General features: G+C 45.8%; 1 long non-coding RNA gene across 1 annotated transcript; it reads right to left on the bottom strand.

Annotated features, from left to right (window-relative positions):
• Positions 1-56,209: 56,209 nt before the first annotated feature.
• Positions 56,210-128,312, bottom strand: LOC147698558 (uncharacterized). Its single transcript, XR_015299211.1, has 4 exons — positions 128,222-128,312; positions 107,824-107,877; positions 81,657-81,710; positions 56,210-56,457 (listed from the first exon to the last, which is right to left on the bottom strand). It is a non-coding gene; the product is annotated as an uncharacterized LOC147698558 (long non-coding RNA).
• Between the last annotated feature and the right edge of the window lie 15,867 nt (positions 128,313-144,179).

Here is a 144,179-nt window from a genome sequence, read left to right as displayed (position 1 = left end):
ATAAGGATGATTTTTGTTAATGTTTGGGCTTATTGATCACTGATCTCCTTGCTCTCTTGATACAGAAGTTGGGCAGTATTGAAGAAAGACTAATTTCACTTGAAAAGTTAGCAGCTTCTCCCCAATTAACTAGCTCTGTTGTCGGTGATAATAATGGCCAAGGTGCTAGGCCTATGCTCCTCAGGCAGAATGGTGCTATGGACAAGGGTATAGCCACTACAACTTATTGCCCAAATCTTAAATGTAATCAGTTTTGTAGCCATGCCCCGCCGACTCAATTGGCTTCTAACCCATGCACTGATCCCCTGACAAGTGCACATTCTCAGCCTACTCATATTGAGCGGGATCATAACTTCTCAGCGAGTCAGTCAGTAACATCAAAAAATCCTGTCCTGCCCAAGATGGGGGGGGGGGAGCTCAGGGGAACATGAAAGCAGATTTAGGTTCCTTTGCACACAAGCAGGGTAGGGCTTATGATTCCTCGCCCAATGTGGTCCTAAACCTCCCCCTGAAGCGACCCCATATACAGTGGTCTTAGCAAATGTCCCGCCAGTGCTTGGTAATGATTTTAAACACTGGTCAACTCTACGCAATAAAGCTTGTCACTTTCTCAGTACTAGAACAGGGCTAAATAATGCTCTCTTTAGTGAATTCAAAATGGCCCAGAGTGTTTCATGGATTGGTAAGACAAACAAACGATTGCAAGGAGATTGTATCGTTTTATCATTTAGATCTCCAAACCTAGTGCGGCATATTTTTGATAGAGCAGGATCTGGGGAGACCAATGTAAATGGTATTAATATCCTCCCTCTGGGGTTTTTCTACAACCCCATGACTGATGAACCGTACTATGGCAAGCAGCATTTATTTTTCAATAGCAGCACTTCTCATTATACTGTGCCAACCAGCAATCACTTTGAAGCATTTGAGTCCTTAGATGCAATTGATTGACTTACTAATCAAGAATTCAGTGCATCGTATAGAGAGTATTTGCCCAGCTTAGCCCTAGGGCAGTGGTTCCTAAACTTTTGACTCCAGAGGACCCCCATTGAGTCACCACTGGAATCCGGGGACCCCCAAGCAATTTGTAAGATTTAAATTTCAAATATTAAAACAGTAATTTGAAGAAAAAAAATAACACGTGTGCACACAAAACAAATACTCTAATTACTAATGATTTTAGGGGCATATTTACAAGCCTCTATCGCCATGAGAGCATCACTTTTTCCCGTGGTGATAGGGACCATGCCTTATTTACAAAGTAGCGTTAAGCCACTTAACATGGCTTAACGGTGCGTTATAAACAAGACCCCCTTTCACCCAATGCTTAGCGTGAAAGGGGTGGGCAGTGGGTGTTGCGTGGGCGTTTCCCCTGCAACAACCATCGATTTTGACGATGCCCCCTATTTATAAGGGCAGCGTAAATGGGAGACAGCGCCAAAATTAAGACCAGGGAAAACCTGGCGAAATGCTTTATTTCTCCTTTTTTGCAAAACACCTTAGTTTGTTTATGTTCAGATCAACAATCTTTAAAAAAGAATGGCATTTTGTAACTTCCATGTGTCGTGCATTAAGCAGCACACATAGAAGTGACAAAATTACATTTCAAGATTGTTTATGTGCAGGAAGGGGGACCTTCCTGTACATAAACAATCTTCCCCTGTTAAGTGAAGCACCAGCGCAGGGGAAACGCAGGGTTGCACCATATTCTTGTAAATATGGTGCAGCCCTGCGTTTATGAAGTGGCGAAGTGTTTTGTGAAGCCAAGGAGGCAGACAACACTCTCCGCCACTTCTGTTGTATTTTATATTGAAAGAATTTGCAAGAAAATGAAAAAAGTTAATGGGAAGGTTGGTGCTGCATCTCCGTGACTAACTTTTCAATGGTTGGTTTTATTTTGCAGTACGAGGCTCCTGCTCCTGCCAGGGCCAGACTGGAAATCCAAAGCAGCCCTGGAAAATCATTTCAGACCAGTCCCCATACGGTGCACACAAATTGCAGGGAGTGAGCATGACCACTACAAAGAAGGCTTTGGGAGGCTCTCCCCCAAAACATTTAGGAAACAATGGTGCAGTCTACAACACATTTATCATTATCAATCAATAATCCTTTATTCCGTATTTAAAAAACACCATAAAAGTTCATATTTACATGATTAAAAAGGCACCATACCAAATACAATTCATAAACATCACATGCCCACTGCAGAATAAAATAAGAAAACACGAAATTCAGTAAGCACAACCCTCTTGTGTTCCTCAGCCTTAAAGCAACCTTGATAAAATTCATAACACAAATCAGCGAGAGGGGGTCATTAGCCCTTTGCAAGACTAGTAGGGCAACCTCAGCTTGTCGAAACTTGGCCTGTTTTAAAATACCTACTAAAAATCTACGCCTAGGAAATACATAAAATGGACATACTAATACAAAATGAAGGGTGTCCTGCGGAGACCGATTGTCGCAGCCGCAGGCACCCTTCTGCTCAACAGTTAGAGTAAAACCTGGCGGGTCAGCCAGTAGGTGGTGTAAAAGGTTGAGCCTAAAATGGGTGATTAAAAATCTAACCTGTGCATTAGGCATAAGAGCGAGATAAGGTTCCATGCACTTCCCTGTTTGGACCAGGCTATGCGCGGAGACTGTGGGGTTGCCTCCTTCCAGTGCTTCCCTACGTGAGGCTACCTCCTCCAGGAATATTCATTTAACTCGGGATTTGTCTTGGGGGACGATTTACAGTGGATTTGTCAAGAGATCCTCACAGCCAATTCTTTCAAAGGATTTATTTACGTACATTAGCCATGGGATTCTCATTCCTTTGTCCCTACCCAGACAGTCTCTAATAATTTGCCTACTCAGGTCAGCCTCAACATTTGTCCAGATCTTTAGCCAGGGCATTAGGGGTCTAACCTTAACCAGGTCCTCAATATAGGGCCTGCCCAGTTCCTCAAGGACGATCAGGGCCGAGGTACTTTCTGGGGTTTGGAGTACCTTCCTCAAATATTTGTTCTCCTCCACCTGTAGTTGCTGTGTGTTAACAAAACTCCAAACTTCAGACCCATAAGTCGCTTTAGAACAACATACTGAGCTATACAAATTCATAATTTGCTCTGGTGACCACCTCCCCAGCCTCCGCCCATAGTTCATTATGGCCCCAGTCGAGGCCACTAATGTGGAACATCGCTCCACAATTAATGTTTTAAAATTTAAAAATTCATCAAAAAACAGGCCAAGATAAGTAAAGGTTTGTACCTGTCCTTTTTTGTGTGCACCTATCTTATAGGAGAACTTCTTACATGGTTTAGTTCCAGCCAACATAACAAAGGACTTATAAAGATAGGCTGATAAATCTAGGGTGTCCATAAACCTAACAAACCCGTCTATCAGATACTGAAGTCCCTTGGGGGTGCGGGCTAGCAGTACCGCATCATCCGCGTACAACAGCACCGGAACGGGTCGAGTACCTACTCTTGGGGAATCCACCTTTAGTTTGCTTAATGCCTGGTCTAAGTTATTTATATATAGCGAGAACAAAAATGGGGCCAGGATGCATCCCTGTCTAACCCCACTATTGCAGGGAAAAGATAATGTAGTGACCCCTTCCAGATTAAACCGCACATTGGCAGAAGTATTCTAGTGAAATGCTCTCAAGATGTTTACCATACCCTGATCTACTCCTAGCCTAATCATCAGGGTCCATAACTTTTCTCTGTTTACGTGGTCAAAAGCTGCGGTAAGGTCCATGAACCCTAGATATACCGCTTCGTTGCTGGCTATAGTGTACTTGGCCACCAACAGATAGAGGTTCAAACACTGGTCCATAGTTGATCTCCCTGATGTAAATCCATACTGGACGTCAGTAATAATTCGATTATCTTCTGACCAGTCTGTAAGGCACATTAGGATCACTCTGCCCAGAATTTTGGCCCTCACATCTATCAATGAGATAGGTCGGTAGCACTGGGGGTTGTCCCTGTTCCCCTTCTTGAAAATTGGGACTATTGTAGCAGACGACCATGAACGCGGTAGGCCAGTTGCGACAGCCGCGTTTATCACCCTTGTAAGAATAGGAGCCCATAACTCCACATGTATCATTATATATTGAATTGTATTAGCTTTTTAGCCGCTTCCGCGCTACCGCGTTTTCCCGCTGTGCGCTGGAATTTGAAAAATGCACTGTTTATGACAAAGCCAGCTCGTCATCCGCGTAGCGCAGGTAACGCCCATGACGAGCTGGCTTTGTCATTAGCGTGGAAGGGGTTAAAGAATAGTAAGACCTGACTATGCACCAGAATACGACAATCTTTCTGGGGGTTCTTCAATGATTTCCTCACTATCACCCTCCAACAGTGCCTCTCATCTCTACATAGCCCCTCTGTCACATGTATTTCATTTGTCCGTTAGCATATCTCATACCATTGTAGGATGTCAGAGCACTTACATCAAACACATATAGAGACAGTGAATCATACATGTAAATCAGTGTATAGAAAATGTTACATAAGGCAAAGGGGACTACAAGGTGTAGGGTTCACAGGCCATCCATTCTGGTAGGCATTTTTAAAGAGTGCTTGGTCTGGAGAAGCACAAACTCAGGATTCAGAACATAACACAGTGGTTAGCATTGACTTTAACAATAACAATGTATTTCCACCCAAATAAGCCTTTTTAGCAGCATCAGGATAATGAATGAGTGGGCAAAAACATAAGTCACTAACTTGTACCTTGTAGTTTGCAAGCAGCTGTTTGATGAAAGTTAGATGAACAAAAGAATCTCTCTGACAAAAGCAGTAACACACTGACCTATGCATAAAAAATACTGTTTTTTAAAATGCATGGTACACGTTTTTTGCAGTAGGCATATTAACCCTCTGTGCCAGGGTCGTTTCTAGGTCTTTTACTGCCCTAGGCGAGAATTGAAAAATGCCACCCCCTCCCGTGTCCAGGTTTTTTTGCTTTTAAAGTTATAGCAAAAGCACAGTATTGCGACAAGTCTGGGAAAATTCACAGGATTTGTCTCGCTGGGCACATCTTGTTCTTGCGCTCTGCTGGGGTCAGGGATTCGTGTACAAAACAGCTGCAATTTGAACCCAAGACACGTGTTTACCAAGTGGAGCCCCAGGGCTAAGAAACACTACGTGGCTTGGAGGGGGCAGTGAGAGGAGGGGGTGAAGTTGACCTAAATATGCACCAAATGCTCAGAAACACGTGTTAAACACAAATGAAGGACCATCAAATAAAAACTTTATGTAACTGACATTAACTCCAAATTGTTTCACACAGAAGTCGTAGCTGGGTAGCGCCATCAGATTAGGCATGTCTGTTTCCTCCGGATCGGGCAGGTGCATTTTGTAGGTCTGTCCACTTCAGCTGGCCCCCACTCCAAAAAAGTGCCCGTGAGGATTACAGCTTTGAGCTGACTGTGCCAGGGTGGGAGTGAGCCCTACTGTAATTGTTTGAGCACCTTCGGAGTCACATGGAAGGGCCTAAAGCGAGACCGGATTTGTACACAATGCACGTTTCATTTTTGCAGTTTTTTAAAGGCAACATCGACCCAAAAGTATTGGAGCACTTTACATGAGCGCCACTTATGTTACACAATGACACATTCATTTTTGGTAGGCACTGGGAGGTTAAGTGATTTGCCCAGAATCACAGGATGTTCAGTCGACGCAGAGGCTCAAACCTTTTACCCAGCTCCTTATTTGGCATCTCTGGCCCTTACCCCACATCCTCTCCCCTTGGCACCAGGAGCAGGGCTAAAAAGGGGGAGACGTTGATCTAAAAATTAAACAACTGATCAGAAGCACATTTTCAAGACAACCCCATTAAAAATAACGTTTTTGGTTGTAATGAACTTCATATTGTTTACCACAGAAGCCCTAGGCGGCGCTAAGAAATGAAGCCTGTCTCTAGTGCTTTCTCAGGACCGGGCACACCCGTCTTCTGCAGCGTTGCACGTGCTACATTAGATAAGTCAAAGCTGCCACTGGACAAAACTCTCATCTCTCTCCAGCAGGGACATTAATCACTGACGTTATCTTTTTGACACTTTTATTGTTCTTTGAAAACTGCTAATTAAACATTAGACTTTGCAGTACTTTTAACTGCTGCCTGCGGACCCCCTGGGAATGTGTCAGGGATCTCTGGGGGTCCGCAGACCACAGTTTGGGAAACACTGCCCTAGGGTATATATGCAGTATGTTTGAACCATCTATTTCAGACGATACTCTCAATCCCACTATTGCAAAGAGCTGGCCTAACAGTGACACCACATCCAGTCTTAGAGATCTTTGGCAAGGGCCGTTAGACAATGACCACAATAAATTATCACTGCCCTGTGCCTCCCAGTTAACTTTAACAGAAGGAGTCACAAGCGTAAAAGTTATGCAGTCTGTAATGCATCCTGATACCAATATTGCTTCGCCTAAATTACCAATGTATATCCAGGATAACCTAGGAGAGGAAGCCCTTTCTAAACACGTCTCCTGGAATGTAGCAGGACTACTCCAAAAATGGACAAATCCAATTTGGTGTGATTTTATTCAAAGTCAGGATATTCTCTGCCTCCACGAGACATTGGCCAGAGTCCCGCTACATATTAACGGAGGTAGAACCTTACACACCGAAGCAAGAGAAAGTAAAGGTGGTAGATTAAAGGGAGGTCTCTGTACATATATTGCAAACACTCGGAATTTTAGTAAAATAGAACCTAGGCTACATAATGCTTTCTTTCAAATTATTAATATGAAGATCGACAGCAAGCAAGCGATAATTCTGATGAATCTGTACAATAACATTGCCACGCTTGAAGTAGAAGCTATTTTTAATAAGTTAATAATTGAAGTTCAATCTCTATGGCGTAAAAGTGTCTCTGATACTAGGATCCTTTTTGGAGGAGATTTTAACTGTGGTTTATGTCCTACTGATGATTCAAATGTGTGTGGATTCGATGTGGAGGAAGAGCCCTGTTGCACGCATTTTACTCACTCAAAAGTTGGGGAGCGGTTAAACGAACTGCTATGCACTCTGGACCTAGGATTTGTTGAAATGTGCTTGGAACCAGTATCTATGGGTTATACTTTTAGTGGGCGGGGTATATACTCCACAATTGACTTTTTATTGCTTTCAAACCGCAACGGTTAGCTCATTTCACATCAGAGATATATCTCTGAGTGACCATTTCCACTATGTGTAACACTTAAAGGTTGTTCAAAAAGTACAAAAAGGGTTAATACTGCTCCACCGCCTCTGGAGTCTTTGTACTGGATAGAACGAATGGTTATGCATTGAAATGGGCTATGGTTGTCCCTGATAGTGTTTTAAAAACTGTGGTGACTAAGTGCAAAGATGAATTTGATATTTGAACTAGCGATCTAGCTTGCCAAAGTAGCATATTAGAGGCTTTTGAGTCAATATCTAGCACTGTGAGGGAGACCCTTTTTGTTCATAAGTCCAGGAAAGCAAAACAAGTGGGCTGGTTTGACTCACAATGCACGAAAGCACACACAAATTTAAAAAAGATTCTTCACAGTATCCCGAGAGATCAGGAGGCCATTTGGGTGGCAAGGAGAATGTACAAGCTAGCAATTAAGGAGAGAAGAGATAGCCTGAAAAGGGAAGCCTGGGAGTCCCTCCATTCGGCTGCGCTAAGTAAGGATAGCAGTACTTTCTGGAAGGCGGTAAAAGAACCTTTTTTAAAACCAGACGGGGGCCCTTCCATTGAGAATGCCATTTCAGCGGAACAGTGGGTTGAGCACTTCACAGAGGGATTTAGGGGGATAGATTGGTTTGAAAACAAAACCTTATTAATTAATTAATCACTTAATACTGATATTAAATTTACCCTAGATGAGGTGGTCATGGGAATCCCCAACACCTGTGGAGGAAAGACGCCCAGACCAGATGGTGTCCCCAGTGATCTCTTTAAATCCAACGTATCTATTTGGGGCCCAATCGTTACGCAAGTAGAGAATGCTAGTTGCTACGTTCCATTTCCTGCAACCTGGACAGAGTCAATTATAGTCCCCATTTTCAAAAAAGAAAACCGCCAAGACCCTATATGTTACAGGCCCATCTCATTACTCGACTCAATGACAAAATTCCTAGGTCGTATAATTTTAGTAAGACCATAAAAGCCTGGGCATCTGATAATAGTATTCTTTCTGATTTGCAGTATGGCTTTCGCGAAGGAGTGGGCACCATTGAGCAGTCTCTTAACCTTGCCTTATTGGTGGGAAAATATGTCTGTGTGAAAAATGGGAACTTGTTTTTAGCTTTTGTAGATTTGACAGTCGTTTTTGATTCGATACGACATATCAAACTGTGGGAGATTTTAAAACAGATAAGCATGGACCATCAAATTATCCACTTTTTAAGGCGGTTTTATTTTAAAGCTCAAACCAGAGTCCGCTTTGATGTTAAGGGTTGAACCACAACTCCAATCCCAATTCATGGGGGAGTCTGTCAAGGATGTGTCCTCGCACCATTCCTTTTTAACTTGTACATAAATGATCTGGAGGGCGCTTTACTTGAACAAAAAGTTGACTTCCCTAAGATTAACGGTCATCCAATTCCTGCCGTTTTACACGCAGCCGATGCGGTTTTAAAGTCCAGAACCCAAGTCGGTTTACAGAGAGTTTTGAAAATTTTTAACAATTTTATGCGGGACTTAGGACTAACAGTGAACTCGTCCAAGACTTATGTTATGAGATGTGGTGTGGGGAGGAAAAAAATTAGTGAAATGTTTATTGCGGATCAAAAGCTTGAAAGAACAAAATCCTTCCCATATTTGGGTGTCTTGTTCCACCAAGAAGACATGTGGGCACAGGCAATAAGATCTAAAACATGTAGTTTTATCAACACCATATCCGCACTCACCCAGTTTTCGAAAAGATTAGGAAAACGACTTCCATTTCTAACTTTTACAAATTCATCAGGCAAAATGTACTTCTACTGCAACCTATGGGTCCGGGGTCTGGGGTATTGCAAATATCAACTCTTTGCAAGTAGTGGAAAATACATTTTTAAGATATTTATTGTCTGTACCCAGAAAAACACCTGCCTACATTTGTCACGCCGAATTGCGATTAACGTATCTGACTGACATCATTAAACTTGAGCCAGTCTTACTGTGGCATCGTGTATGCAGTAAAGAAGAACCCACATTAAATAGTGATATATTAAAGGACATTTTAAAATTGGAAAAAAGTTTTAAAGATTCCCTGGCTTTATTATGTTTTTAATTTTATGCAGAATTTGGGTCATCCTGAGAATTTTACCGACCCTGAATACCTGCAATCAGTAAGCAGGAAGGATTTAAAAAAAGAAGGTATTGCGATGCTAGAAATTACAAGGCTGACGACCGAAATATTTAAGCCCTCGGTATTGGAGATTATTAAATAGAACAACGGTCCTTAGGATTAAGAACATGGACAATTCAATGAAATATAGATTACAATCAGTGCTATATCAGAAAGTTTTCAGTACCCAGCCGGGCCTGAATCTTTTTAATCAAAACAATAAGCATAGATAAGAAAGACCACCAAAATGGTCTGATTCATTAACTGATAGGGTACAAGCCTGTACCTATCCAGAGCACACTCGAACAAGGTTCGGGGGTGAGAAGGTAGGAAAGGAAGAAGAGGTTAAAGAATATCAGGCAAAGAGGACGTGGGAGCCAACTGTCCCTTGCATCATTAACACAATTTTAAAGCAAGTTCAGACAGACAATTACTGTAACAACATTAACACAATAGAAAAATTACAGAATTGTTAAATGTGTCGACGACGTTTCGATCCCTGGCTCCTAGTGAACTGGGATCATCATCAGGACTTTGTAATAGTTTGCCTGTTTGTACTTTTTAAAGCGCCTGTCAGAGCTGTGCTGCTCCAGTAGGTCGAGATAGGGGTGGATTGAGGTCGGTAGCTTAAGGATTGGTTCCTCGAAATCCTAATGGATGGAGGGCTGATTATTGTCAATCGATTATGATAAATCTTTTCAGGAGGAGGTGTGCACTAGAATCATTCCACACGCTGGTGTGCACTCGAATTAATCCACGCGATTTGATTGTTAGTCGCTGCTGCCTTGCTCGCAATTCGAGCAGAGATCGTTCGGCGTGCTCAATGGCACTGTTCCGACTAGGCGAGAATCCGAGACGTTTTTTCAGTCCTACTAATATATGCTATGGATTCCTACATTTCCTGTGAGCATACTGAGCCTTTTTTAACTTAGTAGTCCAGCGAAACCAATAAAGAGTATCCTATTCGTCTGGAAACTATTTTATCCATATTGTGCACTTTCAGTGGGGTGACTCAGAATTCTCTGGAGACTGCCACGAAAAAACCAGAGATCGCCTCGGGTGAGGCCGGCAAGATACAAATTGTCAAACCCAATGATTGTTGCCATAACGTCTGTGTGGGGCAGAGAATAAGATATACCGCTTCTCGTTATACACAACGTTTATGAGGGTTTTTCAATACTTCTCTTGGTATAAGTGGTTACAAGTGTCCTATCCACTTCTGATGACATCACAACCAGGAAGTTGGAGTGATTGCCTGCACCTGCTTGCCTGAGCCACACCCAGTGGCAGTTGGAACACTGTTGGGAGGCAGAGCAGACCTGTTTGGAGTGCAATGGAGTCACAGAACCCACAGGAGGAAATTTCTGGAGACAAGAGGAATAGAAGCAAAAATTTACAGAAAAGGAACAAGAAATCCTCATAGAAGAAATGGTGTGTAGCCATGAGTTACTTTTTGGAAAGAAATCCTTAGAAGTTCCTGAAGCAAGGAAGAGAAAAATTTGGTTGGAGATCCAGGAAAAAGTAAATTCAGTAGGAGTTACCAATCGAACCGTTGATGAAATAAACAAAAGATGGCATGACATGCGTCAAAGATCCAAAGAGAGGGTTGCAGAAAGGATCAAAGAGGCAAATAAAACTGGTGGTGGTACGTCAACATCAGACCAACCAACACTCCATGAGGAACTAATTGAAACAACCCTGCTTCCAGAGAGTGTGAGTGGAGTGGCTAACATTGATAGCTCTGACCCTACACCAACAGCAGAAGATAAGATACATGCAAAGAAGTGTATTACTTGTTTGAAATGCTTGTGTGTGTGTGTCCTCTGCAAGTTGTAAGTGTGAGGAATGTGGTAGTCCAGTGAGACTGTGGAACATGTAGGACACAATGCATAATGCAATATGTAGTGCAATCATAATTATGTAGACATGTACATCATAGGAACACAGTAAATAATTGAGAAGCAATTATAATGGTAGAAATGTAGTATAGTGAATTCATCACATTTTATTTGTCTGAACATGCACATACAAAAACATACTCATATGTCTCACTCTACATCCACAGAACAATCAAGGGAATCCAGGGAGCTGGATACTGAAGGAGGAGGCACTGTGCCACTGCCCTTACTGAAATTGTGCACAGAAAGCGCAGGCATGTAGCTCCTTTGCCACCATTGGAAGAGGATGATATTATAGATGGAGGTACAGTACACAGTGAGCCTGACCCAGTGTGCCCTCGTGATTCACAAGACCAACCCCAAAGTCACAGGAGTACACGGTCAAACAGGTTGCAGACAAGTAGGAGCAGCAGTGGACGAATGGAAGCAGGCACAGTTTTTGCTGGTCTTGAGCAGGATATGCTTCACGTGCAGCGCCTGCAACATAAGGCCCTCAGATCAATCAACAGTCAGCTTCTAAGATTGAACAGAAATCACGAAGGCATGGCTGCATCAATTGATAAACTGTGTCTGACCCTGGAACGTACAGAGAATGCAGGCAACAAGGCTGCCAAGCATGCACATATCAGGATGCAAAGCTATACAAAAGCAATCAACCGCTATGTACTGTCACAAGCAACTTCACCAGGCGCAGCATTAACATGCAGCCTGAAATTAGCCAATGCACCCAGACAATGGCAAACAGCTTGGACAGAGTGACCTCTGCTGTAGAAATTTTGCAAACCTTAAACTCAGGCACAAGCGCTCTCAATGCCTTAGCTGAAAGTGAGGACACCTCCAGCAGGAGCAGTAGGAACCCCACACCAACTATTCACTTGACCCAGCGCAGAAGTGGAAGGCGTGCTGGCACAGCACATGATGAAGAAATCATACAACCACAGGAACATCCTGCTCAGGCCGCCAGCGCAAGAAGTGACACTTTAAAGACCATGGGCCCGATTCACAGAATGAACTTAAGACTCAATCCTAAACTTACTACTATTTTGGTATTCACAGAATGCACTTACTACTTTTGGCATTCACAGAATGCACTTACTACTTTTGGTATTCACAGAAGTTAGGATTTTGTCTTAAGTTTGTCTTAAGACAGACTTAAGACAAACTTAAGACAGACTTAAGACAGACTTAAGACAAAATCCTAACTTCTGTGAATACCAAAAGTAGTAAGTTCATTCTGTGAATGCCAAAAGTAGTAAGTGCATTCTGTGAATACCAAAATAGTAGTAAGTTTAGGATTGAGTCTTAAGTTCATTCTGTGAATCGGGCCCCATTTCATTTAGCATGTCTGTATTGTGGAACATGGCTACATGTTACATTTGTGTTTCTTTTCATGTACTTTCTTTTAAAATAAACATTATGCAAAATGCAGTTTATTGTGGGTGTTGTGAATTAAAACAACACTTGCAAAAAAATTAAATATGTAGTATTGCTTGTCTTACCTAAAAGTAATTCTGTGTAATCTCAGACCACAGCTCCTACTCCTGCAGCAGCCCTTCTAGGTGGAGGAATGTCATCATCATCAGATGTGTCAGACTCACTCACTTCAATGGCTGTGCCTTTGCGCATGGCCATGTTATGCAGCATCGCACAGCTAGTTACAATTTTACAACAGGTTTCAGGACTGTACTGCAATGCGCCTCCACTTTTGTGTATGCATCTGAAACGGCTTTTCAAGATGCCAAATGTGCGTTCAATGACCCCACGTGTTGAACTGTGTGCCCTGTTGTACCGTCTTTCTCTTGCAGTTGTAGGGTTCAAGTATGGCGTTAGGATGAAGTCACAAACTGAAAAGGCACTATCACCTGCATGGATGGAAAAAAAACAATTGCACTGTATGTTCCATTTACAAATAATGTATGGATGGATGCATGGATGTTTGCATGAGTGTGATTTACCTAGCAGGTATCCCTCTCCAAACTGTCCAGCACTCAGGCGTCTATGAATTCCGCTGTGTCTGAAGATAAAGGAATCATGTGTGCTGCCTGGGTACCTTGACACTACGTCATTGATGATATATTTAGCATTGCACACAATCTGTATGTTGAGAGAGTGGTAGCTTTTCCTATTACGAAATACATATTCTGTTGCTGCTGGTGGAGTGATGGCAATATGCATCCAATCACATGGGGGAAGCGTGCAATTTGATAGAATTCCAACTTGGTTTCCTGGACGGCTTGTTGGGTGTTTGAGAAGTAGATGTGATGTTGAAGCCTGTTCAGCATTGCATCCAGGAACACATGAAAAAAGCGTGATAGGGCACTTTGTGACACACCACCAACCTCTGCAATTACGCTTTGAAAAGACCCTGAAGCCAAAAGGTGCAGTGAGTACAATACCTGCACATGAGTTGGAATTGATTGAGTTCTGCGTGTTGGATGCTCCAAAAATGGTTTCAATTCATTAATGAGGTCCAAGATGGTGTGTGGATGAAGTCTGTATTTGTCATAAATGTCCTCTTGAGTCTGCTGGAACAGCGTTATGCTCAATCTGAAGATTCTCTCCTGTCTCTGTGCCCTCTGTGCAAGAGCTTGTATGCGCAGCCTCCTGGCTATCAGGTATAGTCCTGCCATTTTGGAAACCAATTCTGTACATTCTGGGTGACTTTTTAAATTTTTTTCAGGTTACCACCTGATTGTACTTGGTGTTAAATGAGATTTCTTAAATTGCGATTTTCAGGAATTCGCTAATTGCGATTTTTTCTTACATACACTTGCGATTTCTTAACTTGCGATTTCTTGTTTGCGATTTTCGCAAAACTGAAACATGCTAAGGATTCGCAGATTAATTCTCAGAAACCATTTATCGCAAAATAAGAAATCGCAATATTTGCGATTTCTTATTTAGCGATGCGATTTTTTTCATACATTCCATTTCCCGTTTCATTTGTCGCAAACGCTGCTATTTTGCGATTCGCTGCATTTGCGACAAATAAAAAGCTTGATACATCTGCCCCCATCTCACTGATTTGCAAAAGGAGTGAAAATGAGTGAGGCGGAAGTTAAGTGTAGTGGTGCTGACTGCTCGCTGGTGAGTGTGCGCTTGCATTTTTAACCCCTTCGCTGCGGCGGCTATTCCGCCGCAGCGCTAAAGGGGCGGGGCGGCCGCGCGGCGGCCGCATGCTGGTGACAGAACCGCTCCATCACCAGCCGCGGTTGAGCTATGCTGGTGAGGGAGCGGTTCCGTCATGACCCGCCCCGCTCTTTAGAACGCCCGCGCAGGCGCGAAATCAGCGCCGCGCAGGCGCGGCGGCTGGGCCATGACGGAACCGCTCCGTCATCAGCACAGCGCACCCGCAGCTGATGACGGAGCGGTTCCGTCATCAGCATGCAAAGGGTTAAGGATAGGCATAAATGCTTCAGTAGAACAAAATATTGATATTGTGATACAGGAAAATAAGATCACATTGATATCTGTGTTTCAAAAATAGAAATGCCATGGCTGTGAAATTATGTGGCCTTATCCGTAACCAAATAATCAACCAGGAGTGGACATGAGCGTCTTCATCCCACTCTCCCCTGTGGTAGTATGATGTGCATTCCATCCATTTTTCTCATTAGCTGTCCACTCATATGCTTGATTTACAGAAGGGAATGGTGGTTAATCTGTTATCATTGACTAAAATATAAACCCTCTATTTAGTTGAGAAGCATTTTGACGATAATTTCTGCCTCAATCCTCTCTTCCTCCATTCCTCTAAGTGGAATGGAGAAGTTTTCTCTGCTGCTGATGTAAAGTGGTTTGCATTGTGAAATAAGCGCCACATACTGTGTCACAATCTTGCCTTACATTGTTGATCATGGAGAGTAATTTTATTTTCAGAAAGATCATGCCCATATTTGAGGAAAGGCTTACATTGGCTCCTCTTTCAGGATGGGCATCTTCCTTCCACATGGAAGGGCAGAAGGTCTGTTAAAAGATAGAAAATGAACAAACACTACTGTATCATGTATTTAGATTTTCCAGTCAACGTATATAAACAGGTTCCTTCTCATCCACTTCTGTTCCCTGACATGGGAAAATTATACAATGTTGTACTCGTACATTTCATTCCATTGTTATCTGTTATGTTAAGTAATGTTAAATTAATTTATATAGTGCACGTACACCCAACGGTTTCATGACGCTGAAGAGCAAGAGAGGAGCTGCGACAGTGATGCATTTGACTTACAGATATGCCTGAGTGAACAGAAAGGTTTTAAGTAGTTTCCGGAACTGTGAATAACAGGCAGTGAGCCTAATGTCCACGGGAAGCAAATTCCAGAGCTGTGGAGCCAGCACAGTGAATCCAAGCCCACTGTGTTTCTTACGTTTAAATGCGGGGGTGGTCAGCAAATTCAGATTCAAGGAGCGCAGTTCTCCGGAAGGGATATAGCGCTGAATCCTGGAGGAGAGGAAGGCAGGGCCATTCCCCATTAAGGCTTTGAATGTGGTACATCCCAATTTGAAGGCAAAACGTTTAGCCACCGGGAGCCAGGGAAGGTTCTTCAATAGGGGTTTAATGTGATGTCATGGAGGCTGGTGAGTGATGAGTCTGGCTGCGTGATTTTGCACCAGTTGCAAACGTTGTAGTTGATATGAGGGGATACTAATGTAAAGGGAGTTGGCATAATCAATACGCGACATTACCAAGGCAAGGACAGTCAAGGTTAGGGCCTTAATGGTTAAGAATCTACTGATATTCCTGATTCTGCCGAGATGGAAGAAGCATGCTGAAACCACTGCGCTTATCTGAGCCTTCATGGAATGATTGTTGCTAATTATGATCCCTAAACTCTTAACGGACGTTGCAGGGAGTGGGGGACTTCCTAGAGTAGGGGGCCAAAAATTGGCGTTCCAAGGATTAGCTGATCCCCCTGTGAGGATAAGTTCAGTTTTGCCAGGGTTTAATTTCAGTTGGTTGTCGTTCATCCAGGCGCTGATAAAACTTAATGTGGATTAGAAGTAGAGCACTGAGGAGATAGTAGGACTGATATCAAATACCAACTGAAGGTCGTCGGCGTAGGTGAAAGTGACAACCCTTCTCTCGCACAGAGACCAGATCAGGGGGAATACGTATAGATTGAACAGCAAGGGCGAGAGGGAGGACCCCTCAGGGATCCCACATGTCAATTTCATTTTCTAAGATGAAAAATTCCCCATCGAACCACCTGGAACCGATTTGTGAGGAAGGAAGTAATCCATCTCAAAGTCATGCCCTGGACTCCGGCATTACTGACACGGTCGATCAGAATATCGTGGCCGAACATGTCAAAAGCAGCTGACAGATCAAGGAGTACTGGGGCCTGGCAGCGACGTAACTGGGGGGGTGGGGGATAGGCGGTTCGCCCCAGGCGGCACCATTTTGGGGGCGGCGGCCGCACGGCAATAGTGGCACGTTGCGGCGGCCTTTATAATTTATTTGGGGATACTCACTGACTGACACGACTGTCAGTCATTACAGTAGTGTCCCCAAATAAATTATAAAGGCCGCCGCAATGGGCCACAAGTGCTGCGCACGCGGCCCTGTTTAAAGTGCAGCTGCAAGCGCACCGCCACCTGCTCCTTGCAACTGCTGCCTGCAGCATGCAGCGCACGCACACACACACGCCACGCCACCACCACCTAGAATAGGCCAGTCGCACGCAGAATGAACTTCTGCAAGGTTGACTGCGTTGGGCGGAGGCGTCCGGGTTCTTTGTGCTCGCCAGCTGGAGTCGGGACACAACATAGTGCTTGCGCTTCTAGTGGATGGCGCTGTGCAGCGTAGCTTGGGTGGGGTGCCTTGGTTTGGGGTATCCTGGTGCTTGCGAGCCGAGGACGGGACATTTAAACCCTGCAGAAAGCTTCCTCTACCGCAAGAGCACTGTTTGTGGAATGTGAGGGGAGCTTCATATGCAAGAAATCGAAAGGTGAGCAGTTTACCTTGCAAATGAGCGATGGTATTAGCAGGCATAAAATGTATAAGTGCAATAAAACCCACTTTCTTTCCATATCTTGCAAGACTGGGTTAATCTTAAACTTCAGTATTATCAGGTTCGGGGAGGGGTGAGGTAACTGTTTGATGGTGTGCTTAGAAGCAAGTCGACTATTTGTCGGGAGATATTTACACGTGGTCAAGATTTTGTCAGTCTTCATTTCTGAGCCTATAATTTTGCAGTCAATGTGCTTAGGTCTGGCCTAGAGACGCCTCATGTTATACCAAACGTAATGAAAAAATAAATACAGTGCTTTTGGTTCCCCCATTTCATCCATTGGTCTGTTCATACTGTCAGTCAGGTTTACTTCCGCCCACCATGGTATGGGCTCAATGCGTCAGTCAACTTCACCCATTTGCTGATGTGCACTGTGAGTGACAGCACTTTACCAGCTTGTATGTGGTTAGCCGCCAGAAAAGGATGGCACTTCAGTATCAGGGGCGGTATGTCAAGGATGCTGAGACACTGCTTCAGTTTCACTTTTTTATACATTTGGCAATTTATTTTTGGATATTGCAAATGTTTATAAAAAAAGACATTAAAAAATGTTTTCACGCTTTTCAAGGCCAGGTCTATTTTCTTTGCCAATCCTGGTTTCATCAGGTTCTCAGAAGCTACTCTGGGCCGTTAAAGGACCTGTGGAGACTTATTGATCTGTTTCCCCATGTTTTGATGGTTTTAAGCTTTGCTTATGCTATGTATCTGCACTTTTTTGTTGGTTATTCTGCAATGGAAATAGAGTGTGACAGAATGACAAATGATGGGGTGCATTTGAATACTGAGATCAGAGCCGTCCTGCAATTCATTGCAGTGGGACGTGTGTGACACTCAAGGAGAGTTTGGTTGTGATCTGGCCCGATGTTACCCCTGCACACAAGGGTTGCTTTGGTTTAGCAACTGGTGATGTGCGCAGGTTAGTGAAAAAGCTAAAAACGCATTCCTCTGGCACTTGGATGGTTAGCAAAGCAGTCCGTGTCCTGTCATTTGTACGTCCCAACATACCTTTCAACAAGGAGGTGGCCTCATGTCCTGACCGCAGAGCTGATGACGCACCACACAAAGTCTTCCTGCACAGGCACAGACTGAGCTGCTCAGGGCCAGCTTTAGCGCTGGTGGCATCCGGTCAATTAAATGATCTTCTACAGCTGGAAACTGTATGGCACCAACTTATGATGCATCTCAGCTAGAAATGTTTTATGTAGAGATCTGCAATTTATATAGCAGATGGGGGATTATGTGGAAAGTGCAGCAAATCCATATTTTTGTGGAATAATTCTAGGACTCAGAGTGTAATAATTCCAGTGGCACCTCTGGCATAAGGTTTCTCCTCTCTGTCATAGTGAGACATCACATTTCATCACAGTCCCAAAATACTAATTGAAGGGGGGTTCTATTAAGGTCTTCCTTTTCAATGGCGAATGGGGCACTATTAAGTTAAAACTCCTTTGGACAGGGAGTGTACCGAAAACAAAAATCACCTCCCCTTGCCTCTTGTTGGTCAGCAGCTCAGTTCAGCTGAGCGTCTTAATTTGCCATCAGAAAAGAATGCTGTAAACTCATCCTAAGAGGGCATGTGAGGCATCCACAGGGGACACTACCACCGGAACCTATAAAGCAGGATGCTCTGAAATAACCGCTGTTTAAAATATTGAAATTTAACGAAATAAAGTTGGTCAAAGGAATATTGCTAGGGCGATGAAGACGTGACAACAGTCTCCAACCACTGTCTTCATTACAGTGACTGCATGATACCATGAAAAATCGGACATCAACATGAACCCTAAGGACACTAGTGGCGTAACACAAAATGATGGGGTACGCCTACAGATTGTGATAAGGGGCCCCAAGTCCCCAATATCTCATAATTATTCATAGGCTTTGGGCTGAATGGGGGCCCCCTAAAAGGTTTGGGGCCACCCTGCGCCACAGAGGATTGTGTTTTGCCCCTAAAGGAGACATCTGATTTGCAGAGATGTGCAGCTTCTGAACTAAAGCTTAGAGCAGGTGCGGCCAATGCAGCTCCAGATTCCTGTCATATTTTCAAAGTAACTGATATGTAAATGAGTCCTATTTAGATTTGCGGCATGTAATTGTATACTATGCACATATTCTGAAACTGTATCATGCATCAAGCCATGCTGGCCCAGCTGCCTATTGATGGCCACCACTGACTTAGATCACCTTGCAATAAACATTTAGGGCATTCAAACATTTGAATGACCTGAAAACATCCTGCAGCACCCCATTGTTTCCACTCTACATTAGTATAACCCTGGTGTCAATCAAATTTAGTAGAGGACATTTTTTTTTGTAAACATCACACTACTACACTGGAAGCTAATTCATACTGTAGCCCTTATATAGTGTATCCAACTGTGTAGCCTTGGACCGTGTCATGTATGTACATGTAACTTGCATGATAGAGTAACAATAAGCTGCGATACTACCTGTCTCTCGGACCTCTTTCAAGTGCTTGTCATCCTTTTTCCCCAGCACCCCCCTTCCCCCTCCAGGGGCGGCAAACTCAGGGATAGCCCTGGGCGCCACAAGCTCTAGCTACGCCTCTGGGGCCTGGATAAGCCCTCTGTCCATCCCTCCTCTGAGTTCATCCATGACTGCGAGGATGACAGACTCTGTTGAGTGTTCCGGCCTAAATCCAGCCTGATCAGGATCCAAGAAGTAAGATTGTTCAATGAAGGAGCTCAGGCAGTTTACCACATGAGCTTCTAGGATTTTCCCGAGATAGGGCAGAAAGGAGATGGGCCGGTAGTTACTGAGCACCAATGGATATGAATGAGTTTTTTTCAGAATTGGGATAATCGCAGCACTTTTGAAAGTGTTGGGGACAATACCAGATTTTAGCGAGTTGCTGAGTAGTGATAAGGGGAGGTCGGGCAAGTAGAGAAAGCCTCGCAAAGGAAATGTGGTGAGCAGCAATCAGTGGGAGAGCCAGAGCTGACTTTTTTTAAAAAAGACTAAAGAAGATTTACTTTGAAATAGGGGGATTTGGTTAAATACAGGTGTATTTTTACAGGGAGGTAGAGGGGCTATAACAGAGGAAGCTGTCGGAATGCTAGTTTTAATCAGACTAATTTTGTCAATGAAATAGGAATTGAGCGAGTCACATAGAGATTGTGTGGGGGCAGGTTTAGCTATAACCCTGTCTGGATTGGTAAATTCATTAACTATGGAAAATATTTCTTTAGACTTATTTGCTGAGTTAACGATCTTCGCAGAAAAGTAATCCACTTTAGTCTGGAGAATTGTATTTTTATAATCTTTGAGCGAGGTGACGTAAAAGGCTCTTTTATCCAAGGAGTAATCATGTCTCCATCAACGTTCGGCTTGCCGTAATGCAAGTTTTTTTAATTTTAGCTAGTTAGAGAACCGACGTTGGGCATCATGGGGTTACATAGTCTTTATTTTCTTGAATGGGGCAATATCATTGCTAGCAGATTCAGGCCAGATTGTAATGTCTGGTGCCTGGGTATGCAGGGAATCTTCCAGGGTAGGGGCTGTGGCTGTGAGTATGGAGCAAAATTCACCCATATTAGCGTGATTCCAATTTCTCGCCAGAATATTTTTTATCTGAGCATTTTTCCTAGGTGGAGTAATAGATATAACAAAGGTAATAAGATGCTGATCTGACCAAGTGTAAGGTAAGATAGTAAATTTAGATAGATCCAAGTTGGAAGTCCATATAAATAGAAAAAGTTTGTTCTGCACCCTTCCCTCTTGTCATTCTTCTGAACTCCCAGAACAAGAGGGGGAATAATACAACTCATGTTACATTTGTTTTCTTAACTTCAATTTATGATCCAATACTAAGAAAATGCTCATAAAGCAATCATCTTCAAACTCTTTAATGCTATATCCCATCGAGTAAAATAATTAATTGCCCCATGTGATGAAATTTGTTTCATAATAAATAGTCAATAATATTTTTAGAACATTTTACAAATACAGAATAACAGATATGCAGCATTCCTTTTAAATTTCTAACACTAAGCTAAAACAGTTCAATTAAGGTCACAGTGTACAGGGGAATAATAAAAGAATTTATGAAAATCAACGTTCCATCTTTATTTTCCTTTCTATAAATATGATATGGGTATTGACAAAATATTAGAAGCATCGCATCCAAAATGTGGAAGGGACTTTAGAGAGAGTAAAAAAATTTAAACAACATTATTTATATGAGTTATTGCCGAAATGTCATCAGCACAGCCTTTATAAGGTGGGGAGATGAAAAACCCCAAATGCGAGGATGCATCTGCATTTCTGATCAGTCTCCTCAATCTCTCCCCCAGGCCTAATTGAAGCAGTGTTAATGTGAAGAGGCATTTATTTGCTCATCCATACATGAACTGATCACCCACTTTCCTTACAAAATTCTGCACTGGGACAGGGAAAAATTACACTTCACTTCTATATTCTAGCCCGAGTCCTATATCACTGGTTTCTAAAACCAACAACAATTTTGTGTCCATCATGCAATGTATGTATAAGATACATATATCACAAAAAAGTGTAACTTTGACCAGCAGTCACAATGATTATCATTTTGAGCTATGAAACCCTATCCACTAACTAGAGGTTAAAGATAAAATTGAAAGTGCTCTCAAGCCTGTGGGCAGTTGTTTTCTTCCATAATATCAGGGTTGAGAAGTAGTTGCAGTCATATTCCACCCATTCAATGGAATAGCTGATCCCAGTCTTTGTGAAATAATGCTGGAAGAGTGCATTGTGCAGGATGAAAAAAAAGGTTTTGAAGGGCTGTTATCAGTGATTGTACACAGTTTCTCATGTATTACCAAGTCAGTGCACGGAGATAGGTCAAAGGCTAAACACACTAGATCTTCTGCGAAGGGATCGGCTGAAGTGACTGGATGGGATAATATTTGATTGTTGTTACATCAGAATAAGACAGTTTAGACATTTGAGCTGAAAAAGAGAAATACATCCCCTGTCATCCACCATCGCCAACCCCTTTGTCAGGTAAAAATGTCTTTAAAGTAACTCATTATTAAGGTTGGTATGAAAGTTTTTTTCAGGTTGATTTTGAACACTAAATAGTATCTTAAGGAACTTGCAGGGTCTTCTCACTTGCCCGGATCAGACTATGTGACAGGCACAGAACCTCTAGCTCAAATCAGTGAATTGTGGCACTTGAGGAACCCTTCCAAAACCACAGATGACATAGTCACCTGTTGTAAGGATCTAAGAACAATGTATTTGGACTTTATGACAATTTTAGATCAAAATATTTATTTCTAGCTGCTACAGAGCTGACGGGATATGAGCACCCTGACTCAATGAAAAACAAGATGTTACAATTGTGAGTCTGGTCACAGTGGCACTAGTACAGAAGGTAGTGTCTCTCATCATCCCCAACAGATCACAGTACAATAAAATGGGGGACTGAAGGAGAAATGCAATCATAAAGATAAACAAGAACAAGAGTAACCATGGACAACTTCACTCATTTGCAAAAGTACGGAAAACAGGTGAGGCTGAGGTAAGGTGTGGTTGTGGTGACTGCTCAATGAGGACACTGCACGTGCACTTCATTGTATTTTTAAGGATAGTCATACATGTTCTTGTAGAATGAAAAATTTGATATAACAATATAGTAAAATAGGATTACACTGGCATTTGTGTTTAAAAAGCAGACACTTAGTCCAATATTTAATCATTGTTAATACATATCTGTATTCCAATCCAATTGCAGTGATTTGCATTCCAAAATTCACTTTACCAATAGAGACAGCTTACACTCTAAGCTAGTGTAAATGTGCATTGTTATTATAATTTTCTTTCCAGTGTGCACTGTTTTAAAACATTTCGATGGTGTCCAACACATTTCTTTCAATTCAGTTAAATGGACCTGCAAAACAGAACCTGTACCAGAGATAAAGGTTGAATTTCTTTGAATTTTATTGAAGTATTGCGGTAATCCCTGTGAATCATCTTGTAATGTCTATTATAGTGATTATGCTCCGCTAGCAAGTTCCTAGGACTGTTAAGTGTAAGTTTGTTTTACAAGTAACAGCATGTTGATTCTTCATTACACAAAAAGGGACAGTTCATACTTATACTCATGGCAGCAGTTGGACATTATTTTATTTTTATGTTTATTTGTGTTTATAGAATCCTCACATTCACTTGCATCCACCAGATATTTTTTCGGTACAGTTCGGGAGTGTTTCTTCAACTTTATCATACATGACACAGTCACGATAATTACTCACACCGAGAAGTGCAGCATGACAAGCATCACACCAGTGTCACTTATTAGACGTAGAGGACTGGAGGATCAGTTTTTGTATATTTCTGTTTTTTTAATCTTGGTTGTATATCAGCTTAACAATATATTTTCTAAAGTTAAACACAAATGAATGGACGTATTTCAGATCTTTCCAACAGTCTTATTGCATTTCTCAGTAATAGATTCATCCAGCATCGATTCTGCTCATGTTTATCTGCAAGCATCAAAGTAAAGGTGACCACACGAGTACGTCGCCGTAACATTGTTTCTGGGTTTTTAAACACGTTGAGCCATGGAACTGTTTTTAGACGCCAACACTGCATTTGCTGGTGCACGCAGAGTTGAGAAACTATTGAATCCATGCTGAAGTAAGTGATATTGGGGACCTCATTGTGCCATTTTTCGACCACAATTATCACAACGGCCCCGTAACTTTTCTGAGGGAACACTACGACTCAAGTTATATTAGCTTTCATAAGCTTTAATTTACAAGCCTAATACAAAGACAAAGCTCATATCTTCAAATTCTTTCATGTTATAATATATTGAGTAAAATAATTAATTGCCTCCAAATGATGAGGTTTTTTTCCTCATAGATTTTCAATAATATTTTAAGAACATCAGACAAATACAGACAGACAGTATTGCTTTTAAATGTCTAACACTAAATTTGCAACGAGTGAAAAATCGGAAGGTACCAAAGCATTTAAACTAAGATCACATTGTACAGAGGCATAATAAACAGATTTATGAAAATCAATGTTCCATATTTTTTGTTCCTTTCAATAAATCCCATATGGGAATTGATAACATATTGTAAGCATCGCAGCCAAAATGTGCAATGTTCATTAGAGGGAGTAACAAAATGGTAACAAAATGATTGATACTCATTATTGCCAAAATGTCTTCAGTACTGCTTTTATAAGATGGGGAGCTGAAACACCCCAAGTGCAAGGGTGAAACTGCATTTCTGATTGCTCTCCAACATCTCCCCCAAGGCCTAATTGAAGCAGTGTTAATGGGAAGACACATTTGTTACTCATCTATACATGTACTGATCAAAAACATTCGTTAACCTGAGGCCTCTCCACTAGAGGATAGGCTATTAACAGAATATATGGACAAAAAGGCTATTTCCCACACATATCGTAAAATAATAAAGAATCAACCGGATCCTACACAATCATTACGGGAGAAATGGCAGACTGATGTAGGGGACCTGGATGATGCTGACTGGCAAGAAGCGCTCACCTCACAACGCAAGTGGCGATATCCTCAAAATTACGATTAATACAATTAAATATACTGAAAGACATCTATTACACGAGAGTAACCTTGTATAAGATAGGGAGGGCTGAGACATTGTGAGCAATTGGTACCTTCTATCATACCATATGGGAATGCCCAAAGATAGTGACCTACTGGGAAACCCTTATGCGATTTATCACCCAAGTTACTGGAGTGACCATTCATCCAGAACCCAAGAGATGCCTTTTAGGTCTGTGGAAGCCAACCGATCTCAGCCACGTAGCATAGGATTGTGTAACGCTGGGCGTGATATTTGCAAAACCGAACATAGCCAAACACTGTGGATCGAGAATGGTGTGAAGATATGGATGAGGCTATAGTAGCGGAAAGGGCGGTGTATATACATCGAGGTTGCCCCAAAAAATAGGAACGGGTGTGGCGTCAGTGGAATGCTAACAGAAGGAACATTTTTGCTCCACCCATCAATGAGTCAGAAACAGACTCAAGTTAATTTAAATGGGGGTGGTACCATGTCAAATGTTGTCTCATAAGGTCAATGTAGTCGCTGAGCAGTTTTAATGGAAAATCAATGTAATGTGAAATATGCTTAAAAATCAGGACTTTGGGGGGTGTGGCCGGGCAAGCTGGCCGATCGGACTTAATCTGTCTCGGCTCCCAGCCCACGCTCGCTTAATGTGCAGAGAAGTGCGCCCACAGGCACCTAGAAGCGCTGCAACCGGAGCTCGCAGCGTGGGAAGGTGTGAGGCACCCACAAGGAATTTTTTATGTCTAGATCGCTGCGGGAAATAACTTGTTTTGCTATCGGTGCCGCGGAGAGAGAGAGAGCGCCATCTGCGATAACAGAAACCTTGCCAGATTGCTCTGAGAAGTATTGGAAAGGATGCCCTTATGAGGACCGCCTCATCGATCAAGGTAAAGCCCAGACATGGGTCACTAGCGGCAACAAAAGCTCCTCTCTGACAGCAACCGTGCGCTGCAATCTTCACTCCTGCCTGACCCTAAGATGGCAAAAAACACAGTTGATGGACAGAATGCTGAACAATGTCTTACATTCACCCCAGTACAAAGATCTGGGCCTAAATACATCGTTTTTTTGCACTCCACACCACCCAAGGTCAGACACTGGCTATATTCAAATCAGCCTTGACCCTGTGCCTCATGGGAACAGTCCTGCCCGAACTACCAAGCCATGTCTTTCCTAGACCGGAATCAAGCATCCAAGGACCGGTTTCTGGCTATCAGCCTTCTTCAGCCTGGATAGCTTGACTCCAGTGATGTGGAGAGCCTGGGACTCACGTCTGAGCATACCCAGCCCACTCGGGGTGAAAATTGCAAAAAACACAGTTGATGGACAGAATGCAGAACAATGTCTTACATTCACCCCAGTACAAAGATCTGGGCCTAAATCCATCGTTTTTTTGCACTCCACACCACCCTAGGTCAGACACTGGCTATATGCAAATCAGCCTTGACCCTGTGCCTCATGGGAACAGTCCAGCCCGAACTACCAAGCCATGTCTTTCCTAGACCGGAATCAAGCATCCAAGGACCGGTTTCTGGCTATCAGCCTTCTTCAGCCTGGATAGCTTGACTCCAGTGATGTGGAGAGCCTGGGACTCACGTCTGAGCATACCCAGCCCACTCGGGGTGAAAATTGCAAAAAACACAGTTGATGGACAGAATGCAGAACAATGTCTTACATTCACCCCAGTACAAACATCTGGGCCTAAATCCATCGTTTTTTTGCACTCCACACCACTCTAGGTCAGACACTGGCTATATGCAAATTAGCCTTGACCCTGTGCCTCATGGGAACAGTCCAGCCCGAACTACCAAGCCATGTCTTTCCTAGACCGGAATCAAGCATCCAAGGACCGGTTTCTGGCTATCAGCCTTCTTCAGCCTGAATAGCTTGACTCCAGTGATGTGGAGAGCATGGGACTCACGTCTGAGCATACCCAGCCCACTCGGGGTGAAAATTGCAAAAAACACAGTTGATGGATCTGGGCCTCCTTTCAGAAGAGTACACTCCTTACACGGTAAAAATGGAGAAACTTCCCGAGGTTCTACATAGGCTTCAAAATGGATTGCTTGATCGCTCAGGGGACGCCGATAATTACCAATATTCCGCATTATGGATTGCGCTTTTATAAATCTCTCTGAACCAACCGAGCCTCGGGACGTCTCTGGTAGCAACTGGAAACACACACCAGAGGCTGGCTCTGTTTTGGAATACTACTGCATCTGTACGCACAGACCCACTGAGGTTCCGTGACAATTGTAAGTGGTGTTTTCGACTCGCCCGAATATGGTCGAGTCTGGTATCTATGAACCGCAAATGACGTGTTTAGTGGGTGTACGCGTTTTCGCTACGCTGACCTGAACCGATCGTCTTATTCGTGGGTTTCTTCATCTGAGCCCACGGGTTCCATTTTAGATATGGCATCCATTTTGTCTCTTGCCCTCAAGTAGCCAGCGAACGGACGCTGTCCGCTTCGTGACCCTGGGAATCCCAAGCTCTAGCGGAAGACGTGTTTCCTTTGAGGGTGTCTTTATGACGAGGGGGATGACACTGCAAAGGCAGATGGCTTCGCTCGAGGCTCATCTTGCTGTGGCGGTCTATTGTTTCAGCTGTGCATGCATAAGGCATGGCTCCTTTGATCCTGCAATCACGCTTCCGATATTTCCCCCACACTCTCTCCTAATCTATTGTCTGTCTTTCCTTGCACCTGTCTCTGCTCCTTCACTTAATTCGTTTACGACTAGAGTGGAATGTACTTAATGATGAGAAACGTACTTTTACAGCTGGGAACCGGTGATGTTACTGTACTTATCTTCCGGGACTCTGAATACATGAAAGCGACCCTTTTGAAGTATACTGTGGGAACTGAGCTGTAATCTTTTTCCTATATGTTATCCTATGACAGAAATGTGTATAAAAGGAGCGACCCACTTGTTACAAACGGAAGCAGTCTCCGTGAACTTACAGCCTATGTACTTCTCGTGACTTCTGTGTTCCCTGCAGTAATAAACCTCGAATCTTTGACGCCGAAGGAAGTGTCCCGTGTCTCTGTCATTTGTACGCCGGAACAGGTTACCCACGAAGGTTTTAGGTGTTATCCCTGGCACCGCTGGGTCTTAGAAAAACCCAGTCCTTCAGTTGGCGCCCAACGTGGGGCGGCATCAGCGGTACCGGTCCAAGCCCGACGATCGTGAGGAACTTCGTGTGAAATCTCCGAGGGAAGGTGCACCCCGCTTCATCGATCCTGTTGTCGAAACAAGTGGCCCGAAGACTTTCCCCGCGAAGATCCCCGCCTCCTGACGGCTGCGACGGACTGATGCCCTGACTGTCGACCTGTTTTGGCGCCCGGCGTAGACCTTGGTACAGCGAGACGATTGACGGGCCTTCCTGGTGACGCCATTGATCTTTGAGTTAAGTATTTGTGGGTCGCTCCCAGAGTCCTTAGTTGTTGTTGGCGCTTGGTTGTTTGCATGGTTCCATTGCATTAGTGGTCCTTGGTATTTTGTTCTCGGTTAGTGTGCACGATGCCTGGCCGTAGTACTTTGTTCAGTTGCTTTAGAGGTTGTGGTACGGATTCCCGGCTGGAGGACTCGTGTCCGATACCTCCGGTTGGAACTCCAACTTACGAATTATATAGTCGACATGGTTTGGGTCTGATCACATTCAATGAGTGTTGGGTTCGCTACACCAAAAAAGATGGTGTCCTTAGTTGGCCACCTCATGGTAGTTTTGAGGCTCCGATTTTAGATAATCCTGAAGCTAAATTGTTCCAAAGAAAAGCAAGGCCGGCCATGTTTGATTCCTTTCGGTTGTGGCGTAAAGAAGCCAATCAGAAAGAAATCAAGCAGCTTAAACGTACTAAGAAAGAAGGTATTGTTACAACGATGAGGAATGCAGAGCAATTTCAGCGAGATAAGGAGGAGAAGGAAAAGGAAGTTTTCGATAGATTGCAGCGTATGACAGTGGATAAATGTTATCCTGCCTTACCGACGGGTACGGATAAGAAGGGAGAGGAAGCAGTAGAGGATCCTTTGTTGTCCTATCTACTGAAGTCGCCACCTCCGTATGCACAGGATACCACAGTTCCCGTGGTCCCTCCTGTTCCTCTACCTGCTCCTGTTCCTCAACCTGCTCCTGTTCCTCAGCCTGCTCCTGTTCCTACTGCTCCTCCGTCTATACCTTCTCATACTTCTACTTCTACTCTTGTGGTTACTCCTGCTGTTTCTTCCGTTTCTGACACTTCTCTTGTTACCCCTTTGTTTTACTCTTCTACCCCGTCTGCTGGACGTCGTGTCCCTTCTGTTGCTGCTAACTTTTTCACTTCTCTTGGACCGATTCTTGGGTCCGCTGGTTCTGATGCTCCCCAAAGACGAAGTCAGCTTCCTGGTGGTAGGGAGCGTGATACGCTATATAACATGGCGACAAATTGGATTAGATATCCCCTTAGGAATCCCCCACGTGTGGTGGTCGATACGTTTTCTCAATTCAATGAGCCGACACAAAGATTCGTGTTTGAAGAAATGTGTAAGCTTTTACGTGAGCAGATATCAGTTGATGCGGCTGATGATGTATTGGCTGCTCTAACTGACCTTCAGCTTCAGTTTGCGAGCGGAATATTGGTGGGTAGCAATGTTCGATGTGCTGTCGAGCAGTTGCTATCTTTTCGTCCTACTATACTGCCTCGGGCATTGTTTTTAGAAGACATTGAGGAACCACCTGCAGCGCCTGGTCAGTATCCCATGAGAGAAGTTCCCCCAGTGTATATGCCAGGTAACCCTGCTGCTGCCCCTCCGGTCCTGCCACATTTCCAGAGAGTGTGGATACATCTTCCGTGGAAACGATCGGAAGTTTTACAGGTGAAGCAATCTTTGCCTGACCCTCGCAAAAATCCTGCAGGATACTATAAGGAATTGTCACAGCTAGTGGATGCTACGATAATGAATCTTGCCGACATTGATATGCTGTTCGGCAATGTCGTACCGCAACCGGTATGGGCAAAGATTCGTCAGCAAGATCACGCAGCAGAATTAGGTGGTGACTGGGCTGCACTTAGTGGTGCGAATGCCTTGCAAGTTGGTGGGGCTAAACCTGAACAACTCATTGCCAATCTTCCTCAGAGAATAATCACTCTTATGAAAAGGCTTATGCCAGCTATGAAAGTTAACTGGGACAAATTATCTGCTTGCAAACAGAAGAAGGATGAGAGTGTCTCTGATTTCTTTACGAGGTTTGAGGAGGCATTTATTGACCACAGTGGTCAAGATATGGGCACTGAGGGAGGTCAGAGGTTATTTGTGGACAAATTTGTGTCGAATTTGTTGCCAGAACTAAGCAACAAATTGAAGAATTCAGAGAGTGCGTGGGCTGTTTCTACCTCTGCTCAGATATTGGCTACGGCCCAATATTATGAGAATAGAGAGAAAGAAGAAAATGATTGTGCGGACAAAAAGACGAAAGAGCTCAAAACGAAAGTATTGTTGCAACAGGCGTATCCCCCGCGCTCGAATCAGAATGATTCACAGCAGCGGAATCGATCGCAGTCACAGTCAAATAGGTCACAATCGCGGAATGACTCCTCTTCACAGAGATCTATGCTTGGGTACAATCAGTGTGCCTATTGTAGGGGTGAGGGTCATTTAAAATTTGATTGTCCAGTTTTGCGTGATCGAAATAGTGGTAACTCATCTAGAGGAGGTCGTAGTGGTCCTCAACAGGCTTCACGAGGTAGAGGTCGTGGTGTCACACAAAATCAAAATGATCGTTCTAATAATTCTTCTGATTCTAATAATTGTTTCGATCAGCGTGGATCGTCATCAGGCAGATCCGCACAGTACAATGTGGGCGATTATTACGTCGATCAGGGTACTGACGACGGTAATTACTAGGACAGCCATAGACAAGGAGAGGGAGTAGTATCAGTTCCGGTTGATCAGAGAGGGCCTTACGTCGCAGTTGCCACATCGGGCGTAGTTGAGCCTTTTCTGTTGGACACTGGTGCAGCGAAAAGTTCCATCATGCATTCGAAGCTCCCTGGCGCACCTTTGTCTGGCTTACCAAATGTTTCCGTTGGATTCTCCGGCGCCCCTGTTAGCAATCCAGTTTCACGCCCTTCGCCCCTTTCAATTGGGCCTCGTGAGCTGCGAGCTCCTTTGATTTTGACTACTGGTTGTGGTGAAAATCTTTTGGGTTTGGATTTGCTGAAACGCCTGTATGCGACTTTGTATTGTTCTCCTGCGGGGGTAAAGCTTACATTAGGTGAGAGGGTTATCTCTCCTATGTACTTGTCCATCGATAAGCTTCCACCGGAATTGAGTTCTCTTCCCGCATCTTTGTGGGCGACAGGCCCTAATGACGTGGGCCTGCTCGACATCTCCCCTTATGTTGTACACTTGAAATCTAATGTGCGTTTACCACGTATTCCCCAGTATCGTATCTCCCTTGATGGTGAGCGAGCGTTGTTAGCGATCATCTACGATCTGATCGAAAAAGATCTTATTGAGGAAACTCGGGGAAACGTGTGTAATAGCCCTGTGCTGCCCATTTTAAAACGCACTGATCCATCTAAGCCTCCTGTTTATCGTTTTGTCATCGATTTACGGGAGGTGAATAAAATTGTGATTCCTCAGTTCCCTGTGGTGCCCGACATTACGGCTTTACTGACTCTGATTCCAGCATCTGCATCCTGGTTCTCGGTGATCGATCTGAAGAATGCTTTCTTTAGCATTCCGATTGCTGAGGAGAGTAGGGACCTTTTCGGCTTCTCTCTAGGTGGCCGCAGTTTTAGGTTTAAACGCGCTCCTCAGGGATACTGTGAGAGCCCATCGATATACAGCCAAGCCTTGAAGAGCCAACTTGACGCGTTTGTGTTGCCGGCCGGTGCGGCCTTGATCCAATATGTCGATGACTTATTGGTGGCTGCGGACACTCAGGACATTTGCAAAATTGCTACGGTGTCGTTGTTGCAGCATCTCTGTGACTTACATCACAAGGTGTCACCTTCTAAACTGCAATATTGTTGCCAAGAAGTAACCTATCTAGGTCACTTATTGTCAAAGGAGGAAAGAAGGTTGACCCCAGAGAGAATTGCAGCGATTGCTCGAATGACTGTGCCAACAACTCAGAGAGATGTGCGTGCCTTTTTAGGTATCACGTCATACTGCAGGCAATGGATCCCGAATTTTTCATTGCTAGCGAAACCATTGGTAGCCCTCACGTGTAAGGATGTTCCGACTCCTTTGCCATGGACGGAAGAATGTCAGAAAAGTTTTTCTGAACTGCGTGATGCGTTGTGTTCGGCTCTTGTGTTAGGTACTCCTGACTACAGTAAGCCGTTTACACTATACGTTCACGAGAGGGAAGGTTGTGCGTTGAGTGTTTTGAAGCAACAATTTGGCGGTAAACAGCGCCCATGTGTATATTTTTCCTCAACCTTGGACCCAGTAGCTAGAGCATTGCCGAGTTGTTTGAGAGCAACAGCGGCGGCTGCGGTGTCCATCCGACAATCTGCAGGATTGGTCATGGATAATATGCTTACGGTGATGGTTCCGCAAGCAGTTGACACTCTTTTGAATCGTACGAAAACTCAACATCTGACGAGTGCCTGGGTATAACAAGGTTGTCTGGTTATGAGTTGACGCTCACAGTTTCGGACGTTTGTGGAGAGAGAGAGGTTTTATGACATCGCATGGTACGAAGATCCAGCATGGACAGCTTGTGAATGATCTTTTAGATGCACTTACATTGCCCAAGCAGGTGGCGATTATTAAGTGTAGTGCGCACCGTAAGGTGACGGATGATGTTGGTCGTGGCAATGCGTTTGCGGATGAGATTGCTAAGGAGACTGCAAGGAACCTTACAACTAGAATGTATGTGACGAGTTCGGTAAGATGGCCTGTAGAAACTGGGATGTGCGAAGACACTAATGAGAGTGTGAAAGCGATTCAGAATGAGGCCACTGACACTGAAAAGACTAAGTGGAAAGAGAGTACGGGAAAGCTGGATGCGAATGGCTGTTGGGTTGATTTGTCCGAGAATAAGAGGTGGATGTTGCCGGATGCATATGTGCTAGCTGTTGTGACGATGGCACACGGCTTGTCGCATATTAGTGCGAAAGGTATTTGTAAATTGCTGTCCCCTGTATGGAAGAATGATGGTATTACTAAGTGTGCTGAGAGATTGGTCAAGAATTGCATGATATGCATGATGTACAATCCTGGTAAAGGAACTCCTACACCCCATGGCCATTTTGCCCCTCCTTCATGTCCCTTTGAGGTGATCCAGTTAGACTTCATCCATATGGAGCGATGCAATAACCTAAAATATGTTTTAGTTGTGGTTTGCGCATTCTCCCGATGGATTGAAGCCTACCCTCTTAAAGATAATACTGCCCTGTTGTAGGAAGGTGGATATCTGACTATGGTTACCCCCAAACTTTTTGCCTGGTGTTTAGCTGGTTTTTGACTTAGTTGGCCTGGGATCCTGCTATTCAGGGCCCCAGGCTGATTGCTCTCTCCTTAAAATGGACTCCATGTACCTTAGGTGCATAACACAATTGGAATTGGTTCACCTTATAGGCCCCTGTAACAGTGTACCATAGGTACCCAGGGCATAGGTGTAGCCAAGGCCTGCCAGGGGCTGCAGCATGTATTGTGCCACCCCTGGCCTGGCCTCCATATTTGACACAACTGGCTGATCACTCAGCTGGGGTAAGTTGGTGTAATCACCTCTTACTTAGGTACAGTATGTCTGTGCCTAACCCTAAACTGGACACATATGTTCCTATCAGCCACTCCTATGGAAGGCCTCATCAATCCTGGAGGCAGAGTGCTTGGAAATATGTGAGATGGTGCTCTAGCATGAGCTGAGCCTGTCTGCAGCTGTCGGGAACCACTCCCTAAGCTGTTCCGGGATATTGCCATACCATATACTCTTAAGTGCATTATAATCCTCGCGGTTAAATGCTATCTTTGGTTTGGCTTTATCAAAACATGTCGAGTAAGGTGTCATACGAATTGGAATACTATCCCCTCACCAGTTCTGGCGACGGGGATAGCATTCCACCCTTCTAGAGGGACACGACATGTGTGTAGCCTTAACCCTGGTTAAAGTTAAACAGAGCCTCAGCATCACAAAATGGATGCTGCCACCACAGACACATGTCTGACCTCCTGCTGCTGGGAGTCCTTCCAGCGAGGAGGGCCTGGACAAAGGGTTTCCTGCCTGGGGAGGTGCGAGCACCACCCCAGACAGGGTTTTGTGTATTGGGTAGGACAGGGCTGAATAGATTGAGACATGCCTGGGGCACACAAGGTGTCCCTGTGCATAAGCCAGCCCAAACCGGTTCTGGGGCTTTCCAGCCCCAGTCCTGGTGAGGAGCTGGACAAAGGAGAGGGGGTGTAACCACCCCCCTTCCTGGTCCCACCCATAGGGGAGGGACCTAGCAGGAGATCCACCCCTCAGATGGGAATAAGAGGGGGAGCAGTGCCATTGCACGGCAGATCATCCTGAAATCAACTTAAAACTAAGAAGAAGACTGGACTTCGACATTCTGCTGCACAGAAGACTGAAGAAGAATCTCCCTTGTGGCCAAGGAGTGACCACCCTGTGAACACAGGTACCAACCAGCAACTCGACATCTGCTTTGCCGCCGCCTCCCGCCGGAGACCGAGCCCAGAGCCCGACAAGAACCAGACTCCCAGACCTCTCAGAGCCCGATCCACAGTCCCTGCAAAGAAGGGACCCGTGGAGGCACCGAGTGACGTGGGACCGGACCTCTTGGAAGACACTCGTAAAGCTGACTGCGCAGCTTCTGAGGCATCCTCGACGTTGTGCTTTGGGGATTGAGAACCCCCACCACCGAGCAGCCCTTGCACCGAAGATCAGCCCCCCAGCATCTCCACGATCTGCGTGGGGCCCTTTTGCACTGTGCCACTCGACGCGCCATCCCGGCCACTAGCCACGTGGTCAGCGGCCATCTTGGCGACGAACCCGAAGATTTACACAGCAGGTCTGGTTGCTCCAGACCTACCCAAGCTCCTGTGAAAAGGAGCACCCGCTCTGACATTGCTGGTCCGAGTGAACAGCATCTTTCAACTTCTGCGTGGCTTGCATTTGCCAAGGCCTGTTTGCTCCGATCAGGTCGCCGACACCGCCAACAGCGAGAAGCCTACGTGGGACAGCTCGTGACCGACTCCTGGACGTCCTCGACCCCGGGTATCCACGTGGCTGCAGAAAGAAGCTACCCGACAACGCCTGTTTGCACCCGACATCGCCTGGTTCCAATCTGGTTCCACGGTAGTCACTGGCTAGTGACTTTGAACATTGTCCCCTCTGCTTTCAGGTCTTCACATCTACAGATCCACCCTTGGATCCACCGGAACTCTTCTCATCGAGCCGCCTGCAGCATCTTCAGCTCCAAGCACCATCGACCAGCGTGACGTAACCCGACACAACTTCGACCCTGTGCACCCGCTTCCTGTGGGTGAGGTAACTCAGCTCCGCCGGTGCTCCTGCACTGGTACACATCCCAAGGGCCTGTGTTTTAAGTTTCAGCTCCGTAGGTCACTCGGAAGGTTCCTAACTTTCTAACTTTGTGCTTTTTACGCACCATAGACTTTGTATTGAGAAGTGCGTGCACTTTGAACACTGCACCCGAGTCCCGTGGGCCTTTCCCGACTTAGTTAACTCCAGTCTCGAATAGCTCCAGCGATTCCCAAGGCCCTAGGCCTCTTCACTTTCCTCCTGGTATCTCTTATACCACTTTCTTAGTATATGGTTTAGGTGGCCCCTAGGGCTCATCCATATTGTGCAACTTTTGTGTATTTTAAACTGTCTTGTGATTTAACGCTTGTGCTTCTGTGCTCATAAAGAGTCCAGGGGATTTTATAGTTAATAAATCAATATATATTTTCAATATATATCTGTGTGGTGTCCCTTTCATTTGGTATTCAAGGGGGTTGTGTATGGTATAACAGCTGGCTTCACATGCCTTTCAGAGTTTAGCCTAAGACTGCTTTGTCCACGTTACCACTAGGATAACTGGTCTACAAGGTTGAATTACAACCATCATCATAAGGGTTGCTTGGCATGGTACAAAGTGATCACTAAGAATTAGTGAGCATTATATACCAGGCCAACTTCTCACATTGGTGAGCAGCGGATTGGGATCTGAGCTTGCTGTTGTTTTACCATTACAATCTTTGAGATTATCATTTGAAAGATCATACAGGTACCTGCTAGGTACATATAAAACAAGACTAGTATACATAAGTTCTACTGAACTTAGTTGTTGTAGAGCAAAGGGAGTAGCACACCCTAGCTACAACTACTAGATAGGTTTAGTAGGTAAACACCAGTGTAGGTAGATTGCAACACATCCACCCACACTAGAGCAATGTCTGGAACAGAGGGGTCCAGTGGACTTACTCCTGTTGAGAGTGACCCTCCAAGGGCACCATCCCAGTTTGCTATTTTTCCCTTTAAGGAATTAAGACAGCTTTGTGTCTTAAGGGGTCTGAAGACAGGGCCTTCCCCTACTGCAGACCACCTAAGAGAGCTCTTGGATCAGTCTGAAGCTCTAAAGACCTCTAAAGCAAACCCCACAGGGAATGCTGAAGGAGGCCATCCTTCAGAGGATGACACTGTAGACCCCCCTGCCCCTATCATCCTAGTAGATGAGGAAGCCTCCACCACTGGAGCTCCTCAGGTAGATGAAGAGGAAGAGGAAGAAGAGGAGGAGGAGGTGGAAAGCAGTGAGTCAGATGATGACAGAGATAGTCAGGTGCTGGTCAGTAGACTGAACCAGGCTAACTTAAGTCAACTTGGGAATGAATCAGGTAACAACCCATTCAGGCCCCCAGGTGGACTTAACCAGGAGCCTAGGAGGAGAAGGATTCACTCAGGTGACTCTGACAACTCCTATGCTTCTAGAGGTTCTCATGGTCACTCCAGAAGGAGGATGACTAGCCCTCAGAGAAGGGAACATGAGACCAAATTGAGAGAATCTCAAATTAGAGAGGCTGAATTGAGAGTCCAGAGACAAGAGTTAGAGATTGCCCTGGCCCAAGAGAAACTTGCTAGAGCAAGACAGCCTAGAGAGAGTGGATTAGGATCCACTGGTGGCAGCAATATCCAGAAGGATAAAGACAGGTCCTTTGATACAAGAAACCTGAGTAAGATTGTGCCCCCCTACAAAGCTGGGGATGATATCCACAAATGGATGACTGCACTTGAGAGAGCCTGCATGGTACAGCAGATCCCTCAGGAGCAGTGGGCAGCAATCTTGTGGCTCTCCTTTGAAGGTAGAGGCAGAGACAGACTCCTCACAGTTAGTGATGAGGATTCTAGAAACTACATGGTCCTGAAGAGTGCTCTGATTGATGGGTTAGGCTTAACCACTGAACAGTACAGGTTAATGTTCAGAGATACCCAGAAGACACAGACTCAGGACTGGTCTGAATTTGTTGAATGTGCCACTAAGGCTCTGGAGGGCTGGTTGCTGGGAAGTAAGGTTACTGACTATACAGGATTGTATAATTTAATTATGAGAGAGCAAATCTTAAGTAATTGTCAAAATCAGCTTCTACATCAGCACCTGGTTGACTCTGATCTGACCTCCCAACAAGAATTGGGTAGGAGGGCAGACAAATGGGTCAGAACCAGGATCAGGCCTAAGAACCAGGGTGGTGACCAAAAGAAAGAGACTACCAAGGCTCAAGAGAAGGGTGGGGATAAAAGTAAGGAAAAGACTTTCCCAGGGCCCCAAAACTCCAAGAATGGGGGTGGGTCCCAAGACACTTCTACAACCCAGAAAAAGCCTTATTGTCATACCTGTAAACAGGTGGGGCATTACAAAACAGATAGCTGTTGTCCTAAGAATGGCAATAAGGAGAATATACCTCCAGGTAAGGCTCCAACACCTCCTGTCACTGTTAGCAGTGGTCCCCCAGGTGGTGGGAGCACCCCCAAGAATTTGGGTGGGTTTACTTTTGGAGGACAGGTGGACTCTGGCCTATCCAGGTCCCCTAACTCAGATACTCTTGTCTATGAGACTGGCATGGGGTTTGCCAATTTCACTGCTTGCCCAAACACTTTGAGCAAGTATAGACAGGAGCCCCTCATCAATGGCTTGAAAGTTGAGGCCTTCAGAGACACAGGGGCTAGCATTACCATGGTGGCTGAATGTCTAGTCCCCTCAAGGCAACTTTTACCTGATGCCAGATATCAGGTGACAAACATTGATGGCATAGAAACCAATCATCCCATGGCAGTAGTCAATCTTAGCTGGGGAGGTGTCACTGGCCCAAAGAGAGTGGCAGTGTCAGCAAACTTGCCTGTAGATTGCCTACTGGGTAATGATTTGGAAATCTCAGCCTGGGCTGAGGTTGAACAGCAAACCCATTCTAGAATGGTAAATCTCCATGGAAAGGTTAGTGGGGCTGTAATGGCTACAGCCCCAATTCAAGATGTCCTTCCTGAAAAGGTTGGGAGGGCTGAGCAAACCTCAGCCCCATCTTTAGAGAACCTCCCTCCTGAAAAGAGTAGCAGGGCTGTACTAGTAACAGCCCATACCCAAACTGAGTCTCCTCCTGAAAAGGTTGGTGGGGCTGTGATGGCCACAGCCCAAACTCAAACTGATACATGGGTAGTGAAGCCTGAAATGATGGATCACTCCACCCAAACAGAGAGCATTGAGGAGGAAGAGAAATCTCCCTCCCACCAGACTTTAGGAAAGGATCAGCCTCCTCAGGGAACTGATCTTACCCCTGATGAAGGAACTGTCCCAGAGGTTGTTAGGCCTGGCCTGACAGAGCCTCTGATGGCAGTGGACCCTTCTCAGGAGGGACCCAGTCTGGAGCAGGTAACCTGCCCCTCTCTACCTTGCCTTACTCAGCCCAGGGCTGCAGAGGACAAGAAGGACAGTGAGACCCAAAGGGCCCCCTGTCAAATAAAGCACCCCCATCAGCAGATTAGGGGCACCGAAACTAGTAGCCCTAGTGAGGTGCAAGCTTTAAAAACTCCTGAGGGATCCCCCTTAAAAGTAGTTAGGGACCTCCCCCAGATGGATATTGTTGGGCACAGTCAAACATGGGACCCTAAGGGCCCAAACCTGACCTGTCCCTCCAGTAAGCCAAACAGAGGGACCCAGCCTCCAGCTTTAGGTAGCCAGAGGTTGACCCTGAGAGCACAGTGCAACTCAGTCAGAGAAAGAAAGGCACACATGGTGGAGAGTGATTGGAGGAAGCTGAGAACTACAGAGGAAACTCACTTCAGTACTCCATCTCAACACCAGCCTTTGACTTTGCAAAGACACACCACAGGTAGAGATTCCCTATGGTGGAGACCCTCCGATACCCTTAGGGTGAGGGATTGCTTAGTGGACCATGAGACAGGGGGTTACCAAGCCAGAGCTGGTACTTCCTTATATGGCCACTTAGGCAATATAGGCTTACCTGGTCAAGGATAGCCTTATCTCCTTTCGTTTGGGGGGGGGGTTATGTAGGAAGGTGGATATCTGACTATGGTTACCCCCAAACTTTTTGCCTGGTGTTTAGCTGGTTTTTGACTTAGTTGGCCTGGGATCCTGCTATTCAGGGCCCCAGGCTGATTGCTCTCTCCTTAAAATGGACTCCATGTACCTTAGGTGCATAACACAATTGGAATTGGTTCACCTTATAGGCCCCTGTAACAGTGTACCATAGGTACCCAGGGCATAGGTGTAGCCAAGGCCTGCCAGGGGCTGCAGCATGTATTGTGCCACCCCTGGCCTGGCCTCCATATTTGACACAACTGGCTGATCACTCAGCTGGGGTAAGTTGGTGTAATCACCTCTTACTTAGGTACAGTATGTCTGTGCCTAACCCTAAACTGGACACATATGTTCCTATCAGCCACTCCTATGGAAGGCCTCATCAATCCTGGAGGCAGAGTGCTTGGAAATATGTGAGATGGTGCTCTAGCATGAGCTGAGCCTGTCTGCAGCTGTCGGGAACCACTCCCTAAGCTGTTCCGGGATATTGCCATACCATATACTCTTAAGTGCATTATAATCCTCGCGGTTAAATGCTATCTTTGGTTTGGCTTTATCAAAACATGTCGAGTAAGGTGTCATACGAATTGGAATACTATCCCCTCGCCAGTTCTGGCGACGGGGATAGCATTCCACCCTTCTAGAGGGACACGACATGTGTGTAGCCTTAACCCTGGTTAAAGTTAAACAGAGCCTCAGCATCACAAAATGGATGCTGCCACCACATACACATGTCTGACCTCCTGCTGCTGGGAGTCCTTCCAGCGAGGAGGGCCTGGACAAAGGGTTTCCTGCCTGGGGAGGTGCGAGCACCACCCCAGACAGGGTTTTGTGTATTGGGTAGGACAGGGCTGAATAGATTGAGACATGCCTGGGGCACACAAGGTGTCCCTGTGCATAAGCCAGCCCAAACCGGTTCTGGGGCTTTCCAGCCCCAGTCCTGGTGAGGAGCTGGACAAAGGAGAGGGGGTGTAACCACCCCCCTTCCTGGTCCCACCCATAGGGGAGGGACCTAGCAGGAGATCCACCCCTCAGATGGGAATAAGAGGGGGAGCAGTGCCATTGCACGGCAGATCATCCCGAAATCAACTTAAAACTAAGAAGAAGACTGGACTTCGACATTCTGCTGCACAGAAGACTGAAGAAGAATCTCCCTTGTGGCCAAGGAGTGACCACCCTGTGAACACAGGTACCAACCAGCAACTCGACGTCTGCTTTGCCGCCGCCTCCCGCCGGAGACCGAGCCCAGAGCCCGACAAGAACCAGACTCCCAGACCTCTCAGAGCCCGATCCACAGTCCCTGCAAAGAAGGGACCCGTGGAGGCACCGAGTGACGTGGGACCGGACCTCTTGGAAGACACTCGTAAAGCTGACTGCGCAGCTTCTGAGGCAAGCTGACGTTGTGCTTTTGGGATTGAGAACCCCCACCACCGAGCAGCCCTTGCACCGAAGATCAGCCCCCCAGCATCTCCATGATCTGCGTGGGGCCCTTTTGCACTGTGCCACTCGACGCGCCATCCCGGCCACCAGCCACGTGGTCAGCGGCCATCTTGGCGACGAACCCGAAGATTTACACAGCAGGTCTGGTTGCTCCAGACCTACCCAAGCTCCTGTGAAAAGGAGCACCCGCTCTGACCTTGCTGGTCCGAGTGAACAGCATCTTTCAACTTCTGCGTGGCTTGCATTTGCCAAGGCCTGTTTGCTTCGATCAGGTCGCCGACAACGCCAACAGCGAGAAGCCTACGTGGGACAGCTCGTGACCGACTCCTGGACGTCCTCGACCCCGGGTATCCACGTGGCTGCAGAAAGAAGCTACCCGACAACGCCTGTTTGCACCTGACATCGCCTGGTTCCAATCTGGTTCCACGGTAGTCACTGGCTAGTGACTTTGAACATTGTCCCCTCTGCTTTCAGGTCTTCACATCTACAGATCCACCCTTGGATCCACCGGAACTCTTCTCATCGAGCCGCCTGCAGCATCTTCAGCTCCAAGCACCATCGACCAGCGTGACGAAACCCGACACAACTTCGACCCTGTGCACCCGCTTCCTGTGGGTGAGGTAACTCAGCTCCGCCGGTGCTCCTGCACTGGTACACATCCCAAGGGCCTGTGTTTTAAGTTTCAGCTCCGTAGGTCACTCGGAAGGTTACTAACTTTCTAACTTTGTGCTTTTTACGCACCATAGACTTTGTATTGAGAAGTGCGTGCACTTTGAACACTGCACCCGAGTCCCGTGGGCCTTTCCCGACTTAGTTAACTCCAGTCTCGAATAGCTCCAGCGATTCCCAAGGCCCTAGGCCTCTTCACTTTCCTCCTGGTATCTCTTATACCACTTTCTTAGTATATGGTTTAGGTGGCCCCTAGGGCTCATCCATATTGTGCAACTTTTGTGTATTTTAAACTGTCTTGTGATTTAACGCTTGTGCTTCTGTGCTCATAAAGAGTCCAGGGGATTTTATAGTTAATAAATCAATATATATTTTCAATATATATCTGTGTGGTGTCCCTTTCATTTGGTATTCAAGGGGGTTGTGTATGGTATAACAGCTGGCTTCACATGCCTTTCAGAGTTTAGCCTAAGACTGCTTTGTCCACGTTACCACTAGGATAACTGGTCTACAAGGTTGAATTACAACCATCATCATAAGGGTTGCTTGGCATGGTACAAAGTGATCACTAAGAATTAGTGAGCATTATATACCAGGCCAACTTCTCACACCTGTCCACTGCGAAAGTCCTGCTGAAGGAATACTTTCCTCGGTATGGAATGCCACGGATTGTACGGTCTGATAACGGAAGTGAGTTTGTGGGGAGTGTGATGAAGAGTGTGTGTAAGGGCCTTGGAATTACACAAAAATTCCACAGCGCCAGCCATCCCCAGTCAGCAGGTTTGGTTGAGGGATATAATGGAACTCTCAAATTAAAACTCGCGAAGATTCAGGCTACGACTGGTCTCTCGTGGCCTGACGCTTTGCCTTTAGCTCTTCTGTCAACTAGGGCGACTGTACACTCTCGAGCAGGGCTTAGTCCATATGAGATTGTGTTCGGTCGTCCTGCTAAGGTTTGGGGGGGTCCCTAGACCCAGTGTGTTTTCTGATCTCGAGTACCCAATGTTGATCGATTATCTTCATGATCTGACTGCTAAACTGAGATTAATTCACCAACAGGTCTTTGAAGCACTACCGACGCAGACGGAGGGTCCAGGCCACCAGCTTCAGCCCGGAGACTGGGTGGTCACAAGGAATTTTGGCCGGAAACGGAATCTTGAACCAAGGTTCATTGGACCCTATCAGGTGCTCCTTGCCACGAGGACTGCTGTTCGTCTGGAAGGGCGCAAACACTGGGTGCACGCCACCCACACCAAGAAGGTACCTTTACCCTTGCCAGCGGACTCGTGGGTGAGGAAAGGCATCGCTTCATCTGAAACTGAGGTTGTACCGAACTTTGTTCCATTCAGCGACGCTCAGCCTGTCGGAGATACCTCAGTGCAGCCGGACGATATTGTTGAACATTTGTCATCGGAGGGCTCGAGATCTGAACAATTGTCTGATCGACAGGATTTTGCTTCATTATCTGACCACCTGTTTGAAGATCAGACTCGTCCTGGGAAAAACAGATATTTCCTCCGTTCCAACATCAGAGACAAATAAAAATATTTTTGCTTTTCCCCTGACGTTCACGTTACCACATTACCCCTTTTTGAACATTTTTGAATCATTGTTATTTTTGTAAATTCTGAGTCTTTTTGCATATGTGTATTTGTTTCCACAGCTAGGAGTTTTTGTATATATTGTTTAAATTAAGATACCTTACATCCGGGTAGACCGTAGGGCCGTGCGGGTACTTCCTTCTGGTTAGTAGGTCTTGACACTAGGTTGGAGACCGTCGATTCCAAGGAACTCCTGGGGATTGACTATTGCTACACAGAACGAAGTGTGTCAAAAACGTTGCGGACGGTTTTAGAGGATGGCTTTCTCGAAGCTGTCGGAATTGGAAAAGGCTCAAGCTCAGAGATTCGAACTGCATAGAATTGCACGTACTAAATGCTTCATGTTTCAGGTGTTCCTTCTATTCCTAACTGTTTCTTCGTTATTGGTGGGTGGGGTGTATTACATGATACAGTCATTGTTGCCTTCTGCCTCACCTACCCCTTCTTCTGAACCTAAACCTACCTCCACTGTTTCTCCTCATTCTTTCCACATCCTACCCCAACACGAACAGGTTAGACGTGCGGAATTCATGAACAATTCCTTCGTTCAGCTCCTTCATCAGCATCAGTTGGTGATGAACACTACCAATTGTTGGGTGTGTGGGTTAATGCCACATACCACCGATAAGGGGATTCCGTACTTAGTCCTTCCTTACAGTTCCCAGGGTTCAGCTCGAGCATTTCAAGCAATGTTTCGAAGTGCACTAGATTCCTACCCCAATCGAGAGCCACGTTCTCCACACTTTGGTCCCGGCCTGTACCATAAATCTTTGGCAATAGCGATTGCTGATTTAGATAGGGATATCTATGATTCATCGCTTATCCCACAGGAAGAGGTGCGAGCCTATAGGGATCTGAGTGAGGCTGAGTATAGTGTGCTAGTGGGTGATAGACAGCTCAGAAGTTCATCTCCAATATGGATCGTACCCCACCTTGGTAATTTCTGTTTGAAAGGTCGTGGCCGTAGCCCGAGAGCTCACCTTGGGGAGAGTGCTTGCACTGAAACGTATGTTTTACCAATGCTCTCTTCCCCTGTTCTTCTGACTGCTAAGGGTACGTATTTTGTCTGTTACGACCGTGCATATACATGGATGCCCCTTGACTTCTCTGGCACCTGTTATATTGCAAATTTGTTGCCACTAACTTTTACGGTTGCCTCAGATTATCACAAAACCAGAGTTGTGAGAGGCGTGATTAGTAAAGAGGACACTGCCGGTCAAGAAGCAGGAGATTTCTTCAAGGGTTTCCTGCCGTTTTGGGGACCTATGGTCAATAGTAGGAACCTGAGACAGTTGACTCGAGTGGTGGAATCGACCGCTAATATCACTGCAAGTGCCCTTGGCAACATCACAGCAGAGCTTCAGGCTGACAGGCTTATGACGTTACAAAATCGTATGGTTTTAGACGTCGTTTTAGCAGATAGAGGTGGAGTATGTAAGGTGATCCATTTGAGCTGTTGTATTTTCATTCCTGACAACGCTCCGACTGTCTATCAAGCCATCTCGAAGTTGCATAAGATCTCCGAGTCCATACACGTGGACGTAGGGGATTGGACGCTACTAGGATGGTTTTGGGGCCTGATGTCGACTTGGGGTTGGAAAATTCTGATGATCATTGGGGTTGTTGTAGCATTTCTGTTCACGTGTTGTCTTTGTGTACAGTGTGGTCCTGCCTTATGTGGCCTCTGTGCCACGACGTGTATAAGACGGCCACCTGTTACCAAGGAAGCATTGTTGGATCGAATAATGTTGCAGCAGCATCTAACTGGTCTGATGAATATCGAGATCGATTCTGATTTCGACTAGTGCTTGCCTACATGAGGGCAAAAGGAGCGTCTGAGGTTCCGTGACAATTGTAAGTGGTGTTTTCGACTCGCCCGAATATGGTCGAGTCTGGTATCTATGAACCGCAAATGACAAGTTTAGTGGGTGTACGCGTTTTCACTACGCTGACCTGAACCGATCGTCTTATTCATGGGTTTCTTCATCTGAGCCCACGGGTTCCATTTTAGATATGGCATCCATTTTGTCTCTTGCCCTCAAGTAGCCAGGGAACGGACGCTGTCCGCTTCGTGACCCTGGGAATCCCAAGCTCTAGCGGAAGACGTGTTTCCTTTGAGGGTGTCTTTATGACGAGGGGGATGACACTGCAAAGGCAGATGGCTTCGCTCGAGGCTCATCTTGCAGTGGCGGTCTATTGTTTCAGCCGTGCATGCATAAGGCATGGCTCCTTTGATCCTGCAATCACGCTTCCGATATTTCCCCCACACTCTCTCCTAATCTGTTGTCTGTCTTTCCTTGCACCTGTCTCTGCTCCTTCACTTAATTCGTTTACGACTAGAGTGGAATGTACTTAATGATGAGAAACGTACTTTTACAGCTGGGAACCGGTGATGTTACTGTACTTATCTTCCGGGACTCTGAATACATGAAAGCGACCCTTTTGAAGTATACTGTGGGAACTGAGCTGTAATCTTTTTCCTATATGTTATCCTATGACAGAAATGTGTATAAAAGGAGCGACCCACTTGTTACAAACTGAAGCAGTCTCCGTGAACTTACAGCCTATGTACTTCTCGTGACTTCTGTGTTCCCTGCAGTAATAAACCTCGAATCTTTGACACCGAAGGAAGTGTCCCGTGTCTCTGTCATTTGTACGCCGGAACAGGTTACCCACGAAGGTTTTAGGTGTTATCCCTGGCACCGCTGGGTCTTAGAAAAACCCAGTCCTTCACCACATGCAGTTTCTGCTACTCCGGCAACAGCCACACACCCACGTCGGAGGAGACCATGGGCCTTGAGATCTTTATGCGTACGACCAATGTTGCTTCCTTTTTTCTACCACTTCGTGTTCACTAACAAGAGATATTAGCACTGATTGAAGGTACGCTAAGGGACTCAAATGTTAATTCCTATATTTTTCATACTTGCCCAGACGATACTGCTGCGCTTATCTGGGCATAGACTTATACCTGAGGTAGCCTTTCGGGGCTTTCCAGCTAGCCGCATGAATATGCTTTCGATATAGCTTTGCACTGGGGCGGGCGTGGATGGGGTCCTCGGACCTGCTGTTCCCCCTGGTTCCTACTGGATCTTTCCAGTCCCGCGGAGGGACTACTATTATTGTTTGTACTGTTTACTCAGTTATACTGGTTCTTTTTTGTTTACGGGTTGAGGGGTGGGTAAGGGAGGGTTGTGGTGGCTGCTTTTTAACAAATGTGTTCGGGAAGATGTATGACTGCTGGAACAACGCAACTAGTGGGAGCAGATATTACACGCCTCCGGAGGGAGGGCTTAGAGGGGAGGTTCTTAAGGGGAGGGTGAATTTATGGGCGCAATGTAGTGCTTTTTTTATGCCATAATGCCGATTGTAATTGGAACCTGGAATGGTAATGAGCTAAACTCCCCCCAAAAGCGCCATAAAGTGTGGAAATATATTGTTGATCACCATCTTGATGTAGTGGCATTACAAGAGACACATTTAGCCAGAGCCGAGGACACACGCCTTAAACAGTTTCCGCTTATATATTGGTTCTCAGCACACACGAAAAATAGAGTGGTGGCTATCAGGTTTCGCTCTTCCATTCAACTTCAACCACTGGGGGTCCAAAGTGATAAGGAAGGTCGTTGGATGATGGTCAAAGGGCGTCTGAGAGGGAAAACCTGCACCTTTGCAGTAGTCTACGCCCCCAATACTGGACTGACGACTTTTTTACATTCATTTCCGGGGAAACTGACAGACTTTGTAGTAGGTCCTTATGAGAGATTTCAATTTAATTTTGCAGAAAGATTTGGACACTCACACACACAACGCTCGGATATGGTCTCTTTTTCGGGGGACACACAACAACGCATACACGACTTAGGACTTTTGGACGCCTGGCGCACTCTGTTTCTGAAGACGCGAGATTACACCTTCTATTCACATGTCCATCATACCTACTCATGCCTTGATTATATCTTTCTCAGTCAATCCCTACAGGGTACTTTACAAGATGCCAAAATGTTCCCCCTCGCAGTGTCCAATTATAGTCTGTTGTCTATTAGCCTTAATTGGTATGGACACGCCCAACTCCCCCCAGGTGGTACTTTCCCCCGTCGCTTCTTTGAGATAGGGACTCCTGTACTAAACTACGAGAAGCTATTACTACTTTCTTTGAAACTAACAGTCCATAGGACACTTTGGAGCTGAACACCTGGGACGCCTTTAAAGCTGTTATTAGGGGGGGAATGTATTGCACTCAACGCGGCATTGAACAGACAGAGGGCTACTGAAAGAGAACAACTGGAAAGGGAGTTGGGTAATATTGAATGCTCTCATAAACTCAACCCCACAAGGCAAACTTTGCGCAGCCTCACAGCGCTCCGAGGTCAACACAGGGCTATATATAATAATAGGGCGGAATTTACACTTCTCAAGTTACGACACCTCTCATACACCCAGGGCAATAAAATTGGCCAACATTTTGCCAGGCAATTGAGAGACAAATGGGAGAGAGAATATATAGGTGGTATTACTGGACCAAAGGGGGAAGTTACACATAAAATGGAGAAAAAGCTACTCTCTTTGGTTCTTTCTGTAACAACCTTTACACTGGGGACACCTAGATTCAGATGCCCAATGGGACTACCTTCATACATTACCCCTTACACAGGTGTCAGACAAATGGAATGCACTACTCACAGCACCTATCACAGAAGATGACTAAGCGTGAGCACAAAATCCGTTCCGCTCGTGGATTTCACGGATTTTCGGTAAATCCGCAATCCGCGAACTCCTGCAAATTTACTGAAAATCCGCGAGCGGTAGATCCGGGGGGCAAAAGTTCAAGCCTTCAAGCTTGAAGTTGTAATTATTTTAGGATGGCGCCGGCAAGCTGCCAGCGCCATCCTAAAATAGTTACTAAGTTAGCTTCAGTTAGCTTCAACAGGAAGCACTAATAGATAAAATAAAGCAGGTGCTCGAGCACCTGCTTTTTTTTATCTATTAGTGCTTCCTGATGAAGCTAATTTAGTAACTATTTTAGGATGGCGCTGGCAGCTTGCCGGCGCCATCCTAAAATAGTTACAGGATGATGGATGGACAGCTCACTCAAGGGACCCTTGCGCACATCGGTGCGATTGCATAGTAACACACACATGGCCGCTGGAACTAGTTGAAGCTCAAATTCAGTGACTCATTCATCAGCCCAAAAACAATCGTGAGCGTCGTCGAGGCTGGGCAGGTGTGCCTTCTTCCCAAATCTCCCGTCGAAAATCAGCTGTGATGCTGGATAGAAGCCTTTGTATCCTTGACTTTCACGAGCACAATCCTCGTGCTGTTCCTGTGACCAGGAGCTTCTTTCTCTTCATCTGCTGCTCTGATCGGTCTCTGACCATTTCTACACACAAGAGGCACTTGAAAATGCACAGAAGACCCCCCCATTTAAAAAAAATCCACAAAATCCGCGAATCGGCAAATTTGCGGATTTTGCGGATCTGCGAATATGCAAATCCGCAAATTCGCGGATCGTGAATCCGCGAAATCCGCTCATGCTTAAAGACGACGTACTTACAGCCATTAAAGCCCTGAAGACCCACGAGGCTCCCGGGCCGGATAGTTACACTGCACTCTTTTATAAAACATTTGCCCCGGATATTAGCTCCCACCTTGCTTGTCTTTTTAACACCATGGCAGAGGAAGGCACAATCTCTAGCACCATGGCAGAGGCCGTGATCTCGGTCATATACCCAAACCGGGGAAGAACCCCCACCGATTGCCCTATTAAATCTAGACGCAAAACATTATTCTTCGATTTTAGCCAAACGCCTGAATGACCTTATGCCCATTCTCATACATCCAGACCAGTCGGGCTTTATCAAAGGGCGTCGAACACACGATAACACCTGTCAAATTATACATCTGATAGAAAAGGCCAATAGACGTCAAATACCTGCAGTTCTAGATAGGCCTAAAAACACATATATTAGCACTCTAACACGCACCACCCTCAAAGTCTGGGACTCTGTCTCAAGTGACGATAAGTGGACTTCGTTTCCCTCCCCCTTCACGCCGATTCACTTCAACCCGGCATTTCCCCCGGCCCTATGTGAGGGTCCCTTGGATGCCTGGAGGGAGGGAAGTTGCCTGGCACTGATACATCTCTTCCACAACTTCAACCCTCGGACTTTTGATGATTGTCAGCGAGATTATGTAATAGGACACACAGAAAGATACCATTACACCCAATTGATGCACTGGGCCCTTACTCCTCACGTACGAGATGCTGCCACCCGGCCCCTCACATAGTTTGAAGCCTTCCTCACCAAGACCAACTCTAGGAACTGGGTAATATCCTTTATATATAGCTTCCTACTTAAAACTGCTCTGATCCCGCATCCACGATACATGTCCATGTGGGAAGATATGAGACACCGTCCTATCTCTGATGAGGAATGGACACACTTATGGTCTGATATTAAAAGTTTTAATCACTCCACAGAGCTTAGGGAAGCACACTTGAAGACCATGATGGATTGGTACCTGCACCCTGCCAAGTTACGATGAATCTTTCCTGCCACCTCTGATAGGTGTTGGATGGGTTGCGGGCTACTAGGAGACTTTCAACACATATGGTGGGATTGCCCGACCATCCACCCCTTTTGGGAGGAGCTTTTGACACACATAAAGGAGATTCTGGGATATCCCATCCCCACTACCATGACAGGCGTCCTCGTGGGGCTTTGCGACCTCTCCCTAGAACACCAGACCCAAGCCGATAAAACAACTATGTGGCTCTGTATAGGAGCAACCAAAATTACTTTGGAGGCCGCCTGGAAGAGATATGAGGCTCCGGCTATTTCCCTATGGCACTCTTGTCTATGGAGATTGCTCAGCTTAGAGCGTATGCCTGAAATCTTTAGAGACACCTACAAAAACTTTGAGTTTAAATGAGGTCCCCCGGTCATATTCCTTTCACGGGACCTGCCATCCGCTGTATGTCCTGCTTCCATAGGAGCTCTTCACCTCTTTCAATTTTAATTAGAATTCTAGTGTCATGTGACTTCCTCACTGTATGTTTGTCGCCGCCACCACAGGGAGGGTGGGGGGTGGGTTTCAGGGGTCGGTTCCTGTTTCTTGCCTTTGTTTCCTTTTCAACCAATTGTTTACATCTGGAACACATTGTTATATGTTTAAGGCTTATTTCGTGACATGTATGTCATGTTTAAGCTAGGAAGAGACTGTTGTCATGGAGAATAGCTAACATCTGGTGAAAATGCATGCTCTCTTCTTGAATCTGAAAGGACTGAGTTCAAGCTCCATAATGTTTAGAAACTGTATCCTCTACTCGGCCCACTCTATGAGGGTGGGGCTTGATCTATACTGGGCATTGCACCACTTTTGGCCTTTATGCTAATGTTACTCTACTTTGCTCCCCTGCGTGGGAGGCTCCACTGGTGTTCTCTCAGATGTATATTACACATTTTTTATAAAAATAACTTTGACAAAAAAAATCAGGACTTTATTTGTTTAACCGTATTACTATAAATGTAATCTATGTTTAATAAAAAGAATTACAAAAACATTCCTTAAAAATGGCTGCACTGTGACATGGGAAAGTTAAAATTTACTTCTATATTGTTGCCTGAGTTCCATATCACGGGTTTCTGAGACCAACTAAAATAGTGTCTCAATTATGCAATGGATTTATAAGATGCATATATCAGGAAATAGGGTAACTATGACCAGCAGTTGCAATGATTATCCTTTTAAGCTATGAAACCCAATCCACTAACTAGATGTCAAAGATAAAACAGAAAAGGTCTGTTCTCTAGCCTGTGGGCAGTTGGTTTCACCAGTAATACATGGTTTGAGAGGTAGTCATAAATATATTCCCCACATTCAAAGAAATGGCTGATACCTGTCTTTGTGAAATAATACTGGAATAGTGCACTGGACGAAACAAAAACATATTGAAAGGCTGTTTTTTTAAAATTTATATATCTTTATTGGCATTTATAATAAACATTACAAACAGCATATATTCATTAATCACATATTGTAAAACAATAGCGCAACACGTACAGTAGTCCGTAGTCTATGTACCGTATAGCTGTAATCAGTTACATCCATTATCTCCAAGTCTTTTCTTGCATGCATGTGCCTCTTTCTTATTAATTGCACGTACATCTACTGTGGTCCCTGTCCCCGAGTTTATGAACTACCTTTATTTGCCCACCCCCCTACCACCCTCCTACCCTTCCCCAACTAAACTCCCCCCACACCCCAACATATCTTGGGGATGGTTCCAGGTTATACGCCTCTGTCAATAAACCTCCTATCCCTAATATAATCACTGCCGGCCGGCCGCCGCTACACCCTCCCGTCCACCTCCTGATCACCCTCCAGCCCATCACCAGATATTACACCTTCCTCGACCTCCTCTCGATCTTCACAGGTCGTCTTTGCAACTGTCAGCTCTATCACCATTGCCCTCCAGGCCAGCATGTCCTCTTCTAACTTTTCGTCCTGTCTAGTCTGCTGCATTCGAATCACTTCAGCAGTCACCCATTCTTGAATGTCCCGCACCCATTGCGCTACTTTGGGTGGTTTGCAGCCCAACCATAAAATGGCAATACGTCTTTTAGGAAGTACCAGTACCAGAAGGACAAATTTCCTGCTAAGATTCTTAGTCTTAGGTTGGGGCAGTAAACCCAGCAACACCACCCGGATCTCCCTTACTATCTCCCATCCTGTTGCTCCATGCAATGCGGTCAGCACCCCCGTCCAATATTCCTGTAGTTCAGGACAAGCCCAGACCATGTGGATAAATGCATCCTCCATCTCACCACATTAAGGACACTGCCCCGAACGCTCCAGGTAAATCTTATGTAGCATCTTGGGAGTCAGATTGATGTATATAGTTACATTGGATTAATTTGAACCTTGTATTTGCAATCACTTGTTTAACCCCCTCATGAATTTTGATCCATTCCCTTTCTGTAATCTGGTCCCCTGTCAGCACTTCCCATTTCGTTTGGATTGGTAGCGCCCCAACCACCTTATCATCCCGTATCGCCCGGAAGAGATGAGAAATCACTCTGCTGCCTTTGCCCATTTCTATCAAGAGTCTGCAGCACTTTAAAGACCGGAGGTTGATCCGGGAACATAGACCATGGTTCCCCTGTCACCTGTGCTATCTTTTCATATTGCAAAAACTATCCCGGACCCAGCTCAAAGGTCTCCGTTGCCTGCTCACGTGTGATGTATCGTGCGTTGTTGTAGAGATCACCCATTTTCAAACACCCACCCTCCTGCCACCTCCTCACCGACATGGATGCAGAAATCTGTTGAAAAGGTCGGAAGACCCATAAGAGCATGTACGGTGCATATGGGGCTCTTTTCAGTACTCTGAAAACCACCAGTTCCCACATTTCTTCCACAAGACAAACAATATATCGGCAAGATGTGAGTACCCTTGTTCCCATCATAAGCAACTCTTATTTATTTATTTAATGGATTTATAGAGCGCCTGAATCACCCCCTGAGGGGGTATCTCTATGCGTAGGACAGGGCTAACTGGCAGGCTGAAAAAGAAGTTAAAACAAAGTGGACTTAAGAAGTTTTCTAAAGCGAAGGTAATCGGGACAGAGCCTCAGATGAATGGGCAGCTGGTTCCGGTAGAGGGGGGCAAGGTATGAAAAGGATTTTCCACCTGATCTTGCTTTCCTAATTCTGGGGATTTGTAGAAGCGATTTGCTTCCTAACCTAAGGGTTCTTGAGGGGGTGTATGGCTTAATCTTCCTAGAAATATGGGAAGCGCTCTTGTTATGTAAGACTCTGTAGACTGTGCAGCAAACCTTAAACTTAATGTGCTTGAGAATTGGAAGCCAATGAAGTCTCTGTAGTAGGGGGAGGGATGGTGTTTTAAATGGAGAGTTCGTAATGAGTTGCGCAGCAGTATTCTGAGCCACCTGTCACCTGCTGAGGGATGACTCATTGGCAGAGACCGGGGGAGCATTGCAATAATCGAGACGGCTCATGACCAGATGACCAGTGTCTGGATGAAGGTTTATCTCGTGTAGTCTGGCAGAAGAGGAAAAACTTGGCGTAACAAACCCAACACATAAAAGCAAGTGCTAGCAGTGTGAGTGACATGCTCTTTTAATGTGAATGCACGATCAGGGCGAATGCCCAGGTTTTTGACTATTGATTTAGGATTAGGGCACGAGCCGAGCGCCGCCGGCCACCAATTCGTGGACCATAGAAGAGAGGCGTCTCCGTGATCAATAAAAAATAAAAAAAATAAAAAAAAAACATAAATATAAACACTTATTTCACTAGTTTTTGCTGAATATGAAAACATATAATGAATAACATATTAGCACATTATTAAAGAAAAAGGAAGAGGAGAAGAAAAGAAGAAAAAAGAAGTAACTAGATTATTAGCTCGATAAATTATATAAGTTGAGTATATTTATTTTCTATTTCCATACCCATTCGTCCATTCGTTAGCATGTTTATTAAATCATGTTATTTTCACATGATTTATAAGTTACTTGCTGCCTATCATTATTCGTTATTCGTTATTTTGCAGCCAATTAGTTAGGGGGCCCCAAATCTCGAGACCCCTTTTTTTCCTTTGTAGCCCCTTCCTCCTGTATATAGCTATTTCTAGGCTATAGCTAGCTAAGAGTCTTGATCGCCACTGTTGAAATAACGGAGGCGTGGGATCAAGCCATCCAGTTGCCAGACAGATCCTAAAGATGGCCATAGATATGGATATCAAGCCCTGTGTTTCTCTGGATCTTAAACCTTGTTCTAATCCCAACATTATTTCTGTTGTCGTGATAAAGATTGGACTTTGAAAGATTTCAGAAAGAAATTTAGAGATTTCTGATCTGATAGTAGTTAGTGAATGGCATGTGGCAAATATGTGTACTATATCGGCAGCATGTGTAGCACATTTTGGACAATTCGTACCTTTCCCTATACTCCATTTAGCAATCTGAGACGGTGTATAATATAGTTGAAAGAAAGTCTTATAATATTGAGCCTGTAATTTTGTGGATATTAGTGATGTTTGAGAGAATTGAAATGCTGATTGTACGTCGTCTATAGTGACGTTTAGTTTATTTTGCCATTTGAGACTATGTCTATCCAGATCATCTGGTAGCAGTGAGATTAATGTTTTATAAATATCTCCTATTTTAATAGTGGTCTTGCCTATAATTTCCTCTATTATTGAGACTTTATGAAACTGATCATAAAGGAAGGGAAAGGAAAGGAGGGAAAAAAAATGTATAAGCTGGCTGGGCATGGGTGGGGAGGGACTAAAGCTGGGAAGGGACTAATGTAAAAATGTACTGAATAAAGAACTGTTAAAAAAAAAAAAAAAAAAGAAGAGAGGCGTCTCCAAAGAGCATTATCTCTGTTTTTCCTGCATTAAGCTGTAAAAAATTACTTTTCATCCATTCTGCAATAGCAGCCATTCCTTCGAAAAAGGTGGACACAGCCAGGGAAGAAGAGTTCTCAAAGAAGAAGAGAAGCTGAGTGTCGTCAATATAAGAAATGGGCAGAAAACCATGGGACCTAAGAATGTTGGCCAAGGGGGCAATATAAATATTAAACAATGTAGGGCTCAAACAAGAGTGCTGGGGGACACCCTTGGTCAATTCCATTGTCTTTGACCGGAAAGGACCCATATTGACGGTCTGAGTACGATCGGACAGGAAGCTAGTCATCCACTGCAAGGCCAAGTTCCACTAAGTCCAATCTCCTTCAGTCTCCTCAGCAGAATGGGATGCGACACCATGTCGAATGCTGCAGAGAGGTCTAACAGCCCAAGAATGGTGTAGTGGCCACTTTTGGTCATTCTGATGTTATCCGTGACCTCAAGTAGGACCAACTCTGTGCTGTAATTGGGCCTAAAACCAGATTGGGAGAGGTCCAAACAGCTAATATTTTCGACATGGGCAGATAGATGTTGGTTAATATATTTTTCCAAGATTTTGCTGAGATGAGGTAATAGGCAGATGGGGCGGACATTGGATAGTTCTTCCATGAAAGCCTTGGTGTTTTTTTCGAATGGGGATGACCTAAGCCGCCTTCCAGGCCCGTGAAAGATGTCCTTCTTCCATGGAAAGGTTTAGTATGGTGCCTAATGGTGTGGATAGTTTATTGTAAAGGGAGGAGGCAACTTTTGCTGGGATGATATCTATGGGTAGAGCCAGATTTGCCCGCGCGAAGTAAGGCAGCTGCCACCTCATTTGACATAGGAGGAAAACTGTTGAGCAGTTGTGGAGTGGTCAAATCAATAGAAGTAGGAGAAGATGTAATCAGTTGTTGACTCCCCGAGGGGGCGGTCTTATCATAGATAAGATCTAATTTTTTTTTAAAATACTGAGCGATGTCATCACAAAGGGCTTGAGACACAGTCTCAGGATTTTCGCAGGCCTTAAGACAAATAAAGGATTTCAGTATCTGAAATAGTGTTTTCGGTGTGCTCTCTGCTTTAGTTAACTGATGGGTAATAAACATTTTTCATGCTACTTTTATATTTTTATGATAGCAGGAGAATGCATTCTTGAATATATCTTTGTCCCTCAGTGCATGGGACCTACGCCAATGTCTCTTCAAGTTTTTACTCTTTTGTTTTTCAGCGCGCAGCTCCGGCGAGAACCATGCTGATTGAGGGCGACTGGGTATGTTAGAGAATGATTTGAGTGGCGCCAGTAAATCGATGGTCCTGGTGATCTGCGAGTTAAGCCTGGCTAGCCCCTCCTCAACATGGGTGGGTTTGGCTTCGGTTTCCCAAGTTGGCAAGAAAGCTGCCTGGAAGCTATCAGGTGAGATCGTATGCCATTGACGGTGGGTGCTGGGGGCATTAGCAATAGAGGTGGTAGTCATGCTATGACCTTGAATAGTGAATTCAATGGATGAGTGATCTGACCACATCAAAAGTTGAGGGGGTTCACACTGGATGCAGGAGGCGTTAGAAAAGATGATGTCCACTGTGTGCCCCGCGGAATAAGTTGGGCCAACATAGAGCTTTGTGAGGCCAAGGAGAGCTGGGTCTGCCAGGAGCAACGATGTGTCAGAGAAGGCTTCACATTCACTATGCACATTGAAGTCACCCAACAGCAAGAATTTGTTAGTCGAAATTGCAATTCTCCTATTACCATGACTAAAGAATCTGGATTTCATAAAAGACTCAGAGGCTAAGATTATGCATATCACTTTTAATGCAGCTGCATACATCATAAAGCAAAGGTTCCACAATAGAACATTAGCAAACATATAAAAGGCATAAGCACATAACAACCAGCCTCTTTTAAATGTGGTGAATAGAAGGGAAATTCCCATAAACTTTAAGAAGAGTCAGTACAATTCCATAAGCCACCACAAGAGAAGTAAAGATGAAGGTTGAATGAACTGCTCCGAAGATCAAAATCATGACGTTATGAGAGGTTATCTGAAAAAAAGGAGAACAGATATGAATAGTCCAAGAAGGATAAAAGTAAAAGAGAAGATAAATACTGTGATGAAGCACATTTAAGAGAAAAAAGCAAGCATTTATGATAAACATACAATAATAAGCAAGACATAAATATATATAAAAAGATACATAATGAATTGAAAAAATAAAATGTATACTGTATGTATAAACAACCACCCAAGGGAAAGGTTGGGAGGGATAATGTTAGCCTCCGAGTCTTTAATGAAATCCAGATTTTCCAGTCGTGGTAATAGGAGAATCACAATTTCATTACAAGACCGGCGGCTACCATTATGCATATTGGTAGCCTTGTAAGACAACATCAGACATATGAGGGATTGGTTTGCAATAGTGTTGAGCAAAAGTTCTAGAATTAGATCAATCAGCTCCTTTAAGAATATCATCCAACTTACCACCGGAACAGATGGACTTACTGGCCATTGCACCTCTGATAGAATGTGGTTTGAAAATATTCAGATCGATACCTGCAAGGTTCATAACAATTTTAACCCATCTAGCAATAGAGGCTGAGGTAATACCTTTGTGAGGCTTAACGAAGGAGATAAGTAACTGATTTACACCGGAGGGGTGAAGAGCATTCATTCTGAAGTCAAATTCTTTCATACAGTCTACAACACAAAGTTCTTTACATATATCGAAACGTGGGTAGAAAATAGAGTCACACATGGTCTTGGTTCTTCTATACAGTTCAAATTTGACTCCAAACACGTTATAGGATCTATAAGAAATATCAAGAGCTTTAACATCAGAGACCCTAAGGCAAGATATTAAGCAAAGAAGTGTAGCCAGTTTGATGGAAAGGTTCTTTCTGTTCAAAAGGGTATTATCAGGCCAACTAGATAAAAGATCAAGAACTAACTTGACATCCCACAGAGATTGATATCTCGGTTTTGGAGGTCTCCTTAGTCTGATACTCTTAAGGATTCTACAAATAATGGCATTATTACCTACCGTTTTACCGTTGACCAGAGCATGACCTGCAGAAATAGCTGATCTATAACAGTTGATAGATCTATAACTAAAACCCCTTTTGAATTGTTCCACAAGGAAATTAACTATGTCAATGATAGGTGCTTCCACGGAATCCAGGTTCCTTTCCAAGCACCAACGCAACCAAACTTTCCAAATGTTGTTATACCCGTAGTGTGTCCCAGGGGCCCAAGATTCTCCGAGGAGAGTTGAAGCTATCGACGAAAGTCCTGCAAGATCATTGGATCTCCTGACACTCTCCAGGCAAGAACTTTCAAATTCCCTGTTTGAACAAGAGGGTGAATTTGACCGTCTGTAAGAAGGTCTGGGAGGGAAAGAAGGGGAGGTCGTAAGCAAGGTCCAGATTAGTGGGGAACCAGGCCTGGGAGGGCAAAAGGGAGTAACTAGGACAATTGAAAAGTGTTGATGTCTCATTTTCTGAAGGACTCTCTGGATCATGGCAAAGGGGGGAAAAGCATAAGCGTCAGAGAAGGCTTCACATTCACTATGCACATTGAAGTCACCCAACAGCAAGAATTTGTTAGTTGAAATTATGTAGGGAGCGATCATTTCTGCAAGCTGGATAGAAAAGTCTGCCAGCAGACCGGGGGGCCGATATACTAAGGCCCCTTGCCAGCTAAGCTGGGGGTGTAAGTCAATGCGGAAGACCATGATTTCTATATTGATGTTGCTGCATTGCTCAAGTAATGAGACTGCAATGCCTTCTTTGTGGATTAAAGCAATGCCACCACCCACTTTTGATGGTCTGTCCACCCTAATTAGCCTGTAACTAGGAGGGAGTGCTAGAGTGATAGCAGGATTGGAATGTGGTTTGAGCCAAGTCTCAGTCAAAAATCCTAAATCTGGATTTGCTGAGCTGAGTAAATCCCATATTTCTATAGAATGTTTAGGGAGGGATCTCACATTACATAAAACTCTCTTCCATCCTTTGATGGATTTCTTAGGCTCTTTCCCAGGTTTTGGTGGGCGGGGGGAGACTGCTTTGGGGACATGGATAGGTGGGGACGAGCTACCTGTTGAGGCTGTCGTACTACTAGGGGAGCTGCATTTGAATTGGCAATGGATACAAGAAAAAGGGCCTTCAGGTGTTAACCAAGGCTGTGGATGTATCTTAGCGGGATCCCCGCTGAGGTTTGAGAGTTCAAGCCTTACATTTTGCAATGCCTTTAAGGAGTATGAGATTCTATACATTATTACCAAAATATGTGAGGAACCGGTAGGGTTCCTGGCTCCTGGTGGCGTCCTGGCACGGATGGGCGCAGACGGGCTTGCCCGCTGCACATGCCCGCTGCGCATTGAGCAGGGTATCCGGTTTTGTAGAGGGGGAGCGCGACCACTAGAGCGCTAACCACCCTCAAACCGGAACTCACCTAATCCTCCCTTCACTCAAGCCGGACGAAACCCGTGTGTAGGAAGGTACATCCTGACTATGGTTGCCCCCAACTTTTTGCCCTGTGTTTTAGCTGGTTTTGGACATAGTCGACCTGGGACCCTGCCAATCAGGACCCCAGGCCTACTGCTCTCTCTTTAAAATGGATTCCATGTACCCTAGGTACATTTCCAATTGGTACTGGGCCACCTTATCAGACCCTGTAACTCAGGGCATAGGTGTACCCAGGGCCGTCAGGGGCTGCAGCATGGATTATGCCACCCCTGGCTGGCCTCCTAAATTTGACACAACTGGCTGCACGACAGCTGGGGCGAAGACGTGTAACCACCCTTCGCTTTAGGTATAGTAGCTCTATATCTAACCATACAATGGACACCCGAGTTCCTATCAGTCACTCCTATGGCAGGCCTTAACGATCCTGAAGGCAGAGTGCGTGGGCTCGTGTGAGCTAGGTTCAGGCCCGAGCCGAGCCCGGTTGCAGCTTGCGGAATCAAGACCCAATAGCTGTTCCATGATAACGCGTACCATATCGGTAACTCCGGTGTCGCGTTATCAAGGCATGTCGAGTAAGGTGTCATACGAATCGGGGTGCTGCCCTCTCACCAATTCTGGCGATGAGGTTAGCATCCCACCCTTCTAGAGGGACACGACATGTACGTAACTGTGAACCCCGGTTAAAGTTAACTGAAGCCTCAGCTCCACAAAATGGATGCTGCCACCACAGACACGAGTCTGACCTCCTGCTGCTGGGAGTCCTTCCAGCGAGGAGCACTTGGACAAAGGGTTTCCTGTCGAGGGCGGTGTTCGCACCGTCCCAGACAGGGTTTGTGTATTCTGGGTAGGTAGGGCTTTGGCGAGAAGGTGACTGCGGAGTGGCACCCCGGCGCTCACTACGCATCTGCCGGTTAGAACCAGTTCCAGGGGCGACAGCCCTGGCCTGGGGAAAGTCCGGCAGGGGAGAGGGGTGTAACTACCCCCCTTCCTGGTCCCACCCTTAGGGCAGGACCTAGTCATGTACCCACCCCTTTCTTTAGAATAAAGACCGGAGCGGGGACCCTTCCAAATTAGATCATCTTTGAATCAAGAATACTTTCTACGAAAGGACTTCAAGACTCTTCTCAAGATTTCTCCCTTGTGGCTAAGGAGTAGTCACCCTGCATCAGCGGGCACCATCTAAGAACTCTGCGGTTTGCTGTAAGTCCTTCCTCAAGGAATCCGACGGCCCAGCTCGACGAGAACCGGCTTCCCTGGCACCTCTGACCTCTACCCACGTCATCAGCTCAGCTGTGACCTGTGGGTGCGACGAGACCTCGAGGGACCGGCCATCATCAGAACCTGCACGCTCTTAAAACCAGCACGACCATCGAGGTAACTCTCTGGTGAGTGCTCTGGGGTCCGAGAAGCCCCGACCCTGAGCCGCTCCAGCACCGAAGTGCAGTCTCCCAGCATCTCCACGATCTGCGTGGGGCCCTTCTGCTCGCTGCTCAGCACGTTGTCTGGTCACTAGCCGCTGGCTTGTGCCCTTCTGTGACGACATCCGAGAATCATCACCGCCGGTCTGGTTGCTCCAGACTGGCCCTTGCTTCCATCTTTTCGAGAAGCACCCCGGACCCTCCTGGTCCACTCAAGACGCCATCTTAGGCCCACCACGTGGCCCTGAGATTTGCCGAGGCTTGTTGCCCCATCCTGGGCCCAGCGACGCCGACAGCATCATCCTTCGTGGGACAGCTCGCACCTCCACCGTGGTCGCCGACAACGCCTCCTGGTCCGTGAGACTGCAGAGCCTAGCGTCGCCCACTCACCTGGTCGAGGTGACGGCCAACCGGTGCCTTCCTGGTACCCTCTGACTACTGGCTAGTAGTACGAACTTGGTCCCCTCTGCTTTCAGGTTTCTTCTATCTCCGATCCAGGCTTGGATCTCTACGAACTATTCAGCACTGGTCGCCGGCCAGCAACTCCTTTTCTTCCGGCTCCTGGCTCGTCAGCGAAGACCCCGACGCCTGTAAGACTTGTGCAGCCGCAGCCCTCGTGGCTAGGTAACTCGGCATTTCGGTGCCTGCATAGCCTCCTTACTCTAGGGTCCCGAGTCCCTCGCTTCCGACTTGCCTTAACCTTTCCGTGTCCTCGGACACTTGTTTAAACGTGCACTTGAAGTATTTGCTAAAGAGATTTGGTTGTGCTTAGTACCCTGTCCTCATAAAGAGTACAGGGCTGTTGTGATTCTTAATAAATATACTGTTTATTTTCATAACACTTGTGTGGTGTCCTTTCACTGGGTGTTCAAGGGGTACATGTGTGGTAAACAGCTGGCTTAACGCGCCCTCTCGAGTCTTTAGCCTTAGACTGCTCGTATCCACGCTACTAGGATAGCTGGTCTATAGGTTGACTTACAACCACACACCATAAGGGTCGTTGGAACGATACATAGCGGAAGCTAGAATAGCGAACGTTGCATATCGGGCCAACTTCTCACATTGGTGAGCAGCGGTTGGGATTTGAGCTTGCTGTTGTTTTACCACACGTATCCTAAGAATATCTTGTTGAAAGATCGCACAAGTACTGTTAGTACATATAACTAAAAGCTTAGAATACTCTGAGTTCTACTGAACCAGCTGTTGTAGCTCCTCAAGGCTTAGCACACCTTGGCTACAACTCTTAGCAAGGGAACAGTAGGAAAACACATAGTGTAGGTAGGTGCATCACTTACACCACACTAGAAACAGTATGTCGGGCCAAGGAGGAAACTCTGAGTCTCCCCTTGTGTCAGTTGACCCTCCACAGGTCATCCCTTCAGGATATACTGTGCTGAGCTTCAAGGAGTTAAGACGACTGTGTCACTCCAGGAAGATTCAGCAGGGGTCTAACCCCACAACGTCCTTTCTGATTGGTCTCTTGGAGACTTATGATGCCAGAAGAGCTGAGAAACTTCGTAGCTCTTCTAATCCAGAAGGAGACATGCCTCCCCTCGAGGGAACCCGAGGCGATCCTGACCTCATCCACCTCGCAACTGAGAACGAAGATGTGGAGGAGGATGAGGATGAGGACCTCTCTGGGGATGAGGCAGATAAGGGACAGGTAGAAGTCGTCAGACTAAGCAGGTCCAACTTAAGCAAACATGATAGCGGTACTGAGGGACCCCTGGGGCCACTATCAGGTCAGCTTAACATTGGGAATGGACGAGCCCGATCTCTGTCAAGAGACTCTGGCAGATCCCTTCAAACCAATGGCTCTCACAACTCTTCTCAGAGAGGGATGACGTCCCCTCAGAGGAGAGTGTACGAAGCTAAGGAAAGGGCAGCCAATCTAAGGATTGAAAGGGAAGAACTTGCCCTGGCCAAAGAAAGGCTTGCCTTTGCTAGAGAGCAACAGTTAAGTGGGGCAGTCCCCACTGGTGGCAGCAATGTACCTAGTAATAGGGAAAAGAGTTTCGATACGAAACACCTTGGTAAGATAGTGCCCCCCTTTAAAAAAGGGGACGACATCCACAAATGGATTACTGCTTTGGAGAGGGCCTGCACTGTGCAGGGTGTTCCCCAGAGTCAGTGGGCAGCTATCTTGTGGCTCTCCTTTGAAGGAAAAGGAAGAGACAAGCTCCTCACCACAAGGGTGGAGGATGCTAACGATTACCAAGTCTTGAAAAATACACTCGTTGAAGGGTTCGGCCTAACCACTGAGCAGTACAGGGTGCTGTTCAGGGATACCCAGAAAACGCAGTCTCAAGATTGGGCTGACTTTGTCGATTGTGCCACTAAGGCTTTTGAAGGCTGGCTACTGGGTAGTAAGGTTACTGATTTTAAAGGATTGTATAATCTAATTATAAGGGAGCAACTCTTAAATAATTGTCAGAACCAGTTATTACACCAGCACCTGGTAGACTCTGATCTGACCTCTCCACAGGAATTGGGTAAGAGGGCAGACAAATGGGTCAGAACCAGGGTTAGGCCTAAAAAAATGGGTGGTGACCAGAAAAAGGAATCAACCAAGCCTCAAGAGAAGGGTGGGGATAAATCCACAGAGAAGACTTCCCAAGGGCCCCAAAACTCCAACAAGGGTGGTGGGTCCCAGAACACTCCTTCAGAACAGAAGAAACCTTATTGCCATACCTGTAAACAGGTGGGCCATTACAAAAGTGATGCCAAGTGCCCTAAAAATAGCAATAAGGAAAACATACCCCCAAGTAACACTCCCAGACCTCCTGTTACCACTAGTGGTAATCCCCCAGGTGGTGGGAGTGCCCCCAAGAATGTGGTGGGCATTACCTTGGGTAATCAGGAGGACTATGGCTTAGCCAGGTTCCCTGACCACACTCTTGTCTGTGAGACTGGCATGGGGTTTGCCAACTTCACTACTGGACCCCACATTTTGGGAAAGTATAGACAAGAAGTCTTATTGAATGGTCAGAAAGTTGAGGCATTCAGAGACACAGGGGCCAGCCTCACCATGGTGAGTGACCATCTGGTCCCCTCTGCTCAACTGACCCCTGGTTTTACTTATCAGGTGACGGACATTCATGGAATGAAGAGAAGGCATCCCATGGCAGTGGTCAAGCTCAGCTGGGGTAATGTCACAGGGCCCATGAGAGTGGCAGTGACAGATAACCTACCTGTAGATTGCTTACTGGGGAATGACCTGGAACTCTCAGCATGGGCTGAGGTGGAGCAAGAAACTCATTCCAGAATGATAGGCCTATCCAGACAGGTTAGTGGGGCAGTAATAGCTACAGCCCCAGTCCAAGCACCATTCCTCCCTGAAAAGGTTGGAAGGGCAGTGGTAGCCACTGCCCAGGCTCAGACAGACTTTCCAGAGCAGGATAGGAGAGCTGTGACAGTCACAGCCCAAACACAGACTGAGTGCCCTCCTGAAAAGGTTGGCAAGGTTGAAATGGTCTCAGCCTCTACTCAGACAGATAGTGAGGTTGTGAAGCCTGAAACGATGGATCACTCCACTCAAACAGAGAGCATTGAGGAGGAAGAAGAGTCTTCCCCCTCCCAGACACTAGGTGAGAGCCAGCCTCCTCAGGGAACTGACTCTACCCCTGTTGAAGGAACTGCCCCAGAGGTAGTCAGGCCTAGCCTGGCAGAGCCCCTGATGGCAGTGGACCCTTCCCAGGTGGGACCCAGTCTGGAGCAGGTAACCTGCACCTCTCTACCCTGTCTCAGTCAGCCCAGGGCTGAAGAGATTAGGGAGGCCAGTGGTGGACCCCAAGGGGCCCCCTGTCCAAAAGAACCCCTTAATCAGCAGATTAGGATCACTGAAGCTGGTAAACCTAGCCAAGTGAAAATAGAACAGACTCCTGAGGGATCCCCCTTAAAAGTAGTTAGGGAACTCCTACAGCTGGACACTGTTGGGCACAGCCAAACATGGGGCCTAAAAACCCCAGACCTGACCTGTCCCTCCAGTAAGCCAAACAGAGGGACTCAGCCTCCAGCTTTAGGTAGCCAGAGGCTGACCCTGAGAGCTCAGTGCATCTCAGCTAAAGAAAGGAAGGCACACATGATGAATGGTGATTGGAGGAAGTTGAGCCCAAAGGTAGAGGAGCCTCACTTCAGTACTCCATCCCAGCATCAGCCTTCTTCTTTCCCAAGACACACCAACGGCAGAGATTCCCTATGGGGGAGACCCTCAGATACCCTTAGGGTGAGGGGTTGCCTAGTGGACCATGACACAGGGGGAAACCAAGCCAGAGCTGGTCCTTCCTTATATGGCCACTTAGGTAATAGAGGCTTACCTGGACAAGGATAGCCTTATCTCCTTTCGTTTGGGGGGGGGGGGTTGTGTAGGAAGGTACATCCTGACTATGGTTGCCCCCAACTTTTTGCCCTGTGTTTTAGCTGGTTTTGGACATAGTCGACCGGGGACCATGCCAATCAGGACCCCAGGCCTACTGCTCTCTCTTTAAAATGGATTCCATGTACCCTAGGTACATTTCCAATTGGTACTGGGCCACCTTATCAGACCCTGTAACTCAGGGCATAGGTGTACCCAGGGCCGTCAGGGGCTGCAGCATGGATTATGCCACCCCTGGCTGGCCTCCTAAATTTGACACAACTGGCTGCACGACAGCTGGGGCGAAGACGTGTAACCACCCTTCGCTTTAGGTATAGTAGCTCTATATCTAACCATACAATGGACACCCGAGTTCCTATCAGTCACTCCTATGGCAGGCCTTAACGATCCTGAAGGCAGAGTGCGTGGGCTCGTGTGAGCTAGGTTCAGGCCCGAGCCGAGCCCGGTTGCAGCTTGCGGAATCAAGACCCAATAGCTGTTCCATGATAACGCGTACCATATCGGTAACTCCGGTGTCGCATTATCAAGGCATGTCGAGTAAGGTGTCATACGAATCGGGGTGCTGCCCTCTCACCAATTCTGGCGATGAGGTTAGCATCCCATCCTTCTAGAGGGACACGACATGTACGTAACTGTGAACCCCGGTTAAAGTTAACTGAAGCCTCAGCTCCACAAAATGGATGCTGCCACCACAGACACGAGTCTGACCTCCTGCTGCTGGGAGTCCTTCCAGCGAGGAGCACTTGGACAAAGGGTTTCCTGTCGAGGGCGGTGTTCGCACCGTCCCAGACAGGGTTTGTGTATTCTGGGTAGGTAGGGCTTTGGCGAGAAGGTGACTGCGGAGTGGCACCCCGGCGCTCACTACGCATCTGCCGGTTAGAACCAGTTCCAGGGGCGACAGCCCTGGCCTGGGGAAAGTCCGGCAGGGGAGAGGGGTGTAACTACCCCCCTTCCTGGTCCCACCCTTAGGGCAGGACCTAGTCATGTACCCACCCCTTTCTTTAGAATAAAGACCGGAGCGGGGACCCTTCCAAATTAGATCATCTTTGAATCAAGAATACTTTCTACGAAAGGACTTCAAGACTCTTCTCAAGATTTCTCCCTTGTGGCTAAGGAGTAGTCACCCTGCATCAGCGGGCACCATCTAAGAACTCTGCGGTTTGCTGTAAGTCCTTCCTCAAGGAATCCGACGGCCCAGCTCGACGAGAACCGGCTTCCCTGGCACCTCTGACCTCTACCCACGTCATCAGCTCAGCTGTGACCTGTGGGTGCGACGAGACCTCGAGGGACCGGCCATCATCAGAACCTGCACGCTCTTAAAACCAGCACGACCATCGAGGTAACTCTCTGGTGAGTGCTCTGGGGTCCGAGAAGCCCCGACCCTGAGCCGCTCCAGCACCGAAGTGCAGTCTCCCAGCATCTCCACGATCTGCGTGGGGCCCTTCTGCTCGCTGCTCAGCACGTTGTCTGGTCACTAGCCGCTGGCTTGTGCCCTTCTGTGACGACATCCGAGAATCATCACCGCCGGTCTGGTTGCTCCAGACTGGCCCTTGCTTCCATCTTTTCGAGAAGCACCCCGGACCCTCCTGGTCCACTCAAGACGCCATCTTAGGCCCACCACGTGGCCCTGAGATTTGCCGAGGCTTGTTGCCCCATCCTGGGCCCAGCGACGCCGACAGCATCATCCTTCGTGGGACAGCTCGCACCTCCACCGTGGTCGCCGACAACGCCTCCTGGTCCGTGAGACTGCAGAGCCTAGCGTCGCCCACTCACCTGGTCGAGGTGACGGCCAACCGGTGCCTTCCTGGTACCCTCTGACTACTGGCTAGTAGTACGAACTTGGTCCCCTCTGCTTTCAGGTTTCTTCTATCTCCGATCCAGGCTTGGATCTCTACGAACTATTCAGCACTGGTCGCCGGCCAGCAACTCCTTTTCTTCCGGCTCCTGGCTCGTCAGCGAAGACCCCGACGCCTGTAAGACTTGTGCAGCCGCAGCCCTCGTGGCTAGGTAACTCGGCATTTCGGTGCCTGCATAGCCTCCTTACTCTAGGGTCCCGAGTCCCTCGCTTCCGACTTGCCTTAACCTTTCCGTGTCCTCGGACACTTGTTTAAACGTGCACTTGAAGTATTTGCTAAAGAGATTTGGTTGTGCTTAGTACCCTGTCCTCATAAAGAGTACAGGGCTGTTGTGATTCTTAATAAATATACTGTTTATTTTCATAACACTTGTGTGGTGTCCTTTCACTGGGTGTTCAAGGGGTACATGTGTGGTAAACAGCTGGCTTAACGCGCCCTCTTGAGTCTTTAGCCTTAGACTGCTCGTATCCACGCTACTAGGATAGCTGGTCTATAGGTTGACTTACAACCACACACCATAAGGGTCGTTGGAACGATACATAGCGGTCGCTAGAATAGCGAACGTTGCATATCGGGCCAACTTCTCACACCGTGGAGGACCGGGAAGGGGCGACCAAATCAGGGACAGCAAAGAAGGAGTTTGTGACATGTAAAAACACTCAGTGCGGGTACAATTGTGCAAATATTGCAATATAAATAAAAAATGTAGCAGCGTTAAAACATACAGTTCCTGATAGTGCAAAAGTAGAGAAAAGCGAGCTAAAGCCTTGCCAGCGCGCGTCCGCTTCACGTTGAGCAGGGCATTCGGTTTTGTAGCTTACTTTCTCTCTCCAAAGGTCCCCGCAAGCAGGGCCTTATCCCAATTGTCATCCCCATCCAGCCAGTGTATTGCATGTTGTAATTTCGAGGCTGCGTAGTAATATTCCAAACATGGAACCTCTAACCCTCCATTTCCCACCATTCTCTGTAAAGTGGCCACACTGACCGCTTGCGTTTGGGTCCCCACAATAAGTCTGTTAGTAGCTTATCCAGGTCATTACAAAGTGTTGGGGGATTCTAGAGAAAGAGTGTTGCATTACATACAGGCATCTAGGCAGGTCCACCATTTTTATCAGAGCTAAACTCCCCATAAGTGACATAAGCAGCTCCCGCCAAAATTGCACCAAGCCTCTCAGACCCTACAACACTACAGATGTTAAGCGCCAGATATTGGTTGTCTGCTTCCGCTAATCTAACTCCCTGGTATCGGGTAGCCGTCCTCACCCATGGGAGCCCTACCTCTGTGTGGGGAACGGGGACGGGAGAATGAGAATCGTTACGAGATGGAGCAGGTCTGTAACTATTTTTATTCGGTTTAACAACACCGAGATAAGTTCAAGGTTTTAAAGTATAGTCTCCTGGGAAACAAACAATACACGAGGGTCCTCTCCTTTGGGGACGGGTCCGGGTCTTCGGTTCCAGTCTTGAGGAAGCGGGAGCTGACCACAGGGCTGGAGATCACTCGGAGAAAAGGAAAGAAAAACAGCCACGTTAGGGGCTGGGCTCGACATATACAAATGTGGGAGGAGGGTAGGGTAGGTAGGGTTCACCAGGGTACTATCACCAAACCTATCAGTCAGGGAGTGTAGGCGGCCGGCAAGATACGACAGTAGTGACCACCCTCAGACTACCCCGTCCCACCCCGTGATTTGAACAACCCTTGGAAACGACCCCGTACCTTGTGGAGCCACACTTCTCCCCTGGAAGTGTGGCGGGGCGGCTCGTGGTATCGTTGGCCTCCTGGCTTGTCGTCATTCAGCTTCAGGGGTCCTAGCAGCGGTTCCACGACAGCGGCTCCGTCTTCCTCCGTGGCGTCCTCCTCGTGTTCCAACTGGCGTTCCGAAGGTTTCGCGCCGGCAATCCAGAACGGAGCTTCCTTAAACGCCCCCGCCTCCTCCGGTTGGTCAGTCTCGAGTGACGTCGTTTGACCTGATTGGGCGAGTGTAGTTGGACATGCCTCTAGCGTCACAGGGTCAGGATACAGAGGTACACGTCCCTGAGGCAGAGCCGGGGAGATCCAGGAAACGTCCAAAGGATCCTGCGGACGGGGTGGAAAGGAAGAAGCATTAGCAAGGACACCCCGTCCGTCCGAGTCAGGGAGTTCATCTAAGTCAGGAAGCTCCGCTTCGTGACACATCCCACCCCCAGGATTGACCCGATCGGGGGAAATCGGATAGCGGGACAGAAAGTCAACATTCCCCTGCAATGTACCCTTTCGATGACGGACCTCGATCTGGAAGGGCTGCAGGGCCAAGAACCAACGCAAAATGCGATCATTGTTCCCCCTATTACGCTGAAGCCAGGTCAAAGGAGCATGGTCCGTGTACAACACAAATGGCCTCCCCTCAAGATAGTATCTCAGTTTCTCAACACCCCAACGGACAGCCAAACACTCCTTTTCAATCGTCGAATAGGCCTGTTCTCTCGGAAACAGCTTGCGGCTGATAAAGAGCACGGGCCGTTCAGCCCCAGTCTCATCCTCCTGAGAAAGGACCGCACCAATGCCAACCCCCGAAGCGTCAGTCTGGAGGACGAAGGGTTTAAGGAAGTCAGGGGAAATGAGAACAGACGAGGAAGTCAAAGCGTCCTTCAAGGCTTGGAAAGCCGAAGACTGCGCTAGAGAGGGAGCAGGAAGTGCAGCAGATTTGGTATTCTTCCCAAGGAGGTCGGTGAGAGGAGCGGCCATGCTAGCAAACTGAGCAATGAACCGGCGGTAATAACCCACCAGTCCCAAGAAGGCCCTGAGTTCTTTCTTTGAAGTCGGGTAAGGCAGAGCTTTAATTGCTTCCAATTTCTCCATCTGGGGCTTAATTTGTCCATCGCCCAACAGATACCCGAGGTATTTTACCTGCTGGAAAGCAAACCGGGACTTCTTCGCATTGATGTGGAGACTGGCCTCCCCAAGACTGGACAGTATTTTTTTAAGGTGAGACAAATGGTCCTCCCAGGTTTTACTAAACACCACAATATCGTCCAGGTAAGCAGACGCATATTGTAGGTGAGGTGCCAGCAGCGTGTCCATAACTCTTTGAAATGTAGCTGGCGCCCCATGTAAACCAAAGGGGAGTACCGTAAAGTGGTAATGACCAGATGGTGTTGAAAATGCTGTTTTTTCCATGTCTTTGGGAGCAAGGGGAATCTGCCAGTATCCCTTAGTGAGATCTATGGTGGTGATGTACCGAGCCTCCCCAAGGCGTTCCAATAACTCATCGACTCTGGGTAGAGGGTACGCATCCTGTTTGGATACCCGGTTAACGGCCCTAAAGTCGATGCAAAAACGGATGCTACCGTCAGGTTTCGGTACTAACACCACCGGCGAGCACCAGTTGCTATGGGAAGGAACTATGATCCCAGCCTTCAGCATGTTGTCTACTTCGGCTTGGAAAGCCGAGCGTCTGGCCTCAGGAATACGATAGGGCTTCTTTTTCACCACTGTATTTGGGAGAGTAGGTATGCTGTGTTCCGCTAAGTGAGTACGGCCCGGTTGATCAGAAAAAACAGCTGAATGTGACAAAAGTAGTTTTCTGACTTCTTCCTGTTGGGTCGACGATAAGTCAGGATTCACAGGGGCAGCATCAACAGTATGCTCAGTATGAAGTACAGGGGAGACCACATTGACTGACTGTGGGGGTGGACCTAACCATTTCTTTAGAATGTTAATATGATACATTTGGGTTTTGCCTCTTCCTAACTGTACCAGATACGTGGTACGTCCTATTTTCTTCAGGACTTTATAAGGCCCCTGCCACTCCTTCCTCATTTTGTGCGTAGAAGAGGGTAACAGAATCAGAACCCAATCGTCTACATCCAACACTCTCCACTTCGTACCACGGTCATACAAGGTTTTCTGTTTAGTCTGTGCTACCGCTAAGTGTTCGTGAGCTAGGGTTCTGAGTTTATGTAGCCTACTCTGAAGTTGTCTAGTATAATCCAACAGAGCTTCAGCTTCTTGTGCTCCTTCTGTTTCCCAGCTATCCTTTGTGATCTCGAGGAGCGTTCTAGGTGGTCTCCCAAACAACAACTCGAATGGGGACGTCCCTAAGCTGGATTGTTTCTGGCTACGTAGTACAAAGAGGGCCAAGGGAAGTAACTGATCCCAGTTCTTTCCATCACCCGACAACAGTTTCTTTAGTGTCAACTTAAGGGAGCCGTTGTAACGCTCAACCAAACCATCTGTTTGGGGGTGATATACAGAGGTTTTGATGTGTTTGATATTGAGCTGTTTGCACACTTGCTGCATCAAACGGGACACAAAAGGGGTACCCTGATCTGTAACAATTTCTTTTGGGAAGCCCATGCGTGAGAAGACTTCAACAAGCCTCTGGGCTATTGCAACTGACGTGGCTGACTTGAGAGGAAAGGCCTCGGGATACCGCGTAGCATAATCAACCAAAACCAAGGCATACTGATGGCCGCGGGATGATTTGGGCAAAGGCCCAATGAGGTCCATTCCGATACGGTCAAACGGAACCCCTATGATAGGCATGGGTACCAATGGGGCCGGAGGTGGAGTGTATGGATTCCGTTTCTGACATATTCTACACTCCTGACAGTATTTCTGAACCTGGGCATAAATACCAGGCCAAAAAAAATGTCGCAGTATAGACTGGCTCGTTTTTTCCACCCCGGAATGGCCAGCTAGCAGATGAGCATGACCAAAGAACAGTATCTGCTCTCGAAAGTCAATTGGGACCAGCAACTGGGGTTCAGCGTCAGCCTTGGCAAGCCTATACAATAAACCATTTTTTTCTAAAAACGTGGGATAAGTCCTAGTGGTTGGATCCTGCCCACTTCGTGCCACCTGCCATGCGTTGGCGAGACTTGCGTCATTCAATTGGGCAGTCCTGAAGTGAGTATCCCGGGCCCAAGGTTCTGCGGCCAACAAGGTATCATGGGGCAGGGATAGATGTTGTAGGGTTTCCAACAGCAAAGCACTAAAGGAAGGATTATCAGTCCCTATGATTATGGCCTCAGGTAAACCCGCCATAACTCCCACTACGACTTCCATATTCTTTCCTGAAGGAGTATGAAGGGTGATTTTAGCTACGGGATATTCCTTGACGTCCCCATGGACACAACGGATACTAACCCGTTTCCCTGGAATGTGAGAGTGGTGGTCTACTAACTCTTCCCTTACTACTGAATGTTTGCACCCGGAATCTAGCAAGGCTCGTATACTAGTACCGTTTAATATGACACGTACATAGAAGGTGGTTCCGGTTTCTTGTGCATACAGGATAGACCTGGGAGCATAGCTCACATCCATAGGTTCGTCTTCTCTGTCTTTTTTCTTTCGACAAAATCGAGCAATATGTCCCCATTCTCCACAGTCGTAACATTGAGGCCCTGAATTGGGAAGTTCAGGTCGTTGGAACCGGACTTTCGGGGGTTCAGGAGTGGGTTTTTGAAACCGTTTCTCAGTTTTGACAGGTAAAATGATTTTAGTATTTCTTTCGGGCTCTTTCATGTACGGCTTACCCTGAGCCCGGGCATAACAGGTAGCCATTTCGATAGCATGCTCCAAGGTTAACCCCGCATGTTGTTTGAGCCACCTTTGGGTGCTATAGGGAAGGGACTCGATAAACTGTTCGAGATATATTTTATTCATAATGGCGTCGAGGTTCCCTTCGTTTGGCTTTAACCACAAGTCGGCAGACTCCTTTAGTTTAAAGAACAGAGTTTTGGGCAGATCCCCTGGTGACCCCTTCTCTTGCCGGAACCTTAATCGATGGGTTTCTTCGTCTACCCCCAACCTATCGAGGATGTATTGTTTCACAACCGCATATGCAGTTGTTCCATCCCGGTTTACTGTCTGATATGCTGCCTGGGCCTCACCAGTCAGCAACGGTGCCAAATAGAAGGGCCACCTATCACCTGGCCAGGAACTAGCTCTCGCCGCTCTTTCAAAGTTCAAAAAGAAAGCAAGGGGGTCTTCACCTGTGCTAAATTTCTGTAATGGAATGACAGTACCTGGAGGTGGGGCTGTAGCCCTTCCCTGTCCTATGACATTCATCAACTGTGTTTGTCCTTCCGCCAGTTTTAGGATATTATCGGACTGAGTTTGAATGGCTTGGGAAAACGCAGTCCGGTCTGCTTCCATTTGGGACAAGAGATTCTCCATCTTGTATCGGATGGCGTGGTTCACTGGATGATCCGAGTCACGGCTCCACTTGTGGGGAACGGGGACGGGAGAATGAGAATCGTTACGAGATGGAGCAGGTCTGTAACTATTTTTATTCGGTTTAACAACACCGAGATAAGTTCAAGGTTTTAAAGTATAGTCTCCTGGGAAACAAACAATACACGAGGGTCCTCTCCTTTGGGGACGGGTCCGGGTCTTCGGTTCCAGTCTTGAGGAAGCGGGAGCTGACCACAGGGCTGGAGATCACTCGGAGAAAAGGAAAGAAAAACAGCCACGTTAGGGGCTGGGCTCGACATATACAAATGTGGGAGGAGGGTAGGGTAGTGAGGGTTCACCAGGGTACTATCACCAAACCTATCAGTCAGGGAGTGTAGGCGGCCGGCAAGATACGACAGTAGTGACCACCCTCAGACTACCCCGTCCCACCCCGTGATTTGAACAACCCTTGGAAACGACCCCGTACCTTGTGGAGCCACACTTCTCCCCTGGAAGTGTGGCGGGGCGGCTCGTGGTATCGTTGGCCTCCTGGCTTGTCGTCATTCAGCTTCAGGGGTCCTAGCAGCGGTTCCACGACAGCGGCTCCGTCTTCCTCCGTGGCGTCCTTCTCGTGTTCCAACTGGCGTTCCGAAGGTTTCGCGCCGGCAATCCAGAACGGAGCTTCCTTAAACGCCCCCGCCTCCTCCGGTTGGTCAGTCTCGAGTGACGTCGTTTGACCTGATTGGGCGAGTGTAGTTGGACATGCCTCTAGCGTCACAGGGTCAGGATACAGAGGTACACGTCCCTGAGGCAGAGCCGGGGAGATCCAGGAAACGTCCAAAGGATCCTGCGGACGGGGTGGAAAGGAAGAAGCATTAGCAAGGACACCCCGTCCGTCCGAGTCAGGGAGTTCATCTAAGTCAGGAAGCTCCGCTTCGTGACACTCTGGTAATCCTTCACCAGGACGTTTCCCAAGCGGGACCAGCTTGGATTTTCCAGGGTTAATCCACAGGCCTGACACATGGCCAAACCCCTCCAGGATGCAGGGTCGGAACTACAACTAACGGATCCCAGACATACACTAAGGTGTTGTCCAAATACATGGACACCACATAATTAGTCTCCCCCCACTTGATCCCAAATGCTTCCACCCCCATTTGCAAGTTCGCCGCCAGGGGCTCCATTGCCACGGTAAAAAATAATGGTTTTAAGGGACTTCCCTGTTTGGTGCCCCGTTGTAGGCGAAAGGCCCATGAAACCAGTCCTCCCACTCTGATCCTGTCACAAGGTTCTGAGTATAAAAGCTGCACCCATTTCGAACATTGAGCCCCGACCCTTATGGCCTGCAAGACTTCCCAAAGATACACCCACCCTTCTGAGTTGAATGCTTGCTCAATATCTAAGAGTACCAGGGCGCACTCCTCCTGGTGAAACACAGTTAAATGCCAAATGTGGGACAATCGTCGTAAGTTAAGGGTCGTACTACGATTAGGGATAAAGCCCACCTGATCAGAATGAACTATACGCTGCATGTACGGTGGCAATTGTGCTGCCATGATCCCGCTAAGTACCTTCATGTCAATATTCAGTAGGGATATGGGTCTGTATGACCCTGTATAATGTGCATCTCTATCTGCCTTGGATAGCATAACTACCAATGCTTCTTTCATTGGGCAGAAGGGTCCGACGCTGAAAGGCCTCATTGTACACCTCCAAAAGGCGGTTTTCCAAAATGTGCGCATATTTCTTATAAAATGCGGCCAGAAGGCCATCATTTCCCGGGCTCTTTGCCAATTTTAAAGATTTGATACCCATTTTGAAAGGCTTTTATCAGTGACTGTACACAGCTTCACCAGCATAACAAGCCAGGGCACGGAGATAGGTCAATACTAGTCACACTAGATCTTCCTCAAAGGGATCTGCTGAATAAGGGCTACAGTGATTGGGTTGGCTCACATTTGATAGTTATTACATCAGAGTAAAATACTTGGTCATTTGACTTGAACAAGGGAAATCCTTCTCTTGCCATCCACCATAGCCAAATCCTTTACCCATGTGAACATTTCTGTAAAGTGACTTATCACTAAGGTTGGTGAGAAAGCTTTTTAGGTTGATGCTGAACGCTAAATAGCATTGCGTGGAACTTGCAGGATCTACTCAAAGGTCAGGGTCAGAATATGTGACGCAATCAGATCCTACGTCTCAAACTACCACGCTATGGCGCTTGAGGAACTCTTCCACTAAAACAGACTAAATGTTCACCTGTTGTTCTAAAGAACAAGTTACTTACCTTCGGTAACGATATATCTGTAAGAAACATTAGTTAGTGTTAGATTCCTTACCTTAGAATATCCCCAGGCGTCAGTCTGGATCCGGAAACTTTTGCGTAGCAGTACCCCTGCGCGTCGGTAGGCGTCGTCTGCAGGCGTCCCCTGCGGCTCCGCGTCCGTCGTCGGCGTCGTGCGCCGTGATGACGTCGCTGGAGTACATAGACGCCGCCTCCGCGCCCTGACGTCAGTTCTTTGCACACAGCATTTCCGCGCCAGGAGACGCAGAGCCATGAGAGAACCAACACTGGTGCCATGTAAAAACTAGGGCCCTGAAAGGGATGACCTTAACCCTAGGTATCAGTTCGCAGAACGGGGAGGATGGGTGGGTTCGGTAAGGAATCTAACACTAACTAATGTTTCTTACAGATATATCATTACCGAATGTAAGTAACTTGTTCATCTGAAAGAAACACGTTAGTGTTAGATTCCTTACCTTAGAATACATACCCCAGCAATACCAACCCCGGTGGTGGGTCTGCGAACCAATACAAAACTACACCAGAAAGTCCTGGAGGACAGAACGGCCAAAGAAGCCATCCCTCCGGACTTGACTGTCCAGGCAGTAGTGCCTCGCAAAGGTGTGCAGCGAGGCCCACGTAGCCGCTTGGCAAATGTCCTGCAAGGGGACTCCCCGGCCCAGGGCAGTGGTAGCCGCCGTGGCCCGAGTGGAATGGGCCCTCAGCCCAACAGGAGGCTCCTTCCGAGCCAAAGAGTAGCACGCTTTGATGCAGAGGACGACCCATCGAGAGATGGTTCGTTTACAGACCGCCCGTCCCTTCTTCGCACCCACGTAGCCAACAAACAGTTGGTCATCCACCCGGAACTGGCGTGTGCGATCCATGTAAAATGAAAGCGCACGTTTTGGGTCCAGACGATGGAGCCGCTCTTCATCCTTTGAAGGATGCGGAGGCGGGAAGAAGGAAGGGAGGGTGATGGACTGCCCGATGTGAAAGGCCGAAACAACCTTGGGCAGGAAAGAAGGTCTAGTCCTCAGAACCACCTTGTCAGGATGAATGGACAGGAAAGGAGGTTGGACAGAAAGAGCCTGGAGCTCACTCACCCTCCTGGCAGAGGTGATGGCAACCAGGAAAGCCGTCTTTAAAGTCAGGAGACGGAGAGGACAAGAATGAAGGGGCTCAAAGGGAGCACACATCAGGAAAGTCAGAACCAGGTTCAAATCCCACTGAGGCATCACAAACGGAACAGGTGGAAACATGTGAGTGATGCCTTTCAAGAATCGAGTTACAATCGGGGATTTGAACAAAGAAGGCTGATTAGGAAGCCTCAAGAAGGCTGAAAGGGCAGAAAGGTAGCCCTTGATAGTGCCCAGAGCAGAGCCCTGCTGGGCAAGAGAAAGAAGAAACAGAAGAACCTCCGAAAGAGGGGCAGAAAGAGGATCCACAGCCTTTGCTGTGCACCATGCCACAAATCTGTTCCACCGACAGGCGTATACCGACTTAGTGGAGGGACGCCTGGCTGCCAGAATAACATCACAGACTTCAGGAGGCAAGTCAAATGGCCTCAACTGCCGCCGCTCAATCTCCAAGCATGGAGGTGGAGACTGGACAGGTTCGGGTGGAGGACCGTCCCCTGCTGCTGCGACAGAAGGTCCTCCTGAAGGGGCAGGCGGATCGGGGGACCGACTGACATGCTGAGTAGCTCGGGATACCAGTACCTTCGAGCCCAGTCCGGAGCCACAAGGATAACTTGGGCCCGGTCGCGCCTGATCTTCTTCAGCACTCTGGGCAGAAGTGGTATAGGCGGAAAGGCGTATAACAGACCGCAACTCCACTCGCGCCGAAAGGCGTCGCCGTGCGAGTGCCGTCTTGGAAACTCCAACGCGCAGAACTGATGACATTGCGCGTTCTCTTCTGTGGCGAATAGATCTAACCAAGGCTCTCCCCATTGCAGAAAGATGCCTCGCGCCACGTCCGAGTTCAGACGCCATTCGTGATCCATCGAGCACCGACGGCTGAGTTCGTCCGCCCTGGCGTTCAGAGAACCTGCCAGGTGTTGAACCGTCAGAGTCACGCCCTGACGTTCCAGCCATTGCCAGAGGCGCAGAGCCTCCAGGCAAAGGGTCCACGACCCCACTCCGCCCTGTTTGTTGCAGTACCACATGGCGGTGGTGTTGTCGGTGAACACCTGCACTACACTCCCGTTGACAAAGGGGAGGAATGCCTTCAGTGCCAGACGAATCGCCCGCAGCTCCAACAGATTGATATGGAGCCGGGACTCCGCCGGAGACCAGATGCCTCTGATCTCTGCCTCTCCCAAGTGGCCACCCCAGCCCTGGAGGGACGCGTCCGTCACGACAACGTGCTCCGGTTGGGGAAGGGAGAGGGACTTGCCCCTGACCCAATCGCGGTCCGTAAGCCACCACTGCAGTTGTCTCGCAGTGCCCTCCGAGATCAAGACGTGGTCGGACAAGTTGCCCTGATGCTGGGCCCACTGAAACTTCAGGTCCCACTGCAGAGCCCGCATCCGCCACCTGGCGTGATGCACCAGAAGGATGCAGGAAGCCATCAGTCCCAGCAGCTGCAGCGTCAACCTGACCGAGACTCGGGATAGCGGCTGAAAGATGGGAATCAAAGCCTGAATATCCCGAACCCGCCGTTCCGGAGGATAAACCCGAAACTGCGCCGAGTCCAGAACCGCTCCGATGAAAAGGAGCTTTTGAGAGGGACACAGGTGTGATTTCGGCACATTGATGGAGAACCCCAGGTCGTGCAAGAGGTCTGCCGTCATCTGAAGGTGGTGGACGACTGTTTGGGGCGAGCCCGCCTTCAACAACCAATCGTCTAGGTAGGGGAAGACTGAAACCCCCAACCTGCGCAGATGGGCTGCGACCACCGCCATCACCTTTGTGAACACCCGTGGGGCGCTGGTAAGGCCGAAGGGGAGCACGATAAACTGAAAGTGCTCCAGGCCTACCGTGAACCGCAGGTAACGCCGGTGGGCCGGCAGGACGGGGATGTGAAAATAGGCGTCCTGCAAGTCCAACGCTACCATCCAGTCTTGTGGGTCTAGAGCAGCCAAGACCTGAGCTAACGTCAACATCTTGAACTTCTCCTTCCGGAGGAAGCCGTTGACGTTCCTTAGATCCAAGATAGGACGTAGGCCCCCCTTGTCCTTCTTGGGCACCAGAAAGTAGTGGGAATAGCAACCACGCCCTACTTCTGGCCCAGGAACGCGCTCGATGGCCCCCTTGGCCAAGAGGGCCGTAACTTCCTCCTGCAGAAGTGTCAAGTGGTCCCCCGACACACGGTGGTTCTGCGGTGGCATGGCTGGAGGAGAGGTCTCGAAGGGGAGGGAGTAGCCCCTTCGGACGATTTGCAGCACCCACCTGTCCGAAGTGATCGTGCGCCAGTGAGCGTGGTGATGGCGAACCCTGCCACCCACTGGCGTCACATGGGGCCGAAAGCACGGACTAGGAGGATTTTGGGGTAGATGCTGCGGGGGAAGGTGTGGTCTGACCCCGCCGTTGTCCCCGACCGCCACCACGGCTGTTTCCACGGCCGCCACCGCGTTGGAAGGATTGTTGCGGCGCGTGGCTGGCAGCACGTGTGGGGGCGCCCCTTCCTTGGCCACGAAAGGGACGAAACGAACCCGGTTGCTGACGCTGGGTCGAGAGACCCAAGGACTTGGCCGTGACCCTGGAGTCCTTGAAGCGTTCCAGCGCGTGGTCCGCTTTGTCACCGAACAGGTGACAGCCATCAAACGGCATGTCCATCAGGGTATTCTGGACATCAGCCGAAAAATTGGCGGATCTCAGCCAGGCGTGGCGACGAATCGCCACCGTCGTAGACATAGCTCTGCCCAGCGAGTCGGTCGTATCAAGACCACACCGAATTGAATATTTCGCTGCATCTCGGCCCTCAGCCACAGCCTGACCGAGCTTTCCCCGCACCTCCATGGGGCATTCTGGCAGCAGCTCCGCGACCGTATCCCACACAGAGTGGGTGTAGCGGCCCAAGAGGCAGGCGGTGTTGCAAGACCGCAGGCCCAAACTAATGGACGAGAAGACCTTTTTGCCAAACTGGTCATACCTCTTGGATTCCCGGTCGGGCGGGGCCGACGGGAATGCGGACTGGGAGGTCGAGGCCTGGATCACCAGACTCTCAGGAGTGGGGTGGGTAGACAGGTACTTGGGGTCGTCCGGACAAGGACGGTGGCGCCTGGCCACGTTCCGATCAACAGGCGCACCTGAAGCGGGCCTGGACCACGTGCCCAACAGAACGTCAGACAAGGCTTCATTAAACGGCAGCAGTGGCTCCAGTGGGCATGACTGCGGTTTGAAGACCTCGGTGAGGATGTTAGGCCTCACGGCCGCGACGGGGAGCTCAAGGTTTAAGGCCTTGGCAGCCCTCATCAGCACCACAGAATAGGCAGCTCCCTCCACCGATGCCACGGTAGGAGGAGAGATCAAACCAGGGTTAGGAGAGTCGTCCAAACCACTGGCATCCCCCAAGTCACCTGTCCAGTCCGGGTCATACTGGCACTCGCGAGCCAGAGGGTCCTCGGACCCCTCCCAACCTTCACCGTACTCCTCATCCTCTCCGTATTCGGAGTCAATGATGAAGACCGGCTCCTCGGGGTTCATGGGCCCCATCGGCGCCGGGACCGGCGTCGAGCGACGCCCGTCCGGCGCCGCGTCCGGCGTCGGAGAAGGTAAGGGGACGGCGCCGCCCGGAGCCGGCGTCGGAACCCCACCGCCGGCCGGAACCGGCAGCGGAGAACCGGCGCCGCGCGGGGGCGGCGTCGGGGGTAACCCCGATGGCAACGGCGCCGGGGAGGCCGGAAGACCAGCCGGCGCCGATCCCGAAGGCCCCTGCGGCGCCGGGGTCGGAGCCGTCGGCGGCGCCGGGGCCGGAGCACCCGACGGCGCCGAGGCAGGGACACCCGAACCGCCAGGGCCCCCAGACGGTAGCACTGGGCCCGAAGGCGCCGTAGGCCCCGTCGGAGAAGCGAGCGCCCTCATGGCCATGAGGAACGCCTCGATCTCCTCAGGCGTCGCGCCATGCCCAGGGACCGGAGGGTATGAGGCAGGCCGCCCCGGCGACTCTCGCGGAGCCGCGGGGTTGGGGTCACCCGAGCCCCCGGCCGCATCGCGCGAGCGTCGGGGGGAGTCGGGGTACGATGACGACGCCCCGACTTCTTGTGCTTCCTACCTGACGAGCCTGACAAGTGGTGTCGACTTCCGGAGCGCCCGGCGCGGCTCCGCGACCGCTCCCTCGAACGCTCTCTCGACCTCCGGCCGGACCGGGACCGCTCCCGGTCCCGACGTGGGGCCGACACCCGGAGCTCCAGTAGCTTGCGGGACCGCTCCCGCCTAGCCTTGTTGGTAAGGGCCCGGCAGTCGACGCAGGAGTCCACGTCGTGGTCGGGGCCCAGACACCGGAGACAGAGGCGGTGATGGTCTGTGACCGACATCGTGCGCTCACAGTCATCGCAATTCTTAAACCCAGGCATCCTATCAGGCACAATAGAGAAAAAAACAATCGAAAAACTTGGTCAAAGACCGGAGTACTGCTCTTCAGATCTGCGTCCACTGGCGCGGAAAAAAGAAGAACTGACGTCAGCGCGCGGAGGCGGCGTCTATGTACTCCAGCGACGTCATCACGGCGCACGACGCCGACGACGGACGCGGAGCCGCAGGGGACGCCTGCAGACGACGCCTACCGACGCGCAGGGGTACTGCTACGCAAAAGTTTCCGGATCCAGACTGACGCCTGGGGATATTCTAAGGTAAGGAATCTAACACTAACGTGTTTCTTTCAGATAACAATGTTCTGGGCCTTTATGGCTACTTTAGATCAAAATATGTACTTCCAGGTGTTATGGTGCAGACCAGATTCGAGCACCTTGACTAAATGATAAGCAAGAGGTTACAATTGTATGTACGGTGACAGCGACACTAGTACAAAAGGCAGTGTCTGTCAAATTATCCACCCGATCACAGTACAATAAAGTGAAATAGAAATGCCATTTTAAAGAGAAATTAGAACAAAAGTACATAGGACTAATTCACTGATATGCAAAAGCAGTGAACATGAGTGAGGCAGAAGTTAAGTGTAGTGGTTCTGACCCGCAGCGGGTGAGTGTGGGCTTGCACTCCATTGCATTTTTAAGGATAGGCATAAATGCTTCAGTAGAAAAAAATATTGATATTGTAATACAGGCCAATAAGATCACATTGACATCTGTTTTACAAAAGAGTCATGCCATGACTGGGAAATTATGTGCCCTTGTCCATAACCAAATCATCAACCAGGAGTGGACATGAGCGTCTTCATCCCACTTTCCCCTGTGGTAGCATAAAGTGAATTCCATCCATTCTTCTCATTCGCCGTCACACTCACATGCTTGTTTAAAACAGAGGAATGATAGTTAATCTGTTATCACTGAATAAAATACAAACCCTCTATTTTGTTGAGAAGCATTATGTTGATCATTTTTGCCTACATCTTTTCTTCCTCCATTCCTCAAAGTGAAATGGGGAAATGTTCTCTGCTGCTGATGTAAAATAGTTTGCATGGTGAAAGAAGCACCACATACTGTGTCACAATCTTGCCTTCCTTTGTTCATCATGGAGAGTAGATTATCTTCTGGTAGATCATGGCCATATTTGAGAAAAATCTTACCTTGGCTCCTCTTTCAGGATGGGCATCTTCTTTCCACAGGGAAGGGAAGAAGTTCTGTTTAAAGATAGAAAAAGAACAAACACTACTGTATCATGTATTTAGATTTTCCAGTCAACATATATAAACAGGTTCTTGCTCATCCACTGCTGTTCCCTGACACGGGAAAGTTATACTTAACAACAGTGTTGTACTCATACAGTTCATACCCTGTAACCATATAAAATGCGCTCTCCAACAGGAATAGAATTATAGCGTGTAATCATATCATGATGTAACTAAGACCATCACAAATAATATATATATTTTTTCATAACTCTTTTTATTGAGTCAACAGATATAGTAGTTGCAGGCACTAGACAATTGTTATAGCACACAAGTATTCATATATTGATTACTAAGCAGGTGACAATTACATAATTAATGTAAAACAAAAGCTGGAACCATTCGGGCAAGTAAACTGAGCAGGTGACGATTATATAATTAATGTAAAACAAAAGATTGAACCATTCGAGCATGTAAATGACAGCCCTAAACATTTTAAAACTCTGTGTCATATATCGCAAAACAATATCCTGGTCATGCCCCTCAAGCCCATCCACCCGCACCATATCTAGCTGTACATCCTTACTGCCCTGTGCTGCGTCTCTGTACATTTTTGATATCAGCAGGGTGTGACGGAGGTGTTGCCAATAAGAGACCCTATAGTCCGCCCATCGTTTCCATATTTTAAAGTGATTCTGAGGGCATCCACTCGCTTGAAAAATGGGTTGTTCCAGCCCCATACACCAGTCTAGACCCGCACTCCAGGCACTCAATTTGGGTGGAGCCAAATCCTTCCATGCTTTAGCAATATCTCTCTTAGCTAGGGTAAGACCCAAGAACAATAAATGTCTTTTATAGATGTTGCCCCCAATTTCATCCGTAATATGCAGAAGAGCTAGCCTTGGGGAGTGGGGTATAACCCTGCCCAGCACTTCAGATAAACATCCAATAACCCCCTCCAAAACCGACCCAGCTCCAAACACTATGCAGTAGGGTACCCTCCTCACCATCACATCTTAGGCACCTGGAGGTGCCGATCAGTCCCGCCCTCCAGAGCCGGTATTTAGTGAAATAGGTGCGGTGTAAATACCTGAATTGAATAAGCCTAAAACAGGATGCAATTGCTGCGTATCTCGAGGACTCCAGAGCTTCTCTCCAGTCGTCACCGCCCAGGGAGCCCAAGGCAGTCTGCCATTTCTCACTGAGGGGGTCTAATGTTGTGGAGAGGTTTGTCACCAGCGTTTGGTAGATCTTTTCGGTTTTATGATTTCCCAAATCCCCCATAAAAACTTTAGCCTCGATAGGGTTGAATTCGGGAAGGGAGTCTAGGTGAGCAATATATGGAGATAAAGCATGTTTCAGCTGCAGATATTTGTAAAATTGAGCATGTGGCATGTCGTATTCATGTCTGAGGTCTTAAAAAGATTTAATTGTGGTACCATGCATAACGTCGCCCAGGGTAGATATACCTATAGCATCCCATTGTTTAAATCCTACCAGCGCAGTTACCTGTGGCATGAGGCCACTCAGCCAGAGAGGGGTCTCCCCAGTCAATCGCCGCTGCCACCCAACGAAGCAGCAAGTCAGTCCACACACCAAAGTCAACTCGAGTTGCAGGCATCAGCATGCGTTGCTCTCTCAGGGTGTAGAGCAACCAGTGTGGCAACATGTCCCCCATCAACCCTTTCTGTACCCGATATCCCTGATCATTGCTAATTCCATACCACCAGTCGTTTAAGACTAGAAGTTGGGAGGCTGCATGGTATGATTGGATATCGGGGGTCGTGATACCCCTGCGATCGGTTAATTGAAAGCACGTCTTAAGCGACACCGTAGCAGCTTGGCTGTGCCACAAAAAGCGGCTGAGCTGTCGAAACCAGGAGGGCGCTATATGAAAAGGGTGGTTCTGTAGTTGGTAAAGGAGACGAAGAAGGGATACCATTTTAAAATGACTGATCTGCCCAGTATGGATAGGGGCATATGCTGCCACGACTCCATCTCTGCCTGAGTGCGCGTCCAAATGGGGGCAATGTTCTTTTCCCATGACATCGATTGAGTGTCAGAGATGTACCCCAAGGTACTTCAAGCCAGTGGTAGCCAGCCTCCATCATCCAGGCGCCCATATCCAGGCTCCTACGTATCGGCCACAGTATAGATTTCTTAGTATTCATATTCAAGCCAGTATGCTGGCCGAATATCTGCATTATGCGGATCCATAAGAAAAAAAAGGACATCGTTAGCATGGAGGCGATCCGATCCGAGAACCTCCATTCAAAGCCCTTAACCTGGGCATCGATAAGAACCCATGCGGCTAACGGTACTATAGCTAAGGCAAATAACTATGTGGAGAGGGGGCAACCTTGATGGGTACCACGTCCTATAGGGAAAGGAGCAGGTACTCCACTAGCTATTCAGACAGAGGCAGAAAGATCAGTATATAGGAGTTTGATATAAGACAGAAGTCAGGGCCATAGTTTAAGCGTTACAAGAGAGCAAACAGATACGTCTATCCCAGTGAGTCAAATGCTCTGTCGATATCAGCTAAAAGCAGGGCCGTCGGCCCCTCTAGGTATTCAATGGCCCCAATCGCATTATGCACCTGTCGGATATTGTGGCGGGTAGCCCGCTGGGGCAAAAAGCCAGCCTGGTCTGGGTGAACCAGTTCTGGCATATATGGGAGAATACGGTTGGCCAATGCTTTGGCCAACAGTTTTACCTCAATATTTAACAATGAAATAGGGTGATACGAGGAGTATTGGACTTGGGGCCGGCCCGACTTGGGGAAGGCAGCGATTTCAGCATGCCGCCAATCTGGAGGAAGCTTCCCGTCGTCAAGGGCGGCACGTATCTGTTAGGCGGGAAAACCGGCCCAGAGGCAATCTGCACCCAAGCGGCACCAGGCCTATTCTGGCTGCTTCGTGCACAGGTGCCCAGTGCCCCCCTAGCTTGTGTCACCCAGCCGCAGAGTCTTCACGCAATCGCACATGGAGTGCCCGCCAGAGCGTCCTATGGAATATAACACTGGCCCTCTCATATGAGAGTCCCTCGGCAGTGCCACCGGAGACCTTCAGCCCATCAGGTGGACACTCTCATCGGCACTGTCCCGGATCTCCAACAAGGGAAACCCCTTGCTGCACAATGTCAGTGGCCAGCCGGTACCATGAGGGAGGGGGTTGTACAAGACACCAGAAGGTCCAAGGGCAGGTGTTTAAGGGAGAGGAAGGAGCTCCCACCCCTGTTGCTGCTCCAAGAGGGCCCAGCTTCACGCCACTCGTATCTGATATCTCCCGGGAGCCTGGTGCACTCTCCACCTCCTTGTCAGAGGTCTGCACCAACAGGCACCGCTGCCCCCCCGTAGGAGGTCTGTACAGCAACCAGTGTCCCTTGAAACAGCAGTCCGAGCACAAGATCACCTGTACAGAAGGGGGGACCAGTGTTAGTCTCAACTATGTTCCCGTTGTGCAGCTTAACCGCCGTGGGCTGCAGCGTGCTCCCCATGCCTCCAAAATGGCCACCAGGCTGAAGGGTCGTGAAAGGCCCGAACCTGACGCCGCGGGATCTCCCGATAGTGGGACACCACCAGTGGCAATCCAGTCAACCAACGCAGTGGAGACACTCCTATGGGGCTCCTGGGGTGACAGGGATCACCATGCCACTCACCGTGATCTTCAGAAGCGGTGGGCGGGTCCCAGCGCAAGCGAGCCCCGGAGCCGCAGCAACCCAGCAGCAGGAGATGCAAGGATTCTGATCCCCGGGTTTCTGGTAGCGATCGTCGCGGCACAGACCTCCTGATGCACCTCGGTGCATCAGGTACGTAGTGGGAGGTCTGGAGATGGCACAACGACGAGCGGATGACCAGGATTAATGGAGGATAATGTACGAGCCCACGTAGCTCGTCTAAAAAGTGTCTGCCACGCCCCATCACAAATAATTTGGTTTTTTTCAAACTTTTTGAATTAATTGTGTTATTGTACCATAAGATAAACAAGTAAGTAGGAATGAAGTTAATTTGAAGTGCTTTCAAACTCCCACTGACTTTATACAGTATCACTATCAAAAAGTCTATGCACCACCGAAACCACTTCCTCCACCTGCAGCAAAATGTTGCAACATATGGATAACCTGTTCCCTTAGGCAAAGTATAAATAGAAAAAGTTTGTTGTGCACCCTTCCCTCTTCTCATTCTTCTGCACTCCCAGAACAAGAGTGGGAATAATACTACTGATGTTACATTTGTTTTCTTAAGTTTCAATGTATGATCCGATACAAAGACAATGCTCATAAAGCAATCATCTTCAAACTCTTTAATTCTATTTCCCATTGAGTAAAATAATTAATTGCCCAATGTGAAAAAATGTGTTTCATAATAAATATTTAATAATACTTTTAGAACATTTCAAGTAAAGTCAAGGGATACTTTATTTCGGCCTCACAAGACCTTAAAAGCATAGATAAAACATTTAAAATTCAGTACAATTGATCATTATAAAAAGTTGGAGTGGGTAGTTTAGACTTAGGCTTTCTTTAGAACAAACAGCAAGCACACCACATTGAAAACAGGTTACGAGAAACTGAGTAAACAATTGGCATCCAGTGTCATATTTGAAGATCCTATAAGCCTGTAGGTAGTGAGGGATTCCAAGATTCCTACAAAGCTGTCGTAGCCAACAAGCTCTTATTGCCTTGTAGGTGAGGCAGAAAAATAGCACATGCAAATCAGTCTCTCTACAGTTTTTACACGACGGGCAGTCTTTCGTCGAACTCCCTCCCCATATATAGGTAACAGCACATAAAGGAAGTACACCATACCTGAACTGCATATAGAGTTTCTTAGCAAGGGAAGGCTGTATATCATCAATGCTAGATTCTAAGGTGTATTGCAGTTTGATTTCTAAGAAGGATGATGTGAGTGTGCCTGTCCTGGGGCCCCTCAACAATAAATTGAGCTGATGGTCTTTAAAGATTTTTATTAAGACTTTTCTAGGTGTGGCCAAGGAGCTCTCTTCCGGGCTAACCCATAGATCAACCTTTCCAATAGATAAAAAATAATTCTTAATAAAGGTGAGCAAAGGTATTTTTCTAGCTCCCCTGAGGTTTACCACCTCCCTTAATTCTTCCCTGTACAAGGATAATTCTGGGGTTCTCCCTAAGCGACGCCAATCGAGAAGAGGTCTAAGCGCGACCTCCAAGGACATTGGGCTAACACCCAAATCCATTAGGAGCGGGGTTAGGTACTCCTGGGACGTCCCATCAACTGTCTAAGAAAATCATTTTCAATCCTAGCAAGTTGTGTGGATAACCTGTGGCCAAATAACTCTGCACCATACAAGGTCGCTCCTCTCGCGTGCGCCTTGTATATTTCCAACACTGGCCCCAGCTTCTTGTGTACACACTTACTCTGCTGTTTAAAAAGGCCCCCAGATGTTTGGGTCAGCTTAAGAGAGGCCTTCTTAATTGGTCACTCCATTCCATTTTCTCAATAAGTGATAATCCCAAATATTCACATCGTGGGACTCTCTCTAAAAATTCCCCTGCTAATTGTGGGTTAGGTCGCTTGGAATGCCCTGCATTAAACACCATATATTTTGTTTTCTGGGTGTTAATTTCCAGGCCCCTATTCTTGCAAAATAGATGGAAGATATCCAAGACCCTTTGAATACCCATTGGTGATTTTGACAGCAGGAGAGTGTTGTCTGCGAACATCAAGGCAGATACCTTGTGGCCCGCTAATTTAGGAGCGTCTAGATCCCCTCCCGCTGCCAAAGCTCCTAACAAGCCATTAATAAAAATGCAGAAGAGGGTAGGGGTCAGAACACACCCCTGTCTCACACCACTCTTTGGGTATACGGTCATCAAGGTCTCCATTCTTCCCATATCTGATTTGGGCATAGTTGTTCACATGCAATCTTTTCAGGATCTCGCATAAATACGTGGGCGCCCCCAGATCAGATAGGATAGCCCAAAGTTTTTCCCTGGGAACTAAATCAAAGGCCGATTTTAGGTCCACAAAGGTCATATAGAGGCTGCCACCCTCCACAATCAGTTTCCAGTGAAGTAATTACAACCTTAAAATGTGATCAATTGTGGACATTTCCACAAATACAGACAAACTGATTTGTAGCATTGCTTTAAAATTTCTAAAACTAAACTAAAACAGTCCAACTAAGGTCACAGTATACAGGGAAATGTTATAAGAACTTATGAAAATCAATATTCCATCTTTATTTTCCTTTCAATAAATACGACATGGAAAGTGAGAAAATATTGTAAGCACAGCAGCCAAAATTAGCAAGGGCCTTTAGAAGAAATAACAACATTGTAACAACATTATTGATAAGAGTTATTGCCAAAATGTCATCAGCACAGCCTTTATAAGGTGGGGAGATGAAAAACCCCAAAAGTGAGGGTGCGACTGCATTTCTGATCGGTCTCCTCAATTTCTCCCCCAGGCCTAATTGAAGCAGTCTTAATGGGAAGATGCATGTTTTTGCTCATCCATACATGAACTCATCACACACTTTCTTTAAAAAATACTGCACTGCGACATGGAAAAATTACATTTCACTTCTATATTCTAGCCCAAGTTCTATAACACTGGTTTCCGAAACTAACCAAAATTGTGTTTCTATCATGCAAAGGATTTATAAGATACATATATCACAAAAAAGTGTAACTATGACCAGAAGACACAATGATTATCATTTTAAGCTATGAAACCCCATCCACTAACTAGAAGTCAAAGATAAAACTGAACGTGCTCTCAAGCCTGTGGGTAGTTGTTTTCACCTATAATATCAGCGTTGAGAGGTAGTCGCAGTCATATTCTACCCATTCAAAGGAATGGCTGATCCCGGTCTTCGTGAAATAATGCTGGAAGAGTGCACCGTGCAGAATGAAAAAGAAGATTTTGAAGGGCTATCAGTGACTGTACACAGTTTCACTAGTATTACCAAGCCAGTGCACGGAGATAGGTCAAAGACTAAACACACTATATCTTCTTCAAAGGGATTGGCTTAAGTGACTGGATTGGATCATATTTGATTGTTGTTACATCAGAGTAATGCTGTTTAGTTAGTTGAGTTGAGAAAGAGAAATCCTTCCCCTGACATCCACCATACCCTATCTCTTTGCCAGGTAAAAAGTTCTTTAAAGTAACTCGTTATTGAGGTTAATATGAAAGTTTTTTCAGGTTGAAATTTTAACACTGAATAGTATCTTGAGAAACTTGAAGGATCTTCTCAGTGGGCCGGATCAGACTAAGTGGGAAGGGTATGCCCAGACGTGGGTCCCGTGCTCACCACACCACTGGATTCAAGCTAGCCTGGCTGATGAAGGGTAATGCCCTGAAACTGGTCCCAGAATGCTTATTTCCGGTCCAGGGAGGACCTCGCTTGGCAGTTCGGGTTCGACTGTTCTCATAAGGAACAGGGTCAAGACTGATTTGCATATGGCTGGGTCCAAACTGGGGTGGTGTGGTGAGCAAAAGAATGATGGATTAAACCCAGATCCTTGTGACTGGGGGTGAATGTCTGCATTGTCCAGCAGTGATGGTTGCAATATGAAGCATTCCGTGCATCAATTGTTTTTTTTTGCGGATTAGACTATGTGACAGACCCAGAACCTATGGCTCAAATCAGTGCGTTATGGCACTTGAGGAACCCTTCATAAACCTCAGATTACATATTCACCTGTTGTAAGGATCTATGACCAAAGATTTGAACTGTATGTCAATTTTAGATCTAAAAATGTATTTCTAGCTGCTACAGTGCTGATCAGATGTGAGCACCTTGACTCAATGAGAAGCAAGAGGTTCCAATTGTGAGTTTGGTCACATTGACACTAGTACAGAAGGTAGTGTCTCTCAATATCCCCACCAGATCACAGTACAATAAAACGAGGGACTGAAGGAGAAATTCAATCATAAAGATAAACAAGAACAAGAGAAACTATGGATTGCCTCACACATTTGCAAAAGAACTTAAAACTGATGAGGCTGAGGTAAAGTGTGGTGATGGAGACTGCTCAATGAGGACAGTGCACGTGCACTTTGTTGCATTTTTAAGGATAGTCATACACGCTCCAGTAGAATGAATAACTTGGTATAACAATATAGTAAAGTAAGATTACACTGGCATTTGTGTTTAAAAAGCAGACACTTAGTGCAATATTTTGATGATTGTTAATACACCTCTGTACTCCAATCCAATTGCACTGATTTGCATTCCAAAATTCACATTAGCTATAGAGGCAGCTTACACTCTAAGCAAGTGTAAATGTGCATTGTTGGTATTATAATTTTCTTTCTAATGTGTACTTTTTAAAAACATTTTTATGGTGTCCAACACACTTCTTTCAATTCAGGTATATGGACTTGCAAAACAGAACCTGTACCAGAGATAAAGGTTGAATGTATTTGAATTTTATTGAAGATCTGCGGTAATCCTTGTGAATCATCTTGTAATGTCTATTATAGTGATTATGCTCCGCTAGCAAGTTCATATTACTGTTAAGTATAAGTTTGTTTTACAAGTAACAGCATGTTGATTCTGTATTACACAAAAGGGACAGTGCATACTTAGACTCATGGCAGCAGTTGGACATTATTTTATTTGTATTTGTGTTTATAGAATACTCACATTCACTTGCATCCACCAGAATTTATTTTGGGGCAGTCGGGAGCGTTTCTTCAGCTTGCTTATACATGACACACTCACGATGAGTACTCACACCAAGAAGTGCAGCTCGACAAGCATAGCACCAGTGTCACGTATTAGACGTAGAGGACTGGAGGAGCAGTTTTTGTATATTTAAGTTTTTTTAATCTTGGTCACTCATTGGCATAACAATATATTCTCTCAGGTTAAACACAAATGAATGGACGTATCGCAAATCTTGCAAATGGTGTTATTGCACTTCTCAGTACTAGATTCACCCAACATCGATTCTGCTCCAACAAGGCATGGCGGTCATGTTTTTCTGCAAGCATCAAAGTAAAATGACCACAAGAGTATATTGCCATAACATTGTTTACAGGTTTTTAATTACCTTGAGCCTCTGCACTCTTTATAGATTCCAAAACAGCATTTGCCGTTCATGCCGAGATGGGAAACTATTGAATTCATGCTGAAGTAAGTAATTTTAGGGTTCCAATTGTGCCATTTTTCTGCCACGATTATCACAACAGCCAGGTAACTTTTGTATGTTACCTTTTGGAAACCTTGAAAACTATGGGCTATTACTCTAAAACCCGCGGGTGATCTTTGAAGGCTCATGGCATTTCATTACCGCAGATTAACCAAAATAAAGTTTGAAATTTTCCCGTTCTGAAGTAAGTGAACAGATGCCAATGTTGTCATTTTTTTCGTGCAGAGTGCACAGTTTGACAATTTTTGTTGGTCACTTTACAGAGAACCAAAGATCTGTCTATTGGCTTTTTGTACATGCTCAGGATTCATGAGGTTTGGTTTCCGGCAACTTTAACTGCATTAAGAGGTAGGATGCGCAATGATCTTCTAGCTTGACCAACTAGCAATTTGTCACCTGGCTATTAAGTCACAGTTAGCATGTTCATTTTTTATTACTTTTTTCCAGCATCGGTGACAGTGGCTGTAAGCCCAGCCTCAACAGAGGCACTGTGACATTAGATTACGTATACTGCGTATATTTCGTAAATTGGCAGAAACATGCTCTTGTAATCGCTGAACCTGGATGACATAGATGTCCTCATTTGGATGCACACATAATTGTGCATGATGGCACATATCCCTAAGCAACACAATGATTGAAGTCCACTGAACCCTTTGTGCTGACAGGCTTGACCCACACAAAATCTAGTGACTCTTTTGGCATGTTTTGGTGAGCACTCGTTACATGGTTAGATTGTCGCCCACTTACACAGACAAACACACCAAAAACCTTGCAAGTAATTTTTGTGCATGTTTGCACATATGCGGTTGAGTTCACATGGATGCACATTTGAATATAACTATGTACTCTTGCATATCTGTACATTGTAGTTTTTATGTTTCCCACCTAGGCGCCTGCTTAAGAGACAAAGAGTGGCGCCTGCTTAAGGGACAAAGAGTGCCGAAATGCATTGAGCATCCGACATGTGAAACTGATTGATTTTCTGATACGATGTTAAAATGTCTAATAATTCAGAATCATCCCAGGCAAAAATTCTTGGGGCATGCACACTGATCGCCCTAATTTGCTAAACATTTTGTTGATTTTTGTTTTGAACTTTAGAGTGAGTAATCAGTATCTCTCTATAAAAAGCAGACATGCTGGCTAGTTTACTATGAATAAATCAGGAGAGTACACCATTTATATACCAAGTCTGGGAGAAAAAAGTGGCCCTGTATGCCGATGGCCTGATGTTATTTACTTGAAATTTAGCGACTACACTTCCAACAATCGTGGAGGTCATGGACCAGTTTGGAAAAGTCTCAGGATAAATGATCAATCAAACAAAATCCAAAATCTTAGAATGGAATCATGACTCTAAAAACTTCCTGGTGAAAGAAAAAATAAAGTATAGACTTAGTACAAGATATTCAAACAATAACCAGTGTACATTTTTATAGCTCCTGGGGGTAGTAAGGAAGGATTAGTTACTTACCTGTAATCCTAGTTCTCTTCCAGGGGTATCCTCATCAAAGTCATAAGCATTAGAATATTCCCGCCCATGCGCGGGACCCCGGAAACAATATATTATATGTGCCCCACATATATATAGACATATATATATATACATATATATATATATATATATATATAAATAAGCAATTGCAGCCAAATAAAACAGCAGAGCTGGAATATGCTGTGAAGAATTTCCACCATACATGTATATTTGCATTAAAAACATGAGAAACAACACCAATGCTTGTTTAGAAACTGTTTTAATGCTTAGAAAACAGTAGAAATTCTTATAACACACTGTAAGCATATACAGCTCCCAGGCTGCATTGCAAATACCCTGTCTAAAAAGACTGAAAAGCTAACTTGTAGCTGTATGTACTAAAACTGACGCTGTGCCTTTAAGGCACCTCTGCCCCTAGCTTCCCATCATGCCTCAGGTGTTACAGTTAGGTCAGTTGTTCTTTTCGGAGACTGAAAACCAAACCATGGTAATAACAGGTTAAAACATCTCCTATTTAATAAACAAAGTCCTTTGCCCGGGGAGGCGGGAGGGTTGCTTATGACTTTGATGAGGATACCCCTGGAAGAGAACTAGGATTACAGGTAAGTAACTAATCCTTCTCTTCCAGGGGATCCTCATCAATAGTCATAAGCATTAGAATAGAGTAGCGAGCCTCACCTCATCCCTGCGGGCAAAGGAATCAACAGATAACATTCAAATCCGTAGGCCTTATTCTACCCAAATAGGTTTCTCAAGGAGGCTTGCCCTACTTGAGACTCCGCTCTGGAATCAGACTCCAGGCAATAATGCCTCGTCAAGGTATGGACTGATTTCCATGTCGCAGCCTTGCATATTACCAACATAGGAATGTCATGCAAAAACGCTATTGTGGCTGCTTTCCCTCTAGTGGAATGAGCTTTGGGTGATTGTAACAAAGGTTTGCCAGCTAGCTGGTATGCTAGTTTGATACATGAGACAATCCATCTGGAGATGGATCTCTTGGCTGCTGCAAACCCAGTCCTCATTGAACCATAATTGACAAAGAGTTGGTCTGTCTTTCTGGTGTCCTTCGTTTTTTCTAGGTAAAACTTTAGCACCCGTTTAAGATCCAACGAGTGCAACGACCTCTCAGCTGGGGTCGATGGGTTAGGAAAGAACGAAGGAAGGGTAATCGTTTGATTTATATGAAAATCCGATACCACCTTTGGAAGGAAAGATGGATGAGCCCTCATTACTACTCTGTTGTGGTGAAACACAGTGTAAGGTTCCTTGGTGCAGAGTGCTTGTATCTCGCTAACCCTGCGCGCAGAGGTTATTGCCACCAAGAAGGCCGCCTTCCAAGTGAGATGCTGCAAGGAGGCCTTGTGTATAGGCTCAAACGGTGTAGACATCAGCCTGGAGAGCACCAGGTTCAACTCCCAGGGAGGAGAAGGATTTCTCACAGGGGGATAGACCTTCTTTAATCCCTGAAGGAAATCCTTAACCACTGGGACTTGAAAAAACGATGTTTGTGTAGGTGATTTTCTGTACGCTACTATGGCGGATAGATGAACTCTAATAGAAGCGTATTTTAACCCTGATGTAGCCAAGTAAAGGAGGTAGGGAAGGACTACCTCTTCTTGTCCTTTGGTGGGATCAAAGCCATGGTCCTTACACCAAATGAAAAATCTTTTCCACTTGAACGCATAAGACGCCCTTGTGGAAGGTCTCTTTGCCTCTCTTAAAATATGCATACATTCCGGAGGCAGATTTAAGTGCCCATATTGCAAGACCTCAGGAGCCATGCAGTCAGGTTCAGCGATGGGAGGTTGGGATGCAGGATCCTCCCGTTCATTTTGCTCAACAGGTCCGGCCTGCACGGCAGGCGTCTGTGTGGACACAGCGACAGATGTAACAGGTCTGGATACCACCATTGTCGCGGCCAATCCGGAGCAATTAGGATCATGTCCATGCTCGATCTGATGAGCTTGTCCACCACCTTCGGAATCAGTGCCAGAGGAGGAAACGCATAGGCGAACATTTCTGTCCACTCCAGCAGGAGAGCGTTCCCTTGCGTCCCTGGCCGGTGGAACCTGGACGCGAAGGCGTGGCATTTGGTGTTTTCGTCGTCCGCAAATAAGTCTATGTCTGGACGACCCCAGCAACTGAAGAGTTCTTCGACTACTTCGTCGTTTAGCACCCAGTCTGGCTGATCTTCGAAGTGCCTGCTGAGCGCGTCTGCTTTTGTGTTTAGCTCGCCTGGAAGGTGCACTGCCACCACCGACAGTCCCCGAGCCAGAAGCCAGTGCCAGATTGTCTGGGCCTCCAGAGACAGAGGGCGAGATCGAGTTCCTCCCTGCTTGATCAGATAGAACATAGTTGTAGTGTTGTCCGTCTGAACCAGGATTTTGTCCGTTGTTAATGCTGGAAGGAACGCTTTGAGCGCCAGATGAACTGCTCAAAGCTCCAGCATGTTGATGTGGTATGTCTGGAGGTTGGTCGACCAGCGACCCTGAATCTGAAGATGACCCATGTGAGCACCCCAGCCTTCTAGAGATGCGTCCGTTACCACAGACAGCAAAGGAAGAGGTTGCTGAAAAAGGACTCCCTGCAGGACATTCCGAGGGTGAGTCCACCACTGTATTGAGGTCAGTGCTGCTTGAGACAGGATGATTCGATCCTCCCATTCTCCTGTCGCTTGGTCCCACTGATCTTCCACAGACTCTTGTAGAGGCCGCATCCTCAACCTGGCGTTCGGTATTAGGAAGATGCAGGACGCCATGGAGCCCAATAGAGACGCTACTTTTCTCACCTTTGGACGAGGACAATGAAGTAACTTTTTGCATTTCTGCCCCATGGAAGATAGTCTCTCCTGCGAAGGAAACGCTCTTCCTAACTTTGTGTCTAGAACTGCTCCCAGATAGTGGATAGTTTGCGTGGGCTGCAGGACTGACTTTTCTGTGTTCACGTGGAGGCCGAGCCTGTGTAGTTGTTGGAGACACAGGTGACAGTCTTCGGTGGCTTGACGAGGGGACGGACTCTTCAGGAGCCAGTCGTCTAGATATGGGTACACAAAGAGACCTTTTTTGTGTAGACATGCCGCTACCACTGCCATGCACTTGGTGAATACCCTTGGTGCGGATTTGAGTCCGAAGGGAAGCACTTTGTACTGGTAATGCTTGTTCCCTACCAGAAATCTCAAGTACTTCCGATGACCTGGTGTTATAGGAATGTGGAAGTACGCGTCTTGTAAATCCACCGAACACATCCAATCTCCAATTTGTAGATGAGGACATATTTGGTGAAGTGCCAACATGCGAAACTTCTCTTTGACCACCAACTTGTTGAGGATTCGAAGATCCAAAATCGGTCTGAACTTGTCCTCTTGATCTCTTTTGGGGACTGGGAAATATCTTGAATACACTCCTTTCCCTCTTTGGGATGGGGGTACTTCTTCGATTGCGTTTTTCTTTAAGAGGACGCTCACCTCCCTTTTGAGGAGCTTTAGTTGGTACGAGCGAGTCTTTTTTGGAGGAATCAGTTGTGGTTTCTTCCGGAAACGTAGCGCATATCCATTGCGCAGTATATTCAGCACCCACCGATCTTTTGTGATGCTGACCCACTCTGCCAGATGTTGCGCAGCACTTCCTCCCACTGGAGTGGGTAACGGCGCCAGAGGAAGCCACTGCTCAGGCCTTGCCTCCTCTAGGCGTGGTAGAGGACTGATGATGTCCGCCTCTGCCTCTGCCTGATTTTCCTCCTCTGTATTGCGCCTTCCCTTGTGGCTTGTTTTGAGACCATTGAGGGGTTTGAAACCTCTGTTGGCCTCCCCGGTTCTTGTTGGTCTTGAAGCGTCGTTTGAACGGCTCTTTCTTTTTCTCCAGACCAACCGCCTTCACTGTGTCCAACTCTGTCTTCATGCGGGTCATTTCCTGATCGGCATGTTCCCTGAAGAGTGATGATCCTGAAAAAGATAGATTGAGGATGCGCTGCTGGGCATCTGGTTTGAGACCAGTCAAACGCAGCCAAGAAGATCTCCTCGCACATACTCCATGTGAGTAGGCATGTCCTGCTAGAAGGGCGTTATCTGCAGATGAACTAATCATTTGGTTCGCCACCAAACAGCCCTCAGTCACTGTCTCCTCGAAGTCCTTCTGGTCCTCCTTGGGCAATTTCTCTTTGAATCGTTCCATGGAGTCCCATAGGGCTCTATCGTACCTTCCGAGAAGGGCTGATGCACTAGAGACTTTCAGGGATGAAGCTGCTGTGCTGCATACCCTGCGTCCCCAAGAATCTTGCGTCTTGCTGTCTTTGTCAGGAGGAACTGAAGAAGAAGGGGAGACTGTGTGATTCTTCTTAGCTGAGGCTACTATAACTGAGTCCGCCGCAGGCTCTCCCTTAAAAAAGATAGGATCTGAGTCGGCCGGCCTGTATTTCTTCTGGATACGTGCCGGTACCGCCCTGATCGTTGCTGGCGTGAGGAAAACCTCTTTGATTGGGTACATTATCCCTGGAACCAATGGGAGCAAAGGCCGTTTATATGATTTGTGACGAAGGGTCTCAAAAATCACAGTAGTGGAAACCTCTGGAACAGCCATCTCTATATTAAGTTTGTGAGCCCCTCTTTGTAAGACGTCCAGATACGTGTTGACGTCGTCAAGCGGGGAAGCTCTGGAGCGAGGGCTGTCTGCCAGCGTTGGAGAGTAATCCCCTTTAGAAGATCTAGATGAAAATGAAGAGGAGGATGATGGAGTTCTCCTTCTCCTGTGGTGAGATTTCTCCTTCCTCACTGGTGATCTTCTTGGTCGTTCTTCCCTTCGAGGAGAACGTGATTCTCTCTGATGCTCCCTTCGTGGAGATCTCGATCTCTCCGCCCGTACCTCCCTTCTCGGTGTTCGAGATCTGGGTTGCTCCCTCCTTGGTGATCGGGAGACCCTGGGGGTATGCGACCTGTCCGCTCTCCTCTCTCGTGAGCTGGTAGGACTCTGTCTGTCAGCCTCTTCTGCCAGCTGCTGAAGAGGGGACCTGTGGGCTGGACTTAAGTACCTTCGTAGTCTCTCCGTCGCTCCAGAATCCTTCCATTTACTCAATGGACCATACCATCTTGGCGAGAGTCTCCGCTGGGGTGTCTTTCGCACCGGACTCCTACTCCTAGAAGAGGACCTCGATGAACCAGAGGTACCCGAGGGGGAATGGTGAGAAGCAGATTGTGTCACTAGGACTGTCGAAGGCACTGAAGGAGATCTTTGTCTCACCGGTGTTGGACGACGTCTCAAAAATCTTTCCCTCGACGTCGAACGCCTCTGCGGCGTCGACGGAGTGATAACCTTCGACGTCGAACGCCTCGACGTTGACCTGTGGTCCCTCGACGTCGATCGGCGATGATGAGCCGACGACGGAGTCTTCTCCCTCGACGTCGAACGGCGTCGTCCTGCCTTCAACGGAGGTATCGACGTCGAACGGCGTTGCTCTGCCGTCGATCGAGGTCTTGACGTCGAACGGCGTTGCCCTGCCGTCGACGGAGGTCTCGACGTCGACCGACGTTGGTCTGTCGGTGACGGAGATGTCAATCAACCTTGTCCTGTCGTCGACGATGCCCTCGACGTCGACCTGACATGTGGCGACAGCGGAGGATCGGACATCCTCGACGTCGAGCGCCGACGCGCCGTCGACGGTGATCCCTTCCTCGACGGCGAGCGTCCGAGGGGGCTCTTGTTCCTCGACGCCGAGCGCCTCCGTGGAGACGTCGGCGGAGGTGTCACACTCTTAGCAGCCTGTCGACGTTGAGACGACGGCGAGTGTGATCTGTCCCTCGACGCCGATCGTCGCCTGGTTGACGACGGCGGAGGTGACTTACGTCTTGACGTCGATCTTCTCGTCGACGGTGATCTCGTGGCTTCTCTCAACGCCGATCGTCGCCTAGTTGACGACGGCGGAGCTTTCTTCGTCGTCGGAGATCTTCTTTTCGACGACGATTCCCTCATCGACGCCGGTCCCGACGTCGACGGAGCTTTTTGTCTCGAACTGTCCATCAGATGTTGTTTTTTCAGCGCCAAGCCCGGTGCTGAGGTTGATGGACGCTCTGACTTGCCTTTGGAGGGAGTTCTGGGTCTCTTTGAACTCTTCCTCTCAGGAGATCTTCCCCTCATGGATCTCTGGGCCAGACCATAGAGCCTGTTCCTCTCTCTGTCCTTAAGAGTTCTGTCAGACAGATTTTTACAATGTGAACAGTCTTTAGGATCATGATCCTCTGGCAAGCATAAAATACAGCCCTCATGAGAGTCTGTTTTTGCCTTCTTGTGGCCACAAGAAGGGCAATCATCAAATAAGGAAAACCTCACAAAAAATCGACTGCTAAGCAGTTATTTACTTGACCCTGATGTTAAAAGTCAAAGTAAAGCAAAAAATTGTTCTCTAGAAGATTTTCTGACTGAAAAAGGCAGAAAAATGTGGAGCTGTGTATCCAGGGTCCTTCCTGAAGGAGCCGTAAAGAACAACTGACCTAACTGTAACCCCTGAGGCATGATGGGAAGCTAGGGGCAGAGGTGCCTTAAAGGCACAGCGTCAGTTTTAGTACGTACAGCTACAAGTTAGCTTTTCAGTCTTTTTAGACTGGGTATTTGCAATGCAGCCTGGGAGCTGTATATGCTTACAGTGTGTTATAAGAATTTCTACTGTTTTCTAAGCATTAAACAGTTTCTAAACAAGCATTGGTGTTGTTTCTCATGTTTTTAATGCAAATATACATGTATGGTGGAAATTCTTCACAGCATATTCCAGCTCTGCTGTTTTATTTGGCTGCAATTGCTTATTTTTATATATATATATATATATATGTATATATATATGTCTATATATATGTGGGGCACATATAATATATTGTTTCCGGGGTCCCGCGCATGGGCGGGAATATTCTAATGCTTATGACTATTGATGAGGATCCCCTGGAAGAGAAGGAAGCTTCTCAAAGTCTGGGGTGGTATTTTGCTAACCTTTATGGGAAAATCGAATATAATCAAAATGTCAGTCGGACCAAAGTTTACGTATTTATTCAGTGCTATACCACTAGAATACAAAAAGGAGTGGTTGAAAAACTACAAACAGAACTATGCATTTCACTCTTCCTCATTGTTGGTTTCTGCTCCCCCAGGATACCCTGCCTTGTTTCCCACCAGCATGTCTGCTCCCCCTTTGTTGGCAAACAGCAGTGGCGCAAATTAATTTAAGCAAGCCTGCACAATCGCGCTTATCCACACATCATTTGAAGACTTGGCCCTAGGAGCAAGATGGCCGCCGGCTGACTGCAGTGAGAGCTGCCGTGGAGCTCTTTCACCGCGAAAAGCCGCAGGGCTCACCAAGCCACTAAAAAACTGCAGAGGTCCCTGCGGAAGGTGAACAAACTATGCATCGACATTGCAGAAATGGTAACTCAAGTCGAAGAGAGAACTGCAACTTTGGAAGAAGAGGTTGGAAAGCTCCAACAGCACAGAGAGACCCAGGACAAGCAAGCAGAGGATGTGCCCTGGAAATTAGAAGAATTTGAAAACCATCAGAGGAGAAACAATGTTAGACTGCTGGATCTTGTGGAAAACATTGAAGGGGATACTATATGATCTATTGTTGTGAATCTCCTGAAAGGAGCATTTCCCAATCTTTCCCACTGAATTGGGATATCGAGGTCCAACGTGCACATCGCTTTCCGATGATAAAGAGAAGAAACAACGCAGCGGACCAACGACCCAGGGCAGTTTTCGTTTTTATAGGCAACTTTCTCCTAGGACAGGCAATAATGGACAGAGCAAGGCTGGATGCAAAGCGTTCATTTGAGGGGCACACTTTCTTTGCTCATCCAGACTTCTGCCATATTACGATGGAAAGAAGATGGAGGCTCCGGCAAATGATAACTCCCTTTCAGGGGATCGGCTGTGAGGCATTTCTACGGTAACCAGCTCAGTTTAAAGTCATCTCAAGTGGGAAAGCGCAAATGTTTACATCTGAGATTAAGACACAGGAGTACCTGCAGGAGATGAGAGAAGCTAAAGGAAGGACTGGATCTAGGCTGGCACGGCCTTCCCAGGGGGGCCTCCTTTAGGGACTTCCCACTTTTTTTTTCAACATGCAAGATTGGCATAATTTTCTAGAACAGTCTTTTTTGTTAAAATGTATAAGCTATAACTGGTGCATTTAAGGGATAGGGGTGGGAGCTCTTCAGCAACTCGAGCAGTGAGATTCGTCCGCCACACATGGGTCATAGCTGACCTATTTGCTTGTAAGAGTTCTCAAAGAAGAAGAGAAATATAAGAAATGGGCAGAAAACCATGGGACCTAAGAATGTTGGCCAAGGGGGCAATATAAATATTAAACAATGTAGGGCTCAAACAAGAGCGCTGGGGGACACCCTTGGTCAATTCCATTGTCTTTGACCGGAAAGGACCCATATTGACGGTCTGAGTACGATAGGACAGGAAGCTAGTCATCCACTGCAAGGCCAAGTTCCACTAAGTCCAATCTCCTTCAGTCTCCTCATCAGAATGGGATGCGACACCATGTCGAATGCTGCAGAGAGATTCAACAGCCCAAGAATGGTGTAGTGGCCACTTTTGGTCATTCTGATGTTATCCGTGACCTCAAGTAGGACCAACTCTGTGCTGTAATTGGGCCTAAAACCAGATTGGGAGAGGTCCAAACAACTAATATTTTCGACATGGGCAGATAGATGTTGGTTAATATATTTTTCCAAGATTTTGCTGAGATGAGGTAATAGGCAGATGGGGCGGACATTGGATAGTTCTTTCATGGAAGCCTTGGTGTTTTTTTCGAATGGGGATGACCTGAGCCGCCTTCCAGGCCCGTGAAAGATGTCCTTCTTCCATGGAAAGGTTTAGTATGGTGCCTACTGATGTGGATAGTTTATTGTAAAGGGAGGAGGCAACTTTTGCTGGGATGATATCTATGGGTAGAGCCAGATTTGCCCGCGCGAAGTAAGGCAGCTGCCACCTCATTTGACATAGGAGGAAAACTGTTGAGCAGTTGTGGAGTGGTCAAATCAATAGAAGTAGGAGAAGAGGTAATCAGTTGTTGACTCCCCGAGGGGGCGGTCTTATCATAGATAAGATCTAATTTTTTTTTTTAATACTGAGCGATGTCATCACAAAGGGCTTGAGACACAGTCTCAGGATTTTCACAGGCCTTAAGACAAATAAAGGATTTCAGTATCTGAAATAGTGTTTTCGGTGTGCTCTCTGCTTTAGTTAACTGATGGGCAATAAACATTTTTATGATAGCAGGAGAATGCATTCTTGAATATATATCTTTGTCCCTCAGTGCATGGGACCTACGCCAACGTCTCTCCAAGTTTTTACTCTTTTGTTTTTCAGCGCGCAGCTCCGGCGAGAACCATGCTGATTGAGTGTGACTGGGTATGTTAGAGAATGATTTGAGTGGCGCCAGTAAATCGATGGTCCTGGTGATCTGCGAGTTAAGCCTGGCTAGACCCTCCTCAACATGGGTGGGTTTGGCTTCGGTTTCCCAGGTTGGCAAGAAAGCTGCCTGGAAGCTATCAGGTGAGATCGTATGCCATTGACGGTGGGTGCTGGGGGCATTAGCAATAGAGATGGTAGTCATGCTATGACCTTGAATAGTGAATTCAATGGATGAGTGATCTGACCACATCAAAAGTTGAGGGGGTTCACACTGGATGCAGGAGGCGTTAGAAAAGATGATGTCCACTGTGTGCCCCGCGGAATAAGTTGGGCCAACATAGAGCTTTGTGAGGCCAAGGAGAGCTGGGTCTGCCAGGAGCAACGATGTGTCAGAGAAGGCTTCACATTCACTATGCACATTGAAGTCACCCAACAGCAAGAATTTGTTAGTCGAAATTGCAATTCTCCTATTACCATGACTAAAGAATCTGGATTTCATAAAAGACTCGGAGGCTAACATTATGCATATCACTTTTAATGCAGCCGCATACATCATAAAGCAAAGGTTCCACAATAGAACATTAGCAAACATATAAAAGGCATAAGCACATAACAACCAGCCTCTTTTAAATGTGGTGAATAGAAGGGAAATTCCCATAAACTTTAGGAAGAGTCAGTACAATTCCATAAGCCACCACAAGAGAAGTAAAGATGAACGTTGAATGAACTGCTCAGAAGATCAAAACCATGAAGTTATGAGAGGTTATCTGAAAAAAAGGAGAACAGATATGAATAGTCCAAGAAGGATAACAGTAAAAGAGAAGATAAATACTGTGATGAAGCACATTTAAGAGAAAAATGCAAGCATTTATGATAAACATACAATAATAAGCAAGACATAAATATATATAAAAAATACATAATGAATTGAAAAAATAAAATGTATACTGTATGTATGAACAACCACCCAAGGGAAAGGTTGGGAGGGATAATGTTAGACTCCGAGTCTTTAATGAAATCCAGATTTTCTAGTCATGGTAATAGGAGAATCTCAATTTCATTACAAGACCGGCGGCTACCATTATGCATATTGGTAGCCTTGTAAGACAACATCAGACATATGAGGGATTGGTTTGCAATAGTGTTGAGCAAAAGTTCTAGAATTAGATCAATCAGCTCCTTTAAGAATATCATCCAACTTACCACCGGAACAGATGGACTTACTGGCCATTGCACCCCTGATAGAATGTGGTTTGAAAATATTCAGATCGATACCTGCAAGGTTCATAACAATTTTAACCCATCTAGCAATAGAGGCTGAGGTAATACCTTTGTGAGGCTTAACGAAGGAGATAAGTAACTGATTTACACCGGAGGGGTGAAGAGCATTCATTCTGAAGTCAAATTCTTTCATACAGTCTACAACACATAGTTCTTTACATATATCGAAACGTGGGTAGAAAATAGAGTCACACATGGTCTTGGTTCTTCTATACAGTTCAAATTTGACTCCAAACACGTTATAGGATCTATAAGAAATATCAAGAGCTTTAACATCAGAGACCCTACGGCAAGATATTAGGCAAAGAAGTGTAGCCAGTTTGATGGAAAGGATCTTTCTGTTCAAAATGGTATTATCAGGCCAACTAGAGAAAAGATCAAGAACTAACTTGACATCCCACAGAGATTGATATCTCGGTTTTAGAGGTCTCCTTAGTCTGATACTCTTAAGGATTCTACAAATAATGGCATTATTACCTACCGTTTTACCGTTGACCAGAGCATGACCTGCAGAAATAGCTGATCTATAACAGTTGATAGATCTATAACTAAAACCCCTTTTGAATTGTTCCACAAGGAAATTAACTATGTCAATGATAGGTGCTTCCACGGAATCCAGGTTCCTTTCCAAGCACCTACGCAACCAAACTTTCCAAATGTTGTTATACCGGTAGTGTGTCCCAGGGGCCCAAGATTCTCAGAGGAGAGTTGAAGCTATCGACGAAAGTCCTGCAAGATCATTGGATCTCCTGACACTCTCCAGGCAAGAACTTTCAAATTCCCTGTTTGAACAAGAGGGTGAATTTGACCGTCTGTAAGAAGGTCTGGGAGGGAAGGAAGGGGAGGTCGTAAGCAAGGTCCAGATTAGTGGGGAACCAGGCCTGGGATGGCAAAAGGGAGTAACTAGGACAATTGAAGAGTGTTGATGTCTCATTTTCTGAAGGACTCTCTGGATCATGGCAAAGGGGGGAAAAGCATAAGCGTCAGAGAAGGCTTCACATTCACTATGCACATTGAAGTCACCCAACAGCAAGAATTTGTTAGTTGAAATTATGTAGGGAGCGATCATTTCTGCAAGCTGGATAGAAAATTCTGCCAGCAGACCGGGGGGCCGATATACTAAGGCCCCTTGCCAGCTAAGCTAGGGGTGTAAGTCAATGGAGAAGACCATGATTTCTATATTGATGTTGCTGCATTGCTCAAGTAATGAGACTGCAATGCCTTCTTTGTGGATTAAAGCAATGCCACCACCCACTTTTGATGGTCTGTCCACCCTAATTAGCCTGTAACTAGGAGGGAGTGCTAGAGTGATAGCAGGGGTGGAATGTGGTTTGAGCCAAGTCTCAGTCAAAAATCCTAAATCTGGATTTGCTGAGGTGAGTAAATCCCATATTTCTATAGAATGTTTAGGGAGGGATCTCACATTACATGAAACTCTCTTCCATCCTTTGATGGATTTCTTAGGCTCTTTCCCAGGTTCTGGTGGGCGGGGGAGACTGCTTTGGGGACATGGATAGGTGGGGACGAGCTACCTGTTGAGGCTGTCGTACTACTAGGGGAGCTGCATTTGAATTGGCAATGGATAGAAGAAAAAGGGCCTTCAGGTGTTAACCGAGGCTGTGGATGTATCTTAGCGGGATCCCCGCTGAGGTTTGAGAGTTCAAGCCTTACATTTTGCAATGCCTTAAAGGAGTATGAGATTCTATACATTATTACCAAAATATGTGAGGAACCGGTAGGGTTCCTGGCTCCTGGTGGCGTCCTGGCGCGGATGGGCGCAGACGGACTTGCCCGCTGCACATGCCCGCTGCGCATTGAGCAGGGTATCCGGTTTTGTAGAGGGGGAGCGCGACCACTAGAGCGCTAACCACCCTCAAACCGGAACTCACCTAATCCTCCCTTCACTCAAACCGGACGAAACCCGTGGAGGACCGGGAAGGGGCGACCAAATCAGGGACAGCAAAGAAGGAGTTTGTGACATGTAAAAACACTCAGTGCGGGTACAATTGTGCAAATATTGCAATATAAATAAAAAATGTAGCAGCGTTAAAACATACAGTTCCTGATAGTGCAAAATTAGAGAAAAGCGAGCTAAAGCCTTGCCAGCGCGCGTCCGCTGCGCGTTGAGCAGGGCATTCGGTTTTGTAGCTTACTTTCTCTCTCCAAAGGTCCCCGCAAGCAGGGCCTTATCCCAATTGTCATCCCCATCCAGCCAGTGTATTGCATGTTGTAATTTCGAGGCTGCCTAGTAATATTCCAAACATGGAACCTCTAACCCTCCATTTCCCACCATTCTCTGTAAAGTGGCCACACTGACCGTTTGCGTTTGGGTCCCCACAATAAGTCTGTTAATAGCTTATCCAGGTCATTACAAAGTGTTGGGGGATTCTAGAGAAAGAGTGTTGCATTACATACAGGCATCTAGGCAGGTCCACCATTTTTATCAGAGCTAAACTCCCCATAAGTGACATAAGCAGCTCCCGCCAAAATCGCACCAAGCCTCTCAGACCCTACAACACTACAGATGTTAAGTGCCAGATATTGGTCGTCTGCTTCCGCTAATCTAACTCCCTGGTATCGGGTAGCCGTCCTCACCCATGGGAGCCCTACCTCTGTTAATCCTTCACCAGGACGTTTCCCAAGCGGGACCAGCTTGGATTTTCCAGGGTTAATCCGCAGGCCTGACACATGGCCAAACCCCTCCAGGATGCAGGGTCGGAACTACAACTAACGGATCCCAGACATACACTAAGGTGTTGTCCAAATACATGGACACCACATAATTAGTCTCCCCCCACTTGATCCCAAATGCTTCCACCCCCATTTGCAAGTTCGCCGGCAGGGGCTCTATTGCCACGGCAAAAAATAATGCTTTTAAGGGACTTCCCTGTTTGGTGCCCCGTTTTAGGCGAAAGGCCCATGAAACCAGTCCTCCCACTCTGATCCTGTCACAAGGTTCTGAGTATAAAAGCTGCACCCATTTCGAAAATTGAGCCCCGACCCCTATGGCCTGCAAGACTTCCCAAAGATACACCCACCCTTCTGAGTTGAATGCTTGCTCAATATCTAAGAGTACCAGGGCGCACTCCTCCTGGTGAAACACAGGTAAATGCCAAATGTGGGACAATCGTCGTAAGTTAAGGGTCGTACTACGATTAGGGATAAAGCCCACCTGATCAGAATGAACTATACGCTGCATGTACGGTGGCAATTGTGCTGCCATGATCCCGCTAAGGACCTTCATGTCAATATTCAGTAGGGATATGGGTCTGTATGACCCTGTATAATGTGCATCTCTATCTGCCTTGGATAGCATAACTACCAATGCTTCTTTCATTGGACAGAAGGGTCCGACGCTGAAAGGCCTCATTGTACACCTCCAAAAGGCGGTTTTCCAAAATGTGCGCATATTTCTTATAAAATGCGGCCAGAAGGCCATCATTTCCCGGGCTCTTTGCCAATTTTAAAGATTTGATACCCATTTTGAAAGGCTGTTATCAGTGACTGTACACAGCTTCACCAGCATAACAAGCCAGTGCACCGAGATAGGTCAATACTAGTCACACTAGATCTTCCTCAAAGGGATCTGCTGAATAAGGGCTACAGTGATTGGGTTGGCTCACATTTGATAGTTATTACATCAGAGCAAAATACTTGGTCATTTGACTTGAACAAGGGAAATCCTTCTCTTGCCATCCACCATAGCCAAATCCTTTACCCATGTGAACATTTCTGTAAAGTGACTTATCACTAAGGTTGGTGAGAAAGCTTTTTAGGTTGATGCTGAACGCTAAATAGCATTGCGTGGAACTTGCAGGATCTACTCAAAGGTCAGGGTCAGAATATGTGACGCATTCAGATCCTATGTCTCAAACTACCACGCTATGGCGCTTGAGGAGCTCTTCCACTAAAACAGACTAAATGTTCACCTGTTGTTCTAAAACAATGTTCTGGGCCTTTATGGCTACTTTAGATCAAAATATGTACTTCCAGGTGTTACTGTGCAGACCAGATTCGAGCACCTTGACTAAATGATAAGCAAGAGGTTACAATTGTATGTACGGTGACAGCAACACTAGTACAAAAGGCAGTGTCTGTCAAATTATCCACCCGATCACAGTACAATAAAGTGAAATAGAAATGCCATTTTAAAGAGAAATTAGAACAAAAGTACACAGGACTAACTCACTGATATGCAAAAGCAGTGAACATGAGTGAGGCAGAAGTTAAGTGTAGTGGTTCTGACCCGCAGCGGGTGAGTGTGGGCTTGCACTCCATTGCATTTTTAAGGATAGGCATAAATGCTTCAGTAGAACAAAATATGATATTGTAATACAGGCCAATAAGATCACATTGACATCTGTTTTACAAAAGAGTCATGCCATGACTGGGAAATTATGTGCCCTTGTCCATAACCAAATCATCAACCAGGAGTGGACATGAGCGTCTTCATCCCACTTTCCCCTGTGGTAGCATAAAGTGAATTCCATCCATTTTTCTCATTCGCCGTCACACTCACATGCTTGTTTAAAACAGAGGAATGATAGTTAATCTGTTATCACTGAATAAAATACAAACCCTCTATTTTGTTGAGAAGCATTATGTTGATCATTTTTGCCTACATCTTTTCTTCCTCCATTCCTCAAAGTGGAATAGGGAAATGTTCTCTGCTGCTGATGTAAAATAGTTTGCATGGTGACAGAAGCACCACATACTGTGTCACAATCTTGCCTTCCATTGTTCATCATGGAGAGTAGATTATCTTCTGGTAGATCATGGCCATATTTGAGAAAACTCTTACCTTGGCTCCTCTTTCAGGATGGGCATCTTCTTTCCACAGGGAAGGGAAGAAGTTCTGTTTAAAGATAGAAAAAGAACAAACACTACTGTATCATGTATTTAGATTTTCCAGTCAACATATATAAACAGGTTCTTGCTCATCCACTGCTGTTCCCTGACACGGGAAAGTTATACTTAACAACAGTGTTGTACTCATACAGTTCATACCCTGTAACCATATAAAATGCGCTCTCCAACAGGAATAGAATTATAGCGTGTAATCATATCATGATGTAACTAAGACCATCACAAATAATATATATATTTTTTCATAACTCTTTTTATTGAGTCAACAGATATAATAGTTGCAGGCATTAGAAAATTGTTATAGCACACAAGTATTCATATATTGATTACTAAGCAGGTGACAATTACATAATTAATGTAAAACAAAAGCTGGAACCATTCGGGCAAGTAAACTGAGCAGGTGACGATTATATAATTAATGTAAAACAAAAGATTGAACCATTCGAGCATGTAAATGACAGCCCTAAACATTTTAAAACTCTGTGTCATATATCGCAAAACAATATCCTGGTCATGCCCCTCAAGCCCATCCACCCGCACCATATCTAGCTGTACATCCTTACTGCCCTGTGCTGCGTCTCTGTACATTTTTGATATCAGCAGGGTGTGGCGGAGGTGTTGCCAATAAGAGACCCTATAGTCCGCCCATCGTTTCCATATTTTAAAGTGATTCTGAGGGCATCCACTCGCTTGAAAAATGGGTTGTTCCAGCCCCATACACCAGTCTAGACCCGCGCTCCAGGCACTCAATTTGGGTGGAGCCAAATCCTTCCATGCTTTAGCAATATCTCTCTTAGCTAGGGTAAGACCCAAGAACAATAAATGTCTTTTATAGATTTGCCCCCAATTTCATCCGTATTATTCAGAAGAGCTAGCCTTGGGGAGTGGGGTATAACCCTGTCCAGCACTTCAGATAAACATCCAATAATCCACACCAAAACCGACCCCGCTCCAAACACTATGCAGTAGGGTACCCTCCTCACCATCACATCTTAGGCACCTGCAGGTGCCGATCAGTCCCGCCCTCCAGAGCCGGTATTTAGTGAAATAGGTGCGGTGTAAATACCTGAATTGAATAAGCCTAAAACAGGATGCAATTGCTGCATATCTCGAGGACTCCAGAGCTTCTCTCCAGTCGTCACCGCCCAGGGAGCCCAAGGCAGTCTGCCATTTCTCACTGAGGGGGTCTAATGTTGTGGAGAGGTTTGTCACCAGCGTTTGGTAGATCTTTTCGGTTTTATGATTTCCCAAATCCCCCATAAAAACTTTAGCCTCAATAGGGTTGAATTCGGGAAGGGAGTCTAGGTGAGCAATATATGGAGATAAAGCATGTTTCAGCTGCAGATATGTGTAAAATTGAGCATGTGGCATGTCGTATTCATGTCTGAGGTCTTAAAAAGATTTAATTGTGGTACCATGCATAACGTCTCCCAGGGTAGATAACCTATAGCATCCCATTGTTTAAATCCTACCAGCGCAGTTACCTGTGGCATGAGGCCACTCAGCCAGAGAGGGGTCTCCCCAGTCAATCGCCGCTGCCACCCAACGAAGCAGCAAGTCAGTCCACACACCAAAGTCAACTCGAGTTGCAGGCGTCAGCATGCGTTGCTCTCTCAGGGTGTAGAGCAACCGGTGTGGCAACATGTCCCCCATCAACCATTTCTGTACCCGATATCCCTGATCATTGCTAATTCCATACCACCAGTCGTTTAAGACTAGAAGTTGGGAGGCTGCATGGTATGATTGGATATCGGGGGTCGTGATACCCCTGCGATCGGTTGATTGAAAGCACGTCTTAAGTGACACCGTAGCAGCTTGGTTGTGCCACAAAAAGCGGCTGAGCTGTCGAAACCAGGAGGGCGCTATATGAAAAGGGTGGTTCTGTAGTTGGTAAAGGAGACGAAGAAGGGATACCATTTTAAAATGACTGATCTGCCCAGTATGGATAGGGGCATATGCTGCCACAACTCCATCTCTGCCTGAGTGCACGTCCAAATGGGGGCAATGTTCTTTTCCCATGACATCGATTGAGTGTCAGAGATGTACCCCAAGGTACTTCAAGCTAGTGGTAGCCAGCCTCCATCATCCAGGCGCCCATATCCAGGCTCCTACGTATCGGCCACAGTATAGATTTCTTAGTATTCATATTCAAGCCAGTATGCTGGCCGAATATCTGCATTATGCGGATCCTTAAGAAACAAAAGGACATCATTAGCATGGAGGCGATCCGATCCGAGAACCCCCATTCAAAGCCCTTAACCTGGGCATCGATAAGAACCCATGTGGCTAACGGTACTATAGCTAAGGCAAATAAATAAGTGGAGAGGGGGCAACCTTGATGGGTACCACGTCCTATAGGGAAAGGAGCAAGTACTCCACTAGCTATTCAGACAGAGGCAGAAAGATCAGTATATAGGAGTTTAATATAAGACAGAAATCAGGGCCATAGTTTAAGCGTTACATGAGAGCAAACAGATACGTCTATCCCAGTGAGTCAAATGCTCTGTCGATATCAGCTAAAAGCAGGGCCGTCGGGCCCTCTAGGTATTCAATGGCTGCAATCGCATTATGCACCCGTCGGATATTGTGGCGAGTAGCCCGCTGGGGCAAAAAGCCAGCCTGGTCTGGGTGAACCAGTTCTGGCATATATTGGAGAATACGGTTGGCCAATGCTTTGGCCAACAGTTTTGCCTCAATATTTAACAATGAAATAGGGTGATACGAGGAGTATTGGACTTGGGGCCGGCAAGACTTGGGGAAGGCAGCGATTTCAGCATGCCGCCAATCTGGAGGAAGCTTCCCGTCGTCAAGGGTGGCACGTATCTGTTAGGCGGGAAAACCGGCCCAGAGGCAATCTGCATCCAAGCGGCACCAGGCCTATTCTGGCTGCTTCGTGCACAGGTGCCCAGTGCCCCCCTAGCTTGTGTCACCCAGCCGCAGAGTCTTCATGCAATCGCACATGGAGTGCCTGCCAGAGCGTCCTATGGAATATAACACTGGCCCTCTCCTATGAGAGTCCCTCGGCAGTGCCACCGGAGACCTTCAGCCCATCAGGTGGACACTCTCATCAGCACTGTCCCGGATCTCCAACAAGGGAAACCCCTTGCAGCACAATGTCAGTGGCCAGCCGGTACCATGAGGGAGGGGGTTGTACAGGACACCAGAAGGTCCAAGGGCAGGTGCTTAAGGGAGAGGAAGGAGCTCCCACCCCTGTTGCTGCTCCAAGAGGGCCCAGCTTCACGCCACTCGTATCTGATATCTCCCGGGAGCCTGGTGCACTCTCCACCTCCTTGTCGGAGGTCTGCACCAACAGGCACCGCTGCCCCCCCGTAGGAGGTCTGTACAGCAACCAGTGTCCCTTGAAACAGCAGTCCGAGCACAAGATCATCTGTACAGAAGGGGGGACCAGTGTTAGTCTCAACTATGTTCCCGTTGTGCAGCTTAACCACCGCTGGCTGCAGCGTGCTCCCCATGCCTCCAAAATGGCCACCAGGCTGAAGGGTCGTGAAAGGCCCGAACCTGACGCCGCGGGATCTCCCGATAGTGGGACACCACCAGTGCCAATCCAGTCAGCCAACGCAGTGGAGACACTCCTATGGGGCGCCTGGGGTGACAGGGATCACCATGCCACTCACCGTGATCATCAGAAGCGGTGGGCGGGTCCCAGCGCAAGCGAGCCCCGGAGCCGCAGCAACCCAGCAGCAGGAGATGCAAGGATTCTGATCCCCGGGTTTCTGGTAGCGATTGTCGCGGCACAGACCTCCTGATGCACCTCGGTGCATCAGGTACGTAGTGGGAGGTCTGGAGATGGCACAACGACAAGCGGATGACCAGGATTAATGGAGGATAATGTACGAGCCCACGTAGCTCGTCTAAAAAGTGTCTGCCATGTCAAACCTCTTGGCCACGCCCCATCACAAATAATTTGTTTTTTTCAAACTTTTTGAATTAATTGTGTTATTGTACCATAAGATAAACAAGTAAGTAGGAATGAAGTTAATTTGAAGTGCTTTCAAACTCCCACTGACTTGATACAGTATCACTATCAAAAAGTCTATGCACCACCGAAACCACTTCCTCCACCTGCAGCAAAATGTTGCAACATATGAATAACCTGTTCCCTTAGGCAAAGTATAAATAGAAAAAGTTTGTTGTGCACCCTTCCCTCTTCTCATTCTTCTCCACTCCCAGAACAAGAGTGGGAATAATACTACTGATGTTACATTTGTTTTCTTAAGTTTCAATGTATGATCCGATACAAAGACAATGCTCATAAAGCAATCATCTTCAAACTCTTTAATTCTATTTCCCATTGAGTAAAATAATTAATTGCCCAATGTGAAGAAATTTGTTTCATAATAAATAGTTAATAATACTTTTAGAACATTTCAAGTTAAGTCAAGGGATACTTTATTTCGGCCTCACAAGACCTTAAAAGCATAGATAAAAACATTTAAAATTCAGTACAATTGATCATTATAAAAAGTTGGAGTGGGTAGTTTAGACTTGGGCTTTCTTTAGAACAAACAGCAAGCACACCACATTGAAAACAGGTAGCGGGAAACTGAGTAAACAATTGGCATGCCAGTGTCATATTTGAAGATCCTATAAGCCTGTAGGTAGTGAGGGGTTCCAAGATTCCTACAAAGCTGTCGTAGCCAACAAGCTCTTATTGCCTTGTAGGTGAGGCAGAAAAATAGCACATGCAAATCAGTCTCTCTACAGGTTTTACACGACGGGCAGTCTTTCGTCGAACTCCCTCCCCATATATAGGTAACAGCACATAAAGGAAGTACACCATACCTGAACTGCATATAGAGTTTGTTAGCAAGGGAAGTCTGTATATCATCAATGCTAGATTCTAAGGTGTATTGCAGTTTGATTTCTAAGAAGGATGATGTGAGTGTGCCTGTCCTGGGGCCCCTCAACAATAAATTGAGCTGATGGTCTTTAAAGATTTTTATTAAGACTTTTCTAGGTGTGGCCAAGGAGCTCTCTTCCAGGCTAACCCATACATCAACCTTTCCAATAGTTAAAAAAGAATTCTTAATAAAGGTGAGCAAAGGTATTTTTGTAGCTCCCCTGAGGTTTACCACCTCCCTTAATTCCTCCCTGTACAAGGATAATTCTGGGGTTCTCCCTAAGCAACGCCAATCGAGAAGAGGTCTAAGCGCGACCTCCAAGGACATTGGGCTAACACCCAAATCCATTAGGAGCGGGTTAGAGGGGTACTCCTGGGAAGTCCCATCAACTGTCTAAGAAAATCATTTTCAATCCTAGCAAGTTGTGTGGATAACCTGTGGCCAAATAACTCTGCACCATACAAGGTCGCCCCTCTCGCGTGCGCCTTGTATATTTCCAACACCGGCCCCAGCTTCTTGTGTACACACTTACTCTGCTGTTTAGCAAGGCCCCCAGATGTTTGGGTCAGCTTAAGAGAGGCCTTCTTAATTGGTCACCCCATTCCATTTTCTCAATAAGTGATAATCCCAAATATTCACATCGTGGGACTCTCTCTAAAAATTCCCCTGCTAATTGTGGGTTAGGTCGCTTGGAATGCCCTGCATTAAACACCATATATTTTGTTTTCTGGGTGTTAATTTCCAGGCCCCTATTCTTGCAAAATAGATGGAAGATATCCAAGACCCTTTGAATACCCATTGGTGATTTTGACAGCAGGAGAGTGTTGTCTATGAACATCAAGGCAGATACCTTGTGGCCCGCTAATTTTGGAGCGGCTAGATCCCCTCCCGCTGCCAAAGCTCCTAATTAGCCATTAATAAAATTGCAGAAGAGGGTAGGGGTCAGAACACACCCCTGTCTCACACCACTCTTTGGGTATACGGTCATCAAGGTCTCCATTCTTCCCATATCTGATTTGGGCATAGTTGTTCACATGCAATCTTTTCAGGATCTTGCATAAATACGTGGGCGCCCCCAGATCAGATAGGATAGCCCAAAGTTTTTCCCTTGGAACTAAATCAAATGTCGATTTTAGGTCCACAAAGGTCATGTAGAGGCTGTCACCCTCCACGATCAGTTTTCCAGTGAAGTAATTACAACCTGAAAATGTGATCAATTGTGGACGTTTCCACAAATACAGACAAACTGATTTGTAGCATTGCTTTAAAATTTCTAAAACTAAACTAAAACAGTTCAACTAAGGTCACAGTATACAGGGAAATGTTATAAGAACTTATGAAAATCAATATTCCATCTTTATTTTCCTTTCAATAAATACGACATGGAAAGTGAGAAAATATTGTAAACACAGCAGCCAAAATTAGCAAGGTACTTTAGAAGAAATAACAACATTGTAACAACATTATTGATAAGAGTTATTGCCAAAATGTCATCAGCACAGCCTTTATAAGGTGGGGAGATGAAAAACCCCAAAAGTGAGGGTGCAACTGCATTTCTGATCAGTCTCCTCAATTTCTCCCCCAGGACTAATTGAAGCAGTCTTAATGTGAAGATGCATGTTTTTGCTCATCCATACATGAACTCATCACACACTTTCTTTAAAAAATACTGCACTGCGACATGGAAAAATTACATTTCACTTCTATATTCTAGCCCAAGTTCTATAACACTGGTTTCCGAAACTAACCAAAATTGTGTTTCTATCATGCAAAGGATTTATAAGATACATATATCACAAAAAAGTGTAACTATGACCAGAAGACACAATGATTATCATTTTTAGCTATGAAACCCCATCCACTAACTAGAAGTCAAAGATAAAACTGAACGTGCTCTCAAGCCTGTGGGCAGTTGTTTTCACCTATAATATCAGCGTTGAGAGGTAGTCGCAGTCATATTCTACCCATTCAAAGGAATGGCTGATCCCGGTCTTCGTGAAATAATGCTGGAAGAGTGCACCGTGCAGGATGAAAAAGAAGATTTTGAAGTGACTGTACACAGTTTCACTAGTATTACCAAGCCAGTGCACGGAAATAGGTCAAAGACTAAACACGCTATATCTTCTTCAAAGGGATTGGCTTAAGTGACTGGATTGGATCATATTTGATTGTTGTTACATCAGAGTAATGCTGTTTAGTCAGTTGAGCTGAGCAAGAGAAATCCTTCCCCAGACATCCACCATACCCTATCTCTTTGCCAGGTAAAAAGTTCTTTAAAGTAACTCGGTATTGAGGTTAATATGAAAGTTTTTTCAGGTTGAAATTTTAACACCGAATAGTATCTTGAGAAACTTGAAGGATCTTCTCAGTGGGCCAGATCAGACTAAGTGGGAAGGGTATGCCCAGACGTGGGTCCCGTGCTCACCACACCACTGGATTCAAGCTAGCCTGGCTGATGAAGGGTAATGCCCTGAAACCGGTCCCAGAATGCTTATTTCCGGTCCAGGGACGACCTGGCTTGGCAGTTCGGGTTCGACTGTTCTCATAAGGAACAGGGTCAAGACTGATTTGCATATGGTTGGGTCCAAACTGGGGTGGTGTGGTGAGCAAAAGAATGATGGATTAAACCCAGATCCTTGTGACTGGGGGTGAATGTCTGCATTGTCCAGCATTCCGTCAATGAATTATTTCTTTTGCATATGTCGCCCTAAGTGGGAAGGGTATGCCCAGACGCGGGTCCTGTGCTCACCACACCACTGGATTCAAGCTAGCCTGGCTGATTAAGGGTGATGCCCTTAAACCGGTCCCAGGAAGCTTTGTTTCTGGTCCAGAGAGGGCCTGCCTTGGCAGTTCAGGCTGGACTGTTCCCATAAGTAACAGGGTCAAGACTTATTTGCATATGGCTGGGTCCAAACTGGGGTGGTGTGGTGAGCAAAAGAATGATGGATTAAACCCAGATCCTTGTGACTGGGGGTGAATGTCTGCATTGTCCAGCATTCCGTCCATGAATTGTTTCTTTTGCATATGTCACCCTAAGTGGGAAGGGTAGGCCCAGACGTGGGTCCTGTGCTCACCACACCACTGGATTCAAGCTAGCCTGGCTGATGAAGGGTGATGCCCTGAAACCGGTCCCAGGATGCTTGTTTCCAGTCCAAGAAAGACCTGGCTTGGCAGTTTGGGCTGGACTGTTTCCATAAGGAACAGGGTCAAGACTGATTTGCATATGGCTGGGTCCAAACTGGGGTGGTGTGGTGAGCAAAAGAATAATGGTTTAAACCCAGATCCTTGTGACTGGGAGTGATGGTTTGCATTATGAAGCATTCCGTGCATCAATTGTTTTTTTTGCGGATTAGACTATGTGACAGACCCAGAACCTATGGCTCAAATCAGTGCGTTATGGCACTTGAGGAACCTCAGATGACATATTCACCTGTTGTAAGGATCTATGACCAAAGATTTGAACTGTATGTCAATTTTAGATCTAAAAATGTGTTTCTAGCTGCTACAGTGCTGATCAGATGTGAGCACCTTGACTCAATGAGAAGCAAGAGGTTCCAATTGTGAGTTTGGTCACATTGACACTAGTACAGAAGGTAGTGTCTCTCAATATCCCCACCAGATCACAGTACAATAAAACGAGGGACTGAAGGAGAAATTCAATCATAAAGATAAACAAGAACAAGAGAAACTATGGATTGCCTCACACATTTGCAAAAGAACTGAAAACTGATGAGGCTGAGGTAAAGTGTGGTGATGATGACTGCTCAATGAGGACAGTGCACCTGCACTTTGTTGCATTTTTAAGGATAGTCACACACGCTCCAGTAGAATGAATAACTTGGTATAACAATATAGTAAAGTAAGATTACACTGGCATTTGTGTTTAAAAAGCAGACACTTAGTGCAATATTTTGATGTTTGTTAATACACCTCTGTACTCCAATCCAATTGCACTGATTTGCATTCCAAAATTCACATTAGCTATAGAGGCAGCTTACACTCTAAGCAAGTGTAAATGTGCATAGTTGGTATTATACTTTTCTTTTTAATGTGTACTTTTTAAAAACATTTTTATGGTGTCCAACACACTTCTTTCAATTCAGGTATATGGACTTGCAAAACAGAACCTGTACCAGAGATAAAGGTTGAATGTATTTGAATTTTATTGAAGATCTGCGGTAATCCTTGTGAATCATCTTGTAATGTCTATTATAGTGATTATGCTCCGCTAGCAAGTTCATATTACTGTTAAGTATAAGTTTGTTTTACAAGTAACAGCATGTTGATTCTGTATTACACAAAAGGGACAGTGCATACTTAGACTCATGGCAGCAGTTGGACATTATTTTATTTGTATTTGTGTTTATAGAATTCTCACATTCACTTGCATCCACCAGAATTTATTTTGGGGCAGTCAGGAGCGTTTCTTCAGCTTGCTTATACATGACACACTCACGATGAGTACTCACACCAAGAAGTGCAGCTCGACAAGCATAGCACCAGTGTCACGTATTAGACGTAGAGGACTGGAGGAGCAGTTTTTGTATATTTAAGTTTTTTTAATCTTGGTCACACATTGGCGTAACAATATATTCTCTCAGGTTAAACACAAATGAATGGACGTATCGCAAATCTTGCAAATGGTGTTATTGCTCTTCTCAGTACTAGATTCACCCAACATCGACTCTGCTCCAACAAGGCATGGCGGTCATGTTTTTCTGCAAGCATCAAAGTAAAATGACCACAAGAGTATATTGCCATAACATTGTTTACAGGTTTTTAATTACCTTGAGCCTCTGCACTCTTTATAGATTCCAAAACATCATTTGCCGTTCATGCCGAGATGGGAAACTATTGAATTCATGCTGAAGTAAGTAATTTTAGGGTTCCTATTGTGCCATTTTTCTGCCACGATTATCACAACAGCCAGGTAACTTTTGTATGTTACCTTTTGGAAACCTTGAAAACTATGGGCTATTACTCTAAAACCCGCGAGTGATCTTTTAAGGCTCATGGCATTTCATTACCACAGATTAACCAAAATAAAGTTTGAAATGTTCCCGTTCTGAAGTAAGTGAACAGATGCCAATGTTGTCATTTTTTTTCGTGCAAAGTGCACAGTTTGACAATTTTTGTTGGTCACTTTACAGAGACCCAAAGATCTGTCTATTGGCTTTTTGAACATGCTCAGGATTCATGAGGTTTGGTTTCCGGCAACTTTAACTGCATTAAGAGGTAGGATGCGCAATGATCTTCTAGCTTGACCAACTAGCAATTTGTCACCTGGCTATTAAGTCACAGTTAGCATGTTCATTTTTTATTACTTTTTTCCAGCATCTGTGACAGTGGCTGTAAGCCCAGCCTCAATAGAGGCACTGTGACATTAGATTACGTATACTGCGTATATTTCGTAAATTGGCAGAAACATGCTCTCGTAATCGCTGAACCTGGATGACATAGATGTCCTCATTTGGATGCACACATAATTGTGCATGATGGCACATATCCCTAAGCAACACAATGATTGAAGTCCACTGAACCCTTTGTGCTGACAGACTTGACCCACACAAAATCTAGTGACTCTTTTGGCATGTTTTGGTGAGCACTCGTTACATGGTTAGATTGTCGCCCACTTACACAGACAAACACACCAAAAACCTGGCAAGTAATTTTTGTGCATGTTTGCACACATGCGGTTGAGTTCACATGGATGCACATTTGAATATAACTATGTACTCTTGCATATCTGTACATTGTAGTTTTTATGTTTCCCTCCTAGGCGCCTGCTTAAGGGACAAAGAGTCCCGAAATGCATTGGGCATCCGACATGTGAAACTGATTCATTTTCTGATACGATGTTAAAATGTCTAATAATTCAGAATTATCCCAGGCAAAAATTCTTGGGACATGCACACTGATCGCGCTAATTTGCTAAACATTTTGTTGATTTTTGTTTTGAACTTTAGGAGTGAGTAATCAGTATCTCTCTATAAAAAGCAGACATGCTGGCTAGTTTACTATGAATAAATCAGGAGATTACACCATTTATATACCAAGTCTGGGAGAAAAAAGTGGCCCTGTACGCCGATGGCCTGATGTTATTTACTTGAAATTTAGCGACTACACTTCCAACAATCGTGGAGGTCATGGACCAGTTTGGAAAAGTCTCAGGATAAATGATCAATCAAACAAAATCCGAAATCTTAGAATGGAATCATGACTCTAAAAACCTCATGGTGAAAGAAAAAATAAAGTATAGACTTAGTAAAAGATATTCAAAAAATAACCAGTGTACATTTTTATAGCTCCTGGGGGAAGTAAGGAAGGAAGCTTCTCAAAGTCTGGGGTGGTATTTTGCTAACCTTTATGGGAAAATCGAATATAATCAAAATGTTAGTCGTACCAAAATTTACGTATTTATTCAGTGCTATACCACTAGAATACAAAAAGGAGTGGTTGAAAAAACTACAAACAGAACTATGCATTTCACTCTTCCTCATTGTTGGTTTCTGCTCCCCCAGGATACCCTGCCTTGTTTCCCACCAGCATGTCTGCTCCCCCTTTGTTGGCAAACAGCAGTGGCGCAAATTAATTTAAGCAAGCCTGCACAATCGCGCTTATCCACACACCATTTGAAGACTTGGCCCTAGGAGCAAGATGGCCGCCGGCAGTGAGAGCTGCAGTGGAGCTCTTTCACCGCGAAAAGCCCAGGGCTCACCAAGCCACTAAAAAACTGCAGAGGTCCCTGCTGAAGGTGAACAAACTATGCATCGACATTGCAGAAAGGGAAACTCAAGTCGAAGAGAGAACTGCAACTTTGGAAGAAGAGGTTGGAAAGCTCCAACAGCACAGAGAGACCCAGGACAAGCAAGCAGAGGATGTGCCCTGGAAATTAGAAGAATTTGGGAACCATCAGCTGAGAAACAATGTTAGACTGCTGGATCTTGCGGAAAACATTGAAGGGGATACTATATGATCTATTGTTGTGAATCTCCTGAAAGGAGCATTTCCCAATCTTTCCCACTGGAATTGGGATATCGAGGTCCAACGTGCACATCGCTTTCCGATGATAAAGAGTAGAAACAACGCAGCGGACCAACGACCCAGGGCAGTTTTCGTTTTTATAAGCAACTTTCTCCTAGGACAGGCAATAATGGACAGAGCAAGGCTGGATGCAAAGCGTTCATTTGAGGGGCACACTTTCTTTGCTCGTCCAGACTTCTGCCATATTACGATGGAAAGAGGATGGAGGCTCCGGCAAATGATAACTCCCTTTCAGGGGATCGGCTGTGAGGCATTCCTACGGTAACCAGCTCAGTTTAAAGTCATCTCAAGTGGGAAAGCGCAAATGTTTACATCCGAGATTAAGACACAGGAGTACCTGCAGGAGATGAGAGAAGCTAAAGGAAGGACTGGATCTAGGCTGGCACGGCCTTCCCAGGGGGGCCTCCTTTAGGGACTTCCCCTTTTTTTTCAACATGCAAGATTGGCATAATTTTCTAGAACAGTCTTTTTTGTTAAAAATGTATCAGCACTAATCTATAACTGGTGCATTTAAGGGATAGGGGTGGGAGCTCTTCAGCAACTCGAGCAGAGAGATTCGTCCGCCACACATGGGTCATAGCTGACCTATTTGCTCGTAAGGGGTGCAGGGAAGGTGAGGGGTTAGAGGGGGTAGAAGTGGCGTGGTAGGAACAGGGAGGGGTATGAGGAGCAGCACAGCACGTGAGGAATATTTTGAGAAATGGGGGAACTAAAGATAGCAGGTTGATTCATAAAATAACCAGTGTCAGACCTCAAACATATAATAAAGATATTATCATAGATAGCAAATCGCTTTCATGTAGTTAATTAGTATTCAAATTATCTCAATGAATATCTGTGGCCTGAATAACCAGGGTAAGAGACAAAGAGCTGCAATAATATTGAGAAATCTTAGGGCTGATATTATATGTCTTCAGGAGACTCACATTGTCAACACTAAGCAGGGAGCTAGAACAAGAGGGGTTCCTATTCTTTCGTGGAGGGGGACATATTATTCAAGAAAAGCCAATCTGACAGGTGGGGCTTCTGGGTGCGGGTTGAATATACGTTTCAAGGTGTTACATTTACTAATTGCTCAGTTTATTACTCAATTGTGGATGACCCCGAGCTGCTTGAATTCCTGGATACAGAGCTTGTACTATGGCCGACCCCCATAATATTGTGCGGTGATTGTAACCTTAATGGCTTGGGAGGACTTTGGGGGGAGACGGGTGGTGATAAAAATCTGGGGCGAAAGAGAAAGGTTTTCAAGGCTCTTACTAAGTTAGTACAGAATGACGATCTAACTGATGCATGGTCACATCTTAGGCTGGTAGACCGGGAAGTACGTTCTTTTCAGCCCTTCATAAGTCCGTTGTTCGACTGGACTATTTCTTTGTCTCACACCAGTTAATATCAAGGTGTAAAATAGAGAAACACTGACGGATCATCTCGGACCACAACCCCCTAAGACTAGTAGTAACGTTAACACAGGCAGAAAGATCAGAGCGGCTCTGGACATTCGAAAGAAGACTTTCAAAAGATCAAGAATATGCGGCGCATATGAATGGCTGGATGAAGGGGTTTGGGGATATTAATAGGAGAGCACACGTTTGGGGTGGTTTGGGACTCATTTAAAGCTGGGGTAAACGGGGAGATGCTTAGTTTTAGCCTACATCCGCAAAAGAAATTAGCACAGCAGGAAAAAACGCTTTATAAAAACATAATGGTGGTAGAAGAGGAGCTTGCACTGCTTGGGCGCTAAGTAGTTTTCCATATAACATACAACTTAAGTTGGCGAACGACAAGGCAGAGATAGGAGACATAACTGCAGCCAAGGCAGCTGGAAGATTCCTTGGTAGGAGGGAGCTATGTTACGAGTTTAGTGAGCGGGTGGGCCACGTCTTGGCAACGTAAAGAAGACAAAAGTGAGCCGCAGGAGAGATCCTTGAAGTTTTAGATCCTAGTGGAAATTTGATTAGGGGGTTCACCAGGGATTCATGAAGTATTTTGACAATATTATAAAAATATGTATTGCAAGGAACAGCGAGGGGATGAGAGCCAGATCTTAGAGTATCTGCGAGATATACCCATACAGCGCATAACCTCTGAAGACGCGGAGTCACTTGAAACTTTATTGACCATGGAGGAGGTCTTTAGCACACTTAGTAGTCTCCCCTCTGGTAAGGCAGTAGGACCAGACCAGATTCCATTGGAATTCTACAAAACCTTTCTCAATGTAATAGGGCTGGATCTAGTGGACACTGTTTGACAAGCTCAGCAGGGGAATTCAATTTCTGAGTCTTGAGAAGGGGCAGTTATCACTATATTTAAAAAAAAGGGCAAAAACCCTAAAGAACCGGGCTCTTATAGACCAATCACGTTAATGAACCGTGAGGCTAGAATATTGTCCAAGGACTTGGCAACTCTCTTAAACTATGTCATTGGGAAAGTGATTCATCCACACCAGCATGGGTTTATATCTGGGAGGGGTACAACTGACCATATACGCAGGGTCATAACCTTGTTTGATGCAGCTGAAGTGATAGGGGATCCTATGGCTTTAATACTACTTAATGGCGAAAAAGCATTCAATAGGGTCTCCTGGGATTATCTGTGGATGGGTATAAATTGGTATGGCTTCTGGAATTCCTTTCTTGGGGCAGTACAGGCTCTATATAAAGCACTGATAGCCCAGGTGAGACTGAACGGGGGCTTACAGCACCAATATCAATCACACGGGGCACCAGGCAGGGTTGTCCGTGCTTACCCCTGTTACTTGCTTTATACATAGGCCCTTTAAATCGGAAAATGGAGGCCAATAATGCAATTAGGCCAATGGGATTTCATGGGCGAGAAACAAAAATCCTGGCATACGCAGATGACATCGCTGTAGTCACCCCGATCCTCATACTGCCCTAGCTGTTATTGAGAAAGAAGCTCAAGCCTTTGGTTTGATTTCATGATATGCACTAAATCGACAAAAGACTCAGATAGTAAAGAATGGGAAGGTGGAACTAGATGATTCCCGGGTTACAAACACAGCAATATATTTAGGCATTTGCATTAAGTCTAACCTGGGACAATTGGTCGAAAGAAATATGGCTCCAGTAATTCAAAAGGCTAAAAAAGATTTTGACAGAATGCATAACCTTCATCTGTCCATTGTTGGATGGTGCAACGTGATTAAGATGTTTTTTTTTACCTAAAGTCCTCTACCTTTTTAGGGTTATCCCACTGGAAGTTGAGAAAGAATGTTTTTCAATTCTGGAAAATATCTTGAATAGGTTCATCTGGGCACACAGGAAAACAAGGAGAGCCTTAAGATATATGACGCTACCAAGGGAGAGGGGAGGCTGGGCGTTCCCAGACCTGAGAATGTACTATTGGGCTGCTGCATTTCAATATATGCGACGACTACTAGGTGGGTCCATTGAAGAACCACGGAGCAAAACCGGTTCCCCAGATGTCTACAAGCTACTACTAGGGGAGGGCGCGCAGAACTGTTTACTGAAATATAGCGAACCTAGTTGCTATAAAAACTCAAGATTTAAACATTGGTGGCAGCGATGAAGGTTTTGGAGGCTTTAAAAAAAAACTGGTTTAGGCAGAAATAATTTTTACACTCAGATGTACAGAAATCCTATTTTCCCAGGAGTCTTTTCAGATAGTGCAATGTTAGAGTTGGAGGGGCACGGGCTACGAAAGGTGGGTGATCTCATAGGGCCTGAGGGATTTTTCGCATTTGGAGACATTCAGTCTAAATTTGGACTGGGAGAAAGAAACTTCTTTAAATATATTCAGGTACGGGGTTTTTTGGGAAGCAAAAAAGGTGGATTGACTGGCTTCAAGGAATCTTTAACAATTGAGGCTGTAAGAGATACTGAGAAATGCACTATTAGGGGAATTTTCGCGGAATTATCTCTTCTGAAGCAGGACGATATAGAGAAGCACAGGAAGGAATAGGCAGACAAATTCAGTATAAATAAAGAGGTATTTCTCAAGTCCTTAGCCTTAGGTCAGACTGTTTAGTGCTCTGCAGTGCTACAAGCCTAGCACTTTAAAACAATGTTCTCATTGTACTATACTCTGGCAAAGATAGCGCAGTGGGGGGAACAGGAACGGACTAGATGCCCCCGCTGCAATAGTACTGATGATGAAATAATCCATATGTTCTCAGCCTGCCCAAAGCTCAATACACTAGTAAAAGCAATTGGGAAATTCTTGGATCAAAGTCTGAATATAAAAGTGGCATTAACACCTGAACTAATGCTTCTGGGGCTTAATGAGGCAAATGTGCAAGATCAGTCTCACTATTTTCTTTTCCTGGCCATGGCAGTGATGAGACTTTGTATTACCTCATGGCTTGCTAGGCTGCTTTCCATCTTTAATCTGGAAAAGGGAATTTATGAGAGAAAGGGCAGAAATGGAAGAAAGCTTGGTAGGCGTATCTGGGCACCAATTTACAAATTGAAGAAGAATGGGCTGAGAACCAACCTTCACTGATTGCTTGAATACTCTGTTAGGCTGTGTTAGAAGATAGGGAAATTTTGGGGGCTGCATAGACTAACCTGTACTTTTCTTTTCTTTTTGATCAATGGATGTAATGTTTATACAGGGAAGGTTCACTTTTTTATCTTCTGTATGCAAAAAAGATGATTAATAATTCCTCATGTACTAATTTGTAATGGTTAATATGGTGTTGCAAAATAAAATCTTTTCAAATAAAAAAATAAAAATGAAGACTTGGTCCTATTGCTGGGGTTGGGTGTCACTGACTGGTGACCCATTGCATGCTCTTTGTTCTCTTTCTTCCCAACTGCCTTCTTGCCCCCTTTGCTGGCACTGCACTGGCATTCCTTTGACCCATCTCTCTCTCATCTCTCCCCAGGTCGGTCTTAGCCACACTCCTTGATCTCTACACTGTCAGTGGATTTTTGTTGGCTGTTCTTTACATTCGGTTCCCCTCTTCTTTGCTTTAGCAGCCAATCTTTGCCATCGGTGACTGCGGCCTCTCTCGCAACCCATATTATTTATTCAATGTCTGCCTGCTGCGTGCTGCTGCCTGGCTCCACCATCCTGCTTTATCGCTGTCCTCCAGATAGCTCACAGATGGACTGTGACACCATTAACCGGCTGTACCTGCTGCTCCTCTTGCGTTTATTAGGTGTCGCAGTCTCCTTAGATGTTTTTAGTTGGGTTGGGTCACACCCCCTGATGGCTGTCCCCAGCTGTTTGATCCGAATGTTCTTGTGCACAGCAGGTCGCGTTAGCCTTATGGTCAGTCCCTGAACCCTTTTTTGTGGGCTACTTGCTGCCCTTTCACCTTGCTGGGCTGTCCCCACATGCACCTTGGACCATGCTTGCAGCCCTGTTGCTCACTGTTTAATAGGTGACCCGTGGGTCATGTCACCCTTCTGGCTAGTGTTCACTGCGCTATGGAGGGACTCTGATGTGACTACTCCAAGTGGCAGCATAGCCCGTGACCAATAATTATTTTTCTTCCCTAAAGCGTCTCAGTCAGGGAGGAAGTCCTATTTTTCTTAACAGATCACCACGGCTCTCTCCGCCACACACACACAGCTGTCACTGTTTGCTAGGAGCTGATTCTCTGAAATATCCTTGTTTAGGGATGAGGTGCTTGAAGCTTCGTCCAATGCCAATAGGGTCACTTCACTAGTCCTTGCAAACCTTCCCTGATTTGCACATGAGCTTACTGTGCTTTATTGTGCTCAAGATGCACTTATCACTGTTCAGAGGGACGCTTCCATGACTCCAATGTCTCCTTTTGTCTCACATGTCCTCTTTGGGGGTGTTCCTAATATTTTGAAATGGCATGATGTAGCTACGGGCTGCAATACTTCTGAAAACTTAACTTTTCTCTCACACCGAGTGAGTCTGTGCCTCGTAAAATGCCCACGCGATTGCCCCTCCTCTTAGTCGCTGCCGCCCCCTTTGGCACCTGTTTTACTCTTCACCCAACAGACTTATGGCGCTAACCAAGTGGGAGGGCTCGTCGCCTCTCCACAGGCACTCAGTGCCTGCTTCTTTAAGAATTTGTCTTATTATCCCCAGGGCCCAGCATCCCTCCACTTCCTCATTGCTCCGAGGGCAGTGCTTCAGCAACTCTAGCCTCTGGCTGCCTGCACTTGCTCCATGCTGCTCCTTCACATACACTAGGTGCCTGCCGCTTTTAGACTTTTTCTTTCTCCCTAGGGGCCAGCCTCTGCTCCGTTTCCACAATAGGCTCAACGCTGCTGAAAGCCTGCCGCCAACACTCACTCCACGCTGCTCTTTTTACTTTACAGCTGGAGTTGCTATTGACTCACAATGATCCCGGGGCCTCAGGTGCACTTTTCCTTTGGCTTTGGCACCGGTGCCATGACCTCTCTTAGGCTCCTGGTGTATGATCTCCTCGGAGCTGCTCGCTTCAGGTGATGATCTCCACGCCGCTTTTACACTGGGTGCTCCTAGCGGCGCTATCACGGACAGGTAAGTTAATCTGCTGCAGTCTGTCCAGGTTAGTCTTCGATGGCAGACTTTGTGTTGTTGTTGTGCCCGTCCTAAAGTGATAAGCAGGCACAGTAGCTTGCCATATTTTTTAAGTGGCTCAGCTGCCCCAAGGGTTAATTTTGAATCCCGCAAAGCATCCCCTCCTGAAGTGATAAGCAGGCACAGTTGCTTGCCATATTTTTTAAGTGGCTCAGCTGCCCCAAGGGTTAATTTTGAATCCCGCAAAGCATTTCCATTGCGGGCGGGATCTATTGCATTTTGCGCCTGGTTTGGCACCATTTTTTCCTTCACCCTCTCTTTCTTTGCTCTTCATGGGTGGAGTTGCCATTTCCTAGGCATTGCCCATCCCTCCAAGACCCACATTCCTGGGTGGTGGTGGTGGTGGTGGTGGTCAACTGGGAACTCCAATATTAAAGCATCTTTTCTCTGCAAAGTTTAATTCATGTTGACAGCAGAGGGAGAAAGGCTTAATTTTGATTTACCTGCAATAGCTCAGTCAAACAAAACATGAAGAGCATGGTGCTTCAGCAGTGAAGTTAAATTGATCAGAAAAGACATTATTTGTTTTTCTTTTATGCTCACCTTATGAAAACCCAAATTAGTTAATGAAATTAGAGAGAGTAATAGAGAATGAGAAAGGGAGTATTAATATACAAAGAGAAACAGAGTTGAGTCCCCGCTGGAGCCGTGGGGATATATAAATGTTGTATTCATAGTGCTTAAAGGTGACAACCTGCAAATAAAATACTGTGACTATGTAACTGTCGTACAAGCCTTACATTTCAAGGGTTTTGCAACAGTTTCAAGATCTTTTACAGCTTTTTATTTCCCAAAATGGTGAAATTTCGAATATTTACATTTTCTTTGTGCCTCATTGCATAGGTTTACACATGCAAAAGTGTCACTTTAAGTGTCACATATTTGCCAGTTGAATGGACACTCATGAGTGCATCGAAATCATTAAACTATCACACAAAAACAATCAAAACTTGACAGCTATGCCGACTTGCTTTGCTACTTCATTTCCTAATCTCTACTGTGGGTCATTGAACATGCTCTACAAAAGTCCATCTACTTGTCATGTCCTCACTGCTTTTTTAAGCTTCTTCTTTTTTCACCACTTTAGTGTGTGTTTCATCTGGATGCAATGCCTGTATACACATATATAGAGGTGTAAATGTACAGGGCCTAATTCATAAAGGGAAACTTACGCTTATGTGTAAGTTTACTATTTTTTGGTATTCACAAACTGCAAGTTAATTTCACTACTAATAATTTTATGACTGCGGAGATTCTGCAGTTTGGGGGGGGAACTGTGCACATGAAAAGTTATCTGTTGGTGTCTTATGAATTTATCTTTTGATACTTTTTTAAGTGTGGAGTTCTCTGCTCCTACAGCAAACTTTTTGCAGCGTAAAATTACAATTACCAAAAGTAATTACACATATAAACAAGAGTGTCAGTTTACTTTGTGAATCAGGCCCACAGTGTTTACCAGATGGGTTGTCCTTACCTCTAGATACCCAGAAAGGCCATCCAAGACCAACCTGGATGCCCAAACCTTTGTAACTTGTCCAACGTTTCTCGAAATCATCATGTATATTTAGTGTCCATTCTGCACCAGAATTTTTTCTAAACAAGTGCTTTGGTCAGCGACCTGTTTAATGTTGCCTCAATGTTTGAGGGCATTATGCCACATTTCTGATTATTTTGCATTATCTTACTTTTTGCAAGATTGTGTCCCTAATAGTCAGGTGATCTTTGAACCCACTGTGAGAGCTAGACCTCCACTTAATGTCAATTTAAGCACCACTTTGAACATAGTGTTGGCTACAGCAATAATTATCGAATATAAACTTGCATTAAAATATATATTAGAAATTAAAAATATATAATTCAAGATCTCTTTATAATTTCTTCAGAAACAAAACTTACCTCCACCAGCCCTTCCTTCGCCTGGTCTGAGAATCCTCAGAGCTGCAGTGAGAAATAAGTGGTGTTAACAATCAGATTTCGTAAATTACAGATTCAATACCACAGGTGGGTTTAGAAAAGCCTATTTTAATGATAGTCTGTCATTAGTTCTTTTCATCTTAGTATCAGAAGAACAGTAAGAGCGCAAAAAAGATTAAACTTCTAAGAAGAACACAACAAATGTGTTATTTCCAATAAGGAGAACTGCAGTTTTGCAGTGCCGAAACTAAAATCGACTGGGTCAGCAATCTGGTGTTATATCCTCAGTGTGTTGCCTTTGCATTTCCCTACCGTAGAACCCCTAGGATTTTCGCAGAGCAAGGGTCCCTTAACAGTGCCAACATAAAATAAGAAATGATTAAGAAAAAGCTCTTGAGACTTAAAATTTACATATGGAACCCACCAGCAATGCAGCAGCTGTACCAGCCAAGGGGAAAGATATAAGGATGGTCAGTACAGTTGACAGGCCCACCAATATCTCAACAAAAATTTGAACATGCAAGTGATGATTACAGAGTGTCTCAAAATCTGTATCATGTCATTTAGGCCATGCAAGCCCTGTACATCAAGACTAGCTGCTCCAACATCATAGGACTGTGTGTGTGTGTGTGTGTGTGTGCGTGTGTGTGTGTGTGTGTGCGTGTGTGTGTGTGTGTGTGTGTGCTTGTGCGTGTGTGTGTGGGGGGGGGGGGTGGTGTTACTCCCTCAAAGCACTCAAATTTGCCAGTTATGGCCCACGCCACACCTCACACTGCTCGCCATGCTCAAGACACCTATTTGCCAATGGTACAGAACAAATAAAAAGAGCTATGATGAAACCAAAACAGCAAACAGCGCAAAGTATGTCCATAAAAGACGAACTTCACTGACTTTACGTGTTTGAGCCAGAACCACAACTCAGTTTTTAACTAAGTTTTTTATCAGTGAATATATAAACATCTATATGTTTGTATAGAATCTGGATCGATCTCCCAGTATGTGGCACGCTCAGTTTGCAGATGCTTGCTCAAATACAACACACCTATTTTGCGCAGGAAGCATGTCATACTTCTCATTTATTTCAGGCCACATTTGCATTCCAAAAGATATATGGCATATTGTGAGTCACAAGAGATGCTTTTTTCAATTGTAATTGTTTGATTGTTCTTGTTTTCGATTTCTCTATTGTTTTTTACAATCCTGCAAGCTTTGGATGTTTTGCATTTTAAGAAGCCCCCCTTGAGATGCTTCAAGCCAATTCTGATCATTTTGTGTTTAGTGGAAGTGGCTCCTAGTCGACCAATCCTCGAGGACGAGCTCTGCGGAACAAATTGATGATTTATGACCCAATTTTACTCAAATATCAGGAACAGGATCTTGATAAATTAAACTTCAATGTTTCCAAAAAATGCCCCTAATCTGATTACTTTCCTTACCCTTGGACTTATTTTTTCTCCTTTGATTTTGTTATACATTTTTATTTGTTGGTAGAGCGCACACTTGATCTAATTTTGAATAATGAGAGAGAACCCCTAGGATTTTCGCAGAGCAAGGGTCCCTTAACAGTGCCAACATAAAATAAGAAATGATTAAGAAAAAGCTCTTGAGACTTAAAATGTACATATGGAACCCACCAGCAATGCAGCAGCTGTACCAGCCAAGGGGAAAGATATAAGGATGGTCAGTACAGTTGCAAGCTTTGGATGTTTTGCATTTTAAGAAGCCCCCTTGAGATGCTTCAAGCCAATTCTGATCATTTTGTGTTTAGTGGAAGTGGCTCCTAGTCAACCAATCCTCGAGGACGAGCTCTGCGGAACAAATTGATGATTTATGACCCAATTTTACTCAAATATCAGGAACAGGATCTTGATAAATTAAACTTCAATGTTTCCAAAAAATGCCCCTAATCTGATTACTTTCCTTACCCTTGGACTTATTTTTTCTCCTTTGATTTTGTTATACATTTTTATTTGCTGGTAGAGCGCACACTTGATCTAATTTTGAATAATGAGAGAGAAGGTGACCGGGCACGCCAACTATGACAACTAGAGTCTAAATATATTATAAGATTGCGAGCAATAATTCTATATGGTCTGTACAATGAAGAAGAACTCTCCATGAGGCTATGTGGCCTGCTGATCAGTACTACCCATTCCCACCACTGGTGGTGCGGTACAGAAGAACCGCGAGTCCTCAACAGTCAGGCTTCACAGAACACATCAGTAGATGCTGAGAAATGAGCCATAGTCTTGTGCTGCAGGCATTGCGGCGCCTCTCTGGTGGCGCTGAAAGTCCTCCATGCTCTGTCATTGCCTTCATTCTGGATTGCTCCCCATGGGGTCTCTCACTCAGCTAAGTGCTGCCTCCGGAGTTCAAGAAGCGTGTCTCGAGCCTTTTACCATAAAGGATATCAAGGAATTCAGGGTAGAAGGCTGAAAGGCAGGTTGCAATATTTGTGTGTGGCTAGCCACTTCCCCTTCATCAGTATTCACACATGTAGCGGTGATAATGACAACACACATTTTTTACCTACCCAGTCATACACTGATCACAAACCTTTTTGGGAACATATTGTGCTGCGACATGGGAAAATGATGCTTTGTTTCAATATTCTAGACTGAGTTCCTTATCACTGGTTTCTGAAACCAAGAAAAGTTCAATCTGTGTCATGGAATGGATTTATAAGATACATGTAGTAAAGTAGATTATTAGTAGGTGGGGGTTTCACCTTCAGCTAGTAATAATACCACAGTCACTTACAGGTCCAGTCAAGTCTCAATAAATGAATCCTTGCTCAACCCTTAGTAGCTTGTTAAATCAGCAGTCAGGCTTAACTTAGGAGACATGCATGTGTAAAGCATTTAACATCACCAAAGCAGTAAATGAGTAAACAACTCAACAAAATAAAAATCCAGCACCAATTTATAACAATAGCTAATATTGTTATTTTTAAAATGACACCAAAATGACTCAAATCCAATGTAGGAAGGGTAGACAAAATATGATGCATTCTAGTGCCAAAAAGCTTAGAGCACCACTTGCAGCTACCTGGTCACACTGGATGGGACAAAGACAAAGTTTTAGACTGACCACGATGAAGAGCGGGTAAGATAGGATGAGTACTAGATCCTAGTTGAATGTTTACCTTTGAACTTCATTTTTTTCTTGTTGCATTTCTCTCACTGACTGCCTCATCAGTGGGTCCTCTGGCTTGTCAGATCAAAATTTCAAGTTGATGATGGAGGCCTGCTGCATCATGATGCTTTGGTGAATTTCTGGAAGACTTAGTCCTCAACATCCACGTTGAGAAGCTACGGAGCTTTCAGTGGGACAAACCACAGCAGTCAGCAGATTTGCGAGTCGATGACCGGGCTTCATTTTCAATGTCAAGCTGGTCTCCTCCTCAAGCTTTTTAGCAAAACTTTGCAGAAAGCATCCAAACTTTCAGTTCTTGTTACCTTTTTGGTTTCTTTGGGGAGAGAAGTGTCCAGTAGCACCAGACAAGCGTTCAGAGACTCTGGATTGCATCTTGGCGGCTCCCACAATGCACCTGTACAGTCCAAGAAAGATCCAGTTGCAACTGGGCAGCCGTGGTGATTCTGTCTTTGGGCTTCCAGGTAACTTCTTCCAGCTCTGCTGTACCTGGTGCTGATTAGGGAGTGTCCTTTCATTCCTGTGAGCCAGACACAGACCTTTCTTTGTGAAGCCTTGAGAGTGCAGTATGTGCAGTACTTTTGAGTGCAAGCATTCTGTAGTGCAGTCCAAGGGACCAGCAGGGCAGTCCTTCTTCTTTTGTTCCTGGCAGTGTTCCGAGGAGCTTCTGCAGCTCCCCCATATGCATCCTCTATTCTGGGCTGGCAAAATATTGGGATCCCCCAACAAATAGGGGAAAAGTTACCTTCCTCTGCTATGACCACTTACTGCAAAGTGTGGCATATTTCTGATCCAGAATGCACTGTTCTCCAAAAATCAAAATGGAGAAAATATTTCCTTTTTGTATGTGTATGTGTGTGTTTCTTTGTATCTCAACCTAAAGGTGTGGCTAATATCTGTCTACACTCCCTTGGCAGCCCTTCTCCTAATCTAATAAGGGGGGCTCCCATCTGACTGGGGAAATAGGAAAGGGAGCTGGCCTAGGTATAATGACATCTGTTCTCCTGCCTCTGAAGTCCAGCGTATCTCCCCAGACCCTTTTTTCTCCCTGGCTTCTCCAGGAAGCAAATCTTCTCCCACCAAATGGCTGTATTGTTTCAGCCTCAGGCCTCTCCACACCTACTTAGGAAACAGCTTGACCCAGGCTGTCAAAGGCTGGCCAATCAGAAAACGCTGCTACAGGGCTGTCTTAGGTAACGTCAGGATTCTAAGTTCTATAGCTACTTTCCTTTAACAGGTATAACAAATACAACCTTGGCAAGCTGTTTGATCTAATATAACCATTATTTTTATACTTTAAATGATATTGTTAGCTAGCTAAAAACAAAAGTTAGACTTTACAAAGTTTAATTAAGCCTTCCCATGTTAGCCTATGGGGCTAAAAGCACTACAATAGGATAAACAACATTGGGTGTTTTTCCCTACCAGAGCATATAAAACAGTTTATATTGTCCCTGCTTTTTACAACCAAGCACCCTACCCTTGGCGCATCATCGAGCAGACCCTACAAGTAAATTATAAGTTATTAAAAGGTTGTTTTGTATTTTGGAAGTACTTTTAATTTCAAGGTCGAACTTGGACATTGTTTTATTTTAAAACAAGCATGGAATGACCGGCCAAGCTTTAAATTGACACCAGACACCATAGCAGTGCAGACTTAAGTGCATTAAGTCCACTCGGGTAAACATACATTCTCTACCACATACAAGGGATTTGCAGGTAAATTGTCTTGGCCATTAGAATTATACCAATTACCATATACCTTTACAAGACAGAACACTGCCCTGGGCCTGCTTAGCAGAGCCCAGAGTACGTTCAGTCAGTAACAACCAGCAAAAATCAGAAATAGGGGTGATTAGGGCAGAATGGATGGCATTCCTATCCTACAATACATATATCACAGAATAGTGTAATTATGACTAGCAGTGCTTTTATTTTTAAGCAATGGAATTCCTAATGGCTAAATAGATGTCAAAGATAAAACATAAATGTTTTGCTCTCGAGTCTGTGGGCAGATGGTTTCACCAGTGATATATAGGTTGAGAGGTAGTTCTGGGCATATTACACCCATTCAAATAAATGGCTGGTCCCTGTCTTTGTGATAAAATAGTGCGGCTCCCAGGATTCAAAAAGACAGCTTTGGAAGACTCTTATCAGTGACTGTACACAGCTTTACAATTATTGGCAATCTAGTGCATGGAGCTGAGTCAAATGCAAGCACTGTATATCTCTATTAAAGAGATCTGGTGAACAAAGGCTCCAGTGATTAGGTTGGATCACACTCAACAGTTATTACAACAGAGTAAGACCGCTTGCTGATGTGAGCTGAACACGGGAAATTATTCACCTGCCCTTCATCATACCCCGGTCCTTTAACAACGTGAAAAAGTCTTTAAAGTGACAAAGGTTGGTGAGAAAGCTTTTTAGATTTATGTTGAACACTGAAAAGTATCCAGTGGAACTCAAAATATCTTCTCAAAGGTCAGGGTCAGAATATGTGACACATCCAAACACTACGTCATAAACTAGTGCTCTATGGAGCTTGAGGAGCCCTTCAACACCCACAGACAAGATGTTTACCTGTAGTTAGGATCTAAGAACAATGTCCTCTGCCTTTATGATTGCTTTAGATCCAAATATTTAATTACAGCAATGACTGTGCTGACCAGATCTGAGCACCTTGACTCAATGAGAAACTAATGATTACAACTATGAGTCTGGTCACAGGGACACTAGTACAAATGGCAGTGCCTGTGAACATATTCACCAGATCACTTTCCAATAAAAGGAGGGACTGAAGAAGTAATGACATTGTAAAGAGTAATTAGAAGAGAAAATAGGGACTAACTCACTGATTTGTAAAAGTAGTGAAAATGAGAGAGGCTGAGGTTAAGTGTAGTGGTGGTGACCGCTCGCTCGGGAGTGTGCACATGCACGTTGTTGCATTTTGAAGGATAGGCATATATGCTGCAGTAGACTGGAACTATTGATATGAAGATACAGAAATATAAGATCACATTGAAATTTGTGTTTAAAAGCAGCCATGTCATGGCAGGGAAAGTATGTGCCCTTGTCCAAAACCATGTAAATGAAGCAGGAGTGGACATGAGCATCTTCATCCCACTCTCCCCTGTGAAAGCATGAAGTGAATTTCATTAATTTTTTATATTTGTTGTCACACTCAAAGGCTTGTTTAACACAGGGTAGTGGTAGTTTATCTGTTATCATAGACAGACTTAAAAACACTCTATTGAGTTAAGAAGAATGATGTCAATCCTTTACCCCTTATTCCTCTCTTCTTTCAGTCTTCAAACTTAAGTGGGGGAGTTTTCTCTGCTGATGGTAAATGGTTTGGATGGGAAAACAAGTGCCACATACTCTCTCACAATCTATACTTACATTGTTGATCATGGAGACTAATTTCCTCTTCAGAAAGATCATGGACATACTTAAGGAAATGCTTACCTTGTATTTTTATCTGGAAGGGGCATTACCTTCCCCGAGTGCAGTTTCCAAGGTCTATTTAGAGATTAAAAAAGAACAAACAATTGGGTAGTTGGGGAAGGGTGTTGGGGGGTATTTCCGGGGGCTGGTGGGGCAGGGGGTGGGGTGGAGATTGTTTCCTAAAATTTGGGTTCATAGTCCTGCTACTACCTGCATATTATTGACAGTATCCTCCTGATTGTGGAGAACTGTATTGATGCTTACCTGAACTCTCAATAAATACGGTTTTGAAAAAAAAAAAGAACAAACAAAACTTTAACATGTATTTATATTTGTCAGTCAAAATCTGAAAATAGGTTGTTGCTCATATACTGCTGCTCCCTGACATGGGAAAGTTACACTTAACGACAAAGTTGTATCCAGAAATGCCATACCATTGTTGTCTGTAACCATATGAAATTCATTCCCCGTCAGAAATGGATTTATATTATGTAAATCATATATTACGTAACTATGACCATTACACATATTATTTTTTTCTTCTTTTTCATTGGTTGTGTTAGTTTACCATAACATAAGCAAATAAATTGGCATTAAGTTAATTCAAAGTGCTTGCGAACTTCCACTGACTTCATAAAGTCTCAGTATTAAAAGGTCTATGCCCTGCCCACATCTCTCCCTCGACATGGAGAAAAATGTTGCAACATATGAATAACTATTGACCTTAGGCAAGCTATAAATAGAAAAAGTTTGTTCTACACCCTTCACTCTTGTCATTCTTCTGCATCCCAGAGCACGAATGGGAACAACACTGCTCATGTTGCATTTGTTTTCTGTAGCTTCAATTTACGATCCCAATGCAAACACAATGTCCATAATGCAATGCTCGTCACACTTTTTAATGCTGTAATCTGTTGTGTATATAATGAATGGCCCCCATATGACTAGATTTTATTTCTCAAAATTATTCAATAATATGCTAAGAACTTCTGACAAATACAAACAAACTGATTTGCAGCATTGCGTTTACATTTCTAACATTAGATTTATAACAAGTATAACATCGGAAGCAACCAAAACATTTAAACTAATGTCACAGTGTAAACGGGTATATTAAGAGAATTTACTAAAATCAATGTTCTATCTTTCTTTTTTCTTTCAATAAATTCCATATGGGAATTGATAACATAACAGCCAAAATGTGTGAGGGGCTTTAGAGTGGGTTACAAAATTGTGACAGATTTATTGATATTCATTATGCCAAAATGCCATCAGCACCACATTTAAAGGGTTGAGCTACCTCAAGTGCCCAACTGCATTTCTGATCAGGTCTCTCACTCATGCCTAATTGAAGCAGTGTTAATGTGAAGACACATTTATTGCTCATCCACACACGTACTGATCACAAACTGTCCTTAACAAATACTGCACTGCACCATGGGAAAGTTACACTTCACTTCTATATTCTGCCCTCTGAATTGGATGATGGCTGGATTGGCTTTTTATTTACTGGGATCTTTATCACATGTATTCCCCCTTGTCAAAACTGGAGTGACCGGGTTGATCCCTTGCCATCTCTGTTCTCCTCGGTTATGCCCACCATGACTGCCAACACCAGTGGCCTGACTGAAGGATCGCTTTCTAAAGTTGGAGTCATTGCCTTTAAGATAACTTATCCACTTAACCTCACCAAGAATGCATCACAAAAATGTAAACATAATTTTAATTTAAAAAAAAATGGAAACTCCTATATCAGACACATACTTCAGTATGTTCAATGGTAACACCATGTCTGACCTAATCTTCCTCACGATTAAGAGATCCCAATGGAGGAAAACTCTCATATCATTTTTCCAGTGCAAACAGATTAGGAAAACACCCCATGGATATTGTCTTGCTATCACTCCCTCCTCGATCCACAAAATAGATCTCACCATTACTATCTATAACAATGGGATTGTTCTCATTCAAGCTGCTAATTGAAATCTAGAGCAGTTCGACAAACTCTTTCTGATCATCAAAAGTTTGGTAGCTAACTATTCAACCCCAGGGCGACTAGATATAACACTAACCACTTCAAGTTCACTCCAAATCAATGCTCCCACTCCCTCCTCAGATTCACATCCCTCTTCTCTCACCACCCTTCCCTTGCCCCTGCAGGCTGCAGAATTGTTCGAATCATATTTCGTGACCATTAACTCTATCACCACTTCTAACCTCCTTAACAATACCTCCTGGCACACCTCTAACAGTCAGTGACCAATCTCCCATTGTCGCTACTGACCCCTCCAACACTCATCGGCACCCTTCACCCTCTGCAGTTCCCCACACTCAATCAACTTCCTGGTCTATGCTTCCCGGAACACCGCTCATATTCAGGGACACACCTTCTCCCAGTGTATCCCCATTACCTTTTCGGACCCCTCTAACACATTTAGTCACCCTCCCCCCTCTCCAGATCTCCACACTCAATTTCTCCCCCTTTCCAAACACCCAGACCTGTTGGCACGCTTGGACGATATCTCCCTCCAGCTGCACCTTCTCTCCCTCGAACTCCATGGTTTGAAAACCCTCTCACTTGAATATCTCCCCTTGTTAAGTCCCCTCCTCGCTTGTCGGAACATGCCCAGCGCTCCAGCCAACGCCATTGACACAGCTCCCCGCGACCACCCCTGTCACCTACCACCTCCAATTCTGTTCCTCTACCAAACGCAGCATAATGCCCAAGAAGCACGTCCTGTCTCACGCCCAATGAAATTGACAGTCTTCTCGAGTCTTATTCGTCCAATACGGATCTCAACACGAGTCCAAATAGAATAATCCAAACCATTCATTCTAACCCTAACAGAGAACCCTACCACAACTTCAGAGTTATAAATAATGATAACCTCAATCACGCAGACCCCTCCCCACATATTCCGGCTGCACTCAAATGCATACTTCTCAATTGTAGGCCCGCTAGCAAACACACCTCCGAGATCTGCGACCTTATTCAGCAGAATGAGATAGGCATCCTTATCCTCACAGAAACTTGGCTCAACCCTTCGTTCACTCCAATTCTTGACCTCTTGGTACCCCCCACCCAAGACATAATTCATCTTGACAGAGCTAAGAAGCAGGGTGGTGGCCTAGCTTGTATACATCGGAGTACACTTGCGTTCTCGCTTTCAGAGTGATCTTCGCCGGTAACGTGTGAATACCTTTGTCTCATCATCTCTAGTAACAATCATCTGGTTTTCAAACTTCACACATTCTATCACCCCTCAGGCGACAATCTCCCCTTCATGGAACAATTAATTGAAATCATCTCTGGTAATATGAACTCAGTCCAGTCCCACATCTACCTGGGGGACTTTAACGTTCACTGGTCTAACTCTAATGATCAAGCAGTCTCCTGCCTCAATTCCTTCTTACATGACCACGATTTGATTCAAAATTGTGACCAGCCTACTCACATTAAAGGGGAAACTTTAGACCTCATCATCTCCAAAGGTCAATCCATCTCATTGGATTCCATCTTAACATTTGATTAGTCGGACCATCACATCATTTCCTTCCATATCAATTTGAAGGTTTATCAGAGTAAGGCACAAAAAAACAAACCAAAGATTTGGAAAAGGGACCTAAGAGATATCAGTACAGCTGATCTAGCAACCCAAAGTAATCAGGCCCTCTCTCCCCAATCGGAAATATCTGAAGTCCATGCTCTTACAGACTTCTACAACTCTTCTATTTCCAACATCATAGATTCAATGGCCCGACTCCAACAAAAAAATGCACCTGCAAAAATATCCAAACCTTGATTCAATGTCAACCTAAACTCGGAACAGCGCAATCTGAGGGCCATAGACCATTCATGGAGAACCACTCCATCTGCTGACCACATAAAAAACCTTAGAGCAGCAAGGAGTGCATATAACAAACAAATCAAGACAGCCAAGACGGAGTACTTCAGATCCCAACTTAACCAAGCAGCGAATCAATCCAAGAAACTATTTGAACTGGTTAAACCACAATCGGTGGTAGCCCCTAACCGATCAGCTTCAGAAATTCGACCTCTGTCATGTGTTGATCAGGCTGCCTTTTTCACTGAGAAAACTAGGCTCATTAACATTGATCTGGAAGCCAGGAAGGCACTATTTCTACCCAATGAACCTGCACCCCCACTGGCTGTACTGAACAAGACAACCTTTACCCCCTCAATGAAAATGACATCAAAAAGGTACTTTGGATTATCAACCCATCTAATCACTTCAGTGACCCGTTACTATCTAACATCTTCAAAGTAATTAAGGACGAAATCGCCCCCTTCCAGACAAAGATCGTTAATGCGTCTTTGTCACAAGGCATGATCCCAGATTCCTAAAAGAGGCTCAAGTAACACCTATATTTAAAAAAAACAGCTGATAGCACAGATCTGAACAACTTCTGACCTATCTCCAGCATACCTACTCTAGCCAAACTCCTGGAAAAATGCGTCCAGTCACAACTATGTGCGAACATCGAAAATGTCCACCCCCTGGAACAACACCAATCTGACTTTCGTTATTGGCACAGCACTGAATCGGCCCTCACTCATGGGATAGATGACATCTTAATAATGCTTGATCGAAACGAATCCTGCCTCCTTATCCTACTTGACCTTTCCTCCACATTTGACACTGTCAATCATGACAACCTCCTATTCATTCTGGAACATAGGATGGGCCTTTCAGGTCAGGTGCTGCATTGGTTCTCGTCCTTCCTGCAGCACAGAACCCAAAGAGTTAGAGCGAACCACTCACTCTCCCACCATCCCCAGTCAGCATGGGGGTTCCCCAAGGATCCTCTTTATCCCCCATTCTCTTCAATCTGTTCCTGGAACCATTAGCTAATATCCTAAAATCCTTGGACATTCGCTTCCATATGTCTGCAGACGATACCCAACTCTATCTGAAAATCTCCTCTCCAGGTGACATCACTTCACTCAACTCTACCCTACTGACTACCCAACATTGGTTAACTACGAACCACCTCCTGCTAAACCCCTCCAAAACAGAATTCCTCCTCATTTCTCCCCTGAAACATACTCCTAAAACCGACCTATGGAAGAACCAACTCACCACCTTCAACTGCTCCCCCCGCGTTATCGAATCAGCTAAATCTCTAGGAATTACCCTGGACAAGCATCTGAATATGAAGGCTCTTATTAGCAATGTGTGCAAGGGAGCTAACCACCTTCTGAGAACACTCGGGAATCTCAAACCTTTCCTACCGCAAGCAGATTTCAAGCAAGTGGTGCAAGCGCTTGTTTTACCGAGACTTGACTATGGCAGCGCTACGCTATGTGGCATTCCTAAATACTCTTTACCCCCCTAAAGGCTTCACTAAACACAGCGGCCAGACTGATCATGGGCACCAAGAGAAATGCACACATCTCCCCGTTTTTAAAATCGCTAAATTGGCTACCCTACGAAGCTAGAATTCAACTGAAGATTGCCTGCCTATCACACAAAGCCCTCCACTTCAAAACCCCAACCTGCCTTGCACAAAAACTAGAACTAGCCGGAGGAGGTAGATTGTCAAGGAGTGCCAATTCCCTCCTCTTGAAACCACAGATCTTCCGCAAAAAGAGAACTTGCCAACGAGCCTTCTCTGGCTCTGCTCCTAAAATCTGGAACTCTCTTCCACCTGAAATTTGGAGGATCTCTTCCAAGGCTGCTTTCAAAGTGGAACCAAAAAGATTCCTCATGAATAAGTTCTTACCTTAACAGGAGGGGCAATTTTTAGCTCTAAGTGCATCGGACATACTATAATATTGTTCAGTATTTTAGTATATGTTAAGTATTCTGGTATTGGTTATTATTCCTGTACATGTTTAATGTATTTACTCCCTTTCAGTCATTATGTTGCATTGTCGTTCCCATTCCTCATTCACCCAGGTGTATAAATGATCTATTAGACGTTCACTACTTGATTCAATGCCTATTAGACGCCACATTTGATCCATGTTTAGATTAATATTTTGGTACTGGTTATTATTCCTGTATAGGAATATTTCACTTATTCCGCTTACATCACTACGCTCCATCATATAGCCCACTCCTCGTTCACTCAGGATTTATAAATGAGCTGTTATGTGTGCACCATTTGATTCAACGCCTATTATACTCCCCATGTTAGACTCATGTTTTCCTTTCCCTATAATTGTAAAGCGCTCTGATACCCCTCGGGATCAAGTTCATGCTATATAAAACTTTATAAATAAATATTCTAGCCTGAGTTCCACATCACTGGTTTCCAAACCAACCAAACTGTGATCTCAATCATTCAGTGGAATTATAAGATACAAACATCTTAAAATAGTTTAAATATGACAACACTCACAATGATTATTATTTTTAAGCTATGAAACCCTAACCACTAGCGAGAAGTCAAAGATAGAACTTACTAATTCTGCACTCCAGAATGTGGGCAGTTGGTTTCACCCATAATACATGGATTGAAAAGTAGTCATAGCCATCTATTCAAAGAAATAGCTGATCCCTGCCATTGTGAAATAATATTGGAATACTGCACCACACAGGATTTCATAATATATGCATTTATAAAGCCCTTGTTCACCCAAGGGTATCTTGCCGCAGAATAACAGATGTTTATTGATACCCAACTCAATGGTACTCAGGATGAAAAAAAATTGTTGAAATGCTGTTATCTGTGACTGTATACAGCTTGTCTGGTATTGGCAAGCCAGTGAACAGAGTTCCATTGAGTTGGCGATAAGAATAAGCATCTCTTATTTAGAGCCAATATACCTTTGGGTTAAAGGGCACTTTACACATGCTCATGTTATGTAGGTCAAGTACTAACCACACTCGATCTTTATCAAGGAGATCTGCAAAACAAAATGTCAGATTTGGGGGTCTCTAGGTGGAACAGGTAGATTCTTATGTCAAATAGGGACCCTTGCCTCTAGTCAGGGTAAGGGGGTACACTCCTGAAATAACCCCTGCTCACCCCCTTGGTAGCTTGGCACAAGCAGGCAGGCTTATCTCAGAGCAGTGTGTAAAGCATTTGTGAACACATACATTAATCAATTAACAACACTACAGATTGACACCACACAGGTTTTATATAAAAATAAGTATTCTTTATATAGACTTATCACAAGACCACAAACAACAAAAATCCACAATACTTTACTTAAAATGGTAGTTTTAGCTTAATTCTCTTTAGTTCTTAAAATGCGACACTTTGAGTCAATGTACCTTAAGTTGCGACACGCAGGGCAACAAAAGTGTTGCAACGATGGAAATGCAGCAAAATCCGGTGCAAAGAAATAAAGACGTTCAAGTTCTTCCTGATGCAACACGCTTCTCTGATTATGGGAGAAGTCTCAACTCGATGCATCAGCTGCAGCAGCGATACCCTTGTTCCGTGATGCGACTACAGCGGCTTTGGCGGTGACACTCTTCTCCGACATTGCGAGACGCTTCTGCTCGATGCGACAACTGCAGTGGCGACACCCTTGTAAAGTGATGCGACGACCGCAGCTCCGAAGGCGGCATGCTTCTCCGTGGATGCGAGGCGCTTTTCTTGATGCGGTGCAATACGACAGCTACAGCGGCGACATCCACGATGCGACGGCAGCAGCAGCAACACGCTTCCTCTTCGTTGCTCAACGCTTCTCTCGATGTGGTGCAATACGACAGCTACAGCGGTGACATCCACGATGCGACAGCAGCAGCAGCGACGGCGACACGCTTCTTCCTCTTGAGTCGCGCTTCCAGCTCCTTGCGACACGCAGTCCCTCAGAAGGCCCAAAACAGCAGCAGGCACTTCCAAAGAGACAGGCTTGGATAGTTAGACAAGAAAATACCTACTTTCTAAAAGTGGTATTTTCAAACACAGAATGTTATAACCAACTTCATTAGCACGTATTTAATCATTCTAAGTTCAGGCATACTGAACTCAAATTTCTACCATGTTCCCTGAGTCAGTTAGGATTATAAAATGTAATAATCTAACTTCCCATTCTGGCCTATGGAGAACAGGTAGCCTTGCAATAGTAAAAAGAAAATGGGTGTAATTCTGTATTAGGACATGCCACACACACCAGGGCATGTCCTACCTTATACTTACAATGCACCCTGCCCTTGGACCTACCATAGGGTAGTCTGATATGAAGAAAAGGGAAGGTTTAGGGACTGGCAAGTGGGTGCACTTGCCCAGTCAGCATGACAGTACCAGACTGCACACAGGCTCTGCAATGGCAGTCCTTAGTACACTTTTACAGGCTGTTTCTGTGGGTGGCACAACCAGTGCTGCAAGCCCACTAGTAGCATTTTGTTTACACGCCCTGGGCACATTCAGTGCACTGTACTAGGGTCTGACAAGTAAACCAAACCAGCCAATCATGGAATTACTAACTCATACAGCAATTTACAATAGGGAGAGCATATGCACTTTAGCACTGATCAGCAGTGGTAAAGTGCCCAGAGACATAAAAACAACAAAAACAGGTCAGGCAAAATACAGGAGGATGGCAAAAAGTTCATGGATGACCCAGCAAAAAGGGCCAAGTCCAACACAAAGGCTCCTATTTATACATTTGTATTTATTTATCAAGTGTTATATAGCACAAACATGACCCACGAGGGTATCAGAGCGCTTTACAATACACAGTTATAAAACATTAGATGGTTGAGGTAATATACACACATTCGGTATTCGCCATTGAGTAAAAAAGAGGTAGACAGTAGTATATGGATAGCATAGGTGACTAATAGTCATCAAAGAATTAAAGTCTTAGGGCGTGAATGTGTTCATTAGAAGCATTTTTACTTCTTTTTTTGAAGGAGGAGATTCTGCGTACTTCTGGAGGTAGGGAGTTCTAAATTTTCGGTGCAATCCCTGAGAATGCTCTGCAACTAGTTCTCTTCTAATGGAAGGATTGTGGTTTCAGTAGTAGTTAGCCGCACTTCGCAATTGTCTGCATCCTCCCCATCTCTCTAGTTTTTGTGCTAAGTAACTGGGGGTATTGCTATGCAGGGCTTTATGGGTCATGCAGGCGATCTTTAGTTGTATTCTTGCCTGGTAGGGTAGCCAGTTTAGAACTTTCAAGGTTAGAGAAATGTGGTTATTTCTTTTCGTTCCTGAGACCAGTCTGGCTGCATTGTTAAGCGATGCCCTCAGCAGGCCAGCTTGTATTTGGGGAGACTGCATAGAGTGGTGCTTCCATAGTCCTATCTTCGTAACACTGGGGCTTTTACCGCCATTTTTAAGTTGGTCGGTAGGAGGAAGGGTTTAAGTTTCCTTAGGATACTCATCTGATGATGAGCTCCCTTGGTGGCATTATTGATTT

The sequence above is a fragment of the Lissotriton vulgaris genome, chromosome 8 (assembly GCF_964263255.1).
Source record: "Lissotriton vulgaris chromosome 8, aLisVul1.2, whole genome shotgun sequence".
NCBI classification, from domain to species: Eukaryota; Metazoa; Chordata; class Amphibia; order Caudata; family Salamandridae; genus Lissotriton; species Lissotriton vulgaris.
The sequence above is the reverse complement of the archived record's forward strand: the minus strand, read 5'-3'. Positions and strand labels throughout refer to the sequence as shown.